We start from the raw sequence: 127834 nt of genomic DNA on the forward strand, positions 1-127834 counted from the left end.
TTTGACCTCAGCCGATGTAGTGGGTTTTTTAACAAGAAAAATTTTAATCACTTATCTGGAGTTGGCAACCACGGGGACTGTTGAAGAATCCTGAGAGGGGCAGGCCTGACGAATTTTTCGATTTCCTGCAACAGACATTAGATCCCAAATTTATATATTTAAGGGGCCTAACTTCTGTTTTCAACATCTGCCCGAGATTCCTAAAAAAAGGGCACCATGAATTTTTTTTTCTTTCCTCTTTCTCCAAAAGCTTGTGATTTTCAAATAAAACTGTTGGACTATAACCTGGTGTTGTAAGATTCCTGACATTTGTCCACCCCAGTCCATCACCGGCATCTCCACATCATGTCTACTGGTGCTGACTGACCTGCAAAGTATTTTTCTGCTTTTGTTCCAAATTTCCAGCATCAGCAGTATTTTGCTTTTACTTAAAAATACTTGTGTCGTGCTTTCTGTTGCAAAATGAGGCTTGAAAAAGTTTGATTAACGATGCAACAAAGTTAAAATTTAATGTTCAATCACATCAGTGATTGGAAATCTGCCTTTGCAAGGTGATTTTCAGCCAATCAAGGGCCAAATTTGTGAGCTACTGTTGCAAGCTCCCGAATGAAGCATAACTCAGTGTAAGCATGGGGAAACCGACAAGTCCTGGTTTTAAAATTCAAACAAATAAGACAAAAGATAGAACATAATTTAAATAGGTTGAATAAGTAAGATGTAATGTAAAATGTTTAAAATAGTGAGCGCAGACAGTGAGGTTTGGAATGGTAAAAAGTAGAAATGCAGTAGAACTGAAGTTTCGAAAACCTTTTGGGGTAGAATTTCCGGGGGAGTGTAGGGCCGGGGGCCAGGGGTAGGGGGGGATGCGAAGTTACAGAAGATCCCCCCGGGAATTCCAGGCATTTATCTTTATTTTTAATTGAAAATGTTAAAATTCGAAATCTAAAAAATCACCGGTCAATTTTGACTTTTAGGTGACCGATTGGCCGAGCGCACTGACCAGCTGCCCGTTCCGGCGGCAAAGAAGTTCCCAGCATTTTGAGGCACCAGACTCCTTTAAACTTAGCAGTCCAACTGCAGGGTGCCAAACAGGCGTCCCGATGCAGCTCAACAGATTGAGACCTCAAGATTGGGCCGGGGCAGCCGCCAGCTAGGTAAGTTGCAGGGTGGGGGACTTGCGATCGCAGAGGGTGGGGTCCCGGGGTAGCAGTGGCCCAGATTATTTTTGTGGGCCCTGGAGGATCACTGCTGCCTTTGGCGGGCCTCTTCCGTTCCATAGTCGGTGGAGGCATCAACCAGTTCCAACGTAAAATGGCAATCGAGGTCCTATTTACGTCATAGGACCCTGATTTCCTTATTTAAAGGGGCCTATCACCTGAAACAGGTGGGCACTTTGGACACCCAGCATTAGGCTCCTTTCAAACTGAAGCTGGTCTCATCGCCAGTATTAACATAGGAACATTGGAACAGGAGTAAGCCATTTAGCCCCTTGAGCTTGTTCCGAGATCATGGCTGATCTGAGACCTAACTCCATGGGGGTTAAATTGGATAGCCCCCGAATACGGGCGGGGGGGTCGCGGTGCATGATTAACCTGTGCCCCATCATTGAGATGCCTGGTCATTTACCTGATTCCGATGAGCAATCAGGCCTAGCTGTGCTGTTGAATGGCTTCTCACCAGCAGGGGGGCCCCAATATTGCGTGAGTGGCTCGTACCTCTTAAAGGCAGCCTGCACTTCTTAGCAAAGTATAAGATACAGGTCTGCACGGAGTCTGAACGGAGATCAGACATCGCACACGTAAAACACAGATGCAAGTCCCATCACTATGTTTACACACTGATGAGTTATGTTAAAACATAGAATAAAGGTTGGGCATTACTAAATCCCACATCCTCCAATCTGCACGCCAGACCTCATCAGTCTGCCGATCTGAGGCCGAAGAGAGATCGTGCATCAAGGTTCTCTGCTGATGCAGTAGAGGCCTTGGTGCAAGAGGTGGACAGAAGGAGGGGCATCCTATATCCGCAGGGGGGCAAGAGGCCCTCCAGACATCTGCTCAAGAGGCAGTGGGAGGCAGTAGGGGACAAAGTCAATGCCAGGCACATAGCAGCACGAACATGGATGCAGTGCAGGAAGAAGTTCAATGCTTTGGCACGAGTGGTCAAGGTGAATGAGGTCCATTGTCAAGTGTCATCTACCAACTGCACCACTAGCCGCATCCACTGCTTCATGCACTACACCTCCCATCATCCACCTACCAACAAATTTTTTTCCATCAGTACTCAACTCTTCCAATCAGATGCTTCCTCTCACCCTCACACATTACCACTGTTGCAAGCCGCACACCCACAACTCACACGTCATATACACTGGCAGCGATTCAACCATGAACGGCACATCACCCAGACATCCTGCAGGACACTCACTGACACATGTCCCGCTTTCTTGCAGGAGAAGGTTGGGCATAACAGGAGGCAGCAAGTGGCAGTAGCATTTACCCCCTCAAGCCTGTTCCGCCATTCAATGAGATCGTAGTTGATCTGTGACCAAACTCCATATACCCGCCTCAGCCCCACATCCCTTAATACCTTTGGTTAACAAAATTCTATCATCGCAGATTTAAAATTAACAATTGAGTTAGCATCAACTGCTGTTTGCAGAAGAGTGTTTCAAACTTCTACCACCCTTTGTGTGTAGAAGCGTTTCCTAACTTCACTCCTGCATGTCCTGTCTCTAATTTTTAGGCTATGTCCCCTAGTCCTAGTATTCAAGGATAGGTACAAATGCATCAGCAGGCAGAAGCTATAGTCCAGCAACTAACCTGTAAATCCTGCATGGTCCCTTTAAATAGCATTGGTGGTGGGAGGGGTCCTCCAGGCCATCTACGACCTGTTCAGCTGTGCGAGGATAAGACAGTGTGAGCTGGAACGTTGAGTTCCAAAACCATATCTGTCCCTTTAAATCAGCGTTGCACACTGATCTGACGCATATTCTCCTTCCTGTACATGCTGCCGACATTCGTTATCTGCACTTTCGCAAATGCCTTTACCAAGATGGCATCCAGAGCACGTCACGCTAGAAGCGTGCGCACGCATTCCAGACATAATCTTGGGACCTTAGAATACCGCGTGGCGCCTTCAAAACGGGTGCTAAGCAGCTGAATTTATAGCCCCATTTACCTGCCTTAGCCCCATAACCCTTAATACCTTTGGTTAACAAAAATATATCAACTTCAGATTTAAAATTAATAATTGAGCTAGTGTCAATTGCTGTTTGCAGAAGAGAGTTCCAAACTTCTGCCATCCTTTGTGTGTAGAAATGTTTCCTAACTTCACTCCTGAAAGTCCTGGCTCTGATTTTTAGGCTATGTCCCCTAGTCCTAGACCTCCAACCAGCAGAAATAGTTTCTCTCTATCTACCCTATCAGTTCCCCTTAATATCTTGAAAACTTCAATCAAATCACCCCCTAATCTTCTAAATTCCAGGGAACACAACCCTGGTTTGTGTAATCTCTCCTCGTAATTGAACCCTTGGAGTCCAGGTATCATTCTAGTAAATCTACGCTGCACTCCCTCCAAGGCCAAAATATCCTTCCTAAGATGCGGTGCCCAGAACCGAACACAGTACTCCAGGTGTGGTCTAACCAGGGCTTCGTATGGGGCGTTAAGGCTACGACCCCATTTTGAGGCCGTTAATTGCAAGCAATGGCAGTGAAAATCGACCCCACTGTGTGCAATATAAGTGTTTAAATGCTCAATTTGCATGACACAACTTTGTTTGTCATTTTAATAGAGGTATTAAATTACGTAAAATAAATGGTTCACTAATGTCTGTTGGGAAGGAAACTTGCCGTCCTTACCTGGTCTGACCGTTATGTGACTCCACTCCGAAACCAATTTGATTGACTCTTAACTTCCCTCTGAAGTGGCCTAGCAAGCCATCAAAGACAACAGGGATGGGCAATAAAGGCCGGCCTTGCCAGCGATGCCCACATCCTGAGAATTAATTTTTTTCAAGTACCTTTGTTAATATAGCAGACAAAGTAATGTCATTCTCATGATTAAGGATTCATTTGCAAATATAACACAAAGTCATGTACAGTAATAAAGCTACTCCTGTCAGTTTTACAACTGTAACATTACAGGAGTTTTCAGTTGAAATTTAAAGAAAATTTAGTGTTCCTGGGAATAAAGAATTCCTGGAACTTCCAGCAATACAAAATATAAGATCAAAATGTGGTAATCAAGTGATAAATAAATTTGTCACAAATGAATCTTGTGAACAAATTTCCAATCCTGTCAAACTAGTTTATCAATCTATGGAGCTCAATAATGCACATAATATGAGGAAACCCAAGGAATTAAGAGCATGATAATCTGCCTGGCATTAATTCTACCCGCGCTCACCCAGTGCCAAGCAGATAGATGTAAAAGAGTGATAATGAGTTACCAATGAGGTAAATGCACTACCTAAAGGGCTTTATTACTCATAAGTTGGATTATCACCATCATTTATTTTAATTACTTACCTACTCTAGTGGGAGAGTTGGTATCTGATCCTTAATCATTTTATGGAGAGTGGGTTGGGAGGGGTCACAGTCTCATGATCTAATATGCACTGACTCGCCCTGCCTGTCCTTATAGAAAAGTTTCTCTCCTGGTGATCGACTGGTTAACTGTACATCCCTGACAACAGTGTTGACAGACTGATGAGGGGAACAGTTTCCGCCTGACCACAGAAATGTTGTTTTTATTTTATGTATATGCCCTTGTCCAATATTTATTTTGCGCGTCGTGCCATCATTAGTTAACAATGCCATGATTCCATTATGTTGCTCATTCTCCGTCCTGACCACTCTGCACATGTGCTTTCACTTTGCTGTCAGTTCACAGGGAGAATGACGGCACCATTTAAAAGTAAACCCATTATCTGTTCAAGGTTCACACATGATGAATGGCCACTCAGCAACAAACAAACTGAAGGGCACATATCATTCATGAAACTACATGCCAGCAAGATTCAACACTGGAGGAAGTGAGACAAGGGGAGAAAATTGAGGGCACGTGGAAAGGAATCATAATAAGTATCAAGCTGGCAGAACAAGCAAAACTTTCTCATGTAAAATTTATACAGTGTCATTAACATTCAATAATTAGTTGCACATGAACTTTCAGTGGAATCTCACTATCCAAAGCAGAGAATGTCAATCCTATTTTCACTCTGGAAATTTCCTGGAATACATGGCACCTCTAGGAAAAACAGCTGAATACCTCTTCATTTATACCGGCAAACTGGACAGGCAGCAAAGGAAAATCAGCTGGAGAGTGACAAACTTAATATGTATTTTTCATATCTTTAACAATACCCCAGCAATTTATTCTCCCCCCTCACCTGAGGCAGTCAACCTGGTGGCAGCATAAACAGTCCTGGTGCCCACCTAATTTTTGATAATGAGCCTGACACCAGGAAATTGGCTGGGGTTAGGGTGCAGGCATGGGAATGGGTGGAAGTCCCACCTGCTATAGATCTGCCGCCTGTGTAACGAAGAGGAAAATCCCACCTGAGATGTTCTTACAAACAGTGTGCCTGCCCAGCTCTTGCCCAAGGCTGGAGACCCTTTCCTAAATTCTGGGGATACGATCATTTGCATAGACAGGGCAGGCTGCCAAAACCTAAAAGGATGCATTCGCAGCGGTTGTCTCTGGGATCATTTACCTTCCTTCAAATTCAAAGCCCGGTTGAAATATGGCAGAATCTTGGAGGAGCCAGGATCCAGTCCATATTCTGGGCCTCCCACATGGGCTTAGCTGCTACTTATGTCCTCTCCAGCTCTGTGAATTTTGGGGCCCATGTCTGTATTATCCCTTGATGACTCAGGTGGTAAAGGCAGATGGTCCCAAATTTGATTCCTGGTCTGTGACCTCAATCAGAGTATCAGTAGGGACGACACAATTGGCCTCCATGATCCTGGATTAAGAAGGAGGAAAATCAGCTGTGGTTCCTATTCCTAATTATTGGCCCATAAATTGCTACGAACGGCAAACCAGTAGTGGTCGCCGTTACTTGGATGTAAATTCACTCACGAAGTCACCGCGTTCTTTTTGGCAGCAACTTGCTTGAACTGCGAGTTCAAAAAGCTTCTGCATTCTTTCCCGGGCTGTGTGAGTGGTGAAAGGATCGCTAAGGCCCCTCAGCCAATCAGCTTGAAGCAAGGCATGCTGTGAGAACCAGGAAGTACAGTTCATTCACAAACCACGCAAACTAAAAACCCGGATGTGCCCAATAAGGTATTATAAAATGACATGGAGAAAGTGAAATAAAGAGAGGATAGGATTAAAAGACTGAGATAATAGAGACAGAAGGAAAAAGTTTTAAAAAAATGTTTTTAATTTTTTAATGAGACTCCACGTTTTTAAAAGTTAATTTTTAGTGCCAGAGAAGTTGTTTGTCAGTAATTAAGACTTTCCACGCTGTTAAAACTTAGTTTAGACTTAAAAAAACTGAGCGTACCTGTTTTGTGGCGAGATTAGTTAGTTTCCAGCTGGGCAGGAGGGCAAGTTAGAGCTGGTCCATTGATTCTATTGATTGCAGCCGGTGATGTCCCTTTAAGGCAAAGCTATCAGATCACCGGCGAACCAGGAAGAACAAGTTCTGGATTCCCATGTCTGACTGCGCACATGCGGTCGCTGGAACTTGCTCTTCGATTTCACTACTAATCCACTAATAACGGTGAGCGATTTTGGGCTCATTGTTATTTCAAAAGCAATTTCCAGCCCTTTATCTCTGTAAAGTGCAGATGTGGACATCAAGTGAGAACAGGATCAGGCTGGGCTGTGATGCTCCCATGATTCACTCACTGGCTAAATTCATGCATGAACAGTCATTTGGGTAAGGCACTGGAGACATGAGTCAGTGCCTTCAAGAGGAGGGGATCAAATTGAAGAGTGAAAAAAAGTTTAATCTTTTTAAAAAAATCTTCCGTGTGTGACAGACTGACAATATTAGGGCTGCACTCATCTGTGATGTGGATGGTGCCACACTGCCAGCTTGAAGGGCTGGGGTCATTCAATTTTGTGATGCAAGCCCCTTCCCTTCATTTGATTGGAGAACGTGCACAGGGAGCTTGGCCGAGAACGTGCACAGGGAGCTTGGCCAAGAACATTATTGGTCGGAGGGCTGAAAATCTGACCTGGCAGCAGTTTTTTAGCCCTTTCAGCCCGTAGAGGGGAGAAAAACAGTTTGTGTTCAAAACAACTTGCAGGAGGTACAGCAGAGGCAATCTCTATTTGGGGCAGAAGGTATCCTCCTGTAAAAACTGAGGTGTAAGCAGCATGGAGGGAGATAGTTGACTGAGTCAATGCAGAAATCCATTCCATGTTGATCACTCTTTGTGTGAGCAACTTCCTGTATTCAGTCTTAAAATTGCCGTTTATTAATTTAAACCTGTAATCCCTTGTTATATTCTCACAATATAAGTAATTTTACGGATTTACCTTTTCGCCTGGTTCCACTGACCCTCCTAGTTTGGACCAATTTGCATTGGGTATCTGAGTCCAAATCATTGATGCAACTTAGAAAAAGTGAGGACTCCTCAACCCTAACTCAGCCCCCTCCTACACAACGGGGCTGGTAAAGGGTGGGTGGAAGCTCCACCCAAGGCCCCAGAAAGTCCCAACATCAAGCCAGGACCCAATGTATCAGCCCTTCTCTCACACTCCTGATGGAGTTGCAGTGGCAGTGCTCTGGAAGGGCCGAGGATTTTTAGCCCCTTATTTGCAGTCAATGCAAACATCAACCTCATATAGTTTATCATCCATTTTAGTTTGTCTTCTATCTCATCCTGAAACAAGTGTACCTCATAATGGCTGTGCTGTGAAGCCATTCATCAATAAGAGAGGACATAGGAGGCTAAGTTTCAATTGACAGTGCATACTTGCATCAAACAAGTGAAAGACACGGTAATTACAAGGGTCAACACTTTCATCACTTTCCCTGTGAAAAGAAGGCTTCAACTGTACAAGATGCCGAACATTCACCGATGATTGACTTCCCTCGATTGCACGGTGTCGCAGATGGCACCCATGTGGGCATTAAGGTTCCTCACATAAGTTCAGTGGTCTATTTGGAGTGAATGGGTTAACACTCAATTAATATTCAAGTGGGTATTTGGCCACAGAAATATCAATATGCACGTCAGAAACTGTTATCCAGGAAGCAGCCATGCTGCTATAATTTTAAGTTACAGTTCACACTGGCCTCATTTTTGGAAGGCAAAAGAATGCTGGTGGGGCGAGAGGAGTGGCACATAAGAGATCAGGGCTAACTCAGCATCCAAGACTGCTGACTCCAATGAGAATTCCCCCCAAGTGTAGAAGAGGGTCTAGGGCTAGAAACCTAAGCATCTGCCATCTCCACCCCCAAGTTTACTGTGGCACAATCAAAGAATGTGGGCAAAAGTGCAAAGGTTGTATACAATGCTTGAAAAGGGTGCAGGAATTCCCAGCTTAGGTATGTGCTATGCTTGATGCACAGGACAAGAAATATGTGCAAAATTTAATAAATTGGATAGCCAGGTGGTGAAGGATCGAATACTAGAGTCTGGTCTTCAGTTGCTTCCAAGCCTTTATTCACAGAGCTCCACATTACTCACCCAACACCCGACATAACCTCTCATATAAATGGATACAAGAGAGCCCCAATTGATATACCACCTGAATACAATTAACACTAATTGATATAAATCAAATGGATACAATTAACACAAAAGGGAGAAGCCCATTAACCTTCGCCGAACTCCAACAAACATCTTCCTCATTTCCAGTCAGGTGCGGGGGACATAAGTAACTGTATGGACTCAGTCAGTGACCTCCTTTGATGCTGTTTGCAGTTTGATTGGAGGGAGGTTTCCAACCACAAATAGAATCACTCTCCTTGGGGGCATTTATGGCAGCTGGACCTTTTACTCTTCAGCAAGAAGGGGAGCAGTGCTGCTCACACCTCACCTGTAGCATTGTGTAGCCATCACAGCTTCCCCTTGGATAATTAACTGCTGGTTTTCTGGATTTTCTGATTCCCAGGCCAAGTGTACAACAGGCCAAGTTCTCTGGACAAGCTGTTCCTATGCTTGTTGCCTATTCAAACAAGGTGGAGGAGCACCTATCAGCAAATTGAGCCGGGTCAGGCCAGCTCTCTGTGCGGCAGGCACAGGTGAGCCTTTGCGTTGAACCAGTTATCATCAGAACAGATGCGATGTAGATGGAGACAGTGGGAGAAAGGAATAGAGTCCTTACAGGAAGTGGGATGGGAGGAAGTGTAATTAAGGTAGCTATGGGAGTGGGTGGAGTTATAATAGATATTGGTGGACAGCCTATCCCCAGAAATGGAGTTAGAGAAGTCTTGGAAGGGAAGGGAAGAGTCGGAGATGGACTATGTGAAGGTGAGGGAAGGGTGGAAATTGGAAACAAAGTTGACGAAATTTTCCAGTTCGGGGCGGGAGCAGGAAACAGCACTGATACAGTCATCAATGTATCAGAAAAAGAAATGAGAGAGGGGACCTGAGTAGGACTGGAACAAAGAATGTTCCACGTATCCTACAAAAAGGCAGGCATAGCTAGGACCCATGTGGGTTCCCATAGCAACACCTTTTATTTGGAGGAAGCGAGTAGAGTCAAAGGAGAAGTTGTTCTATGTAAGAACAAGTTCAGCCAGGCAGAGGAGGGTGGTGGTGGATGGGGACTGGTTGGGCCTCCGTTCAAGAAAGAAGTGGAGGGCTTGCAGGCCATCCTGGTGGGGTATTGAGGTGTAGAGGGACTGGACGCCCATGGTGAAAAGGAGACGGTTAGAGCCGGGGAACTGGAAACTGTTGAAGTGGCAGAGGGTGTCGGAAGAGTCACAGACGTAGGTCGGAAGAAACTGGACAAGGGGAGAAAAAAGAAATGGAAGAAATAAGTTCCGTGGGGCAAGAACAGGCTGAAATGATGGCTCTACCAGTGCAGTCCTGTTTGTGGATCTTGGGAAAGAGGTAGAAGCGGGCTGTGCGGGGTTGGGAGACTATGAGGTTGGAGGTCGTGACGGGGAAGATCTCCAGAGGAGATGAGGTCAGTGACAGTCTGGGAAACGATGGCTTGATGTTCAGCGGTGGGAACATGGTCCAGGGGGAGCTAGGAGGAGGTGTCGGAGAGTTGGCGTTCAGCCTCCACAAGGTAGAGATCTGTTCGCCAAACAACAACAGTGCCGCCCCTGTCAGCAGGTTTAATGTCAATGCCAGGGTTGGACCTGAGAGCACGGAGTGCTGCAAGTTCAGAGGGAGGTAGGTTTGAGTGAGTGAGTGAGGGGAGTGGAGAAATTGAGATGGCCGAAGGCACGTCAGCAGTTCCCAATGAAAATATCAAGAGAGAGCAAGAGGCCAGAGGTAGGGGTCCAGGTGGAAGGAGAATTCTGAAGGCAGGAGAAAAGGTCCGCTGTGCCGGGGGGATGACTCCTGGCTAAAGAAGTAGCAGTGGAGGTGAAGGCGATGGAAGAAGAGCTCAACATCGCGTCAAGCTCGAAATTCATTGAGGTGGAAGCGTAAGGGGAAGAAACTGAGGCCTTTGCTGAAGACTGATCGTTCGGGGTCAGAGAAGGGAAGGTCAGAGGGGATAGTGAAAACACGACAATGGGTGAGATTGGAGGGAGAGCTGGGGCCAGAGGAAAGTGAAGGGAAGAAGGATCAGGAAAGGGAAACAGAAAGCAATGAAGGTGAACAAGGTAAAAGAGACAAACGGAAATCCTGTCGGAGAGAAGAGCAGAACTTCAGGGTTGGCATCGCTGGAAGAGAAGTGGCCGCGAATTAAACACTAAATCAAAAGCAAATTACTGCGGAAGCTGGAAATCTGAAATAAAAACAGAAAATGCTGGAAATTCTCAGCAGGTCAGGCAGCATCTGTGGAGAGAGAAACAGAGTTAACATTTTAAGTTGATGATTTTCCATCAGAACTGGAAGAAGTTTGAGATTTAACAGTTTTTAAGCCAGGCAAAGGGCAGGGGGGGCAGTGGTGGGAGGGGGATGAGAGAACAAAAGGGAAGGTCTCTGATAGGATGGAGGGCAGGAGTGATTAAATAACAAAAGGGATGATTGTGCAAGGCAGAGGGGGTGGTTATGGGAGAAGTAAAGAAACAAAAGGTGGGTCCAGAGGAGCTGTAAATGGCAACAGCAGAACCATTGCCAACACCTGCTGTCCAAAAAAATGGGATCGGTGGTTATGATCTGATTACCATAATCAGCTGCTTGTAACATTTTATGCAAAATTAAAATTAATTGACCACAATGGAAATAGGTTAAAAAAACTGAAGTGGAGGATATACGATTAAGAAGGGTTGATCGAGCACTTATAGCTGAAGGGTAGACATCTGGTTATGCATATTTTCCACCAATAATGAACAGTTCTCCCATGATTTTCACTTCCACAATTTGTGCTATGACACTCATGTGATGTGGTAGCTTGAAATAGAAATCCTTTTTCCACATTTGATGTTTCAGGACATGTCAGCCTGTCCAGTGACCAAAAGTATACATGACTGCTTGTCTTTCTGTACTCATATGCTTGCAGCAGGAGTACCACGTTTAGAAGCTGTTGCGTGGAACTAAGGCGATAAGATCATTTTATTTCTGTGCAGAAACTGCAGATGATTTTGATGACTCTTCAAATTTTGTGGTGTTTATAAACAGCAAATGAGTGCATAGAAATCTATGACTTGTTAGGCAATGAAATAATAATTGAGACCAAGCAAGCTCAGTAAACTGAATAGCCCGGATTTTGCTCTGCAAATAACGACGATCCTAGCAGGGCTCACCGTTATTTCAGGGCAAATGCACAGTCAAACATGGAAATCTGGAAGTTGCTCGACCAGATGCCCTGCTCCTCTGAAAGCTGTGTGGGAAGGACAGCTCACCAGCTGGATCCCCATTCAAATGGCTGCAACGGCGTGAAGTTGCTCTCCTGCCCAACTAGAAATTAATTATTTTGCCAGAAAAAGGTACGTCCAATTTTTTTAGTCTAACCAAAATTTTAATGGCATGCTAAGTATTAATGTCTGCCAAACAACCTCTCTAGCATTGAAAATTTACTTTTACAAGTGTGGAGTCTTATTCCTGTAGTTTGGAAGACGACTTCATGGAATGTATTTGAGTCGGTTTCCTACAGCAATACGTCATGGAACCAACCAGGGAACAGGCTATTTTAGATCTAGTATTATGTAATGAGATAGGGTTAATTAGTAATCTCACAGTAAAAGAACCTCTGGGCAAGAGTGATCATAATATGATAAAATTTCACATTGAGTTTGAAAGTACTTAAGTCAGAAACTAGAGTCTTAAACTTAAATAAAGCCAATTACAAAAGTATGAGGGGTGAGTTGTCAAAGGTAGATTGGGAAATTAAATTATAGAATTTGATAATCAAAAAGCAATGGCAAACATTTAAAGAAATATTTCAATATTCTCAACAAGTAGACATTGATTTGAGAAAAAAAAACTCCACGGGAAAAGTGATCCACTCGTGGCTAACTGAAGAAGCTCAAGTGAGTATCAGATTGAAAGAAGAGGCCGATAATGTTGCCAAGAAGAGTAATAAGCCTGGGGATTGGGAGAGTTCTAGAAACCAACAAAGGGCAACCAAAAGGTTGATAAAAAGGGAGAAATTAGAATATGAAAGTAAACTCGCAAGAAATATATAAACGAATTGTAAGAGCTTCTACAAGTATGTAAAAAGGAAGAGAGTAGCGAAAGTAAACGTTGGTCCCTTAGAGGCTGAGTCAGGAGAAATTATAATGGGGAACCAGGAAATAGCAGATGCGTTAAACAAATATTTTGTATCTGTCTTCACAGTAGATGACACAAAAAGCATACCAAAAATAGTGGGGAACCAAGGGGTAAATGAGAGCGAGGAACTTAAAACAATTAATATCATGAGAGAAAAAGTACTGGGCAAACTAATGGGACTACAAGCCAATAAATCCCCTGGACCTGATGGCCGACATCCTAGGGTTCTAAAAGAGTGGCTGCAGAGATAACGGATGCATTGGTTATAATCTTCCAAAATTCCCTAGATTCTGGAATGGCCCCCATGGACTGGAAGGTAGCAAATGTTACCCTGCTATTCAAGAAGGGAGAGAGAGAGAAAACAGGGAAGTACAGGCCAGTTAGCCTGACATCGGTCGGCAGGAAAATGCTGGAATCCATCATTAAGGAAGTGGTAACAGGGCATTTAGAAAATCATAATATGATTAGAAAGAGTCAACATGGTTTTATGAAAGGGAAATCATTTTGACAAATTTATTTGAGTTTTTTGAGGATGTAACTAATAGGGTAAGATAAAGGGGAACCAGTGGATGTGGTATATTTGCATTTTTAAAAGGCATTCGATAACGTGCCATGTAAAAGGTTGTTACACAAGGTAAGGGCTCATGGGATTAGGGGTAATATATTAGCATGGATAGAGGATTAGTTGAAGGACAGAAAACAGACAGTAGGGATAAACGGGTCATTCTCAGGTTGGCAGGCTGTAACTAGTGGGGTGCTGCAAGAATCGATGCTTGGGCCTCAACTGTTTACAATCTACATTAATGACTTAGATGAAGGGACTGCGTGTAATATATCCAAGTGTGCTGACGATACAAAGCTAGATGGGAAAGTAAGCTGTGAGGAGGACACAATGAGCCTGCAAAGGGATATAGACAGATTAAGTGGGTGGGCAAGAAGGTGGGAGATGGAGTATAATGTGGGGAAATGTGAGGTTATTCACTTTGGTAGGAAGAACAGAAAAACAGAATATTTTTTAAATGGTAAGAAACTATTAAATGTTGGTGTTCAGAGAGACTTGGGTGTCCTCGTACAAGAAACACAAAAAGTTAGTATGCAGGAACAGCAGGCAATTAGGAAAGCAAATGGCATGTTGATCTTTATTGCAAGGGTGTTGGAGTTCAAGAGTAAGGAAGTCTAACTACAGTTGTACAGGGCTTTGGTGAGACCTCACCTGGAGTACGGCGTACAGTTTTGGCCTCTTTATCCAAGGAAAGATATACTTACCTTGGAGGCGGTACAATGAAGGTTCACGAGATTGATTCCTGGGATGAGAGGGTTGTCCTATGAGTACAATGGGCCTATTCTCTCTGGAGTTTAGAAGAATGAGAGGTGATCTCATTGAAACATATAAGATTATTTGGGGGTTTGACAGGGAAGATGCTGAGAGATTGTTTCCCCTGTCTAGAACTAGAGGGCATAGTCGCAGGATAAGGGGTCGGCCATTTAAGACTGAAATGAGGAGGAATTTCTTCACGCAGAGGGTTGTGAATCTTTGGAATTCCCTACCCCGGAGGGCTGTGGATGCTGAGTCATTAAATATATTCAAGGCTGAGACAGATAGATTTTTGCACTCTAGGGGAATCAAGGGATATAGGGATCAGGCGGGAAAGTGGAGTTGAGGTCGAAGATCAGCCATGATCTGATGGAATGGTGGAGCAGGCTCGAGGGGCCATATTGCCAATCCTGCTCCTATTTCTTATATTCTTATGTTCCTTCAAGATTTAATTGTTGTTCGACAATTCTGTCTATTTTATCTCAATAAGAACATAAGAACCGAAGAAATAGGAGCAGTAGTGTTGAGACTATGACCCCTAGTTCTAGACTCTGCAGCCAGGGGAAACAGCCTCTCAGCATCTAGCCTGTCAAGCCCTCTTAAGAATTTTATACGTTTCAATGAGATCGCCTCTCATTCTTCTAAACTCCAGACAATATAGGCCCATTCTACTCAATCTCTCTTCATGGGACAACCCTCTCATCCCAGGAATCAATCCGGTGAACCTTTGTTGAACCCCCTCTAAGGCAAGTATATCCTTCCTTCGGTAAGGAGACTAAAACTGTACACAGTAGTCCAGGTGTGGTCTCAACATATCCCTATATAATTGCAGCAAGACCTCCTTACTCTTATGCTCTAATCCTCTTGCAATAAAGCTTAACATCTGTCATAGGGGAAATGCTAGAATCTATTATTAAGGAGATTATAGCAGGGCACTTAGAAAATCTCATTGCAATCAGGCAGAGTCAACTTGGCTTTGTGAAAGGGAAATCATGTTTGACTAATTTATTAGAGTTCTTTGAGGAAGTAACAAGCAACATGGATAAAGGGGATCCTGTGGATGTGGTGTACTTGGATTTCCAGAAGGCTTTTGACAAGGTGCCACATCAAAGGCTACTACACAAAATAAGAGCTCATGGTGTAGGGGGTAACATGTCAGCATGGATAAAGGATTGGTTAGCTAACAGGAAACGGAGAGTAGGCATAAATGGGTAATTTTCAGGTTGGCAAGATGTAACAAATGGAGTGCCACAGGGATCAGTGCTTGGGCTTCAGCTATCTACAATCTATATCAATGACTTGGATGAAGGGACTGAATGTATGGTTGCTAAATTTGCAGATGACACAAAGGTAGGTAGGAAAGTAAGTTGTGAAGAGGACATAAGGGGCCCGATGTTAGCAGGCCTGCGGGATTCCGGCGGGTTGGGTTTCGGGTGCGTGGTCAACGCGCCCGGTGAAATTAGTGGGTTTCCCGCGCGATCGTCGCAGGCAAACCACTAATTGGAGCCACTTACCTGCTCCTCCGGGCTCCGCGCTGCTGGTCTGCGTGTCGGGCGGGCTGCGCATGCGCAGTACGATCTGTCAGCTGGAGACGCTCTATTTAAAGGGGCAGTCCTCCACTGACAGATGCTGCAACCAACAGAAAAAATGGCAGCGTGGAGCAGCCCAGGGGGAAGGCTGCTCCCAGTTTAATGATGCCCCACCCCAGGTATCCATACATGGGGTGAGGAGGAGGGGGAGGACAGAGATCTCCCACCCGGCGTGCGGGAGGAAGCGGCCCGCCTCCGCCACCAGGAAGGCCGGGCTCGAGGTGGCAGAGGGGGTCACCTGCGCCACCAACACATCGCCAACCTGCACACAGTGCAGGAGGCGCTCCAACGACCTCAGTAGGTGAGCCACTGTGAGTACACGTAGTCCTTCCCCTACACCCCGTCTGCCACAGCACTGCCCCCACCCCACATCTCCTTCGGCACTGCCAACACTACTCTGCCACATCACCCCGCATACCCACTCAAACCTCATCCTCACCTTACCTGCACCTACTCACCTCGCGAGTACTCACCCCGCCACTACCACGCGACCCAATCCGCATACAATCTCATGTCCCTCTCTCATACTCACCCTCTCGTGCATCTCTCTCACGGCCAGCCTCACTCAACCTGCCACCACCTGTGCTGCAGCCACAGGGCATGCATCACATATGTGCAGTAGGCAGCATCAGGCAAACGTGTCGTGAGCATGAAGGGGATGCACAAGGGTGTTTGAGGGTTTGTCATGGTTCGTACGTCTATTGATTTAAAGCACAACTCACACCACACATTATATTGGCACCACTACTGCCATGTCTTCGCGAATCCTGTCCGGTCTGTGCAATAATGCCCGCCCCTGGGTATCCCTATGGGGACCCACCACTGACGCCACCCAGTGTGTCACTGCAGAGTGGGTGTAGGTGTATTTGCAGGGCCCTTCTGCGCAGACGACTGAGAGACATCAGGGATGTCCCCGTTTGCAGCCTGGAAGGCTGTGGAGCAGAAGTTCGGGAGGGCAGTGGTGATTTGGACAGTGACAGGTAGGAAGATGGTGCACGGGCCAGCCAGGAGCAGCTCGGCATGAAAGAGGCTGCAGATGTCCATGGCTACATGTCGAGTGACTCTGAGCCTCCGTGTGCACTGCTGCTCAGAGAGGGCCAGGAGGCTGAGCCTCGGTCTGTGGACCCTGTGGCGAGGGTAGTGCCCTCTGCGACGCATCTCTGTCTGCGGTAGCCCTCCCTCCTGCTGTACAGGTGGATGTGTCACAGCACTCCGTTGTGGAGCTCCACGTGTCAGAGGTGGACGGCGTGGATGGCGAGGCTGGTGAGGCTGGTGGTGCTGTCCGCCCTCCGAGGGGCTCAGGACTGCAGCTACGGCGGCCCCCATCTGCAGGATGTACATCCGAGGGGGTCCGCAAGGTAGGTACATGCCTCCGGACCCCGGGGTAAGTGTGCAGGTTGGTGACTTCGACCGTCAGGAGGAGGGTGGTGGAGGCCAAAATTTGTCCCATGTGACAGAGCGGCCTCCTGCAATGGCGGAGGGTCTCCCCCCCCCCGACCTGTCGAATGAACCTTTGCAGCTGCCACAGGCTGACGGCTGCAACACGTCCAGTTCAACTGGGACTGTTTCCCCCAGTGTGTGAAACAGTCCCATGTTTATCCAAAATCACACACAGTCTCTTAATCAGGTCATTTAATGACCTGAACAAGCAAAGTAAATACACTCAAGTGGCATCCCGCTGGCTTTAATTGCCTGTGGGATTCCCACCAGCGGGGGCTGCGCACGCAGCCCCGGACGTCAACGCGGAACCCGGAAGTGGGCGGGATCGTGGCGCGATCCGGTCCCGCACCTGGACTTCGGGATTTTCGAGGCCCCCCCCGCCGAGAACGCACCCGAAACCCGGTGCTAAAATCGGGCCCAAGGAGTCCACAAAGGGATATAGATAGTTTAAGTGAGTGGGCAAACATTTGGCAGATGGAGTATAATGTGGGAAAATGTGAACTTGTCCACTTTGGCAGGAGGAATAGAAAAGCAGTATATTATTTAAATGGAGAGAGATTGCAGAACTCTGAGGTACAGAGGGATCTGGGTGTCCTTGTGCATGAATCTCAAAAAGTTAGTATGCAGGTATAGCAAGTGATTAGGAAGGCAAATGGAATGTTGTCATTTATTGCAAGGGGAATGAAATATAAAAGTAGAGATGTTTTGCTACAGTTGTACGGGGCATTGGTGAGACCACATCTCGAATACTGTGTGCAATTTTGGTCTCCTTATTTAAGAAAGGACATAATTGCTTCAGAGAAGGTTCACTTGACTGATTCCTGGGATGAGGTGGGTTATCTTATGAGGAAAGGTTGGACAAGTTGGGCCTGTATACATTGGAGTTTAGAAAAATGAGAGGTGATCTTATTGAAACATATAAGATCCTGAGGGGACTAGAAGGGGTCGATGCTGAGAAGATGTTTCCCCTTGTGGGAGAGACTAGAACCAGGGGACATAGTTTAAAAATAAGGGGTCTCCTATTTAAGACAGAGATGAGGCGAATTTTTTCTCTCAGAGGATCGTGAGTCTGTGGAACTCCCTTCCCCAGAGAGCGGTGGAGGCACGGTCATTGAATATTTTTAAGGCTGAGTTAGATAGATTCCTGATTAACAAGGGGCTCAAAGGTTATAGTAGGTCAACGGGAAAGTAGGGTTGATGTCGCAATCAGATCAGCCATGATCTTATCAAATGGCAGAGCAGACTCGAGGGGCCGAATGACCTGCTCCTGCTCTTAATTTGTATGTTCGTATGTTCGCATGTTTGTAAGTTTCTCATTCTCATTAGACCCTAGGTTCCCCATTATTTCCAGTATGTTTTTTGTGTCTTCTACTATGAAGACAGATACTTCTTACTTCTTAATATTTCTTACCCTCTCTTTATTTCGCTTTCTGTAACTGATTATACATTGAATTTACTATTCTAGCTAACACCTCCTGGTTCTGTGTCTGCACAGCTTGTTAACAATGCTTCAATCTGATTGGTTAAGGGGATACACAGTTCCTTGCCCCACGCACACAGCTCACAGATGCCCGGGAGAGTACGCTATACTTGTCTCAACTCCCTATTGCAGGAAGTTGGTGTCCAAAAGCCCATGGATAGTTTGTGGGTAAGATTAGATCTAACGAATGCCAGGTGCCATACGTTCACCGCTCAGCACAAAATCCAGGCCAATATTTAATCTTTGCTTTTGGAGGGCGACAAAAAACTAAGGAATACACTACTATTCACGTAACATAATTTATAAGGATTTACAAGGATGATACCAGAACTTTGAGGGTACAAGTATCTCAAAAGACTGAACAGGCTGAGGCTCTTTTCTCCAGAAAAGAGAAGACAGCAGTGACCTGATAGAGGCCTTTAAAATTATGAAAGAGTTTGATAGGGTGGACATAGAGAAAATGTTTCCTCCCTGTCAGTATTTCAAGATTTATTTGGTGTAAATTTCAAAGCATTCAGTTCTCCAGTCCCCACAGTTCTTGCACCATATTACTGCTATCACTGCTGGTTGTCAACAGGCCCTTTCTCAGCCGCCACTGCTACCCAGGCCAGTCGTGGGCCCACTGTCAGCTATTAATGCTACCCAGGCTAGCTTTGGTCCCACTCTCAGCTGCCACTGCTTACCGCATCAGCCACTCGACTATTGTCCCATGCTGATCCTCCCAGCCCCAAAGATCTGGCAGTGCAAGTTTCCTGTGGGAACAGGAGCATGCAAAACTTCCTTCTGCCACCTGGAGGAAGGAAGTGGGGCCAGGACGTTGCATCATCTGACTGATTTCCCACTGCTCCTCCCTCTTGACCACCAATTGTACTGGATGCCAGCAAGATAATGGCATCCAGTACAAAGGAATGGAAGAAGTGAGGCCCAGAGGAGGTTCAAAGCTAGGGTCATGGCCTGGGACACTCCAGAAGATTGTGGCCTGAACACTAAATTGGCTCTCTTTTAAAGGGAGCTAATTTCAAAGGGAGGGAAGTTCAAGGACAAATTTCTAAAGCTTTATTCAGGTAGAGTTTATTTGAATGTTTTTTTAAAATCATATAATGAAAACAGAATTTGACTTTTTCAGTTCCTGTAAATCAGTGGCCTTAATAATCATTATATATGATATGCTGATTATAAAATAGCATATCATTTGACTCACCAGGAGCAATGCCAGAGGAGATCTACTAGTAGTATATGAAAAGTCTTGAACGCACATCCTATGAGTGGCCAACATTCCTCCCTCAAACACGACCAAAAACAGATTTTTTTTTGGCATTCGTCGGATTGCTGTTTGTTGGATTTCACTGTATGCAAATTGGCTGCTGCGTTCCCTACATAACTGTCAATTGACTTCAAAGTAATTAACTGTGTGTGAAGCACATGGATGTTTCTGGGAGATGAGACAAGGTTCGAGATAAATGCAAGTATTTACTTCTTTTCAAATGACACATAAATTGAGAAGAGATTGCAGATGCCAGCTGCTCCTTATGCTACTTGCCTCTTGAATACAGTCAAGCTTAGAAAAGTTGCTTGCCCTTCCTTCGATCTCATTGCACTCACAGAAGATTAATGGGAGACGAAAGAAGCAGTCATTCTTCTCCTGGACCCTAAACAGGTCAAAGGAGTAAAGTGGCACATAGACAGTGATTCAAGGTAATAACAAGCAGCAACAACAGTGCTAATTTCACAACTGGTATACCTATTCTTTCACTTGAGAAAATTCATTGTTGAGGTGAGAGAAAGAAAGGACGAACAGAGACAGTTTATGCATGTTCACATAAAAGACAAACATCCACCCACATAATTTGAAACTGAAAACAGCAACAGATTGTGTTCAGGAAACATAAGCAAAGACCTTGAAACATGACCGTCACTGCAAGAACACAGGACAGGAAACATTCTCCTCCGCTTGAATCCTTAAAATAGACAGCTCGCACAGAAAGACTAACAGAGCAAAACACAGAAACCAACCAACAAAAGGCATTACTACATAAGTAGAACCTAACAGTTTACAGTTTACAAAAATTGACATTTGGCAGGGAGAGAAGATCCCTGCTGTTGACTGAGTACTGAAAAGTAAGATAACATCAGTATCTTCACAGTTATCCATAAGAAAGATCCCATTTTCATTTATAATTCAAAATAATTTAATAGTGCAACTTTAACATAAAATAATACAAATATAACACTGTATATAAAAAGGCAAGATTATTTTGAAACTAATCAAATTCTGAGATACCATTAACAAGCATATCAGTTATTTTGGATGAATCTTTGCACATGTAAGAAGTTTACCTCAAATCTCAAGTCAAACTACACTACCTTTTCATTCTAAATTTGATTGTCTTCAGGACTGAAGTCTTTAATTTGACTGTTACATTTCAATTTCCATCCACTCATATTAGAAAGTGATCCCATGCCATGACCCCATAATTGGAAACGGATGGAAGGATCTTAAAGGTTTTGTATGTTGGCAGGCAAAAACCTTGGGAATATTTCTGAATGAAAGTTCAACTATGTATTTAATAAAATTACATTAAAGCTTAGAAATTGGCTCTGGGAATATTAATAGATGAATACTTAATATGTTTGTATGGCATTCTTCTGTCTGTTACTTCAACACAGAAATTTTAAATGTTTATTTTAAATGGGTTAATGCTCCACTAAAATAATGGACAGTGGAATCTCACACTAACATGTTAAATGTTCATCCATTAATGTTGCAATCATTAATTTCGAGTTTCATAGGTTTCTATTGACAAATTGCTTATGTGCATTATCCTGACAGAAAATGTGGTATCTTTGATGTGTTCAGGCACAGCTTATAAAATGGCTTTCGTTGTTCTAATCATTCGACTCCAATTGCAAATTGACCAGAGTTCCTGTCTGCATTTTTTGCGATTGTCTGCCAAGCTTCAAATAAAGAATTGAGGAAAATAATGCAGGAACTTAGATTTGGAACTTGTGCCTTGCTGCCCACCTCCTCGTCCCTCCCCTCATCCTTACCGGAACCCTGCTTTCTCACTTCTCCTCCGTGGCTGGCCACAGCTCGTCTACACTGTTGACCTTGTCTGATTTGTAAGGAGTCTTACAACACCAGGTTATAGTCCAACAGCTTTATTGGAATCACAAGCTTTCGGAGCTTTCCTCCTTCGTCAGGTGAATGTAGGATTCCGTATAGTCAGAGAACAATGCCTGGTGATTACAGATAATCTTTCCAACTGCCGGTTATCACACCTCGGCATAGATATAATCAAAGCAATCAAAGGAGTGGATGGTGTTCAGACAGAGAAACATTACATCCCAGACTACTAAATACACAAGCGGTCATAACACAAAGACAGAGAGAGAGAAAGAGAGAGACACAGAGAATGACCAGTTGTATTAAAAACAGATAACCTTTTTTTGGCTGGTGGGGTTACATGTAGCGTGACATGAACCCAAGATCCCGGTTGAGGCCATCCTCATGGGTGCGGAACTTGGCTATCAATTTCTGCTCGACGATTTTGCGTTGTCGTGTGTCTCGAAGGCCGCCTTGGACAACACTTACCCAAAGATTGGAGGCTGAATGTCCTTGACTGCTGAAGTGTTCCCCGACTGGGAGGGAACCCTCCTGTCTGGCGATTGTTGCGCGGTGTCCGTTCATCCGTTGTCGCAATGTCTGCATGGTCTCGCCGATGTACCATGCTCCGGGGCATCCTTTCCTGCAACGTATGAGGTAGACAACGTTGGCCGAGTCACAGGAGTATGAACCATGTACCTGGTGGGTGGTGTCCTCTCGTGTGATGGTGGTATCCATGTCGATGATCTGGCATGTCTTGCAGAGGTTGCCGTGGCAGGGTTGTGTGGTGTCGTGGACGCTGTTCTCCTGAAAGCTGGGTAATTTGCTGCGAACGATGGTCTGTTTGAGGTCAGGTGGCTGTTTGAAGGCGAGTAGTGGAGGCGTGGGGATGGCCTTAGCGAGGTGTTCGTCGTCATCGATGACATGTTGAAGGCTGCGAAGAACATGGCGTAGTTTCTCCGCTCCTGGGAAGTACTGGACGACGAAGGTCTCAATCGGTCTCGCGGCAGACACAGAGGAATTCATCAGGAGAATGAGGCTCCGGGAATTCTTCCACAAATCCCAAGATTTCAGCAGCGAACCCTGTGGGACAATTAACGATCCGGAACAGCAGACAGAGGGATCCGCGGTGCAGCAACCGAAGAAGAAAGAGTCAAACTGGACTCCTCCGGAGGGTCGCTGCCCTAAGCTTGACATGTATGCTCAAGCTGTCAGGCAACGGAACCCTGTGTAAGAACCTCTCTGGATACGTCGAGGGCATCCTGAAACCCATCGTACAGGGAACCCCCAGCTTCTGCCGCGACACGACAGACTTCTTACAAAAACTCAGCACTCACGGACCAGTTGAACCAGGAACACTTCTCACCACGATGGACGTCTCGGCACTCTACACCAGTATCCCCCACGATGACGGCATCGCTGCAACAGCCTCAGTACTCAACACCAACAACAGCCAATCTCCGGACGCCATCCTACAACTCATCCGCTTCATCCTGGATCACAATGTCTTCACCTTCGACAACCAGTTCCTTACCCAAACACACGGAACAGCCATGGGGACCAAATTCGCACCCCAATACGCCAACATTTTCATGCACAAGTTCGAGCAGGACTTCTTCACTGCACAGGACCTCCAACCAATGCTATACACCAGATACATCGACGACATTTTCTTCCTATGGACCCACGGCGAAGAATCACTGAAGAGCCTACACGATAACATCAACAAGTTCCACCCCACCGTCAAACTCACCATGGACTACTCCTCAGAATCGGTTTCATTCTTGGACACACGAATCTCCATCAAAGACGGGCACCTCAGCACCTCACTCTACCGCAAGCCTACGGACAACCTCACGATGCTCCACTTTTCCAGCTTCCACCCTAACCATGTCAAAGAGGCCATCCCCTATGGACAGGCCCTGCGAATACAAGGATCTGCTCAGACGAGGAGGAACGCGATGAACACCTACAGACGCTAAAAGACGCCCTCGTAAGAACGGGATATGACGCTCGACTCGTCGATTGACAGTTCCGACAGGCCACAGCGAAAAATCGCATAGACCTCCTCAGAAGACAAACACGGCACACAACCAACAGAGTACCCTTCATCGTCCAGTACTTCCCCGGAGCGGAGAAACTACGCCATGTTCTTTGCAGCCTTCAACATGTCATCGATGACGACGAACACCTCGCTATGGCCATCCCCACGCCTCCACTACTCGCCTTCAAACAGCCACCTAACCTCAAACAGACCATCGTTCGCAGCAAATTACCCAGCTTTCAGGAGAACAGCGTCCACAACACCACACAACCCTGCCACGGCAACCTCTGCAAGACATGCCAGATCATCGACACGGATACCACCATCACACGAGAGGACACCACCCACCAGGTACATGGTTCATACTCCTGTGACTCGGCCAACGTTGTCTACCTCATACGTTGCAGGAAAGGATGCCCCGGAGCATGGTACATCGGCGAGACCATGCAGACACTGCGACAACGGATGAACGGACACCGCGCAACAATCGCCAGACAGGAGGGTTCCCTCCCAGTCGGGGAACACTTCAGCAGTCAAGGACATTCAGCCTCCGATCTTTGGGTAAGTGTTGTCCAAGGCGGCCTTCGAGACACACGACAACGCAAAATCGTCGAGCAGAAATTGATAGCCAAGTTCCGCACCCATGAGGATGGCCTCAACCGGGATCTTGGGTTCATGTCACGCTACATGTAACCCCACCAGCCAAAAAAAGGTTATCTGTTTTTAATACAACTGGTCATTCTCTGTGTCTCTCTCTTTCTCTCTCTCTGTCTTTGTGTTATGACCGCTTGTGTATTTAGTAGTCTGGGATGTAATGTTTCTCTGTCTGAACACCATCCACTCCTTTGATTGCTTTGATTATATCTATGCCGAGGTGTGATAACCGGCAGTTGGAAAGATTATCTGTAATCACCAGGCATTGTTCTCTGACTATACGGAATCCTACATTCACCTGACGAAGGAGGAAAGCTCCGAAAGCTTGTGATTCCAAATAAAGCTGTTGGACTATAACCTGGTGTTGTAAGACTCCTTACATTTGTCCACCCCAGTCCATCACCGGCATCTCCACATCTTGTCTGAGATGGGCAGAAGAGCCACCCACAACAAGGCTCTTTTGAAACTGCTAGGGAAAGCCCAAACCGGACTTACGGCGGGAATGCATTCCCCCTTCAGCCCATTGTTCTTATTCATGATATTCACCGGAGTGGACTATCAGAATGTTACATAAAGTGCAGTTCGACAGCTCTCAACCTGCTTCTAATCTATCGTTCAAAATTATAAAAAAACTAACAAGTGACAACTGAGATGCCAGTAACAGTACAAATATCTTTATTTTTAGCATTTTGGATTATAGGGAAGTTCAGCAGAATATATTTCCCCTTTAAGGACACAAAGTAAAACGAGTCACAATGAAACTATTGAGGAACAATATCTGCCATTACGATTTAGTTCTAATGCACAATATCAACTATTAATAATGATTAATTGTATTGAAACCATCTTCGGGAAACTACACTTCTGTGATTTCCCAATATGCACTCCCTGCAAGTGTCGTTCCCCGCTTGAAACACCAAACAGGGAATCATCACATACTTTTAGGCTGATTACAATTTTGTAGTCAGGTTCAACATTGATAATAAAAGTTTATTAAATAACTTTTTATCATCATTAGCTGCTTTTATATAGGATTTAGTGAGGCCCAGAATGATACCAGGGCTATAAAGGTTAAATTACAAGGACAGGTTGCATTGACTTGGCTTGTATTCCCTTGAATATAGATGATTATGGGGTGATCTAATTGAGATGTTTTAGATGATTAAAGGATTTGATAGGGTAGATATTGAGAAACTATTTCCTTTGGTGGGAGAGTCCAGAACATGGGGGCATCACCTTAAAATTAGAGCTGGGACGTTCCGGGGTGATGTCAGAAAGCACTTCTTCACACAAAGGGCGGTGGAAATCTGTAACTCTCTCCCCCAAAAAGCTGTTGAGGCTGGGTCAATTAAAAATAACAAAACTGAGATTGATTGATTTTTGTTGGACAAGGGTATCATTGTATCATAGTATGTTTCAGCACAGAAGGAGGCCATTCGGCCCATCGTGCCTGTGCCGGTTCTTTGGAAGAACTATCCAATTAGTCCCAATCCTCCACTCTTTCACCATAGTCCTGTAATTTTTTTTCCCTTCAAGTATTTATCCAATTCCCTTTTGAAAGTAATTATTTGAATCTGCTTCTACCATCCTTTCAAGCAGTGCATTCCAGATCATAACACCTCTCTGTGTAATGTTTCCTCATGTCGCCTCTCGTTCTTTTGCCAATCACTTTAAATCTGTGTCCTCTGGTTACCAACCCTTCTGCCACTGGAAACAGTTTCTCCTTATTTACTCTATCAAAACTGTCCATGATTTTGCACACCTTTATCAAATCTCCCCTTAACCTTCTCTGCACTAAGGAGAACAACCCCAGCTTCTTCAGTCTCTCCACATAACTTAAGTCCCTCATCCCCGGTACCATTCTAGTAAATTTCTTCTGTACCCTCTCTTAGGCCTTGACATGCTTCCAAAAATGTGGTGCCCAGAATTGAACACAATACTCCACTTTGAGGCCTAACCAGTGTTTTATAAAGGTTTATTAAGTTAAATATTGTGAAGACCGAAGCCATTGTCTTCGGTCCCCGCCACAAACTCCATTCCCTGACCACCGACTCCATCCCTCTCCCTGGCCATTGTCTGAGGCTGAACCAAACTGTTTGCACCTTGGGATCCGATTTGACCCTGAGATGAACTTCCGACCACATATCCGCTCCATCACTAAGACCCCTACTTTCACCACCGTAACATCGTGCGTCTCCGCCCCTGCCTCAGCTCATCTGCTGCTGAAACCCTCGGCCATGCCTTTGTTACCTCTAGACTTGACTGTTCCACTGCACCCCTGGCCGGCCTCCCATCTTCTACCCTCCATAAGCCTGAACTCATCCAAAACTCTACTGCCCGTATCCTAACTCGCACCAAGTCACATTCATCCACCATCCCTGTGCTCACTGACCTACACTGGCTCCCGGTCCTGGAACACCTCGATTTTAAAATTCTCATCCTTGTTTTCAAATCCCTCTATGGCTTCAGCCCTCTCTATCTCTGTAACCTCCTCCAAGCCTACAACTCTCCGAGATCTCTGCGGTCCTCCAGTTCTTGCCTCTTGTGCATCCCCGATTTTAATTGCTCCACCATTGGCAGCCGTGCCTTCAGCTGCCTCGGCCCCAAGCTCTGGAATTCCCTCCCTAAACCTCTCTGCTCCTCTCCTCCTCCTTCAAGACGCTCCTTAAAACCTACCTCTTTGATCACCTGTTCTAATATCTCCTTATGTAGCTCGGTGTAAAATTTTGTTTGATAATCACTCCTGTGTAACGCCTTGGGATTTTTTACTATGTTAAAGGTGCTATATAAATGCAAGTTGTTGTTATTTGGCATAACTTGCTTGCTTTTTTACTCTATGCTTCTATTAATAAAGCCCAGGATCCCATTTGCTTTTTTAACAGCCTTCTCAACTTGTCCTGCCATCTTGAAAGATTTGTGTACAAACACCCGCAGGTCTCTCTGTTCCCTTTAAAATTGTACCATTTAATTTATTCTGCCTCTCCTCATTCTTTTTACCAAAATGTAACACTTCACACTTCTCTGCATTAAATTTCATCTGTCATTTGTCTGCCCGTTTCACCAGTTCTGTCTATGTCTGCCTGAAGTCTGTTATTATCCTCCACGTTGAAGGGTTCCAGAACCAAGGTGGGTAGATGGAGTTCTGATACAGATCAGCCATGATCTAATAGAATGGCGGTATAGGCTCGGGGGGTTAATTGGCCTATTCCTGTTCCTATGTTCCTATGTTCCCAGAGACATTGGATTTGTGCAGCTATCAGGAACCCCAAAACAAACTTGCCAGACTTGCTAATGCTAGTAACCGGAAATAAATGGTTCATCCTGATTGTTGGCCTGAACAAATCCAACAAGTTCGCTTTGGGGTTGTCACAAGCTGAGTGAGACCCATGCGATAAATGTTATAAAACATCTCAGATTTGGATAGCTTAAAGTTTGTGGTGTTGTTATGTAACTGCAGAACCATTTGCAAAATCTCACCCCAGTTCCAAGAGAAACTGAGCAACAAGTTTCTGATACTTCACTGAGCTCTGCTAATGGACTATTCAGGGCACTGACATGCAAATCAATGTTGCAACAACTTATGGAAGTTTTTCCGGGAACATGATGTGAGTCCCTGCCCTCGACAGTGTGGCTGAGGAAGGTCAACTCATCTCAGCCATGCTTTGAAAATGATTTTGAAAACAATATAACCACTGATTTGATAACCTTAATATGTTATAATGACAAAGGAAGTGAGAGAAGATAAAGTCAATTTGATTAAAAGGGACTGTGCATTCAAACCACAGAACTCCTGATATTTTCAGTCACCAAGGCCAAACGTTTTGTATTTACACACTAAGCTAATAATGCCAAATTCCAGAAAATCATCATTCTATGATCAGAGTCCTTTGATTACCTATTAAGCATTCTATTTAAGTTTGTGTTTTGTTTTGAAAGATAATAATAAATACCTTTGAATGTCGTGGAGGTTACCATCTGTGTAACCCTAATGCAGTGCAGTCACATGAGGCAGGTTTCATTTACTTCAGAGATGTTTGGTCACCTTGTCGAAAATGCATTAAGCAAGAGTGTTACAGCCCTGGTATAAATTGTTTGCAGGGATGAATTTAAATAGAGACATGGGGCCCGATATTACCATGGCGGCGGGTTCGCGGCGGGGGGTAGATTAGGCACGTGGGTAACGCGCCCGGTGAAATCAGTCTGCTCCGCACGCAATCGCAGGCTAATTGGATCTACTTACCTGTTCTTCCAGGTTCCCCGCTGCTGAGCTGCGTGGCGGGCGGGCTGCGCATGCGCAGTAGGTTTGTCAGCTGGAGGAGCTCTATTTAAAGGGGCAGTCCTCCACTGACTGATGCTGCAAGAAATAGGAAAAATTGCAGCATGGTGCAGCCCAGGGGGAAGGCTGCTCCCAGGTTTAATGATGTCTCACTCCAGCTCTTATTGGATGGGGTGAGGAGGAGGGGGAGGACAGAGATCTTCCCCCCGGCGGGCGGGAGGAAGCGGCATGCCTCTGCCACCAAGAAGGCCTGGCTCGAGGTGGCAGAGGAGGTCACCTCCACCACCAACATATCGCCCACCTGTATACAGTGCAGGAGGCGCTCCAATCACCTGAGTAGGTCAGCCGAAGCGAGTATACTTACTCATTCCCCTACACTCCGTCTACCACATCACCGTCCCCACCCCACATCTCCTTCTGCACAGCCAACACTACTCTGTCACATCACCCCTCACACCCACTCAAACCTCATCCTCATCTTACCTGCACTTACTCACCTCGCCAGTACTCATCCCGCCACTACCACTCAACCCAATCCTCATACAATCTCGTGGCTCTATCTCATACTCACCCTCTCATGCATCTCTTTCACAGTCAACCTGACTCAACCTGCCACTACCTGTGCTGCAGCCACAGGGCATGCATCACATATATGCAGTAGGAAGCGTAAGGCAAATGTGTCGTGAGCATGAAGGGGATGCATAAGGGTGCTTGAGGGTTTGTCATGGTTTTTACTTATATTTAATTTCTGATCAACTCACATCACATATTATATTGTCACCACTACTGCCACGTCTTTGCGAATCTTGTCTGGTTTGTGCAATAATGCCCTTTCCTGAGGATCACAATGAAGACCCACAACTGATGCCACCCATTGTGTCACTGCAGAGTGGGTGTAGGTGTGTTTGCAGGGCTCTTTTGTGCAGACGACTGAGAGACGTCAGCGATGTCCCCGGTGGCACCCTGGAAGGATGCGGAAGAGAAGTTGTTGAGGGCAGTGGTTACTTTGACAGCGACAGGTAAGAAGATGGTGCTCAGGCCAGCCGGGAGCAGCTCGGCATGAAGGAGGCTGCAGATGTCCACGACTACATGTCGAGTGACTCTGAGCCTCCGTGTGCACTGCTGCTCAGAGAGGTCCAGGAAGCTGAGCCTCGGTCTGTGGACCCTGTGGCGAGGGTAGTGCCCTCTGTGACGCATCTCTCTCTGCGGTTGCCCTCCCTCCTGATGTGTAGGTGGATGTGTCACAGCACTCTGTTGTGGAGCTCCACATGTCAGAGGTGGATGGTTTGGCCGGCGAGGCTGGTGATGCTGTTCGCCCTCCGAGGAGGTCATGACTGCAGCTACGGCGGCCCCCATCCAGAAGATGTACATCTGAGGGGGTCCGCAAGGTAGTTAAATGTGTCTGGACAACGGGGTAAGTGTGCAAGTTGGTGAATTTTGTTGTTAGGAGGAGGGTGGTGGAGGCCAAACTTTGTCCAAAGTGACAGAGTGACTTCCTGCAATGAGTGAGGGTCTCCCCCCCCCCCCCACCCCCCACCCCCGCCACCTGTCAAATGGACCTTTGCAGCTGCCACAAGCTGATGGCTGCAACACGTCCATTTGAACTGGGAGTGTTTCCCCCAGTACGGGAAACAGTCTCAGTCAGTTGCAAAATCCCACCCCTGCTAAAATAACAGGTCAATCAGGTCTGTAAACAACCTGAAGTACCTGTTCAAGTACTTTAAGTGGCACCCCGCCGGCTTTAATTGCCGGCGGGAGTCCCACATGCGGGGGCTGCGTGCGCATGTCAGCGCGTCAGTGGGGAACCCGGAAATGGGGCAGGTTGAAGCCGGGCTCCCGACCCATCCCGGGAATCCCCGATTTTCGCAGCCCCCCCGCCACGCCCCACAGGTGCGAAAATCGAGCCCATTGTTTACCTTACAGGCATTAAACATTTTCATTTACTTCAAAAAGGGCTTCCTTATCATCAAAACCTTTATGTTTCAATTGTTATTAATTCAGTGCTAAAGCTTTTCACCAGCTTCATGAGTATTAAAAAAACTGTTGCTAAGTATAGCCATGTTGGGTGAACTCTCTGGGTAGCAACATGCCACATTATTGTTTAACCTCAATTCCAAATTTAGGTGATTTTTAAGGTGACAGCTGAAGAATTGTTGGAAAATTGACCTTCTGTTGAGTTATTCCATGGCTACCCATATAGCACGAAAAAGGGTATTCCAAAAATTGCTGTTACTATAGCGGGAATTGATCGACATTTGGACTAACACAGCCATTTTGATTGTGTCAGTCTCCTGTTTCTGGCCCTATGGAAGATTTAATCTCCCAACAATAAACATTAAACCGAATGAATATAATTAAGAAGGACTGGAGCTTGTTACTGCAATTGGTTGCAGAGTGAGCCCCTGATTTCAGCTGGGCCAAAAAGCATGAAGCACTCCAAAAGGGGGCAGTTACTTGCAGCATAGTTGTTTGTGCTATGAGGGGGACAGAAGAGCAGAAGAAAAGTAAACAAAATGTAGACTGGGCATTTTAAAAAATAGTCTCAAGTCACTATGGCACAAAAAAGGTTCACCTTTTATAGTTAATTATGTAAAGACATGTCAGCTTGATGAAAGGTTATCGACCTGAAACATTTACTCTGTTTCTCTCTCCAGATGCTGCCTGACCTGCTGAGTGTTCCCAGCACTCTCTGTTTTTATTTCAACTTGGCTTAACTGGTTGCACTTTTACCGAAGAATTACAAAGTTGTGGGTTGACGATTGAAGGGATTCGCAAAATTTCACATGTCCCCCCCCCGCCGAAGATTTATTGGAGTTATTAAAGAATCCCTGGTGTGACTGTGTTTTTAAAAATCCAAGGTCTTTCAAAATGACTGCGGTCAGACACATGGCAGGCTTCGTGTTTCAGACAGGTTTCTTTAAACAATGCAGTTGCATTCAAGCCCGGAGGCAAGCCATCAACATTGCCGGCCTACACATCAAAATTCGAGCAGGAGAAATTCCAGGACAAAAGATAGACCATCAAGGAACATTCGGAACAATGGTAAAGCAGTTATGGAACAGATCAGTACAGGAAATGGCCATTATGTAAATAGGCCAGAGATTGGGACCCCTTTTGTCTTACGTTTTCAGCCCAAATCGGACAATGGAATAACCCATTATAGGGAGACTATAACTGGGGCTTCCCAGTATCTCTCTCTCTCTCTTCTCTCTTCGCCTGGTGGCCGGGGTCCTGCTGCTTGCTAGCAACCAAGAAGGAAGGCCATCCGGTAAACCTCGCAAACACATGTCGACGGCAGCAGCTGGAGGCCAGGCCTTTTCATCTGTTTCACCGGTGAGCATTAATTTTCTGGCCGCCACAAGACAACCGTGCATAGGTCTAAGGGGTGGGGTTAAAGGGGATTGCTAAAATTGTGATTTTAGAATTTTCCCTCGATGTGTCCGTTTCTTCCACCCCGTTAAGTGTAAGACTGTATTACATCCATAGCGATTTTCTTTTATCTTCTGTATAATACTGTTTACCTTGTAGTTTTAGTTTTCTTATTAATAAACATTGGTTTTCCTTGTACCAATCCACTGGTCTGTTCGTCTGTCTTTGTTCCCAGCCGATAAGTCCTCAGCTCAGAATCAGGAAGGGGTAAGTGATTCGTAACCGCACAGCGGGCAGGGCAGCTCAGGAAAAACATAACTGGCTGACCTATAATAAGCCCGAGAAACAGAAAAAAAAACCCTTACATGATCCATGTCAGGACCTATGGGATCGAGTTTCCACTCGATTGCGCTGGTTTTATTCGCGCAATCCGCACATACCAGCACAATAGGTTGCGGAAAATCAAGCATAAATTATGTCCCGCGTAAATCGAGTTACCGCAATCTTGAATGCTGGTTCAAAAATCAGTGTGCCCGAAGCTGGCGCTGGCCACATGCCCCCAGATCAAAATAACGAGGATGGCGAGATTCCGCTGATTGCCCGTTCGAGGAGGATCTTCAAATTAACTAATTTTCTTAGGCGCACGGGCACTAGTACGCACATTTTACACGTTTTTACATCTTAATTTACTAAGAAACTGATGAGTGGACACCAATAAAACTAATAAATGGTTCAGTATAATTTTTTCAGTCATTTTCAGTGAATTAAAATCAGGTTACTCATAGGTGGACACTCTTATTAAAAATGCTTATTTTTTGTGATAAACCCATTTTCAGCTGTATAAATAAAACTGCACCAGATTACCACTCTTAAATACATCAATGAATATTTTTTAATGCAAAGAAAAAAATAAACGATTACATTCTATTCAGCTGCCCGATTGCACTGGTTCATGGAAGTCTTTATGCTTGTGGTTATGCAAACGCATTTGTGATTATGCAAATGAATTTAAGTGGAAATTATTTTTTTTATTCATTCATGGGATGTGGGCGTCGATGGCAAGGCCGGCATTTATTGTCCATCCCTAATTGCCCTTGAGAAGGTGGTGGTGAGCAGCCGCCTTGAGCCGCTGCAGTCCGTGTGGTGAAGGTTCTTCCACAGTGCTGTTAGGAAGGGAGTTCCAGGATTTTGACCCAGTGATGATGAAGGAACGGCGATATATTTCCCAGTCGGGATGGTGTGTGATTTGGAGGGGAACGTGCAGATGGTGTTGTTCCCATGTGCCTGCTGCCCTCGTCCTTCTAGGTGTTAGAGGTCGTGGGTTTGGGAGGTGCTGTCAAAGAAGCCTTGGCGAGTTACTGCAGTGCATCCTGTGGATGGTACACACTGTAGCCACAGTGCGCCGGTAGTAAAGGGAGTGAATGTTTCGAGTGGTGGATTGGGCACCAATCAAGTGGGCTGCTTTGCCCTGGATGATCTTGAGCTTTTTGAGTGTTGTTGGAGCTGTGCTTATCCGGGCAAGTGGAGAGTATTCCATCACACTCCTGCCTTGTGCCTTGTAGGTGGTGGAAAGGCTTTGGGGAGTCAGGAGGTGAGTCACTCGCCGCAGAATACCCAGCCTCTGACCTGCTCTTGTAGCCACAGTATATCTGTGGCTGGTCCAGTTAAGTTTTTGGTCAATGGTAACCCCCAGGATGTTTATGGTGGGGGATTAGGTGATGGTAATGCCATTGAATGTCATGGGGAGGTGGTTAGACTCTCTCTGTGAACTGTAACGTAACCAGTGCAACTTCAAACACAATTTGTGCCCAATTTGTCGATTGAGCCCAAAGCAGAAACTCTACCCCATAATCTAGGCTGACACTTGACTGCTGCATGGTCAGAGATGCCGACTTTTGAATTAAACAGTACACCGAGGCAATGTTTGCCAGTTCAGGTGAACATACACAATCCCATGGCACTATGTGAAGGCAACAAGCAAGTTCTCCCGGTGTCCTGGCTCACAGTCCTCCCTCAACCATTACCACCAAAAACTGATTAACATGTCCTTCATCTCATTTGCTGTTTGCGAGACCTTACTATTTACAAATCGGCTACTAAATTTGCTGTCATAACAACAAAGGTCTACATTTAAAACTGGATGTAAAGTGCTTTGGGACATGCTAAGGACATGACAAGGCACTATATAAATGGAAATTCTTTATTGAAAGCAGGAACTTATTTTTATAAAGCACCATATGACATCTCAAAATGCTTCGCTTCCAAAGAACTGCTTTTGAAGTGTAATCCACTGTTGTGTCGACAAATGCAGTAACAAATTTGCATACAGCAAGATCCCACAAACAGCAAATGAAATGAATGACCAGTTAATTTGTTTTTGGTATGTGGTTGAATGGGAATATTGGCCAGAAGAAAACTCTGCTCTTCAAAAAATGGCATAAGATCTTTACTTAATATGTACTGTATTAAAAATAACTATTTCTGAGTATAGCCATATTGGGAGATGACCTGAACTGCTTCATCTGACAAATGGCACCCCAATTAACACAGCTGTCCCTCAGTATTGCACTGAAGTGTCAGCCTTGATCACATGTTCAAATTCTAGAGTGACGGATGAACTCACAGTCTTCTGACTCAGAGGCAAGAGTGCTGCTAACTGAGTCAAGTTGGCAGTTGTATTGATATCAGTTTCCACATGGTAAAAGTGTGTTTTGGGTTACTTCTGCAAAACTATCGACAAGTCAACTGGTGTTCCGTTCTCCGGTGGAATTGTGGAACGCAATTGTTAAATTCTTGGAATCTCATAATAAGGCATCATAAACCAGTGTCTTGGTCATAGGTTACATATATGGAGATTCCAATGTTGGATGCTGAAGTGTATGAGTTAAAACATGAGTCGCTATGACAGTTTTACAATAAAAGGCAAACAAAACTAAGCATTAATAGCTTCTTTCAACAGTGCTGCCTTTAAAAATGTTTTGATGTTAAAAGATGTCAGGCAAAATCTCCCATGCTCCAGCATGACTAATTGAAATTTCACTTCTCTTGGTTGAACATGATTAGGGTAAGGCTATCTTGCATTTCAGTGATGTTAAAAGATTTCCTGTGGAGATAGAATTTCAAGCTTTTGAGGATGTGTAATCTAAAAGAGTCCTCACTCCAGGTTCATGCTTCATCTCTAATTACCGAGAAGCAGGCATGTCGTAGGAAAATAATACAATATTATTAAAAGCGATGTAATTAAAAACAAAAGTTAAAACATTGATTTAAATGGTCTTCAACATCTGTATTAGTCAAAAACTTAGATCAGTAACTGCTTGGAATTTCACATACTCATAAGTTACTTTCAAGACTTTTCTTCCCAGCTGTCAGCTGTTAAACTTCTACTCTGCACTGACTTCTGTACCAAGCCACTGCACTTCTCCATTTGTGGATGGGAAATATAGCTTCCCCTGAAGGCCCGCCAGCTCTTTTACAAAATATATACACTTCAGATTTTTACGGAAACACTACATTAGGTTTCTTCTTTAAACTTGCATTGAGGTCCGTATATTTATAGTATGAGGCACTGAATTTCCTTGCAGCAGGAAGGAATAATTAATTGATTAAGCAACAACAATAAAAGAATTCTACCATATCCAGGACAACAAATGGCTCCTGCACAGTGAATAAATACTGAGTTCCATGCTCCAGCATTTATTAATGCACAGGACCTAGGATTTACCTAATATACTCTAAGATTCCTAAGTTTCTATCTGCTATGCTAGAACTGTTTTTGAAGAAATCTTTGATGGAGATGCATGCCAGATCAAGAACCTCTTTTTTTTTGGTCATTACTACATTCCAACCACTCATCACATAAGCTGTATCTGTTGATAAGAGGTCTTGTTGCAATCTCCCAGTGTCATGGCAGTAAGTCAATGATAAGGTGAAGTTCCACACTTGGACATCCACAATGGTGTTGCTCTCATGCAATATCATAATATGGTTTAATAGTGATTTTACTATTTAAGAAATGGTGTAGGATAACATTATTTTGAGAGCAGATAGTTTTATCTGCTGATGGGAAAATGTTTGTCAAACTAGTTACCTTAAAACCTAAGCTTGTGTCATTTAATCACTGCTTCTTTATTTAATTTGTCTTCCCTCCTACTCTTTCCAACGTTGGTGGTGTCCCCTACAATGAGGCTTGGACCTTCAAATAGATTTCACAATAAAACAACCCACCAGATCATATACCAGTGATTTTCTACAAATCACCTGATGCTTATTTGTTGTGACTGGTTCACAATTACATCATGCTATGCAACAACAGATATTTACTGATTTCCTTAATGTTCTAGTGCTGCATTCTATCAATTAGAATGTGTGAAATTACAAAATATTTCATCTGTTTTGCTACAAAAATGTTATTGTAGGAATCAAAATGTTAAATAAGTAGAATGTTATTTGAAATAATTAGATTTGAAGCTTGGCTTCATGGAAGCAATAAAAAGTTAGTGCACACCCAGAAGAGGCCAGAATCAAGCTGCATTTGTGAACGACAGCAGACTCATTGGGGGTAATTTTAACCCCATGGACGGGTGGGTTGGGGGCCTTTGGCAGTAAAAATAGTTGCTTTTTGGAGTGGGACCGCATCCCAGCTCCAATGCACCCACTCCAGGTTTATCCCAGGTGTGTTAGGTTGCATGCACAACAGGAACCCATTAGTCCCGTCCCCACTTAATGCTGATGGTTAAAGGGGCAATTTAGGTCCTTTAAACACTTGAAGTACAGTGCAGTGCTTTTCAACTTTTTGTGTATTCTGAAACAGAGATGGATTTAATTTCTCCTGTGCTTGTCTCCAATGGCTTCTGAAACACGATGTGGAGATGCCGGTGATGAACTGGGGTGGACAAATGTAAGGAATCTTACAACACCAGGTTATAGTCCAACAAATTTATTTTAAAATCACAAGCTTTCGGAGATTATCTCCTTCGTCAGATGAATGAGTGAAAAGGTTCTGAAATTTAATTCTGAAACACACCATTGAAACAGAAGCAAGTTGCAGCCAAAGCTCATTTGGCCCTTTAGACCAGTGATTGACACATCTCAATAAAAGGTAAGATCTTGCAGCTGGGCACTCAGTTCTCTCAGGCAAATGTTTGGCTGGGAGTTCTTTGTGTTGAGACTGAAAATTCTTGTGTTGAGACTGAAAATTCTTGTGTTGAGACTGAAAATTCTTGTGTTGAGACAAATATACGAACATTTTGGAGCCCTTCAAACTGACAACATCAGGATTGCTGGGGAGGGGGGCAATGGATATATTCCACAGTACATCTGTGGAGGAGGCACATCACCATATGCGGAAGGCACAGCGTGCAGTTCTGGGATGTGCAGTTGCACAAGACAGAGGTGAGCAACAAAGACCTGGAGAAGAGCAGAGACAGGGCAGGAGGCACTACCCACTTGAGAGAGTCTACAGGCAGAGGCTGAGCTTCCTGGATCTCTGAGGAGCAGTGCCTATGGAGGCTGAGATTGAATTGGCAGTTGGTTGCAGGCATCTGCACGCTCCTTCAGGAAGAGCTGTTCCTGGCTGGACCTGGTAGCCACGCATTGTCCATCGCAGTTAAAGTCACCACTGGCCTCAATTTCTTTGTCTCCGGATCATTCCAGGGCACCACCGGTGACATCTCCAGGGTGCGTCAGTCGTCTGCACATTAAGTGTATAAGACAGGTGACGGATGGCTTGTTTGCCTGGTCATCCAATTACGTGAACTTCCTCCGTGACCACATCAGCCAGACTGAGAGGGCAGTGCTTTTCAACTCTCTGGCTGGATTCCCACAGCTGCAGGGCGCAATCGATGGCACACACATAGCAATCCGAGGACCTCCACATGAGCCATGGCTGTTCATAAACCAAAAGGGCTATCATTCCATCAATGCACGGCTGGTGTGCGAACACCGGAAGAGATTTCTGCAAGTGTATGCCGGATTCCCCGACAGCTGTCATGATTCATTCATTTTGCACGAGTCCAACATTCCAGACGTCTTCGACATAGAAGACAGACTTAAAGGCTGGCTCCTTGGAGACAAGGCATACCCCCTGTAGACGTGGCTCATGACACCTGTGAGAAACCCCACCAACGAGACACAGCAGTGGTACAACCAGAGCCACATGACCACAAGGTCATGGTAAGATTATACATGAAGATGGATATTCACAGATTGTTCTATTAGTCCCAGGTCTATAATTGTCTCGCAAAGCAGATCTGCAAAAAAAAAATCTTGGTGGCTTGACAATTGTACCCCTTTTTGCTTTGAAGTCAAAACTGAGACAAAGGAAGTTCAAAAGAATATCTTTCGCAATTTAATGCAGCTGTCAATGATGAATAGGTTTCATGGGCAAACTATCTGACAAACTTTCCTGATTTCATTTTTACACTAGTGAAACAAAGTAATACTGATGCAGAGAATGACAACTGGCAGAGATTGATATTGGCAGTTGTCTGAGATACTTATTTAGCAAGCCACCTAGTCAGGGTTAGATAACCTCTTTGAAGTGACATTAATATATTAGTCAAGTTGTGCATTTTGTCCAATACAGGGAAACAAACAGTCCTTCCAGAAAGTAAAGGAGATATTATAAACCTGTCACAATACTGTCAAGCTATGAACACCATTATGATTTGAAGCAAGACAGTTCTCCAATCTGCCACATGTAAGCCACATTATTATAAATTGTTAGCCAGCATAGTTGCTTTTTGTAAGGTTGCAAATTGCTAACATGAAAATGGATACTGTTGGTTGGTTGAGATATCTTCCAAACATTATTGCTTGCTTTCTCAACATGAAGCATAGATTTAAAGGGAAGTACCAGTTTTCCCACAATGATGCAGAAGTACAGAAAGGAAGAACATTAATCATGAAACTGCCTCTAAAATTTGAGCAATTTCTTTTTGGACTTCTGTCCTCCGTTTTTCAATCTTTATCTCAAGCTTGTGATTCGCAGTAACTTTTCTCAAGATGCAGCATTGACTTATCTTTGTGCATCTTTATTTTCCTTCAGTATCAAAAGAGATTGGGGTCCAATTACCGTAGTTCCGATCCAGGTATGTACAGTATTCCTAATTTCCCGTGATTCTTGGAACTGGACAAATAGTCAAGCAAAAAAAGTCACCCTCACTCACAGTAGTTTCATTGATCAAAAGTAATTATTTAATGATGTTATAATTCATACGAGCATTCATGAAGCAAAATCAAACCATACATATGACTTTCCTCTATAAAATCCCATTATACACTGAATAATTTGCAATGTTACTATGTAATGGCTTAACAATTCATACACACATCAGGCAAATCATATATATAATCTACATATAATTTATACAACCTTAAACCAAGGATTGTGCTCTTCGGGCCTGAAGGTTGATTAACTCTTCAGTCAATGAGGTCCTCTTCTTCTTGCGTGAGGTTCGACTGCAGTGTGCGTGACTGCCATGTGGTGAAGAGGCTGTTCTTCTCTCAAAGTCTCCTTTTATATTGTTTTTACCAATAGGACATAGGATTGGGGTGTGTCATTCTTTTTGTCCAATCACTCCCTGTTCCTATGTCTCAATCATTAACATACCCGACTGATCGATAGTTTAGACTTTGATCATGTGACTGGAGACCCTTTGATGTGGAAAAGACCACATGCTCAAACCATGGAATGCAAAAGGCCTCTTTCTCTGTTTATGGCCTTTCATGTAGAGATAGCCCCTTTCATTTCTATGCACAGACATTCTTAATGTCTCCAATTTTGATTGCTTCATTGGTTTCAAATCCATTCCTTGTACCATTTGACCATCTGCTGGATGCAATACCATTTGATGTTTTATAAATCCCAGTTCTTTGAACGGATTATCAGATAGGTATGAGAGGCCCATGCTTTTTTCACACTTATCATTGCTTTCCTGATCCAAAGCCTTTGATGTATGCCCTTGTTGCTTTTTCTTACATTACCCCCTGCTGTGTTGAAAAGCTTGGGCCCAATTTTAAAAGAAATCTGCAGGTGCTTTGGGGGCGGGGTGGGGGGCAAAGAAAATCTTGTTTCTGAGGAGCGGGCAGAAATCCCGGCTCCAACACCCCTAAGAATGTACACGACACAGAGCCATCTGGGTGCGCACACCGTTCCCGAACCCGGAAGTCCTGCCCAGTATTTAAAGCACTCAATCACCTAGTTGAAGTCGTTTAAAAATGAATAAATGTAATTTACAATGAAGGTAAGCGATTTCAACGCTGCCTCAGTGTGTTTCCCGTGCTGTGTGAAAATCGCCATGGTGAAGGGGTCGTGTTTCAGCCGGCAGCCATTTGGATATTTAAATGCCTGTTTGACAGATGGGTATTGCAGCAGGGCACTCAGTTGTCTCAGACAAACCTTTGGCTGGGAGATCTTTGTGTTTTGACTGAAAATTCTTGGTTTCCACTCAGAATTGTTCTGTTTACACATGTTTACCAATATTTCGGACCCCCTCCAATTGACATCATCAGGATTGGGGGCGCGATGGCTGCGTTCACCATACATCTGAGGAGGAGCAATATCACCATCCTCGCCAGGCACGGCCTGCACTTTTGTCACTTGGAGCTCCACAACACAGTGCTGCGCCACAGGCACCTGCACAAGAGCACAGAGGGGAACAACAGAGGGAGCGACACCGTAGGAGGCACTACCCTCGTCAGAGGGTCTACAGACTGATGCTCAGCTTCCTGGAACTCTCTGAGGAGAAGAGCATATGGAGGCTGAGAGTCAGTCGCCAGGTGGTTGCAGACATCTGCAGCCTCCATCATGCCGGGCGGCTCCCAGCTGGGCCTGGCGGCATCTCATTACCCGTCGCAGTTAAAGTGACCACTGCCCTCAACTTCTTCACCTCCAAATCATTCCAGGGTGCCACTGGTGACATCGCCGGGGTCTCTCAGTCATCTGCACACAAGTGCATAAGGCAGGTCACCGACGGCTTGTTTCGCAGGGCCTCACAATACGTCAACTTCCCCATGGACGACCTCAGCCAGACGAAGAGGGCAGTGGGATTCCACTCTGTGGCTGGTTTCCCACGTGTACAGGGTGCAATCAATTGCACACATATAGCAATCTGAGCACCTCCACACAAGCCAGGACTGTTCATTAACAGAAAGGGATATCAATCCATCAGCACACAGCTCGTTTGTGACCACCGCAAAAGATTTCTTCACGTGTGCGCCAGATTCCCTGGCAGCTGCCATGATTTGTTCATTCTGAGGGAATCCAACATCCCGGGCCTCTTCCACACACCGAACACCCTTAAGTGCTGGCTCCTCAGGGACAAGGGATACCCCCTGCATACGTGGCTCATAACACCTCTGAGGAACCCCATCAGTGACCAATAGCATCGATACAACAACAGCCACGTCGCCACCAGGTCTATAATTGAACATGCGATAGGACTGCTGAAGATGTGATTTTGGTGCCTCGATCATTCTGGGGGAGCTCTTCAATATGCACCAGAGAGAGTGGGTTGCATTATAGTAGTGTGTTGTGTCCTGCACAACACGGCGCAACAGAGAGGGGTACTGGTTGAGGAGGCCCCATGCCCTCATCCATCAACCACATCTGCCATCCACTTTGAGGAAGAGGAGGAGCAGGAGGAGGAGGAGCAGCAGAAGGAGGAGAAGGATGAACCCATGGGCTGAGCATCGGCTCACCTGGCTGCTCGTGAGGCCATGGGAGTCACTTATATGTGAACGGTTCTCGTAAGATCAGAAAGTGAGAAGAGTCCAGTCATCACACCACCTGGAAAGAGCAGCATCAACACCAGCCTCCCGCCACCCCGCACAAAACAGTCCTGCAACTACACATACACCAACTGTAAAGTGACCCACTGGGTGGTATCATGTGTTGCCATTCATGATGAAGCACATGAAAGGGTGCTATCACAAAAGCCAGTCAAGAATGGGCAAGACTTGGCAGAAGTGGTGAGAATGATAACATTTAATGTGACTTTAACAGAAACCAAATATAAATGAAAACATGACAGTCTGTCAGACCCCCTTGTGCAAACCCGTTGTAATCACACATCCTCCGCTTTTCTCTTCCTACTGCTTCGAGGTGGTGCATCCCCTGTGACTGCAGCAGAGGTAGTGGCAGGTTGCTCTTGTCCATGGCCGGACTGCTTATATGCTTTCGGCCTACGCCCTCTGGGTTTTGGAGCCCGTGAGGGCCCCTCCAAAGACTGCTCCACCTGCACCTGTGCAGGGGCAGACTCGACCACCTGGAGAGGAGGCAGCATTGCGGGTACTGGTTGAGAGGGGGATAATGAGTGAGACGTGGGAGCACTTTGAGTGGCGTCGCAACTTCCATGTTCCCTTTCGCCATCATCCCTCTCCTGGACCAGGCTGACATCACTCCTACCACCCTGCTGGAGAACAGTTTGGAGGACATGTATGATGCCTTGAAAGCCCAGTTGTAAAGTTTCTGTCTGCCTGTTTGAGATAGCGGAATGTTGTTCACCCTGAGTCCAAATGGCCATTGTCAGGGTCTGAATGGACTCATTTATGATCCGTGCTTGAAGTTCAAAGGAGGCTAGCCTTCTCTCCATCACAGACATTCCCGCACTTCCCTGCGACACTATCTCAGACAGTTCCTCATGCCCCTGCGACACTATCTCAGAGATTCCCTCACATCTCTGCGGCACTATCTCAGAGATTCCTCACTTCCCTGTGACATTATTTCAGAGATTCCCTCCTGTACCAGTGCCACCATTCCACTAATGCAGGAGTTGGACTCGTCCATCCTCTGGGCTATTGTGGATAGTGTGAGTGGCACCTGTTCCAGCACCTCGCAAATGTGCCGCTGCCCCTCTATCATTCTCCTTTTAAAGGATGGCCTCTGGGGTTCAGCATCTGCGTCCAGCTGAGCTGACCCTGGAGAGGAGTGCGCCCACCGATGCGGACTCTCCACAGCTGCCCCTGCCACTAGTGTTCGCTCGTGCTTACATGTGTGTGGTGACTCACCATGTGCCAACCCAACTAATTGGCTTCTGGGACCCACCAAGGTGTGAGTATCTGCGCTGGTGGATGGCTCACTAAGATATGACGGTGTGCCCCCAGAGGCTGGTGGGTCCTCTGAGGAATCGCCCTCTGCCGTCACTGCGGCCGTTGAAGGGCCCGTAAGAGAACAGAAGGCAAAATTAAGCATCATCGCAGATGTGTCATGTTGCGATGAGCATACTAAGGTGTTCAACATGCCAATCATTGTTAACATTAATTCATGTTGTGTGTGATGAATGTTCAAGTTGTGTCACCAGACGTTTGTGGGGTGCCAGTCTCAGCGTCCCAGACAGACAGGCACTCGAGGGTGCAGCTGATCCCCAGCACCTCCTCCGCCGCGTCTGTGAGGACCACTATTTGTTGTGGCCCCACTCCAGTCCTCGCCCTCTTGCGTGCATTTTGCACTCTTTTCTCGTCGAAGGGGAGAAAGTACAGACATGTGAGTGAGTGATGGTGAAGTGGCCAACCGATGAATGCATTGCTTTGGGTGAGGCTGACAGTGAAAGAGGTGCATCAGAGGGTGAGTATGAGACAGAGACATCACATCGCATCAGGATTGAGATGAGTGGTAGTGGTGGGGTCACAAATGGGGAGGTGAGGAAGTGTTCAGGACGTGCAGGTAAGTTGAAGATGAGCCTTAAGTGGGTGTGGGGAGTGATGTGATGGAGTAGTCTTGGCAGTGCAGAATGAGTTTAGTAGGGGGGTCGGGGGGGGGCGCGGGTAGTTGATGTGCAGCACGGAATGCAGGAGAATCAGTAAGTGTACTCACTTCTGCACTTCTGCTGACCTAGTTAGGTCATTGAAACGCTTCCTGCACTGGACCCAGGTGCGGGATATGTTGCTGCTGTTGGTGACCTCTTCTGCCACCTCGAGCCAGGCCTTCTTGGTGGCAGAGGCAGGGCACTTCCTCCTGTTGGCCGGGTAAGATAGTTCCCTCCTCCTCCTCATCCCGGCCAGTAGCAGCTGAAGTGAGGCATCGCTGAATCTTGGAGCAGCCTTGCCCCTGTGCTGCTGCATTGGGTCTTCTTGCTCTTTGCTCCAGTAAAATCCATTGGTGCAATGGCCCTTTAAATCCAGACGCTCCAGCTGACAGCCTGTCATGGGGATGCGTAGTCCGCCCACTGCGCAGCTTTCGGACGGCAAACTTGGAAACAAATTAAATGGCCATCAATTAAGTCGCGGTCACATGGGGAACGGTAAGTTTTTATTATTCGGGTTTGCTGCACGCCCATTGACCCCCCCTCCCCCAACTGCTGCCACCCCGCCGCCCTTTTAAAATCGAGCCCCATGTGTTTCCAAAAACCTCTGTGTTTTGAAAGCGTGACAACGGTTTATGTTCAATGTTACCCATCTTGGTTACTTATTTAATAATCTCGATCTCTATCCACAGTACAATGTCTTCGATCCCGAAACGTATACTTCTCCAATGCCATCAGCGTCACTGAGGCAAAAACAGGATTTGTGATAACACAGTTTACAACATCACTGCGTTTGCAGGTTTTCAAATGTCTTTGTTTAAAAGGGGTACATTTAACCCTTTCCTTCAAATACCTTTTGTTTTAGGGGCTTTTGAACCCCACAGGTAACGTGTCTGTATTTTGTCCAAAGAAGAAAAAAAACATTCAACTCTTGACAGGCTTTGGTAAAATGAAATCCTAGATACATAGCTGTGTTTATATACAGATGGCACAATGATATAATTGGTCACTGTGAGTTATCAACTAGAACTTAATGGGCCGGATCTTGCTGTAAAAATAACAGCGTATTAACGACGCACACCTTTATTAATGTGCAAATCAGCCAGCAAGTTCAGGGGATTAAGAGATACGCCATGTGTTGCAAATCTCCAGTACTTGCTGGTTGATTTACGCTGCTCCGCCATCTGCTTTGCACAAACAACATCTTGCCCTTCGCCTCCCTGTTATTTTTAAGAACTTGCTGGATTTGTACATTAATTGCCTATTAAACTTGCACAGAAAGTTAAGTCTGGTAATTAAGAGCCTAAGTACCTTTTTAACGGCACGACAATTGTTAATGCAATGCCAATCAACCTCTCTGGCCATAAAAGGGAACAATTTAAGTTGTTCATTCACATTCCTGCATGTAGTCAATTGTTGTTAGAGATTTTAAAAATGTCAAATTTAATAGTTTTTAAATTTTTTCTGACTTTTTCTTTCTGACATTTTTTTCCTCTCTCAATACAATCTTTCTTTCCCTCTCTCTACTTCTCTTTCTGCACCTGATTTCACTCTAATTCACCATCCTTCTCCATCATTCCTCTGTTTCTTTTTCAATCCTTAAATCCCAGTGGTTCAGGAGATACAGAGTTGGTCCTGTCATTCACTGAGGCCCCAGATGCTCTGTTGTCCTCGCATTTCCAGCAAGTTACGGCACAAAACATTTTTGAGCTGAAGGTGAAGAGAAAGGTCTAACTAACAGGGCACACCGCAAGATGCCCTGCTCCAGCAACATCCAGTCCATTGTAAACAGCAACCCAACACAGTAAAAGTTGAAATGCAGCCGACACAGGGATTACTTGGCAGAAACTGGCAACATGCCATTATCGAAGTGAAATTTTCAAGTCGGCCATTCCAAGGACGGCAGCTTCCCAAAATTTGGTAAATTTGTGGTAAAAACTATGGGGGTTAAATTGAATAACCCCTGAAAATGGGCGCAGGGATTGCAGTACATGATTAACCCACGCCCATTCATAGCAATGCAGGCAGCACGTTAAATTTGTGCAGTCTCCTGATTTAAATGATTGCCGAGTGCAGCCAGCGCTACCTACGCTGTTCATTGGCTGCACACATCAGCAGGGGGCCTGACATCACGAGTGGTCAGCGCTACTTAAAGGCAGACTGCACATCTCAAAGGGGAGGTGCACTGTGGCTGATGGAATGGGTGTCAGGAAGTGGATTGCTTTGGAAGACATTTTGTGAAGATGTCTCAACCTGCGAGAGAGCGTGCACCAAGGTTTTCTGATAATGCACTTGGTGCAGGAGGTGGAGAGAAGGAGGAATATCCTGTATCTGCAGGGAGCAGGAGGCCCTCCAGACATATGCTCAGGAGTCAGAGGGAGGTAGTAGCAGCAGAGGTCAATGACAGGAGCATAGCTCTAAGAAAATGGATGCAGTGCAGGAAAAGGTTCAATGATCTGACATGACTTGACAAGGTGAGTGAGTTCAATCTTCAAATGGCACATCCTACCAACTGCACCATTCACCTCATCCACTGCTCAATTCACGACATCCCCATCACCCAGCTAACAAGAATCTCTATCAATCAGTATTCAACCCTTCACTTCATATGGTTTACCTTACCCTCACACACTTAGCACAGTCGCAAGCCTCACACCCACACTCACAGCTCATACACACTGGCAGCTATTCAACCATGACAGCCACATCAGCCAAACATTTTGCAGGACACTCTATGACACACTTCCTTCTTTCTTGCAGTAGAAGGTATCGTATAACAGGAGGCAGCAACAAACAACTGGAGGAGGACAAGCGAGCCAACACTTTTTGACTCCCATGGAGGAGACAGTGCTGACCATCATAGGAAGGGGCATCACTGAGGCCGTGGCAACTGGTGGCGCTGGAGAGATCGACAATGATGGTCTCTGCAATCCTTATCCTCCTTCACTCTTCCCACTTCTCCCTCATTCCACAATCTTTTCTGACTCACGTGCTGCAGATGGTGTAAACATGCACTTCTTACTTTCTCCTCTCCCCTCACCACAACTCAACCCACGTCCCATTGTCATTTCAGATACCCAAGAATTAGAACCTTCCCAGTCAGAGGAAGCAGAGGACGATGACAGTGATGATGAAGAGACATCGTAACTCGACCTTATACTCACAGCGATCAGCTCAGCGACTGACACTGCGAATACTTTAGAGGCTAGGATTGAGGGGGGATCTGCATGTGGTGAGACACTGGGCACAAGTGCGCAGGAGCCAGGGTGGGGGGAAGGATACCGCAGGTGCCAGCTTGCCGGAGGGCGAGGTCACACACTAGTTCTGCTAAGTTCGATGAGGACTTCAATGGCCTAGGCTGCAGAAGAAGGCTGATGGGTGTGCAGAACCAAACGCTTGGTGCACAGAAAGCCAGCGCACAATGTCAAGGAGCATGGAGGAGTCCAGCTGCAACATTTGCACAGGGCTTTGCGCAGAGTTTGGACCTTTCTAACATGGAACGGGTGGTCACCTCCATCAGCACACCTGTAAAACCCACCATGACGCAGTGTCTGATGACCGATGTCACAGCTTCCATCAAAGGTCTGACTGCTGCCTTGGAAGTTCAGACTGCTGCCATCGTGGCTCTGGGTACCACTGTTGAAAGGGGTTTCCAGGGCGTCACAACAGTCCAACAAGCTGTTCTCCAAAAGATCACCAGATTTGCTGAGGCGCTGGCCAGAGAGAGTGGCAGTGGCTCCAAGGAACACGAACCTGCTGTCCTCTCTCAGAGTGACAGCATTTCTGCTCTTACTCCTACCACTCCGCCAGTCCCCCTCCTGTCAGCCGCCGGCCCAGACTGCTGCAGCCAGGGCCGAGATGGTGCAATCTGAAGCCGGGCCCTCTAGGCCCAGAGTTGCTCGAGATCGGCCTCCAAGGCCATCTGCAGTCTTCTCAACTGAAGGTGAGCAACCTTCCTCTGCCCATGCTCGAGCCACTGGAAATGCATCTCGTAGGAGCTCTAGGAAAGGTAAAGGCACACGAGCGATAGGCACTGAGGGAATGCAAAAGGGTGAATAGTTTCATTTTGTATGTATTATTTAATGAGTGAATTGATAAATCTGGATTTGAATTTGCATTTGGTGGTGGTTTTTATTTCTACGGTGAACTGAGGGAGGAGCCAATATGTGTAACCATAAAGAGAATGATGTGATAGTCAGTGAGAGAGGAAAGTGTGGGACTGTTGGTGAATGGGGAGGTGTAGCTGAGCTTACTGTTATCGCTCATGAATAATCTGATAACGTAGAGCCCGGGCAGAACGGGCCTGTCTACGTTGTAGCCTCCCTTCCTCTTCCTCTTTCTCCACTTCATCTTCTACTTCCACTTCCTCCTCCACTTCCTTCTCCTCCTCCACTTCCTTCTCCTCCTCCACTTCCTCCTCTTCCTCCTCCTCCTCTTGCTCATGTTCCTCAGGTTCTCGCCTGATAAGCAGTGGCAAGGGCTGTTCCCTCAAAATGGCCAGGTTGTGCAGCATGCAACATACTACCACAAATCTCGATACCCACTCAGCTGAGTACTGCAGGGTTCCTCCGGTGCGGTTCAGGCAATGGAAGCATTGCTTGAGGACGCCTATGGTGTGCTCTATAATGTTCCTTGTGGCAGCATGACTCTCACTGTAGGCCTGCTGTGCACGTGGGTTCCTGACAGGAGTCATGAGCCGTGCCATGAGGGGCGAACCCCTGTCGCCCAGTAGCCAGTCTTTGACTTGCCGTGCTGGTTCAAATACAGGTGGAACAGAGGACTGCCGCAGAATGAAGGAGTCATGACTGCTGCCAGGATAGCGCTGCATGATGCACTGCTGTGGTCACCAGCTGCACATTAAGGGAGTGGAATCCCTTTGTCTTGATGAATATGCCTGAGTTCAGATGTGGAATATGCGTTCAGTCAAAGGCACCTTGTACCATGGCCTGCAATGCGAGCAAACCCTGTGGCTCACTCCTGCTGCTTGTCTCTGGCAAGAGGGAATGAGATGAATCTGTTTCTCGTGTATAGAGAGCCTCAGCGACCTCCCTTATACAGCAGCGCACTACAAACTGCGAAATGTTGCTTATATCTCCAGCAGCAGCCAGAGGCATAAAAATTAAGAGCCACTGTCACCTTGACAGCCACAGGCAATGCTGTCCTTGCCCTGCTTTGAGGCTGCAGTTGTGGCTGCAGCAGTTAACAGATTTCAGTCACGACCTCTTTTGTGAACCGAAGACGTCTGATGCACTGGTCTTTGCTGAAGTTGAGGTAAGAGAATTGCTCCTTGAAGACCCTCTATGGATATGGTCTCCTGCTGAGTGCCCTGCTCCTCCTCCTCCTCCTCCCTCTTCGAGCAGCTTGTTCTGCTCTGCGTGGCCTCTCTTCATTCTCCCTGTCATGTCAAATTCCCAGAGAAAGCCCTACCAGGCTACCCATGTCTGAAAGCAACGTTTTTCAACACAATATTTTAAATGCCACTAAAAGTACTGCAAGACCAGCCAGACCACTTCCTGGAGAGCATTGAAACTTTAACCAAGTGTAGGAAACCTCCAAAGACTCATTCAATTGCAACAGCAGCCAGAAGAAATAATCCAGCAACTCACCTGCAAGTACTTCATCATCCCTTTAAATAGTGCTTTTGAGGGGTCCTTCTTGCCATTTAAGGTCGTGTTCAGCTGTGCGAGGTTAAGGCATGGCATTGGCTGAAGTATGGAGTTGCAAAATAGCAGCAGTGCCTTCAAGTCAGCATTCCACACTGATTCGCATCATAATCTCCCTGCTCTGCCTACTGCCGGCAGTCGTTAGGTGCGCGCACAAACCCCTTTACCAAGATGGCATCCTGTGCCCAATTTTACCCCCTATCCCTTAAATAATTTCATTATAAAGCAGAAGGAAAATCATTCCCGTGACCCAGGCATTCTGGTGGAAGTCATGTTGATAAAATACAGGGGTCTTAGGAGCCAATGGGCAAAATTTTATTTCTGTTATTTGTAATTGCAAAGAATGAATTAGAGTGCTAAGTTGCGTCTGTTAATTCAATATCACAATGCATAAGCTCCAAGTGAATTTATATTAATGAGCTCACTTTAATTAATTTAGTTTCACATCAGTACACTGGAAGTTCGACTGAGTTAGATCAGGCAGATTGGTCTCACACATTGTTAGAACTTTAAATGGGTAATTTCCCCTCTTTCTCTGCAAAACTAGTTAATCCCTCAAAAGAAATCAAAACGGCTCGAACATGGTGAGGAACCCAAGCTGCATTGATTCAGTGGTGTGTATGTAAAACAAAACCTTTTGCAAAACTTTATTAAAAATATCAATGTAATACCACCACCGGATCACTTCAGAAGTTATGGTTTAAGCAGGCTGAACAGTTTTGCAAAATCTTTAAAAATTATCTTGATAGCAGCACTTGAGTTGCATTAATGCGAATGTTCATTGTGCATGCCAGAACATTTTTGTACTTGCACTAATGGCGTTAGTTAAAGGGGATGGGGGACACGGTTTTTTGGAATACTATCCTTTCATCTCAAGGATCAAAGATTGAATCCAACTTAAACTGATGGGATGATAACTTTCTGTTGGCTGGAATCGGTTTTGTACCACTTCAGAATGTTCATGATCGGAGCACCTGAGGTAAGGAGCGGACCTGTTCGGAGTCGGGGTCAGAGCGTCGGAGCGCCGGACTAAATAAAGAGTGAGGCCTGGGGAGTAGGCCTCAATCGGAGCGCCTGAGATAAGGAGCGAACCTGTTCGGAGTCGGGGTCAGAGCGTCGGAGCGCCGGACTAAATAAAGAGTGAGGCCTGGGGAGTAGGCCTCAATCGGAGCGCCTGAGATAAGGAGCGGACCTGTTCAGAGTCGGGGCGGAGCGTTGACTAAGGAGAATATTGCCTTCCTGGAGAGAGAGGATGTCCTGGAGGGGTCAAGGACAGAATCTATTTGGCTAGAGTCAAGGAACAATAGAGGTGCCATTACGCTACTGGGTGTATTTCGGCCACCAACTACTGGGAAGGAGATAGAGGAGCAAATTTGCAGGGAAATTACAGAGAGGTGCAAAAGCCATGGAGTAGTGATTTTTTGAAATGTGTTCAGGATGACTTTCTCGCCCAGTAAGTTTCCGGTCCAACGAGGAAGGAGGCATTGCTGGACTTAGTTCTAAGGAATGAGATGGGCCAAGTGGAGCAAATGTCAGTGGGAGAGCATTTAGTGAGCAGTGATCATATCATAAGGTTCAGAATAGCTATGGAAAAGGACTCTGATCACTCTAAAGTAAAAATACTCAATTGGAGGAGGGCCAATTTCAGTGGGATGAGAACAGATGTGGCCCGGATAAATTGGGAATCAAAGATTGGCAGGCAAAACTGTAATTGAACAATGGCCGGCCTTTAAAGAGGAGATGATTCAGGTACAGACAAGGTACATTCCCATGAGGGAGAAAGGTAGGGCAACTAAAGCCAGAGCTCCCTGGATGACAAAGGAGATAGAGAATAAGATGAAGTGGAAAAAAGCGGCATATGACTGGTGTCAGGTTGATAACACAAGTGAGAACCAGGCAGAATATAGAAAGTTCAGAGGGGAAGTGAAAAAGGAAATAAGAGGGACAAAGAGAGAGTATGAGAACAGACTAGCGACCAAAAGAAAAGGGAATCCAAAAGTCTTCTACAGGCATGTTAACAAGAAACCCGTAGTAAGAGGAGGGGTGGAGCCGATTAGGGACCATAAAGGAGATCTACTCATGGAGGCAGAGGCGATGGCCAAAGTACTAAATGAATACTTTGCATCAGTCTTTCCCCAGGAAGAAGATGCTGCCAGAGTCTCGGTAAAGGAAGATATAGTTAAGATGGGCTAAAAATTGCGAAAGAAGAGATACTAGAAAGGCTAGCTGTACATAAAATAGATAAGTCACCCGGTCCGGATGCGATGCACCCTAGGATGCTGAGGAAAGTAAGGGGGGAAATTGTGGAGGTACTGGCCATAATCTTCCAAACATCCTTAGATACGGGGGTGGTGACAGAGGACTGGAGAATTGCAAATGTTACACCCTTATTCAAAAAAGGGTGTAAGGATAAACCCAGCAACTACAGGCCAGTCAGTTTAACCTCGGTGGTGGGGAAACTTTTGGAAACGATAATCCGGGACAGAATTAACAGTCACTTGGACGAGTGTGGATTGATTAGGGAAAGCCAGCACGGATTTGTTAAAGGCAAATTGTGTTTAACCAACATGATAGAGTTTTTTGATGAGGTAACAGAGAGGGTAGATAAGGGCAATACAGTTGATGTGGTGTTTGATAAAGTGCCACATGGTAGGCTTGCTATTAAGATTGAGGCCCATGGAATAAAGGGAGCAGTAGCAACATGGATACAGAATTGGCTAAATGACAGGAAACAGAGAGTAGTGGTGAACGGTTGTTTTTCGGGCTGGAGGGAGGTATGCAGTGGTGTTCCCCAGAGGTCGGTGCTGGGACCACTGCTTTTCTTGATACATATTAATGACTTGGACTTGGGAGTTCAGGGCACAATTTTAAAATTTGCAGATGTCACAAAACTTGGAAGGGTAGTGAACAATGAGGAGGATAGTGATAGACTTCAAGAGGATATAGACAGGCTGCTGGCATGGGCAGACACGTGGCAGATGAAGTTTAACGCGGAAAAATGGGAGGTGATGCATTTCGATAGGAAAAATGAGGAGAGGCAATATAAACTCGAGGGCACAATTCTTAAAGGGGTGGAGGAACAGAGGGATCTGGGGGTATATGTGCATAAATCGTTGAAGGTGGCAGGGCAGGTTGAGAAAGCGGTTAAAAAAGCCTACGGGGTCCTGGGCTTTATAAATTGAAGCATAGAGTACAAAAGCAAGGAAGTCATTATGAACTTTTATAAAACACGGGTTCGGCCACAACTGGAGCATTGTGTCCAGTTCTGGGCACCGCACTTCAGGAAGAATGTGAAGGCCTTTGAGAGGGTGCAGAAGAGATTTACGAGAATGATTCCAGGGATGAGGGACTTAAATTACATGGACAGACTGGAGAAGCTGGGATTGTTCTCCTTGGAACAGAGAAGGTTGTGAGGAGATTTGATAGAGGTGTTCAAAATCATGAAGGGTCCAGACAGATTGGAAGGAGAGAAACTGTTCCCATTGGAAAAAGGGTCAAGAACCAGAGGGCATAGATTTAAGCTGATTGACAAAAGAACCAAAGGTGATGTGGGGAAAAGCTTTTTTACACAGCGAGTGGTTAGGATTGGAATGCACTGCCCGAGGGAGTGGTGGAGGCAGATTGAACCATGGCCTTCAAAAGGGAACTGGATAAGTACTTGAAAGGAAATATGTGCAGGGCTACGGGGATAGGGCGGGGCAGTGGGACTAGCTGGATTGCTCATACATTGGGCCGGTGCGGACTCGATAGACCCAAATGGCCTCCTTCCGTGCTGTAACCTTCTGTGATTCTATGATTCTATAACCTACATTACAATAATCACCTAAAAATTTCTGCACAAGTTGCCAATCTCTCCAAGGATGGCTATTGTGGAAAAATTCAGTCGGAAGCAATTTTCTGAGGCTCTAATTACGGCACATTGTTGCAACAGAGTGCAGGAAGCTTTACTCTGCATATGTATTGAGCTATAATTTGACTTAGTGTTTGATGCTGACAGTGGGAGGCCGAAGAACTGTTTTATTCCCAGCAACGGTTTTCCTCATCCTTTATGAACACAAAAAAAATCTCCTCTTCACTCAAGAAAAATTGTGGTTTAGCTAAATTGGATAAGCATGGTGCTCCACCATACTCGTACGAGCAGTGATGTGATATTAATTACCTCTGCCCAACATTTCTATTGACATTACTACTCGTGTACTGTGTATACATTTTACAAAGTGAATCATCCTTTTACAGTCTAGGTTTCCTATGTCCGCCCACCTTGCAAATATCCCAGATGGCACACTGAAAAAACATGCCCTGGAACCAGAGGAGACCATTTTAGCAATGACCCAATATGCCCATTGCCTTGAGACAGCAGCCAACCCTCTCCATAATCGTCCTTCACCTCTCCCTCCTCTCCCCAAAACTGTGACCCTTTTTATCTAACTTTTAGAATTATACTTCCCTTATTATTAAAGAATACTTAACAGTAATGTTTCACAATATTCAGCCATATGTGAACATATTTATTGGCACTGCCACATACTGCAGTTTTGCATCAGTGTAAAAAGGCAAGTATAACTCCGGAGTTAGGTCATCACCCAACTGCAGAATACAGTAAAGCCAAGCAGGGTGAGATACCTCCAGCAGACCTGTCACAGCACTTGGGGCCAAGTGCAGTACAACTCCAGGCCGTGATTGTATTGTCTGCGATGAACATCTATCAATTTTCTAGTTTCAATGTCAGTCAGTTTTCTTTTTCCTCATTGGTTAAGTGTCTTCTTCCTCATTGGTTAAGACTCAAATTCTCAATAATACTCAAAGTAACATTGCTGGTGTCCGAGTCAGGGCCACAACAGGGTAATTTCTTCAGAGTGGAATCAGGAGTTCTGGGATCTGAATGCAGGGCTACGGGAAAAATCACAAATCATGCTCTGTACCCTGAAATGCCCATAAGCAAAACCATGAAAATTTGACCTGACTATCTGAAAATTAAAATGTCCATGCAATCTTTTTATCTCAAAAATCTTACAGTACAGAGAACCTGAAAAACTTTAGTGACTGAAAAAAAGTCCAAACCAAAAAATACCAGAAATGGAAATTGCAGCACACAACTCAGAAATAGAAAATGGAAAAAAGGTTGACATAGTGATTGGCACTTCACTGTTCTGCATCACAGAGTGGTAGGATGCAAGTTTTTACCATGGCAAGTTTACAATCTTTGCTGATTTACTGTGGACAGATGTTGCATTGAGAGCAAGCATATTCTATTGGGAAGGAGGGAAGAGTTAAAAGCCGAGTGATTCCCAATTGTTTATATGCATCTTTTAGTGTCCAGTTACTGAGTGGCAAAGACATAAGCCTGGGAGCATGTTGCCTGTCTACCACAGAAGGGGAAAGAGAGAAAATGATAATCTACAGATAAATAAAGCATCACAATAAAATAATTTCCTACTATCTTTTTGCACATTTTTTTAACCAGTAATGGATAAGTAGCACGGTATTTATATACAACAATTCTGTGATGAATTCCATTTCAACTTTTTCTTACCTGACACCTTTTCAATTTTGGAAAGCTTGCTTCTGTTCCTACTGTCCCGATTAACTTTAAAAACTGCGATCTTGTACTTTGTTTACTTAAATAAAACATTTTGTTGAAAGCTTTCTTCCCCCAGTCTGCCCTCATACAAAGATTCAGATCAAAGTACAGGAAATACTGTAGCTGTGATCCTTTACGTCCTTCCCAATGAATGTTCCTTCAGAGAAATGGTGATTAAAAGTGAATATAACAGTCTAAGTGTGGTCTCAGTAATGTATCACACAGTTAATAACACATTCTTGGACTGTGACTTATGCTTCTGGTAATACGACCTAACGTTCTATTTACCTTATTAATCACTGTTGTACATTGAAGCTTTTTTAAAACACTGTTCTCAGTCACGATTAGATCCTTCTACTCCACCCCTTCCAGCTACAACATTTCATTCATCTTGTAATCAAGTATATTACTATGAATTTATTCACGTTACATCTTCTACTGTGTCTTCTACAAACATGAAAATTCAGCTCTTAGTTGATCAAGACTAAATGTTAGATAACATTATTAGTTACCACTGCACAACTTCAATAATACCATATGAATTGTTATCTTCACTCACATCCTTAATGTAGAATTTTAACAAGTACCTTTGAAAAGATTCAGATATTAATTTGGTTACAACCTAAAAAAAATCCAATACATTTTAAATCACTATTATTATCTTTCATTCATAAATCTGTGCTATCTTTACATTCATTCCTGACAGACAATCTGGATTGCAATCTCTGAATTTTTTGTTGAACTACTTATAAACATAAAGCTCATTGACCTATAATTCCCAGACATTTTTCATTCCACTTCTTAATCGGTAATACATTAGTCACTTTCCAATCTTCCAGTGTCTTCCCTTTTTTCAACAAACGATTCAATATTCTGCCTGAGTTCCCTACTTCTTACTCTTTTCATGAAGATTCTTCATGAGCATTCCGGCCACAGTTACTTGACTGGTCTCATACCTTCAGGCTTTTAATAATCCTAGCTTCATTAATAATATCTATCTTCCTTTCCTAATGCTTGTCATCTTGATGTAGAATCACAAATGGTACAATTGCTGACAGTAACTTAGAATTCAATCTAAACAGAGTTCCTGTCTCTCTTCCAAGAAATGGCCCATGTAAGCTTTGAATTCATGGTGGTAGAATTACTAACATTGAGATTCTACTGCCAACGCTGAAAACTTATAACTGAAACAAAAAGGTATTCTTTGTACAGAGCTACTGCTGGATTTCTACCAGGCTTGCCAACTTCATACAGCACTAATTGAGCAGTCAACAGCTACTGCAGTATGATTCTGCTTCTCAGTCACCATATTGTACAGTGACAGATGCGACAGCCTACTGTAGCTATTATTGTGTATGAACCATGGACAGGATAATTGTAAACAATTTTACAACACCAAGTTATAGTCCAGCAATTTTATTTTAAATTCACAAGCTTTCGGAGACTTCCTCCTTCCTCAGGCAAATGTTTCAAGAGCTCCTTGAAGCCTACGCATTTATACATATAGAACAATACATGGTGTTTACAGACTGCCCCTGCAACTGCCCGTTGCCAAGGCAATCACCGTGTTCAGACAGAGAGGTGTCACCTGCAGAACCCCCGAATACACATTCAACAAAAAAACAAACAGGGAAAAAAAACAGAGAAAAAAAACAGAGAGAGGCAGAAACATCCGGAAGGCAGAGAGAGCCAGCAAATGACCCATTATATTAAAAACAGATAACATTTGTTCGCTGGTGGGGTAACGTGTAGCGTGACATGAACCCAAGATCCCGGTTGAGGCCGTCCTCATGGGTGCGGAACTTGGCTATCAATTTCTGCTCGACGATTTTGCGTTGTCGTGTGTCTCGAAGGCCGCCTTGGAGTACGCTTACCCGAAGGTCGGTGGATGAATGTCCATGACTGCTGAAGTGTTCCCCGACTGGGAGGGAACCCTCCTGTTTGGCGATTGTTGCGCGGTGTCCGTTCATCCGTTGTCGCAGCGTCTGCATGGTCTCGCCAATGTACCATGCTCTGGGGCATCCTTTCCTGCAACGTATGAGGTAGACAACGTTGGCCGAGTCACAGGAGTATGAACCATGCACCTGGTGGGTGGTGTCCTCTCGTGTGATGGTGGTATCTGTGTCGATGATCTGGCATGTCTTGCAGAGGTTACCGTGGCAGGGTTGTGTGGCGTCGTGGACGCTGTTCTCTTGAAAGCTAGGTAATTTGCTGCGAACGATGGTCTGTTTGAGGTTGGGTGGCTGTTTAAAGGCGAGTAGTGGAGGTGTGGGGATGGCCATAGCGAGGTGTTTGTCCTCATTGATGACATGTTGAAGGCTGCGGAGAACATGGCGTAGTTTCTCCGCTCCGGGGAAGTACTGGACGACAAAGGGTACTCTGTTGGTTGCGTCCCGTGTTAGTCTCCTGAGGAGGTCTATGCGATTTTTTGCTGTGGCCCGTCGGAACTGTCGATCGATGAGTCGAGCGTCATATCCCGTTCTTACTAGGGCGTCTTTCAGCGTCTGTAGGTGTCCATCGCGTTCCTCCTCGTCTGAGCAGACCCTGTGTATTCGCAGGGCCTGTCCATAGGGGATGGCCTCTTTGACGTGGTTAGGGTGGAAGCTGGAAAAGTGGAGCATCGTGAGGTTGTCCGTGGGCTTGCGGTAGAGTGAGGTGCTGAGGTGCCCGTCTTTGATGGAGATTCGTGTGTCCAAGAAAGAAACTGATTCTGAGGAGTAGTCCATGGTGAGCTTGATGGTGGGATGGAACTTGTTGATGTTATCGTGTAGTCTCTTTAGTGATTCCTTGCCGTGGGTCCATAGAAAGAAAATGTCGTCGATGTATCTGGTGTATAGTGTTGGTTGGAGGTCTTGTGCAGTGAAGAAGTCCTGCTCGAACTTGTGCATGAAAATGTTGGCGTATTGGGGTGCGAATTTGGTCCCCATGGCTGTTCCGTGTGTTTGGGTAAAGAACTGGTTATCGAAGGTGAAGACATTGTGATCCAGGATGAAGCGGATGAGTTGTAGGATGGCTTCCGGAGATTGGCTGTTGTTGGTGTTGATTATTGATGCTGTCGCAGCGATGCCGTCATCGTGGGGGATACTGGTGTATAGTGCCGAGACGTCCATCGTGGTGAGAAGTGTTCCTGGTTCAACTGGTCCGTGGGTACTGAGTTTTTGTAGGAAGTCTGTAGTGTCGCGACAGAAGCTGGGGGTTCCCTGTACGATGGGTTTCAGGATGCCCTCGATGTATCCAGAGAGGTTCTCACACAGGGTTCCGTTGCCTGATACGATGGGACGTCCGGGTGTGTTGGCTTTGTGTATCTTTGGGAGGCAGTAGAAGTCTCCCACGCGGGGATTACGTGGGATGAGAATGCGTAGGATGCTTTGAAGGTCTGGATCGAAGGTCTTGATCAGTTTGTTGAGCTGGTGGGTGTGTTCTTTGGTCGGATCTGCGGGTAACCGTCTGTAGTGTTCCTGGTTGTCCAGTTGTCGGTATGCTTCTTTGCAATAGTCCGTTCTGTTCTGTATGACTATGGCTCCTCCTTTGTCCGCTGGTTTGAGCCTCATTCTCCTGATGAATTCCTCTGTGTCCGCCGCGAGACTAGTGGGGTCCATTTTGGTAGTGGGGCAGAAATTGAGCCCTCGGCTGAGAACTTCGATTTCGTCTGGTTGAAGGGTGTGGTCGGATAAATTGACAATAGACTTCCCTATGGTTGCAACCGTGGTACCAGGGGAAGCTTGGTCGTTGCTGGTGGTGATGTCGAGTTTCTCAAGCTTCCTCCTCTTGGTTTTCATGTCGGCAGCGTAGTTCCGTTGCCTCGTCTGTTTGGCGGTATAACGTAGCTGGTCTGCTGTGTCCTGAGTACAGGTTGAGAGTATGGACTCTATCTTGGTTTCGAGGTTGTGGCGTCTGCTGTAGAGTTGGTGTATGAGATGGTTGCGGAGTGTGCGAGAGGTACGGCGGCAGAGTCTCTCAGCGTAATCCGAGTTGTATGTGGACTTGAGTGGGTTCGTGATCTGGAGTCCTTTCGGGATCTTGTCTGCTTTCTTGCAGCTCTGTAAAAACTTGATGTCTGTGTCTAAATGCGCGATCTTCTTGGATATCCTTTCCACTGTGAGCCGGCAGTTTGTGGTGTCGATGGTAGTCATGATGTGGAGATGCCGGTGATGGACTGGGGTTGACAATTGTAAACAATTTTACAACACCAAGTTATAGTCCAGCAATTTTATTTTAAATTCACAAGCTTTCGGAGACTTCCTCCTTCCTCAGGCAAATGTTTCAAGAGCTCCTTGAAGCCTACGCATTTATACATATAGAACAATACATGGTGTTTACAGACTGCCCCTGCAACTGCCCGTTGCCAAGGCAATCACCGTGTTCAGACAGAGAAGTGTCACCTGCAGAACCCCCGAATACACATTCAACAAAAAAACAAACAGGGAAAAAAAACAGAGAAAAAAAACAGAGAGAGGCAGAAAACTCGGATTACGCTGAGAGACTCTGCCGCCGTACCTCTCGCACACTCCGCAACCATCTCATACACCAACTCTACAGCAGACGCCACAACCTCGAAACCAAGATAGAGTCCATACTCTCAACCTGTACTCAGGACACAGCAGACCAGCTACGTTATACCGCCAAACAGACGAGGCAACGGAACTACGCTGCCGACATGAAAACCAAGAGGAGGAAGCTTGAGAAACTCGACATCACCACCAGCAACGACCAAGCTTCCCCTGGTACCACGGTTGCAACCACAGGGAAGTCTATTGTCAATTTATCCGACCACACCCTTCAACCAGACGAAATCGAAGTTCTCAGCCGAGGGCTCAATTTCTGCCCCACTACCAAAATGGACCCCACTAGTCTCGCGGCGGACACAAAGGAATTCATCAGGAGAATGAGGCTCAAACCAGCGGACAAAGGAGGAGCCATAGTCATACAGAACAGAACGGACTATTGCAAAGAAGCATACCGACAACTGGACAACCAGGAACACTACAGACGGTTACCCGCAGATCCGACCAAAGAACACACCCACCAGCTCAACAAACTGATCAAGACCTTCGATCCAGACCTTCAAAGCATCCTACGCATTCTCATCCCACGTAATCCCCGCGTGGGAGACTTCTACTGCCTCCCAAAGATACACAAAGCCAACACACCCGGACGTCCCATCGTATCAGGCAACGGAACCCTGTGTGAGAACCTCTCTGGATACATCGAGGGCATCCTGAAACCCATCGTACAGGGAACCCCCAGCTTCTGTCGCGACACTACAGACTTCCTACAAAAACTCAGTACCCACGGACCAGTTGAACCAGGAACACTTCTCACCACGATGGACGTCTCGGCACTATGCACCAGTATCCCCCACGATGACGGCATCGCTGCGACAGCATCAATACTCAACACCAACAACAGCCAATCTCCGGAAGCCATCCTACAACTCATCCGCTTCATCCTGGATCACAATGTCTTCACCTTCGATAACCAGTTCTTTACCCAAACACACGGAACAGCCATGGGGACCAAATTCGCACCCCAATACGCCAACATTTTCATGCACAAGTTCGAGCAGGACTTCTTCACTGCACAAGACCTCCAACCAACACTATACACCAGATACATCGACGACATTTTCTTTCTATGGACCCACGGCAAGGAATCACTAAAGAGACTACACGATAACATCAACAAGTTCCATCCCACCATCAAGCTCACCATGGACTACTCCTCAGAATCAGTTTCTTTCTTGGACACACGAATCTCCATCAAAGACGGGCACCTCAGTACCTCACTCTACCGCAAGCCCACGGACAACCTCACGATGCTCCACTTTTCCAGCTTCCACCCTAACCACGTCAAAGAGGCCATCCCCTATGGACAGGCCCTGCGAATACACAGGGTCTGCTCAGACGAGGAGGAACGCGATGGACACCTACAGACGCTGAAAGACGCCCTAGTAAGAACGGGATATGACGCTCGACTCATCGATCGACAGTTCCGACGGGCCACAGCAAAAAATCGCATAGACCTCCTCAGGAGACTAACACGGGACGCAACCAACAGAGTACCCTTTGTCGTCCAGTACTTCCCCGGAGCGGAGAAACTACGCCATGTTCTCCGCAGCCTTCAACATGTCATCAATGAGGACAAACACCTCGCTATGGCCATCCCCACACCTCCACTACTCGCCTTTAAACAGCCACCCAACCTCAAACAGACCATCGTTCGCAGCAAATTACCTAGCTTTCAAGAGAACAGCGTCCACGACGCCACACAACCCTGCCACGGTAACCTCTGCAAGACATGCCAGATCATCGACACAGATACCACCATCACACGAGAGGACACCACCCACCAGGTGCATGGTTCATACTCCTGTGACTCGGCCAACGTTGTCTACCTCATACGTTGCAGGAAAGGATGCCCCAGAGCATGGTACATTGGCGAGACCATGCAGACGCTGCGACAACGGATGAACGGACACCGCGCAACAATCGCCAAACAGGAGGGTTCCCTCCCAGTCGGGGAACACTTCAGCAGTCATGGACATTCATCCACCGACCTTCGGGTAAGCGTACTCCAAGGCGGCCTTCGAGACACACGACAACGCAAAATCGTCGAGCAGAAATTGATAGCCAAGTTCCGCACCCATGAGGACGGCCTCAACCGGGATCTTGGGTTCATGTCACGCTACACGTTACCCCACCAGCGAACAAATGTTATCTGTTTTTAATATAATGGGTCATTTGCTGGCTCTCTCTGCCTTCCGGATGTTTCTGCCTCTCTCTGTTTTTTTTCTCTGTTTTTTTTCCCTGTTTGTTTTTTTGTTGAATGTGTATTCAGGGGTTCTGCAGGTGACACCTCTCTGTCTGAACACGGTGATTGCCTTGGCAACGGGCAGTTGCAGGGGCAGTCTGTAAACACCATGTATTGTTCTATATGTATAAATGCGTAGGCTTCAAGGAGCTCTTGAAACATTTGCCTGAGGAAGGAGGAAGTCTCCGAAAGCTTGTGAATTTAAAATAAAATTGCTGGACTATAACTTGGTGTTGTAAAATTGTTTACAATTGTCAACCCCAGTCCATCACCGGCATCTCCACATCATGGACAGGATAGAGAGAAGTTGGATCTGCTTGGCTAATTGGAGGATGGTGCAATTTATAAATATACTGGTTGATCTCCTGTGGTGTTGCTTATGGGTAGATTGGATCTTCAAGTGTGATTTCTGGGATTTTATTGTAGGCCGCACCAAGATCCCAGAATACACTGCTTTGAAACAGCAACCCCCAAGTCAAATACCAGCAATACTGCAATAAGGGTTTCCCAAAATACCAACCAATGAGGAAGAACAACTGATAGAAGTTCAAAGAAGAAAAATGATGGATGTTCATGACAAACATGACAGTCACACACTGGAGTTATAATCCACTCGATCCAAAGTGAAAACACTATGAATCGGTGCCTGGAGTGGAACTCACACTGCTTAGCTTTAATGTATTTTGTAGCAGGTCTGGACCCAATTCCAGAGTTATATGGATACTTTTGCACTGATGCACACCTGAAAACACTTTGGATCTGCACAGTATAAATGCAACTTTATATTTGTTCTCCCAGCCTACAGCTCTCTGCCCTTGTGGTTTATGAATGTTTTTGCTTATTTTCGGTTTGGTATTCACAGTTCTGAATTTCTTACTTTTTTCCAGGTCATTACATTTTCCTTTCATAATTGTGTTTGTTTTGTTCTGTGACCAGATTGTATTTGCGTCTCTTGTATCTTTGAGTGCCTCACTATAACCTCCGTTCCTGTCACCAATGGGTGAAAAGAAAAACTTTAGGGCAGTGCGCTATTTGTTATGGTCTGGAAAAATTGAGCATGCATAGAGGACAAAAAGATTGCAAATGAAAGCCTCAACGACAGGGATGCTCTAGGAAGGGAGAGCAAGGCAAACATGTCGCTGGTAAGAGAAGGGTGGCCTGTTGCCAGGGATTGAAGGACCAGCGAGGAAATTGGAAGAAATATAAATTAGGAACCTCAGAGGAAAGAATCGGTCAAGAAATCCACATTTCCATACTCGGACTCCCTAACGTGGCAGGGGGAAAATTGAGGGGAGAAGTTAAGGGAAAGTAGAAAACTATGATTGCCAAAGGCTTTCTCACTTTTTTGATAGCTGTTAATAGTTCCTTTTTGTGTGTGGAAATTTTTTGAGAGAAAGCGTATGTCCTATTTCCCATACTTCTGATCTTACCATTTACCCTCCCCCATCCCACCACCCTCATGATTGGATCCCCCCTTGTCTTTATCTTCCATCCCACCAGCCCCTGACTTTGCCAGATCATCATCCACTATTTTTGTTCCCCACAACACGATCCCACCACCAAACACATTATCCCCTCCCCTCTCTCCAAAGGGACCTTCCTCTGTAAATGCAGGAGATGCAGCTCCCCCTCACTGCCTAAGGCCCCAAATTCCATCTAAGAGAGAGCGATTTATATGTAATTCCTCCATCCTAGTATATTGTATCTGCTGCTTAGCATTGTTATCTTCTACATTAAGGAAACCAAATGCAAGTTGGGTGACCACTCTGCTGAACACCTCCATTCTATCCACAAGTGTGACCCCAAGATCCCTGAGCTAGCCACTCCAGTTCCCCTGCCCACTTTGACCTCTTTGTCTTTGGTCTTCTACACTATTTCACTGAATCTCAATGTAAACTCGAGGAGTTTCTATTGTGCACTTTGCTGCCCTCTGACCTTAATATTAACTTTAATAACTTTGGACCTTAACTTCAACTTCCATTTTCTCCATGACAGAAAATGCTGGTGATGTGGGATGGGTTTGTCAACAGTTTGGTTGGGGGGAGGGTGGTGGTGCGGGTGAGCTTGGAGTGGGGATCCTCTATGGGAACACAGTGCTGGAAGGAGTTGGTGTTGACCTATTTTTTCTATTCCTAGGCTACTGGGCTACTGGAGTCCGTTCCGCTTTACCAGCTTTTCCTGCATTAATTTCTATCTGCCTTATCCCCCCCTCCCCCACCTCAACGATTTACACATTCAATGTCTCTTAAATGTTTTTAATTTCTCCCATTACACGTCCTATTGTTTCATGTTAACGTCACTTAACTACCTCCTGTTTCCAAAGAAACGTCTTACAGGCCATTCTACTTCCTGTCACCTCTGAGTCAGAAGGTCATGGATTCAAGCCCCTCTGCAGGATTTGTGCGCATAATCTGGGTTATACTTCAGTGTTGCACTGAGGGAGTGCTTATCTTTCGAATGGATATAAAAGATGCTATTCGAAAAGTGGGGGGGGGGTTTCAAAGTGACGTTGCCAATATTTCTCTCTCAACCAACAGCAGCAAAACAAATTATAAAGAAAGAACTTGCATTTATATAAGGTCTTTCATGATCTCAGGATGTCCCAAACTGCTTCACTGCCAATGAAGTACTTTTTGAATTGTCATCACGATTGTAATGTGGGGAAATAGGACAGCCAATTTGTGCATAACAAAGGTTCCACTAACAACAGTTAGATAAATGACCACATAATCTGTTTTAGTGATGTTGGTTGAGGGATAAACATTGACAAGAACACTAGGAGAACTCTGTACTCTTTGAACACTGGTGTGGGATTTTTTTCATGTCCACCTGAAAGGGTAGCATCACATCTGAAAAATGGCTTCTCCAACAGTGCAACACTCCCCCAGTATCTGGTCATTTCTCTCATTGCTGTTTGTCGGACCTCGCTGTATGCAAATTGGCCACCATGTTTGCCTGCGTCATGAAGACACTTTGAACATATTTCATTGCTGTGAAGTGCTTTGGTACATTCCAAGGATGTGTAAGATGGTATATAAATACAAGTTTTCTTTCTTTCCTCTCTCTTGTGCGTGTGTTTTCCCTCCCTTTCCCTTTGTTCTATTTGTTTTTCTATGCTGTTCATCTGTATTTTTTCCAATTGTGATGAAGGGCCAACTTGTCTGTTCTCTTCACAGATGCCTTTTCTTAAGAAATCCTTAAGGAGACACTGGGTTGCACCATTGTCGACAAACCAAAAAATCTATCACAAAGGTGTCCCCTTTTTAGAGGGCCGCAACTAATAGAAACCCAAATCATAAAAAACAAAGGAAACTTATCAAATGAAATAATAATGTTGCCACCCCTGTCCAATATGCTCTCCAGTGCCCACTTCTTCACAGATGCTGATTGGCCTGCGTTTCGTTTAAGATTTCCCATATCGACAATTTTTTACTTTTTGTGTTTGTTTTTAGTATAAGCGCTTTTGGATTGGTTTCTTTTGTGAAATTTGAACTAATCAGCATATTTGCGCCTTATGGACACTGCCCCATACCCCACTGAAATGTCGGACAGGAGCCAACTGCAAAATTTTGATGATATCGATTTGAAAATACATATTTTAATAAACAGTCTCAGAATTGAAGAGTTACCATTACACTTCAAATAAAATGTAATAGTTCCATAAATTTCAAACATGAACTCTTTCAAGTAATAAACAGGAACCGGGGCAATTGTCTGCGTTTGGACTGGGTTTACTAACGATTGCAAGTATTTCACAAAAGCGAAGTTATTAAAATATTGGCCGACGGTTGACTTCAATGCAGTCAGGAAGTTGTTGCTGGCCAGGTGAAGTTCTGGATCAGAGACCGAGACAAGGAAAGAAAAAAAAAATCAAAATCACAAAGATTCCCAGGACCGACCAACCATTCATTCCCCTTCACTCGCTGTATTCTATCGTTTGTATTGGGCGTGGAGAAGCTGCGCATGCGTACTCACACCCCTAATGACATCATCTGTTCCGACAATCAGGGACAAGGAACGGCCGAACCCAACTCAGCGGGGCTGGATGATTGACAGAGTGACGTCGGCGGTCGCACCTCAGCTCGGTTGCGGCCTGGGCCGGAGAGACCCAATCAGAGCACGGTGTCGGGAGGGGGGGGCGGGACTTCCGGCGACACTAAGCGCGGTGGGGCCGCGCGTCAAACGGTAGGGTCGGGCCGTGTGAGAGGGGGAGGTCAGCGATGCATTGACGTCGACGTTGAATGAAATTTCCTCTGCGGTCCCTGAATGTCTTTGCGAAGTTAAAAAGAGAGAAAAGAAAGTTTAAAGAAGGGACGGTGTGTTTTTCTTTTAAACCGGCAGATAAATGGAAATTCATGGCGTGTAACTTGTTGCGGACGGAACGTTATTAAAGTGAGGGAGGGAGAGAGAGAGGCGCCATTTTGTTCCTTTTTTTTAAAAAAAAAGAACTCTCCTCGCACCAGTTAACAACCGAGCGAGCGAGTGAAGAGAGATTATGGCGAAGAAAACCTACGATTTACTGTTCAAGCTGCTGCTGATTGGAGATTCTGGGGTGGGGAAAACCTGCGTCCTCTTCAGGTTCTCGGATGACGCCTTTAACACCACTTTTATTTCTACTATAGGTAAGTGAGTGTTTGGGAGATCGCGAGTGCGGTCACTTCTGGTCCATTTTTCTTAGTTAACTGGGGGAAGGTTGTGGGCGGCGGTCGGAGGAGAGAGGTTGGGCCTTCGCCCTTATTCTAGTCTTCCAAGTAACAGGGCTGCCCATTGTAATGTAATACAACCTCGGCCAGGGGGAGTGTTACATTTTTAACTGATTAGTGTGTGTAGTATCCCTCTTTAATTTCTGTTTTGTCATGATTGGAGGATATTAAATTAAGATGTGGAGGTTTATGTACGTGGAAGTGACATTTGGAGCATTTTTGTACCTTATGCTTTATCAAGATGTGTTTTATGCTATATAATTGGAATTGTTTTGAGCCCAAGTTTCATTTTGAAACCAAGTTCTTTGTTTTTTTAAACTTGCTACTTTTTGGTTAATGCTGTCCTGGGATCTGATGGAAAAAGCTGTAGAGGCTGTTAGAGTTCCTCACTTGAAACGTCTTTGCTTGTTTCCACTATGTGGTTATATTTAATAAAAAAAGTAATGCTTTGTTTTTAAAAATCAAGTTAGTTTATAAAGTTCTCAAATTAGCTTAGGGGATTTATCTTGGAACAGGGCAGCTTTTGACAGTAAATGAGTTATTAAATGTTAGGTGTAGTAGTACATCTGGAGATTTAATCTCTGAATATAAATATTAATTTCATTGAGAGTGTTGAGAATTTCATGTTATAAACACTGCAGTTCATGCCAATATAGTTTATATTTAAAAATGAACACTTAATTTTAACTTGTTACAGTTTCCTAACATGGTCTAATCAGAGGAAGTAAAGAATGCTATGGGGTACAATTCAAATGCCAGTTACCATAGTTCATTTGTGAATTTGGTTGTAGGTGAGGTCAGTCCACATGTGAGATACTGATGTATCATTTCAATTTTAAATTTTTCTTCACCGTTTAGTCCTTTGGTTTGTGTTTAAAATTTTGTGGCAATCAATGCATTTTTTTGGTTTGCTGGGTGTTGTGTGCCATAACCATTTGTAAGAATATTTAAATCAAATTAGTGAGAAATCCACGTAAGGAGTTTCTGTTTAACTGAGATGTGCACACCCTTGAAAGGGACATGCCCTACTTATCTAAGCCCACAGAACTTGGGTGCAGGTTGGCACAAGCCAGAACTTAATGCCCCCAAATGAGTGCTGTAATTAACAGCATTAAACAGTTCAGTTTACCAGCTCAAGACATTGAATTTCCTTTGGCTAGGGCCACCTTGTCTATTAAAGCATTGATTGCAAGGTTATCAGGAGCTCAGTGGGAACAGCCTCAGTGTTGGGTATGCTCCAGGCCCATCAGTAAATGTGCTTGTCACTTGTTAACAATCCCTTGGAGTAATGTGACCCTTCCTGGCTCAGTTTGTTTCAGAGGATTGACTTTGTTCAAAATTTAAAATTCTCATCCTTGTGTTCAAATCCCTCCATGGCCTTGCCCCTCCCTATCTCTAACTTCCTCCAGCCTTACAAACCTCAGAAGTCTGCATTCGTCCAATTCTGGTGCCTCATGGGTACCTGATTTCCTGCGCATCTCCATTGGTGGCTATGCTTTCAGCTGTCTCCACCCTAAGCTCCGGAATTCCTTTCCTGAACCCCTCTACTTCCTTTTAAGACGCTCCTCAAACCCTGCCTCTTTGACCAAGCCTTTGGTCGTCTGTCCTAATATCTTCTCGTGGCTCAGTGTTAAATTTTGCCTGGTAACGCTCCTGTGAAGTCCCTTGGGATGTTTTACTATGTTAAAGGTGCTATATAAATGCAAATTGTCTACCATCATCTAGTATGTCATCTTGAAGCTAATTCAACCATAAAAATTTAGTACCCTCTCCTTCTGTGTCCCTGAAGAAATTGTCACTAGTTGGATGGTAGACAAGTGTGTTTAAGCACTAGGCAAATAGCAAGTACCAGGAGTAGCAAAATGATCCAGCTGCTTAATCCAGACTCTTCTGGACTGGAGTACTTAATGCTTGCACTTTCTGCCATAAATCCACTTCACAGCTTGATTGTGGATCTTGTGCATGTGCTGAAGGAACCTGTTCTATTTCATACCTAGGAATCATAAAGGACAGCTGTTAGATGTTTTTTATTGGTTGCAAGACAAACTCACATTGAGACTTCGCTTTAATTGGAGAGACTAGGAAGTCCAGAGCATTGTTTTGCCCCATTCTTGCAAAGTATATTTAAGTTCAAGTTGGTATTTACTGGAGCCCCCAGGTACTGATGTGAATCAGTAATTTGGGCAGATATCCCTTGTATCGTTCAACCTGTATCGTTGAATTGCCTTTTTAAGTGGGTGTAATACTACCATACTATTCCTGGCTATTGCCACCATTTCCCACTGCTTGGCCCATTGTTCAGTTGGCAAGTGGGGCACACTGTGTCCAGGTGAGTACAACAGCAATATTTGAGGGGGGTAGAATACTGCGTACACCTTGATCCTGTTCTTACGATACTACCCAGAATATCATTGATACAGATGTCAAATAGGATCATCAGCGGCCTTGTTTCTCTTTCACTGTCTCAACACCCCCCCCATCTAACCGTGCATAGACCTTGAAGCTTGGATACACATTCTGGATGCAAAGCAGGTAGAATGCTTAATTACATACCCAAAACAGTGAGTGGATGTTACACTCAAACTGTGTAATTCACTAGTCTACTGCTGGTCACTGAGGCACAAGAGACATTGAAGCACTGGAAGCATTCCAGAAAATAGCTGCAAAGTTGATTGCTCGTTTGAGTTTTGAGGAATACTCGGGAAAAACTTGTACTTTGCTGCATGAAGGGAAGAGACTGAGATGGTTTATGGAGGAAGCATGTGAGGTATTAAATGGTATTGAAGTTAATTCAGAAAATTACTTAAAACTAATTTGAGAGTAAGACAAGGTGTCAGATGTTCAAACTAGCTTTAGCTATTTTACGCGTAAGTGTGTGACTTGTGCCAGGGAAGTACCCTGAAAAGTTGGATTATTTGGATGTTGAGTTTTTTAACCAAATACTGTTAGCTTTGGTCTTTCAAATCACCACTGATGTGCTTATAGTGAAGTCTTCAGGGAAGACTGTCTGAAACTGGAATGACAAATTTGTTTATGATGACTGCTCATGATTTTAGTTAATGCCATCCTGTTTTGCTTAAGGGGTCGCCCGTTTAAGACGGAAATGAGGAATTTCTTCTCCCAGAGGGTCGTGAATCTTTGGAATTCTTTACTCCAAAAAGCTGTGGAGGCTGAGTCATTGAATACATTCAAGGCTGAATTAGACAAACTTTTGATCAGCAAGGGAGTCAAAGGATATGGGGCAAAGGCGGGAAAGTGGAGTTGAGGTAAAAATCAGATCAGCCATGATCTCATTGAATGTCGGAGCAGGCTCGAGGGGCCGAATGGCCGACTCCTGTATCTTTTGGTCTTCGCCTGAAGCATAACATTTTGATGTAACATGTTTTTTACACCCTCTGACTGTTATTCTACGGGCTCCCCATTGCCTCATGAGTGAACATTTTAAAGGAAGTTGGTAGTGACTTACTCTAGTTTGGTGTCACTGGTTACATTATAAAATGTCATTGAGGGCATACATATTCCAGACAAGAATTCCTGCAGTTATGTGTTTTTCATGTTTAATTTTTTCAATTGTACAAGCATAATCAGTACATTAGTTTGTGAGGGCTGCAGTCATTTACTGTGATATGGGCAAGATTTGGTGAAAGCTGGTATGGGTCTGAAGATGTCAGATGTAATTTCATTTAGATCAGCTGCATTTTCTGGTTACGTTGGCACTGTTTGAATATAGATGTTGAAAGTTGGGATGATCAAGATTTATGCAAAATGTATATCTGCATAATTAAGCTGTAAATTCTGATCTGTGATTTAATTGTCAAACCCATGTGTTGTCAGGCTCTATCATGGAAGTTAAGTGCACTTAATTTGAAATGTCAGTCAATGTTGGGTAGGAAATAATTTAAGAACGCAAGAAATAGGTGTATGCGAAACAGCTCCTCGAGCATGCTCTGCCATTCAATCATATCTAGGCTGATCTTCGACCTCAATTCTACTTTCCCGCCCAATCCCCATGTCCCTTGATTCCCCTTGAGTCCAAAAATCTACCATCTCAGCCTTGAATATATTTAATGACTCAGCATCCACAGCTCTCTGGGGTAGAGGATTCCAAAGATTCACAATCCTTTGCGTGAAGAAATTCCTCCTCATCTCAGTCTTGAATGGCCGCCCCCTTATCCTGCAACTATGCCAACTCGTTCTAGACTCTCTAGCCAGGGGAAAGAACTTCTCAGCATCTACCCTGTCAAGCCCCCTCATAATCCTTTTTCATTGAGATCACCTCTCATTCTTCTAAACTCCAGAGAATATTGGCCCATTCTACTCAACCTCTCCTCATAGGACAACCCTCTCATCCCTCAAATTAATCGAGTGAGCCTTCGTTGTATCGCCTCTAAGGCAAGTATATCCTTCCTTAGATAAGGAGACACAGACTCTACGCCGTACTCCAGGTGAGGCTTCACTAAAGCCCTGTACAACTGTAGTAAGACTTCCTTACCCTTGTACTCCAGCCCCCTTGCAATAAAGGCCAATGTGCTATTTGCTTTCCCATGTTTATATTCTAAATTTATATTTAATAATGCAATACAACATCTTGATACACTTTGCAGGATAAATTTGTCTGATAAATTGGAGAGTTGACAAAGCACAGTCCAAGATTTTGAGGAGGCTTTTATAAATGAGTGGAGAAGTAGTGAGGCCAGTAAGTTTCAGGGAGGGAGTTCTGAAAGGTGGGACCTGAATGTCTGGCTGATGAGTAAGAAATGCAGAAGTGCCCAGAGTAGGATGACTGTAGGATTCTAGGCTAGAATACAGGACTTGAGGATGTGGGGTGGGGCAAGACCGTGAAGGAATTTGTGAAGATGATTTAAGACTTTGAGTTTCATTGGAAGCCAGGGAGATGTTGGAAGTTTGTCACCTTGAATAGGGAAGAGCTTTTGAGGCTGGTGGAGTGTATTTGAGAAGTCAAGTCTTGAAGTACCAAAAGATTGGATAATTTTGTTATGGGTGAGTTGGAGCTCATCTTAATGCAATTTGGAAAATCACCTTGTTAAGTCACTGGAAAGTCCGAGAGTTAGTTTGTAATGCAAAATTTCCCTTAATGCAGTGAAATTTTTTTTCTTCATATCATTGTCATGCTGTAATTTTGATCTTACTTGGAGCCCTGATAACTTTTGTCAAATTTTGAAGGTGGTACTCCTTTTTAAGTTGCATCCAGAACTTGTATGACATAGCTTCCAATTTTAAAATTGGAAGCTTAAAATGGTTTTACATTTCATATTGGGAAAGTTTGGGAAATTGGTTTTCAATTGTCTATTGACAATGAAATTGTGATGTATGATGTACTTTTTTTTAATTATTCCTTGTCCAGACAAAATACTGTTAAGATTGTTTATAATCTATCATAGTAGAATACCTAACGAATACCAATTGCAACTGACCAGGTATAGTAACAGGCTATTTTGACTAGTGCTTGTTGCATATAGAATATTTCAGTAAATACACTTCACTGTAGTCAGTGTCACTTGTATGTTTGTAAATTTCAATGGATTTTTTAATTTTATGCTGCATATCTGATTTAAATTTCAAGGCTTTTTTCCCAAGAAGTCCATATTTAAATCCACTCATTTCATCCATTTTGAAATGTTTTACCTGCTAAGTGGAGGAAAAGAACTATTATTGATCAGTTTACAAGTCATCTTGGCTCAGTGGCAGTGCACTCAACTGTCAGGAGGTTATGGTTGAAGCCCCCACTTCAGGATTTCAGCACATAATCTAGGCCAACACTTCAATGCACCACTGAAGGAGAGCTGCATGGTTGGAGGTGTTGTCTTTTTCAGATGAGATGTTAAATCTTAGATGCTAGATTTCTTGGCACTCATCAAAGATGAGCAGGGAGTTCTCAGTGTCCTGGCTAACATTTATATCTCAACCAATACTGCCGAAACGGATTAACCAGTCACTTATCTGCACACTGTGGGAATTTGTGAGCAAGTTGGTAAAGCATTTTTGGATGTCCTGAGAGAATTAAAGGTGTAATATAAATGAGTTGTTTCTTAATTGATCATTGAGCTTATTTGGTGCTGGAATGGAGGTCACAATGTTGAGCAGGTTTAGGATGTTTATGGTTAGTTTTATTGATGCAGGTGACTGTGTTCTTGGAGCTTGATCTTTCTCCACTGTGCTTTAACAACTGTTTTGATAACCAGTGAGAATTTCTTTTACCAGAGTTGAAATAAAACAAATCAGGACATTATCAATCCATGATTGTGTAATTAGTGTTTATGTATTGTCATTACTCTTCAGTAGGTAATTGCAGACTGCATATTTCATTTCATAATTCTAATTGGTAATACGGTATCACAGGCTGGTTTAAAAACAAATAGATAGGGAATTGGATATTGTTAAAAAGGAAAAAATTGCAGGGCTGTGGGGAAAGAGCAGGGGAGTGGGACTAATTGGACAGCTCTTTCAAAGAGCCAGAAGAGGCACGATGGGCTGAATGACTACCTTCTGTGCTGTACGATTCTATCACGGTTTTGCCATTGGCAATATAAATATTTACTGTGTATGAATGTGTTGCACCAATTTTCAGTTTTTAGGGTGTTAGACTTTACCCTAACTTCATTATTGAAATAATCGCTTGAATAATGCAACTGTTTTAATACCTAGAAAACACATGGATAAAATGAGAATTTCGCTCGGGTATTTCTGTGGAAGCACTGAAATATGGCACATTGCACATGTTAAGTACTGTATATTCCACAAACTTGTCGTGGATTTTTTGCCCCAATTTTTTTCTATACAAACAATATTTTGTTGCCACTCATACTGGGTATATGGTTGTCCTGAAAGCATTACTTTACACCCTTAAACTATATTAAAATGTATGTTACCTTGTGTCGTATAACATTGCCAAATTTAAAACCATGTAATTACTGCCTTCACTTGAGAGAAAGACTTGCATTTATATGAAGCTTTTTATGACCTCAGGACTTCCCAAAACACTATACAGACAAGCAAGTAGCTTTTTTTGAAGTGTAGTCATTGGTGTAATGTAGGAGATGAGGCAGCCAACTTGCACACTGCAAAGTTCCACAAACAGCAGTGACCAGATAATCTGTTTGACATATTGGCTGGAGGATAAATATTGGCCAGGACACCATGGAGAACTCACCTCTTGGACTTTTGAGTTATCGTGTTTGGCATGATACATCGTACATGGGTGATGTACAACATGCAGTGAAAGTTGCTAATTTCTGACAGTCATTTGACATTTGTAGTAAGACTGCATTACAAATGTGGTCTCACACCTCAAGTGCTGTGCATTGGCTACAGCTGGTGCAGTGTCTACTTTTTAAACTGACGAGTTCAAGAGGAACTTGGGTGGCTGACTTAAGTGCCTTAAATTTCCATTGGTGAAATTTCTATTGGAAAGTTACTTCACTCAATCAGTTTGCTGGGCAGAGCTACATTAATGTATAGAATCATGTGTCAAGCTTTGCTTTCCCTAAATTCAGAGCCACATGAGAGACAGTGTAAGTGTGTAGCTACTTTGCCTACATAAGTGATTGCACTTGAAAACATAATCCATCAGTTGTAAAGCACTTGAGGACATAAGGTGCTATGCACACATGTTCTCTTGCGTGCTCTCATCTGACCAGTGTTCCTGACACTGCATTGGTTGGTGTAGCACAACTGGAGAATTTGCTGGTTTTAATGACTCACCAGCAATGAGATAACAAAGCTGCAATAAATGTACCAGAATCCAATTAGTTTGCCACTGCCCTGAGTTGACTAAATAACACCAAATTTAGCTTTTTTAATACCAAGAATGGAATTTGGTGCTGAACGATTAGCTGTTGCTGATTTAATGTGTACACCATGTTTTGTGACAGTTCAATGTAAATGGATTTTTATTTCCAAAAAAGCAAAATTTCAATTTTTTTTCATTTCTAAGGTACTCTATCATTCTGCAAAAAATTATAACAGGTTACTGGATCTTGGCTTTCCAAATGGAACATGACATTTATTCCCTTTTTCTTTGGATGTAGATGATGCTGGCAAGGCTGCATTTATTGTCTCTCCTTAGTTACCCTGAAAAGTTAGTGATGAGCCTTTAACAATTGCACTCGTTATGGCGATGATGCTTCCACAAGGTGTTAGGCAGGGAATTCCTGGCTATTGACCCAGTGATGCCATCTTCTTGAATGTTGTGGCTATACCCAAGCAGGAAAGTTGAGTATCTAAGCACACTTCTGCCTTGAGCCTTGTGGATAGCGGATAGGATTTTAGAGGTTAGGAGGTGAGCCTCTCTGCAGCCTTTGATGCGGTTGGCCACACGATTTTCTGTTGTCCAGCTGAATGGGACTTTCCTCACTTGGTCCCACTCTAACCTATCCAATTATAGCCAGAGGATCTCCAGCAATGACTTCTCTTACCGCCTCTGGGGCTTCCCAAGTATCAGTCCTTGGCTTCCTCTTCGTCAACATGCTGCCTCTTGGCAACATCATCCAAAGACATAGCGTCAGGTTCCTTATGTACACAGAGAACACCCAGCGCTACCTCTCGACCATCCCTCTCAACTCTCCACTGTCCCTGTGTTGTCAATCTGCTTGTCTGATATCTAGTCATGGATGAGCCGCAATTTCCTTCAGTTAAATGGTAAGACCACTGAAGTCATAATGTTTGCCCCCTGCCACAAACACTCTACCGTTGCCACCTATTCCACACCCCTGCGAGGGCACTCTCGGGTTGAAGCCGACTGTTGGCGACCATAGTGTCATATTTGACCCCGAACTGAGAGTAAGACACCATATTGTCTCCATCACCAAGTCTGCCAACTTCCACCTCCACAACATTGCCCGTTTGTGCTAAAACCCTCGCCTATGCCTTTGTCACCTCCCAGACTTGACTATTCCAGTGCTCTCTCAGCCGGCCACTCTCCATAAACTTCAGCTCATCCAAAATTCTGCTTCCTGTATCCTAACATGCACCATGTTCTGCTCGCCATTCACCTCTGCTCACTGGCTCCCAGTTCCTCAACGCCTCAGGTTGACAATTCTCATCCTAGTGTAAAAACCCCTCTGCAGCTTTGCTCCGGTCAATCTCAGTAACCTCCAACAGCCTTGCAACACTGAGATCTGCGTCTCTCAAAATCTGGCCTCTTGTGTACCCCCCACACTCCCTTCACCCCATCATTGACGCCTGTGATTTCAACTGTCTCGGGCCTATGTTCTGGAATTATCTCCCGAAACCTTTCCCCCTCACTTTTAAGATCCTAGTTAAAACCAGCTCTTTGACCAAGATTTTATTCACCCCTCTCATATCTATTGCAATTCTGTGGAAGGCCATGGGATATTTTTCTATGAGAGGTGCTATATAAATACAAGCTGTTATTTTCTCCACCTTTGCCTCCTCCATCTTTATGATCAAGTTTTTGGTAACTCCAAATCCCCTTCTTTGGCTTGATATTTATTATCTATTTGCATTTCCTTTCTTCCCCCTCCCCAATTAAGAGTGCATTGGGATTTTTTTTAACATTAAAGACACTAGTTGTTTGTCGCTAAGATGAGTATGTAACTATTATCTGGATGGATCTGAAGATCTTGCATATTTGGAATCCCATGTTTTTTATATTGGAAACATTTTTTTGTTTTTTGATTAGAATCAAGATGGTTATTTGATTACTTAATTCATTAATTTGAAATCACTTGAGGTCCAGTGAAATAAAATTCAAGCTCTTTGGAAAATTGCAAATGTTTCACCCTTGTTCAAAAAAGGGTGTAAGGATAAACCCAGCAACTATAGGCCAGTCAGTTTAACCTCAGTGGTGGGGGAACTTTTCGAAAAGATAATCTGGGAGAGAATTAAGTCACTTGGATGAATGTGGATTGATTAGGGAAAGCCAGCACAGATTTGTTAAAGGCAAGTCGTGTTTAAAATAACCTGACAGTTTTTTGATGAGGGCAATGCAGTTGATATGGTGTTTATGGACTTTCAAAAGGCGCTTGATAAAGTGCCACATGGTAGGCTTATTAAGATTGCAGCACATGGAATAAAGGGGGCAGTAGCAACATGGATACAGAATTGGCTGAGGGACAGGAAACATGTGAGAAGTGGTGAATGGTTGTTTCTCAGACTGGAGGGAGATGTACAGTGGTGTTCCCCAGGGATCAGTGCTGGGACCAATGCTTTTCTTTATATATTAATGACTTGGGTGCACAGGGCACAATTTCAAAATTTGCAGATGACACAAAACTTGAAAGGGTAGTAAACAGTGAGGAGGTTACTGATAGACTTCGAGGGTATAGACAGGCTGGTGGCATGGGTGGACACGTGGCGGATGAAATTCAACGTAGAAAAATGCGAAGTGATACATTTTGGTAGGAAGAAAGAGGAGAGCCAATATAAACTGGAGGGCACAATTCTAAAAGGGGTACAGGAACAGAGAGATCTGGGGGTTTATGTGCACAAATCGTTGAAGGTGGCAGGGCAAGTTGAGAACTTGTTTAAAAAACATACAGGATTCTGTGCTTTTTCAATAGAGGCATAAGTACAAAAGCAAGGAAGTTATGATGAACCTTTATAAAACACTGGTTTGGCTACAACTGGAGTATTGTGTCCAGTTCTGGGCACTGCACTTTAGGAAAGATGTGAAGGCCTTAGAGGGTGCAGAAGATATTTACTAGAATGACTCTAGGGTCTTGAGTTACATGGGTAGACTGGAGAAGCTGGGATTGTTCTCCTTGGAACAGAGAAGGTTGAGAGGAGACTTGATAGAGGTATTCAAAATCATGGAGGGTCTCGCCAGAGTTAGGTGGAGAGAAACTGTTCCCATTGACAGAAGGGTCAAGGACCAGAGGACATAGATTTAAGGTGATTGGCAAAAGAACCAAAGGTGACATGAGGAAAAACTTTTTTACACAGCGAGTGGTTAGGATCTGGAATGCACTGCCCAAGGGGGTGGTGGAGGCAGATTCAATCATGGCTTTCAAAAGGGAACTGGATAAGTAATTGAAAGGAAAAAAACTGCAGGAAAAGGGCGGGGAAGTGGGATGAGCTGGATTGCTCTTGCATTGAGCCGGTGTGGACTCGATGGGCCGAATGGCCTCTTTCCGTGCTGTAACCTTTCTATGATTCTCTTTGCTAGCAACGTGTCCATTTTCTTGTGTATCGTTGGATAACCCAACTTCTAGTTGAATGTGTCTGCATCTTAATCAGGAAGAAACCTGTTCTGTTTCAGGGAAGTGATCTTTGGGTGAGAGGTCACAAAGACAAATACTGAAGCAAAAATTATTTGTTTGGTCTGAGACTGTGCCTTAAGAAAACCAAAAAAAATGACGAATCATGTTTTGTGAAATGTTTTTGATTTTGCTTGCTTTATTTTCTTGCTGTTAACTTGGCCGAGCTTTGTTTTCTTTATTCTCCATGAAGCAGTTGTTCAATTTGAGTGCTGGACTTCAATTTGATATCCACATCTGTTTATAATAGAAGTTGCTTGATTGGTAACAATTAGTTTGCAAATAAAATAGTACTTGCATGATCTGTGGCTAATATTGCAGTAATAAATGCCAGATTACCCTATATTGTACCAATGATTTTAACTTAATTTACTTCAGCTCACTTCCTTCTCCCATTCGTGCATTTTACCCTTTTTTAATATGCTAAATTTTATGTATTAACTTGAAAAAACATCTCTTTCTTTCCTCCTCTCCTGATGTATTGAATTGTCGAAGTGACCGTTCATCATGTGAGTGCAGAAAGTGAATGGCAGATTACTCCACTGTCTTAACTGAGCGTGATAGTGTACGGACAGATTTATTTTCTAGCAGAAAGCAATCGGGAGTGGTGACTTCGTTTGACTTTGGTCCCTTCTACCCCTTTTCCTCTTCTTGCGCGCACACACACTTTTGGGCTGCAGGTGGGGGAGGGATCTTAGCCACTGGTCACATTTTCTGGTGGCAAATGCAGGATGGCAGTTGGAAATCATGTAACCTGGAGTGGGATGTGGTTGAAGGGAGGTGGAAAGAACAAAGGCCATGAATCAATAGATATTTGTGATGTGGTACAAGGGAGATCACGAGATTGAGACACACAGGGACATGTCCTTTTGGACAGGAGGCAGAGTGGAATTATTCAATTTCCCTTCCAGTCTCCTGCTTGGGGACATCTTCCAGTCTAAAGAATGGGTTTCCCTGAGGTTGTGGGCATGTCTTTAAGGGAATTCTTTTCCTGTATTTCAAAAGCTTGTTCTTAACGGGGGCAGGGCTTTTGAAGTGCGGGGGTAGGATTCTTTGAAGGGTTTTCCCCTTGACTTTTGGGCACGACTGATTAAGCTGGAAAAAATATTTCTGAAAATAAGCTCTTTCCCACTATTGTGGGGAAGCATTTCGGGGGATTCCATCTTTACACTTCAAACACCAATTCCTGGTTAAGGCCAGGAATCAGCTTTTGGAATGTGGCTTAAGCAGGTGGGGGAATGGGGACCTGGGAAAAGTCAGGAGTTGGCCAGAGATGGAGTCGTGTGCCAAGTAAGTAGCCTGAGGCGGCCATGGAATTTGGAGCTGGAAGATGGAAGTGGTGGGAGGCATGCAACTAAATGTGATAAGGAAGTCTTTGTGTTGGAAATTCCCATTATACATGTTTAGATGAACCGTTTCATCTATTAATGTTAAATTGTAACAATGTGCATGCATGCAAAAGACATTGAGCAATCCTGAGAGTTTTTAAAATGAATCGCTGTTCCCATATTTTACATGTTTTTCTGTGCTTTAAGCTAGTTGACACATTTGTTCATGAAAAATATTTGTGGAGCAGGATGTTTAATTCTTTCAAGCTCAGTCTGACAGGACTAACATTCCTTAAGTACTTCAGGAAATAACTTTTTTTCAATGTGCTCATTTCTGTTCAGATGCAAGCATTTAAAATATAACTAATTTCATCCCTAAGATCACATTACATCCAATGGCTGAAAGATCCTTTGAAAACTTCATAATAAAGCATTGTGTGTGGCATGTGGGATGAACTGGCAAACGCTGAATGAATTGGTTGAGCATGTGTTCAGTTACTGAGTCAGCAAGTCATTGTGTGCCCTGAGGAGCTGAGAGGTGGTCAGATTCTGCACTAAATCCAGTCAAAGATTGTTTGCTATATATATTTTAGTATGGGACCAAGTGATGCAGTGAGGTCAGTATATTGATTTTTGAATCCAACCCAGACTTGTGGAACGACGTCTTCTCTGCTGCCTCAGAGAGTACGACATGAAATACTTACGCAGTTTCACTTCAGTTCTAAGTGGACACAGGCCCATATTGCATTCTGTCAATTGGTGGCCACGGTGCATGGCTCATATGGGAAATTCATACTGGTGCAATAGGTTGAAGTTAATGGTGCATCTGCGTTGCTTTTCCTGAGATGCTCTACCTTTCTGCCTCCTTTTAATCTAAAGATAGGCAGTTGGAGAGTGTAGCAACTATCTGACATCAAGAGCTTGAATGGGCACTATTTCTTTCAGTTTGATATCAGAAAAACGGTAGCCATTTCCTTGCCTTTCACTTGCATTTATATGCTTCTGGCTTTGACTCCATCCATTCCCTGGCTACCACCACCTGGCTGAATCAGGAGGTTATGGAACTGGACTGTGAGCTCTGCTTTCTTCCCCACACATGATTTGTTTCTCAAATCATTTTCTTCCACCTCCTTGGAATGAGTGTTTCTGATACCTCCCCCCCCCCCCCCCTGCCTCTGTCACCAACCACCTTCATCTGGGACTCCTTTACACCAAAGCTTGACTTCGTTCTCATTCCTGGTCAACCTCCTTGCACCAATCCCCTGTCACAAATTAGAACCCATTCAAAACACCACAACCTACAGCTTCACCCACACACAGTCTTGTGCACTAGTCGTCTGTCTTGAAGCTTCTAGTCCCCCATGCCCCCAGCAGGTTCAGTTCAAAATTCTTATTCTTTCAAATCCATCTGGGGCCTTGCCCACCTTACCTTGGGAGATTTCATCCAGCCTTAAGTACTTTGATTCAGCATCTGCTCACATGACAATGAAGTCCTGCTCATTCTATTTCACCATTGGTGGCTACTCATTTAGCCACCCAACAGTGCTCTTAATTCCGTTAACCTTACCGCTAAATTATTGTTTATTCCATCCTTCTTGCTACCCTTCATTCAAAATGTTTCATGTCTGCTTTCAGCACTCCTGGCTCCAGTGTAAAATTGCCTTGGGCCAATTTTAATTGGACCCATAGGGGTGTCACTGAGTTGCCCCAGTGTCACCTGGCAGGAATCAGTGCCACAAGTGCCCTTTATGGGAACCACGAATATAAACAAAGGTGGTCCTATCAAAGTAAAATAAGCAACAAAGTGCCAACAAAACCAAAAAGAACCATAACAACTAAATCATGTTATTACCAGTGTCTATTAGACACTCTTCGCTGCAATGCCCACTGGTTGCAGAAAGCTTCAAGCATACACGCTCCAACTCCAAGGCCACCTGGACATGGACAATACGGTGGAAGAGAGACAAGCAGTCAAAGCGACACTCCTCCTTCTTTCCCCCCCCCCCCCCCCCCACCACATGCACCCAGGTGGGCCACACCCATCCTGGCCCTGTAAATCGGAAGGCTAAAAGTATGAGTGTATCCAAATGGTGCTGATTATTTATCATTTTTGTCAAAGATCCTTTTGGGTCATGTGACAATGTATTTATTGTGAAGTGTTGAATTTTGAACTTGTCTGTTGCATTGTTAGAAAAATATTGTAAAGGATTAACACCCAAGGTTGCACAAAGTACTTTTAGGTAGAAAAGTCATCAGCTGAGGCAGTTTGGCTGCATGGTCTAGGGATAGGATTTTCTATGACCAATACAGTAGGTTATCTGAGGTGTGAACTTTTGAGTAAACCAGTGCCATTAAATGCAAGTATAAACACCTTTTGTCCAAGATTGACTATCCACTCAATATTGCCAAATGATATCTACTAGTTAAAGATTCATAAGTTACCTGCATCTTGGTTGGTATAGCTGCCAAGGTGGTCCCATGCCATCTTGGCATTGAACAAAGAATCAGTCTGAGGTTGTAGGTTTGATTAGCAGCTGTCTGAAACCTTTTGAGGGTCATTGGCTGCAGTCCTCTTGAACAGACAGTTCAGTGACGAGTTCTCCAATTATAGATTGCATTGGGCCTTGAAGTTGTTAGTTTACGTCGAGAGTTTCAGAATTGCAGCCAACAGTCAAGCGACTGTGTATTTTCGGCTTTCGAGCAGCCATCCGAAATAGCTGAGCTAGTTTTCAAATAGTAGCCTCTTCTATGGAGTAAGTTTGTATTTTAAAGTCTTGTTAAGAGAGAATGTGAATGCTGTATTTAATTTTTTTTTTTGTAACCTGGAGGATGGAGTGTTGTATCCTTTTTAATGTTGTTCATTCATCTGACTTGCGTAAATAAAATCACTTGTTAGTTCAGAGCCTTAATCTCTGCTATGAGCACTTAGTCCACCTGCTTTGAGAGGACTTCACGTGGCACGTGATAAATTCCAGTAGCTGGTGTATAGAGTAGGGTTCGAATCTTGGGTCATTCACCTATAGGACAGAAACATGGAATGCCGAGTTGTAACGGTAAGGAGTCGTACAACACCAGGTTATAGTCCAACAGCTTTATTTGAAATTTATTGAAGTGGCTTGTGATGCTGAACTTGAGAAAATATCTAGTGTAAAAAAAAATCCCCCAAATTGTGACTGGCTGATTCTATCACGTGTCCTGGTATGGTAGATGATTCCCTGTTTGAAAGTGAATGTCAGGAAGAGCTGTTCGATTCGGTACCTCACTGCGCTATCCAATTACAAACTTGGCAGAGCTTGTCTCTCCCTCAAAAGGTTGTAAAATTAATTTATTTCTATTTATAATCTGTATATAAGTCTGCAATTTGCTTCAATCTAAATATGTTGGGTTATGTTATTGTGGTAAATTAATTTAGTTGTAATTGTGATGTTTTTGTGGATAGTGCTTTGTTATTTCTCAGCTCAGTGGCTCAGCAGGATAATCCGGCTCACTTACTCAGAGTCATGAAGATCCCAGAATCAACCCCCCCCCCCCCCCCCCAAACCAGTCTGTGACAAGTTATCTGAGTGGGATGTGGAAGTGAAGTGTAATAAGTGGTTACAGGGACTGGGTTGAGAAAAGGGAAAATTAAGCCTGCTTATTGAATGTGGAGGGGATTTTTTTGTTCCAAAACTCTTGGTGCATATTGTGAAATGCTGTGCCCCCAGCCTGTGAATTGCTGACCATTAACTTAATATACTAGAAGTATTCCAGTACCTCAGTGTGCTGTTGTCCTATTAATTTGCTTCTGCTTTCCTGTAGTTCTGTTAGGCCAATCTAGAATATAGAGACATTAATACAAAATCTGAAGACTTGATGTATGATTTAAGTTCTTAATTGCATGCAAGAGCTTTTTTTTGAAAAGTGGTTATGTTGGCTACATCTTCTGTTTCTGGACTTGTCATGACTACTGTGAAATTGCATATCTTTTTTTAAAAAAGGACTGCTTGAATTTCATCCTAAAAATAGTATGATTCGCCATGATAGCTGTGCCAACAACCAAGACTTACACATTGGCACTCGCAATTTAGTCAAAGGTGTTAGTCATTCAAACCTGATGCTAAGTATTTAAATGTCACAAATAACAAAGAAATGGAACTAACTTAGTGTAGATTTTAAAAAAAAGAATATGAAGCTTAGAGTTGTGATCTTGCATATTTTTTTAAAATCTAAAGCTTTGAGCTGTGACCTTGAAGTCAAGTTTATAATACAATATTTTATTAAAACACTTCCACTGTTAATGCAGTTATGCATTGGTTAATTGCAATGCTATACAAAATTGTCTGTAACTCTGTACGTAGTACTTAATGACTAGAGTATTTGCAAATGTGTTTTGGTCACGCAGCTGGGATTCCAATTGCGTACGGCATGGTTTTATTTTTTGCTGACCATGATGCGAAGTAAAATGTTATGTTCATCTCTATTTCAGGAAATAGTTACAAAGTCTGCATTTTCTGAAGTGCAGGTTGGCAAATTCTTCACATTTTTAATACAAGAATCATGAAAGGTTCTATTTGCCAAGCTTTCAGTATTAACATTAAATGTCATGCTGTTCGTATGCCGTTAAAGCAAATTAAGTTGGACTTGGTCTGTGTGAAATTCTACTATGGATTTTTAAAAAAAGTTTCAATATTTTAAACTGCTATAAACCAATATATAAAATTGATTAAAAATAAATATATTTCATGTCCATTACTGAACATGGTACTAATTTACAGTTCTCAAAACATGGGTTACAAAGTTATCATGCATGAGTTAGATGAGGAATCGTATGGCTTCTACTCTTATTGCTGAAATTGAAACCTCAAGTCACGTACCACTAAATGTGAGATGTGGGTATTTAATGGTTCATGGTCTGGAGTATTTAAAAACTTGTATTTTCTTAAATTTGTATTTCATGATTTAATTAAATTTGAATTCACATTATGCAAAAGATTAATCACAGTAACTGATGTCCATGAATTACAGTATCAGTGTTTTACAGCAGTTTCAAATTGCTTCTCATTGAGGATTTGTGTCCATTAAAAAGTAATGCTGATTTAGAAGTCACTGGCCTGTTTCTTCCCCCTCTGCTCTGATTTACTTAGGTTTTTTTTTCAGTTTCTATTGCTTTCAACATCCATTGCGATCCCATCCCTTTTCTCCCCTCACCTGACTCTTAATTAAAATAAGGCTTAAAAATAGCAGTTTAACAAGTGCAGATTAGTCATTTCTGACATTTAATGTAAAAGATTTTTTTCTTCACATGCTTCCCCATTCCTCTGGAGCTTTGGTTCTGCTTTCGACAGTTAGAAATTTCACTTGATCTTAGCCACCGATGGCTTCTAGTTCCCGTTAAAACATTTTTTCTTGTGTATGTAAGGATTATCATGGGAATTGTAGTTCTCACCCTGTTAATGTATAATTACAAAACCCAGAGTGCATCATAACCTGCCACATGACAACCAAACAGAAAATGAGACAGAGGAGCTGTGGTTTTTAAAAAAAAACCACAAAAGTGGATTTTATTTTTAAAATCTGCTTCCATCATCCTTTTCAGGCGATGCATTCCAGATCATCGTAACTGGGTGCATTAAAAATTCTCATCTAGTTCTCCTTCCAGTTACCTTAAATCTGTGTCCTCTGGTTACTGACCTTCCTACCAGTGGAAACAGTAAATAAGAAACAACTATCATAATTTTGAACACCTCTATTAAATCTCTCCATAACCTCTCCTCTAAGGAGAACAATCATAAGAACATTAAAAAATAGGAGCAAGAGCAGGCCGTATGGCCCCTCAAGCCTGCTCCACTGTTCATTAGGATCATGGCTGATCTTCAACCTCAACCCCATTTCCCTTGATTTCCCCTAGAGTTCAAAAATCTATCTATCTCAGCCTTGAACATATTCAATGACTCAGCATCCACAGCCCTCTGGGGTCGAGAATTCCAAAGATTCACGACCCTCCGTGAACAAATTCCTCCTCATCTCCTTCTTAAATGGCTGACCCCTTATTCTGAGATGCCCTCCAGTTCTAGACTCTCCATCCATGGGAAACAACCTTTCAGCATCTATCTTGTATGTTTCAATGAGACCATCTCTCACTCTTCAAAACTCGAGAGAGTATAGGCCCATTCTACTCAATTGTGCCTCATAGGACGACCTTCTCATCCCAGGAATCAATCTGGTAATCCTTAGTTGCACCGCCTCTAAGGCAAGTATATCCTTCCTTAGGTAAGGAGACCAAAACTGCACAGTACTCCAGGTGAAGTCTCACCAAAGCCTTGTATAATTGTAGTAAGACTTCCTTACTCTTGTACTCCAACTCCCTTGCAATAAAGGATAACATGCCATTTACCTTCCTAACTGCTTGCTGTACTTAAATGCTAACTTTTTGTTCCTTGTACGAGGACACCCAAATCTCTCTATGCCAACATTCAATAATTTCTCACCATTTAAAAAAAAAAATTCTGTTTTTCTATTCTTCCTACCAAAGTGAATAACCTAATTTCCCCATATTATACTCCATTTGCCACAGTCTTGCCCACTTAACTATCCTGTCGATATCCCGTTGCAGGCTCTGCTCATCTCGGCTTACTTTCCCATCTAGCTTTGTATCGTCAGCAAACTTGGATACATTGGACTCTGTCCCTTCATCTAAGTCATTAGTATATTGTGAATAGCTTATCCTTGCAGCACTCCACTAGTTATAGCCTGCTAGCTTGAAAATGACATGTTTATCTGTACTCGTTTTGTCTGTTAACCAATCCCCTATCCATGCTAATATGTTACCCCCAACCCCATGAGGCCTTAGCTTGCATAACAACCTTTTATGTGGCACGTTATCGAATGCCTTTTGAAAATCTAAATTTACTGCATCCACTGGTTCCCTTTATCTACCCTGTTAGTTACATCCTCAAAAAATTCTAATAAATTTATCAAACATGATTTCCCTTTCATAAGACTGTGTTGACTGTGCCTAATATGATTTTCTAAGTGCCCTGTTACCACTTCCTTAATGGATTCCAGCATTTTCCTGATGACTGATGTCAGGCTAACTGGCCTGTAGTTCCCTGTTTTCTCTTTCCCTCCTTCCTTGAATAGTGGAGTTACATTTGCTACCTTCCAATCCGCTGGGACCGTTTTAGAATCTAGGAAATGTTTTAATATCATAACCAATGCATCCACTATCTCTGCAGCCACTCCTTTTAGAACCCTCGCATGTAGGCCATCAGGTCCAGGGGATTTGTCAGCTTTTATTCCCATTAGTTTCTCTCATACTTTTTTTTCTCTACTGAGATTAATTACTTTAAGTTCCTCACTCATCAGACCCTCGGTTCCCCACTATTTCTGGTATGCTTTTTGTGTCTTCTACTGTGAAGACAGATACAAAATATTTGTTTAACATCTCTGCCATTTCCTTATTCCCCATTATAATTTCTCCTGTCTCAGCCTTGAAGGACGTTTACTTTTGCTACTCTTTATGTACTTGTAGAAGCTCTTACAGTCTGTATTTATATTGCTTGTTCGGTTACTTTCATATTCTATTTTATCCCTTTCTATCAATTCTTTTTGGTCGTCTTTTGGTTTCTAAAACTCTCGTAGTCCCCAGGCTTATTACTCTTCTATGCAACAGTATAGGCCTCTTCTTTTAATATAATACAATCCTTAACTACTTTAGTTATCCACAGGTGAATCACTTTTCACTTGGAGTTTTTATTTCTCAATGGAATGTATATTTGTTGAGACTATTGCAACATTTCTTTAAATGTTTGTCATTGCTTGTCCACTGTCATACCTTTTTAATCTAATTTCCCAATCTACTTTAGCCAGCTCGCCCATCACACCTATGTAATTGGCTTTACTTAATTTAAGACTCTGGTTTCGGTCTTAAGCATGTCACACTCACACTCGAACTCTGAAATTCATCAAGTTATGATCACTCTTCCCCCAGAGAATCCCAGCTTCTCTAGTCTCTGTATATAACTGTAGTCCCTCATCCCTAGTACCATTCTAGTAATTGTTCTCTGAACACACTCCAGGGCCTTGATATCCTTCCTAAAGTGTGGTTCCCAGCATTGGACATAGTACTCCATCTGAGGTTGCACCAGTGATTTATAAAGGTTAGCGTAACTTGCTTTTGTACTCTGCATATAATTCCATATACTTTGATAACAGCTTTATCAACTTGTCCTGCCACTTTCAAAGATTTGTGTATGTGAACCCCCAGGTGTATCTGTTCCTGCACCCCCTTCATTAAATTTCATTTCCAAGTTAAGTGCCCACTACCAGCTTTGAAATTATGCCCACTATACCCAAGTCCAGGTCATTAATATATATCAAAAAGAGCAGTGGTCCCAATACCAACCTCTAGGGGACACCACTGTATACTTCCTTTCACTCTAGAAAAACAACTTTTCACTTCTATTTGCTGTCTGCCAATTTCATATCCATGCTGCCATCCCATGGGCTGCAATTTTACTAACTAGTCTATTACGTGACACTTCCAGACAACTTTTATAAGACAATGTATGTCGAGTTAGATTGAAACTACAGTACAGGAACAGGCCATTTGGCCCAAATGGTTTATGCCCATACGAGCCACTTCCCTCCTACTTCATCTAACCCTATCAGAATATCTTTCTATTCCTTTCTCCCTCGTGCTTATCTAGCTTCCCCTTAGATGTATCTTTGCTATTTTGCCTCAACTACTCCTGGTGGTAATGCGTTTTACATTCTTGCCACTCTTTGGGTAAAGATATACGCATCAACTGCACTGTTATTTCATTGCAAAACTCAATGAAGTTTGTGTCACGGTTTGCCATTAACAAATTTGTATTGGCTTTCACTTATTAACCCGTGTCTTTCGAAGTGACAGTTTTGTCCCAGGATTGAAAGATTGTCGCCAAAGCTTCTGCTATTTCTACCGTTACTTCCCGCAGTATCCCATCAGGACTAGGTGTTTTCTACTTTGAGTGCTGCTGATCTTTTAAGTACCTCCTCTTCATCTATTTTTATCCTATTCAATTTCCCCACCCCTGTTCTCCTTGACTGTGACATTGGCAGCATCCTCTTTTGTAAATACTGAGTCCAAGTACTAATTCAGTACCACAGCCATGCCATCTGCCTCCTCAAGATCTCCTTTTTGGTCTCCAGTTGGCCCCACCCTTCCTTTTGATTATCCTTTTACTCTTCTATGTTTATAAAAGACTTGTGTTCTCTCTTCTCATACACTCTCTTTGCCCTGATTATTTCTGTTGTCAGTTTGCCTCTGCACTTTCTGTATTCCGCTTGATTCTCTACTATATTATGAACCAACCATTTATCATAAGTCTCCTTTTCCTGTTCCATTTTAATCCCAATTTCTTTAGCCATCCAAGGAGTTCTTGCTTCAGAAACCCTTCCTTGTCTCCCTCATGGGAATGTGTTGAGTGTCCCCAAACTATCTCCTCCTTTTACCTATACTGTCTCCTCTGAAGGCCTTCCATTGCACTTTTTTACTGTTATATCTGCCATTCTTTGTTGCCAAGCCACTTTTGCCAGTTTCCTTTTGAACTCCATGATACATGCTCCACTAGCCCCACTTCATTCCCCAGAACAAGATCATAGAATCATAGTGGTTACAGAGCAGGAGGAGGCCATTTAGCAGGTCGAGTCCGTGCTTGATGCAGCAATACTTCCTCGTGGTGGAATGATACTAATCAAAGTTCTCCTGTACACATTACAAAAATTACTCCCTTCCTTGCTCTTTACTGTTTTTTCCCCAGTCAAATTAGGATAATTGAAGTCCCCTATTATCACTACTCTTCTACAACTTTCTGAAACTTGCTTGCAGATTTGCTCCTCCATCTCCTTCCCACGATTTGATGACCTACAGCATACACCAGCAGTGTAACAGCTCGTGTTCTGCTCCTTAACTCTAACCAAATAAATTCTTTGAACTCTCTAGTACATCATCCCTTTCCAAGGCTAGAACAGCATTTTAAATCAATACTGCCACCCCCACCTTTTTCCTTCCCTATCCCTCCTGAATGCATTGTAGCCAGGAATATTAAGTTCTCATTCCTGCCCTCGTTTGAGCCAGATCTTGGTTGTTACCACAATATTATAACCTCATATGGCAACTTTTATGTGTACATATAAATAAAATTTTAACTGTCTATTCGGCTGTGTCCTTGAAAGCTATTAACAGTGTGGTGAAGAAGCTTAAGATTATTTGATATATTAAGGTATACAGCAATAGAGTTGGTAGTGAGTTTCTGATGAATGCAGCTAACTTGCAATTGGTGAGCATTCTTCTTTTCAAAAAAGTGCGAGTAGTGTTTTAGGAGTTGGAGGAAAGCTTTCTGGCATCACCTGAGTTGTATGGTCTTGGGTTTAAACCCCACTCCAGGATTTGGCCACATAATCTAGGATGGCACTTCAATGCAGTGCTGAGAGAGTGTTGCTTAACAGGGTGCTGTCCTTCAGATCAGATACTCAACAGGGACCCTGTTTAGTTCAGGTGGACATTGAGGATTCCATGATCTACAGAAAGAGCCGGGGGTTCTCCTGGTGACTTGATCAACATTTATTTCTCAGCCAACACAATCAAAATACATTAACTCATTTATCTCTGATGTTTAATGGGACTTTGTGCACAAATTGACTGCTATGCTTCCCTACATAACTGACTGCACCTCAAAAGTATTTAATTGGCTGTGGAATGCTTTTGGCATGTCCTGAGGATGTGAAAGGCACTATATGAATGCAAGTTTATTTATCCTATCTGTCAAACAGGAAGGAGCTGGGGTTCAGAATTGAAGCTATGGCTTGGAAAAGGAAGGGAGTGAATATAGCATTTTTTGCATTGCTTCAGTTTCAAAAACTGTGCTGAAATTGTAGTTCAGATTGGACTCCAACCACCTGGCATTATACCAATATACTGTTGATGCAAAATGTGCCATATCGGTTTTGATTGTGACACTGCACTAAAAGTGCTTACAAACTACAACCCCATCTCCAATCTCCCTTTTCCTCTTCAAGATCCTGGTCTCCTTCCAGATCTGGGTCCATCCCTTCTCCCAATTCCCATTTTGAATTTCTCATCAGGTTTCTATCCCTTCGCTACTGAAACTGCTGTAACCAGAGTTATGAATAATGTCCTGTGACTGAGATCCCTCTCCTGTGTTTCACACGGTCAACCATGCCATTCTCTTCCAACGCCCGCCTCTGTTATCCAGCCTGGTGCGACTACCTATTTTATTTTTCCATTTTTACCTATGCGGTTGTACCCAAAGCATCGCGAACAATTAGCTACTCTTCCTATCCCTGCAATGTTAGCTTGGGAGTCCCCAAAGAATATATCTTTGCCGCCCCCTCTCATCCCCAGCTCCATGTTGCCTCTTGTCATTATCTCTAGACCTGGAGGCAGCTTCCACATGTATGTTGATGACGCCCTCTCTCTCAACCTCTCAACTGCCTCTGCAGTCAGACTGCTTGTCTGACATCCATTCTTGATTGATTTCTGCCAGCATAATATTGGAAGATCAAAGCCATTGTCTTTGACCCCCACCACAAACTCTGTCTCAACACTGATTCTACTACCCCCCCCCCCACCGGCCACTGTCTAGGGCTGAATCAAAATGTTTGCAACCTCTGCTCATTTTTATTGTCACTCCACATCCTTTCTGTCACAGCGCATACTACCACCATCATAACGTCATTCACCTCCACTCCTATCCCAGCCCATCTTCTGCTGAAACTCTGATCCGCGCTTTTGTCAACTCCAGATTCGACTATTTCACTGCTCTTTACCAGCCTCTTATCCTTCAGCTCATCCAAACTCTGCTGATATCCTATCCACACAAGTCCCACTTGCCCGTCCACCTGTCCTTGCTGACGTACTTCGGCTCCCAGTCCCACAATGCCTCAAATTTAAAATTCTCATCCTCAGTTTAAATTGATCCAGGCCTTCCCCTTGCTCGCCACCCCCCCCCCAATGCATCTCCAATCTGTAATCCCTCACCCGAACACTCCATTACTCTGCATGCCTCTTTTGCATCCCCCTCCCATCCTATCGCCCCACCAGTGAAGGCCATGCCTTTCTCCCTCTAGGCCCCATGCTCTGGAATTCTTGCCCTAAACGCCATCACCATCACCTCCTTTTGACGCTCCATAAAACCCAACTATTTGACCAAGCTTTTGGTCACTCCTGATATCATCTTCCGTCTGTTCAGTTTTTTTCTTTCATCTCCAAAACATCTTGGGATGTTTCTGTCTTGTGTGCAGTAAATGCAAGTTGATGCCGAATTTTACCTTTAGTTCATAAAATACAGTTAAGGACCAGCTTAAACCATATTTTCTAGAGCTTTCAGAATAAGATTAGTGAACACTGAGCTCAGGAAATCGAACCATGTCCAATTGGGTGTTGCTGAATACATCAGGTGCCAAGTACTATGTTCAAGCCCAGCGACTTGCTCGCATCTGATGCGAAGATGGACCCAGTGATGCCTGGTGCTGAGGATCCTTTTTGGCCCCTCAATGCTCAGATGGAACTGACTGGGTCCTCGTACTACCAGCAACAGAACGAAGCTTCGAGTTGCACTTGGCAAAAATCCCAACAATTTACTACTTAATGTCCTTTTTAGTTAATTAATTTTGGACCTGTCTGCATCATTTAAATGTAGCAATTGTTTACTTGCCCAATGACTGGTCTACTTAAATTAGACTATTCTTTGAATTGGTTGCCAAGTATGGAACATTTATGTTGCAGGAGTGTAGTTGACACATGCAGAGTTCTAACTGTCAGCTACTCCCCTTAATGTATGTGACAATTATATGGAAGCGATAGCATCATCGACTGATAAATATGATCTACACATTTCGTATCCAATTACGGCCATTTTCTTACAACATAAATGCAGGAGTTAATCCCCCAAGTTTGCACTCTACACAGCAAGATCTGTACATTACTTAGTGGAACTTGACACCAGTACAGAGATTGAACCTGACAAAATAAATAAAGCAAAAGGGCGAATCTAGTGTGTCAATCTTCCAAGTCTGGAAGAAATAATGTCGTAAGTTTACGTAAAATCTGAGCGCCTTATGCTCTGAACTTTCCAGCTGCAAAATGCCATGTGTGGTTAAGAATGTGGGTCATTACTGTACTACATTTGAGTAGGTGAAAATGTTTTTTTTACAACATTACGCAGTAAATTACTGAAAAAAACCACAACTGGTGTAGTAGATTGTATATACTTTCGCCTCATCTCTGGGATGTGGATTTGAATCTAACCCCAGCTGATAGAGAAAAGGGCCCCTGCCAATTTGAAGGATTCTATGTGAAATTAGTTTTCACAGCCTTGACTCACATTCTGATGAACCAAATGACAAAACTGACTCTAATTGGTAGTCAATTGCTCATCTCTGAAACTGCGAGGATGACTGGTGTTGAAATTGGAAATGTTGCGGTGGTTGAGGTTTTTTGTTCTGTTGGTGTTGAGGCACTTTGGGGCTAAGTTTTTTTTTCTCTCGATGGTTGTGTTTTACCCAGCTGTGTTTGCTGACACTAGATGCTAAAATGGAAAATTATTTAATTTTGTAGCACTTATGAATCCTTGTGTGTGTAAAATTCACATTTTAAAAAAAAATCCTCCATCATATTGCTCTACAACTGGGCTTGAGAATCATAGAAAATTTACGGCACAGAAGGAGGCCATTCGGCCCATTGGGTCCGTGCAAGCCGAAAATGAGCCATCCGGCCTAAGCCCACTTTCCAGCACTTGGTCCGTAACCTTGTAGGTCACGGCACTTCAGGTGCGCATCCAGGTACATTTTAAATGAGTTGAGGGCTTCTGCCTCTACCACCCTTTCAGGCAGTGAGTTCCAGACTCCTCCTCCTCTCTGTGAAAAGATTTTTCCTCAGCTCCCCTCTAATCCTTCTACCAGTCACTTAAAATCTATGCCCCCTAGTTATTGACCCCTGCTAAGGGAAACAGGTCCTTCCTATCCACTCCATCTAGGCCCCTCATAATTTTATACAGCCCAGTTACATCTCTGCTCAGCCTCCTCTGTTCCAAGGAAAACAACCCCAGCCTATCCAATCTTTCCTCATAGCTAAAAAACGATGAGGAAAGATTGGATGTCCTGGCAACATCCTCATAAATCTGCTCTGTACTCTCTCTAGTGCAATCACATCTTTCCTGTCATGCAGTGACCAGAACTGTAATCAGTACTCAAGCTGTGACCTAACTAGTGCTGTACAGTTCTGGCATAACCTCCCTGCTCTTACATTCCTTTATTAGCCGAGACATAGAATATATCTCGTATGCTCTCTTAACCACGTTATCTACCTCTCCTGCTACCTTCAGCGATCTGTGGACATGTACTCCAAGATCCATCTGTTCCTCTACATCTCTCGGTATCCTCCCATTTATTGTAAATTCCCTTGCCTTGTTTGCCCTCCCCAAATGCATTACCTCACTCTTCTCCAGATTGAATTCCATTTGCCACTTTTCTGCCCACCTGACCAGTCCATTGATATCTTCCTGCAGTTTATAGCTTTCCTCTTCACTATCAACCACATGGCCAATTTTGTATCATCTGCAAACTTCTTGATCATGCCCCCTACATTTAAGTCCAAATCATGAATATATATCTCAAAAAGCAAAGGACCTAGTACTGAGCCCTGCAGAACCCCACTGGAAACAGCCTTCCAGTCACCCTTTGCTTCCTGCTGCTGAGCCAATTTTGGATCCAACTTGCCACTCACCCTTGGATCCCATGGGCTTTTGGGAATTGGGGCAACAGTCTTCACTATTTTCATGTGTTAACTGACCAGATTCAAAACCAGTTGATTGTGGATGAGGCGCACAATCTGGAATAAGAATTTTTTTCATTTCACACACGTTCTCATTCCTATACCTAGACCAAAACCTGAAGCTCAAATAGTTGTTACCCTAGTTGTGACCTTAGATGACGAAAGGCCATCAACCTGAAAGATTAACTTTCCCCACAGATGCTACCTGACTTACTGAATATTTCCACCATTTTGTTTTTATTTCAGATTTTCAACAGCCATGGTATTTTGCTTTTGCTTATATATTGTCTTTAATTGGGATTAAGCATAAAGGGGTTCCCTTGTAACAATTAATTCTTTTGAAACAGAACGACCTATGCACACTTTGCAAGTCTGTTTTTGGTTCGGTTTACTCAGAACTTGGGTTATGAAGTTTGACCTGTTATAACTACCAGCCATTTTGAATGACTACATGCAAATTGCTTCTGATACTTGGCCATTCTTGGGGAAAACCTAAGAAATCTTAAGCTAGATTTGATTCAGGGTCTTGATCCTGACTAATTTTAAAAATTAGCAAAGTTTTATAGTATTTTAAAATTATTGCTCTCTCAATTACAGGAATTGATTTTAAAATCAAAACAGTGGAACTACAAGGAAAGAAGATCAAATTGCAGATATGGTACGTGGTGAACTCTTACTACCTCCCTCTGTGGATAAAGTAATTTTGTGGATTGAAGGATAAATTTGTACCAGTAGCAATGAAAAAATGTGCATATTTTTTATTTAAGTGGTTGCTGTATTGGTTGTCTTGTACAATTACCCTTCCAAGTTTCCCTAGCAATCCAATGTTTTTGAGAACTGATTTAATTCTAATTGAAGATGGTTAAGGATTGTTCCAATATTGTATTCAGCTTTTCTAAGCATCTAATGCAATTATGTGAGATTGCAGTTATACAGATTTTTGGAATATCATAGCGTTGTACCACAAACTCAATTAAAACTTGAAGACTGGTATTCTACACTCCCCCAATCTTTCCTCCTGCAATATGCTGCCTTTGAAAACCCAAGCCACCCAACCAGCAATTATTTTACCTCTTTGCTGCACTTTTTTCAATTTTAGTGTAATTCTCTATGGATCTGTTTCACCATGACTTGTCAAGTTTTATAAAAACAAATCATTGGTAGAACTTGCTAAATATTGCTAACAAAATATTAAAATCCATTCCTATAATGTTCAATCAAATTGATCCGCATTACATAGAATTACGTAGAATTTACAGCACAGAAGCAAGCCATTCGGCCCAACTGATCTATCCCGGTGTTTATGCTCCACATGAGCTGCTCCCCACCCTATTTCATTTAGCCCTATCAGCATATCCATGTGTTCTTTTCTCCATGTACTTACCAAACTGCTCCTTTTAAATGCATAATGTCACTCCCTCCTTTTCTGGTCAGGAGCCATCAGAAAAAGTTGAAGCTGTTGTGTTAAAACTACTTGTGGGGTGGGTACATTGTGTTTCAATTCTACTTATAGGGCAGCTAATTGTAATTTGTGAAGCACTATTTTTGATTTAAGGATGACTAAATGTTTGGCTCAGCAGTTGTCCATGCTGGTCTCCGTTGGACCAATCTCCCATTCATATATGGAGCATAAAGAGAAGAAGATTTTAACTGCCTTCCTTGGGATTTTCTTTTTCTGTTTGAGACTCAATCTCTATACACATTTCTCTCCTTAAATGTGCATTTTTTTTTCTTGGCAGATGGTGTTGCTGGTTCCCACCCCCCACCCCCAGTGTACATGTCCCTGTTTCAATTCTTCTGGATGGCAGCCACCTAATTTTAAAGATCTTGCATATGTTACCAGAGGATTATCTTATTTCCCCTCCATGAGTTTATACAACAGAGTATTTGCTATATATTTGTATGTGGAAGTCAAATTTCATAAAGATAAGACAGACCATACTGAAGGCCAGAAATATAACAAACTGAATAATAGATCAACAAAACCTTTGTTTCAATGTTCGAAGTGCCAGTATAAATTCAGAAAATGCTTTAAGTACATCCCTTCAAGTTACCATTTGTGAAGAGAAAGAACATGTTATATTTTGGTTATGTATCCTTCACACAACTTCATAATATGGCTTTGTTCTTTTCAAATGCTGACTGGGGAGGGGTGGGTCTATATTTCCAGCATTTGCAGTTTTTTCTTGTTCCAATATAAATTCTTCCCATTTGTATGTGGGGTGGAAAAATGTGGGATATTGTTGCCCTCTCCGAGCAGAGCACTCAAAGGCATTGTCCCTTTTTTAAATGCTTTGTGAGATGGCCTTCTCCCATTCTGCTGTAAATGAGGCCATTTTCCAATCAGCATTCGGCCCATTTTTCGTAAACAGCAGAATTCTGTCTGAGTTTTCAAAACGTTCTTTAAAGAATTGTCAAGGACTTCTTGGATATCATACCATAGTGGGTGTGGTCGATTTTATGTTTGGTATTCTGACTGTAGCCTCCTGTGCACTTTTTTCTTTGCCTTTCCTTCAATGACAACATTCAACTATCTTGACCCTACTCTGTAGAACTGCCTCCCTAAGCCCCACCCCTATCTTGCTAACTCTGTCCCTACTTTTAAAAACCTGTCCCTTAGCGTGCCTTCATTTATGTTCCCGAACTCAATTGCTGCTCACCTTCTGTTCTTCTCTCAAAAGTCTTAGAACATTTACTACATTTATGTGCTGTTTGAATGAAAGTCATTATGAACCTGTAAATCAATAAAGCCATCAGAATACGGAGCCATATTTCCAAATAAGAATATGAACTTGAGGCCATAGTATTGAACCTCAATACTGTTCTGGTCTGGCTGCATCTTCAAGTGTTCACTTTTGGCTGCCAAGGCTCAAAGGAAGCACCTGAGTCCTGGAAGCAATGTAGAGAAACGGCACATGGTTTAGAGGTTACAAAGAAACGTTGGACTCCGTCATCCTTGAAAGGAGGTGATTGAGAGATGTTAGAGGCATATGGTATTAAGTGGAATGGGAAAGATTGATCTAGAGCTCTTTCATTTAAATTAAAACTTCAAGACAAAGGGGCATGATACATTCGGGTAAAAAGGCAAATTTAGGACTTATGTCAGGGTGTGAAAAAGGAAGTGTGTTCTGGGTAAGACTGTGGCGACTAAAAATTCACTTCATTGATGCGGTTGTTGAATTCTGGAGGATGGTGCAGTAGATTTGTATTTGGGAGCGGGGGTGAGATAGATGGGTCTCCCTCATCTGCGACCTCTCTTAGAATTGGTGATGCTGTTTTTCATCACCTGAGACCAGAACTACAGGTGCAAACTGGTTCCTGTGCACCAAAGAAAATCCTTCCATTTCTAGGTCAGCTGCACAATAGAGTTAATGTGACCTGTTCCTAGAATCCCTTTCCCCTTGCACATATACTAGCTGGGCAGCTGTTTCCCTAAATGCATAGATTTCACTTGTATACAATCCTTTGAGTTGTTTACACTCTTAACTGGGATGCCAGTGAGCTGGTACAATAATTTCAGTCTCTCCCAGCTAGGAAATGGGAGAACTGGGTCAGTGCATCTAATCGGCACTTAATGTCCCTTGCTGGATCATGTATGTATGTAAATCAGATGAGATCAGGTTGGGTTCTGGCCCACAATCGTAGCGATTGCTCTCCAGGTTCATATATTAATAGCCATTTCCTCAGGTGTTTAGACTTGGGAGGAAGTAAAGCAGCAGTGTCATTACCAGCCAGATAAGGACACCAGGAAGACAGTTTTTAAAAAAAAGCCAAAGCACTGAAGGCTTACTTTCTAACCACTGACCATAATCCACTTGATAGGCATTGCTGTCCACAGTTTGCACTTTTGTAAACAATTTTACAACACCAAGTTATAGTCCAGCAATTTTATTTTAAATTCACAAGCTTTCGGAGGCTTCCTCCTTCCTCCGGTAAATGTTCAGGAGCTCCTCGAAGCCTACGCATTTATACATATAGAACAATACATGGTGTTTACAGAATGCCCCTGCAACTGCCCGTTGCCAAGGCAATCACCGTGTTCAGACAGAGAGGTGTCACCTGCAGAACCCCCGAATACACATTCAACAAAAAAACAAACAGGAAAAAAAAAACAGAGGCAGAAACATCCGGAAGGCAGAGAAAGCCAGCAAATGACCCATTATATTAAAAACAGATAACATTTGTTCGCTGGTGGGGTAACGTGTAGCGTGACATGAACCCAAGATCCCGGTTGAGGCCGTCCTCATGGGTGCGGAACTTGGCTATCAATTTCTGCTCGACGATTTTGCGTTGTCGTGTGTCTCGAAGGCCGCCTTGGAGTACGCTTACCCGAAGGTCGGTGGATGAATGTCCATGACTGCTGAAGTGTTCCCCGACTGGGAGGGAACCCTCCTGTTTGGCGATTGTTGCGCGGTGTCCGTTCATCCGTTGTCGCACCGTCTGCATGGTCTCGCCGATGTACCATGCTCTGGGGCATCCTTTCCTGCAACGTATGAGGTAGACAACGTTGGCCGAGTCACAGGAGTATGAACCATGCACCTGGTGGGTGGTGTCCTCTCGTGTGATGGTGGTATCTGTGCCGATGATCTGGCATGTCTTGCAGAGGTTACCGTGGCAGGGTTGTGTGGTGTCGTGGACGCTGTTCTCTTGAAAGCTAGGTAATTTGCTGCGAACGATGGTCTGTTTGAGGTTGGGTGGCTGTTTAAAGGCGAGTAGTGGAGGTGTGGGGATGGCCATAGCGAGGTGTTTGTCCTCATTGATGACATGTTGAAGGCTGCGGAGAACATGGCGTAGTTTCTCCACTCCGGGGAAGTACTGGACGACAAAGGGTACTCTGTTGGTTGCGTCCCGTGTTAGTCTCCTGAGGAGGTCTATGCGATTTTTTTGCTGTGGCCCGTCGAAACCACGGTAACCTCTGCAAGACATGCCAGATCATCGACACAGATACCACCATCACACGAGAGGACACCACCCACCAGGTGCATGGTTCATACTCCTGTGACTCGGCCAACGTTGTCTACCTCATACGTTGCAGGAAAGGATGCCCCAGAGCATGGTACATCGGCGAGACCATGCAGACGCTGCGACAACGGATGAACGGACACCGCGCAACAATCGCCAAACAGGAGGGTTCCCTCCCAGTCGGGGAACACTTCAGCAGTCATGGACATTCATCCACCGACCTTCGGGTAAGCGTACTCCAAGGCGGCCTTCGAGACACACGACAACGCAAAATCGTCGAGCAGAAATTGATAGCCAAGTTCCGCACCCATGAGGACGGCCTCAACCGGGATCTTGGGTTCATGTCACGCTACACGTTACCCCACCAGCGAACAAATGTTATCTGTTTTTAATATAATGGGTCATTTGCTGGCTTTATCTGCCTTCCGGATGTTTCGGCCTCTTTTTTTCCTGTTTGTTTTTTTGTTGAATGTGTATTCGGGGGTTCTGCAGGTGACACCTCTCTGTCTGAACACGGTGATTGCCTTGGCAACGGGCAGTTGCAGGGGCATTCTGTAAACACCATGTATTGTTCTATATGTATAAATGCGTAGGCTTCGAGGAGCTCCTGAACATTTACCTGAGGAAGGAGGAAGCCTCCGAAAGCTTGTGAATTTAAAATAAAATTGCTGGACTATAACTTGGTGTTGTAAAATTGTTTACAATTGTCAACCCCAGTCCATCACCGGCATTTCCACATCACAGTTTGCACACCAGTGTTTAAGGTATGGGAATTGGGTGTACCAGAGCAGTTTGCTTGGTGTGGTCAACAGGGTCAAATTGAGACCCTTTTCTGGCAAAAATGGTTAAAATTTCAATTTGTCTGAGGTACTGATTCCCATGGAATTTTAGCCTAGAATTTGTATGCAGTCAGCTGACTTAAAATGCAAGAGAAATTTACTCAACTTTTTGAAATACTCTAGTTTTAATTAAGCTCTTAACTCCAGTCATGTTAGTGCTTTTTAAGTTTCTATGAAAAAAAATGCACTCAGTGATAGGTTAAATTGACTTTTGTATTAAGGAAACGTGTGCAAGATTTCAGGTTTTTAAAATGTCAGTCATTATGCTGATTTGTTTTTGTTTTGAAGGGATACAGCAGGACAGGAACGATTCCACACCATCACCACCTCCTACTACAGGGGAGCAATGGGAATCATGCTAGTCTATGACATCACAAATGCCAAAAGCTTTGAAAACATCAGCAAATGGCTGAGGAACATAGATGAGGTAAGATAATGCAGTAACAATTTGACCACCAAGGCATTGTGTCATCTTAAGCAGTTCTGATATTTTTTGGGTTGTGGCGGTCTGGTGCCAACAGCTTTTGCACTGCAGTACTTAAAGGTTAGTGCTAACTCACTGAAATAATTCTTATTTTTGCAAAACTGGTGCACTATGGTACTACGACATAGAACCTTAACATGTATGAAATTTCTAAAGGAAGTGTAAATACCTATTAAAAATGTATTTGCTTCAAAGTATGAAGAAAGCTTTTTTAACCTACATAAGCAGACTTGTGAAACAGCCATACTGGGGTACTCCGTATAAAAGCAAGAAAGTGATGTTGAATTTCTACACGGCATTAGTTAGGTTGCGTTTGGAAATTTAATGTGCAGTTCTCAGCAACCTCTTACAGGAAGGACAGTGGAAGCATGGAAATGGTAGTGAAGCTTCCCCAACCTTAGTACCAGGAATGAAATGTTAGTTATGAAGACTGACATCTTTTAAATGGAAATTAGACAAGTCCTTGAAATGGAAGAATAAAACTAGATTTAAGGAAAGGACAGGAAAATGTAGTTGATAGCTCCAGTTTAAGAGCTAGGATAGACACAATGGGCCAAACGTGTTTTAATCTCTGGCTATTAAATCAATTTTTGCCTGATTACGCTCTTGTGAAGTGCCTTGAAGTTTTTTTACTACATTGCAGGTGTTATAATGCAAGTTGTTGTAACAGTTCTAAATAATGAGTACCAAATCATAGTGCTTGTTTAACAGTTTCATATTTGCTTCATTTAAACTTTGATTTAAGAAACAACTTGGTAATTCCAGAAAGCAGGTTGCCTGATACTGGACTGTACACTTCACTTCTCAAGCACCTTCTGTGATGATTGTAACACAATGTTTGCTTTGTTTAGTAGCAAGAAGCATTAAATATTGTCTCCTCTTCCTGATTCCTTTTCCTCTTTCCCTCTGTGCCTCTGATTCATTTTCCACTTTCTCGCTATGCCTAAGGAAGGAAGAGGTCTTGTGACAATGTTTTGTGCGCTGTATGGAGTACTTGGAGCAGGCAATTTCCTGAACGAATGGAAGCTCATGCTGCACCATGTTTGTTTCTGGTCACTTGGGGCCTCTTGTGTGCCACTACTGGCTAATGCTGTTTTAGTAGTAGTTAGGCTTTCAACTATAACCATACTTTTCCCAGCTGTTTAAGACTGGGTAGACCAAATTACCAATGAATTCCTTGAGTCTAGCTTTTTTAAATACATAGTGCAGGATCCTGCTGATGCTTGATATCTTGGGCAAGTTAATTTAAAAGCCTATCAAGCAGGGGGTGGAGTTCTTACTCTGCACCATGCAGTTTGTGTTGTGGATGAGTCCTTCCTTGAAACTCAATTTGATAAGTTGCCTTGGCTCTGAATTTCTATTGTCCTATTGTTGAAATGAAACTTAGGTGATTGAATTGTGCAGATGGTTTTGGAAAATGTATGTGTTTTGTGTATATATGTATGTGTGTTGGCATATTTGTCATCTCAAAGTGTTATTTGATTGCCTCAAATATTCATAAAACCACAACTAACCAGATTTTTCTGGTCATTTCCTGATTATCCTGATCTTTTTTCTCTCCAAGAGGAGTGGGGGATTTATAAGCAGCTGCCAACCTGCAGAATTGAGGCTATTGAACCATTTGCTTCTCAGTGCCAGGAGGAGGATGGGATTGCTGCTTAATTTTTGTTTTGCAACAGTTTAATCCCTGAAGATCAGATAGCCTTGTATCTACCCCAAGACATGTCTAATTAGAGTACTTCTGGCAAAGGAAACAGTTGAGTTGGTGGATCATCAGATTTTTGCTGTTTGCTACACTTTATGCCGCCAAAGGTTACAAGATAATTACAGATTAATAAGGGCATTCGGCCCATATTTCATCCATTTGAGAGTTAGGCTGAAGTTCTCTTTCTCCTCTTTCCCCCCCCCCCCACCCTACCCAAACAACATTTCAGCATCCAACTGTTTCTAAAGATTCCAGGGTTTTGCTTCCACTGCAATTTCATGAAGTCCATTCCATATATTAATCACTGAAGAACAATTTCTTAATAGTGGTCTTAAATTTATCTGTGTCCCCTTATCAGACTCTTCAATTTAAAGTAACATATTGGATTTCCATTCCCCAAACTATCTTGAATACCTGTAAGATCACTTGTCACACAGCTCCTTCCCAGACTGAAAAGCCCAAATCTCCAGTCCTGCCTCATAGCTCAACCCTTTGACACGATGGATTAACCTTATGGCTCTTTGCACTCCTTGAATTAGAAAGCCGTCATTGTTCTTGACAACCAGAACTGGACACAGCACTCGGTGAGGTCTGATGAGATCCCTGTGAAATTTGATCATGATTTCCTCTGACCTTGTATTCCGCTCTTCTAGCAATGTTTAAAGGGATGGGTCAGGTTAATCACAACTCTGCCTAAGCAGTTTGCCTTCCTTCAGGCATCCCCTTTATGCTATTAGGAAGGGGCCATAGAGATGTTAACCTACTTCTCATGAAACATTGCCTCTTATTTACTTCGAACAATGCCATTTGGGATCTGCTAAATTGCTTTGTTGTGGAAAAATGCTAGGACAGATTTTTATACAAAAATTATAAATACACTGGATCAATTGTATCTATGCAAGGACTTTTTAAAAAAATGCTTGCAAAGGTGTTATTTGTTAGAACTATTTAAACATAGGAAGCCTTTTATGAAGGCTTGTTTTAAAAATTCAGGATTACTTGGAACTATGGAGGGGGAAGAACATAAATTACATTTTGTGCATTTGTTACTGGAGACATTAGAGGACTATTGTGAAAATGTTGAATATGTGAAGAATAATTCAAACATGAAGCAAATGTTTCATAGCAGATGAGGATTTTTGGCTTGGTGTCTGCATGAAACAAAATTTTTCATAATTGTATCATAAAATAAGAAATAGGAGCAGGAGTCAGTCATACAGCCCCTTGGGCCTGCTCCACCATTCATTAAGATCATGGCTGATCTTCGACCTGAAGTGCACTTTCCTGCCAGATTTCCCCGATTCCCTTAGAGTCCAAAAATTATCGATTTCAGCCTTGAATATACTCAATGAACATCCACAGCCATCTGGGGTAGAGAATTCCAAAGGTTCCCAATCCTCCGTGTGAACAAATTCCTCCTCATCTCTGTCTTAAATGGCTGACCTGTTATCCTGAGACTATACTCCCTAGCTCTAGTCTCTCTCGCCAGGGGAAACAGCCTGTCAGCATCTACCCTGTCCAGCACTCTCAGAATCTTGTTTCAATGAGATCATCTCTCATTCTTCTAAGTTCTAGAGAGTATAGGCCCATTCTAATCAATCGCTCCTCATAGGACAACCCTCTCATGCCAGGAATCAATCTAGTCAACCTTAGTTGCATTGCCTCTAAGGCAAGTATATCCTTCCTTGGATAAGAAGACCAAATCTATACACAGTACTCCAGGTGTGGTCTCACCAAAGCCCAATACGATTGACCTCCTTTCTCTTATATTTCAACCCCCTTGCAATAAAGGCCAACGTAAAATTTGCCACCTTAATTGAATCTTAGAAAGTTACGGCACAGAAGGAGGCCCTTCGGCCCATGTTTGTGCAGGCTGAAAAAGAGCTATCCAGCTTAATCCCACTTTCTAGCACTTGGTCCGTAGCCCTGTAGGTTATGGCTCTTCAAGTGCCCATCCAAGTATTTTTTAAATGAATTGAGGGTTTCTGCCTCTACCACCCTTTCAGGCAGAGTGTTCCAGATCCCTACCACGCTTTGGGTGAAAATATTTCTCCTCAGCTTCCCTCTAATCCTTCTACAAATTACTTTAAATCTCTGCCCCCTGGTCACTGACCCCTCTGCTAAGGGAAATAGGTCCTCTCTATTCACAATATCTAGGCCCCTCATAATTTCATATCAATTAAATCTCCCCTCAGCCTCCTTTGTTCCAAAGAAAACAAACCCAGCCTATCCAACCTTTCCGCATAGCTAAAATTCTCCAGCCCTGGCCACATCCTTGTAAATCTCCTCTGTACCGTCTCTAGTGCTGTCACACCTTTCCTGTAAGGTGGTGACCAGAACTGTGCGCAGTACTCAAGCTGTGGCCTAACTAATGTTTTATACCATTCGAGCATAACCTCCCTGCCCTTATTCTATGGCTCGGCTAATAAAGGAAAGTATCCTGTATGCCTTTTTAACCGCCTTTTCTACCAGTCCTGCTACCTTCAGGGATCTGTGGACGTGCATTCAAGGTCCCTTTGTTCCTCTTCACCTCTCAGTATCCTCTGATTTATTGTGTACTCCCTTGCCTTATTTGCCCTCCCCAAATGCATCACTTCACACTTCTGGATTGAATTCCTTTTGCCATTGTTCTGCGCACCCGACCAGTCCATTCATATCTTCCTGCAGTCCACAGCTTTCATCCTCACTATCAACTACATGGCCAATTTTTGTATAGCCCTTCAAGGCTGCTCTGCCGTTCAATATGATCATGGTTGATCTTCCATCTCAATATCATATTCACACTCTCCCCATACCCCTTGATGCTTTGTGTCTCGATCTTTCTAGCTCCATCTTAAATATATTCAGTGACTTGGCCTCCAGTCTTCTGTGGTAGAGAATCCCACAGGTTCACCATCCTCCTGAGTGAAGAAATTTCTCCTCATCTCAGTCCTAAATGTCCTACCCTGTATCCTGAGACACTGACCCCTTATTCTGGGCACCCCCCCCCCCCCCCATGCCAGGGGAACCATCCAGTCTGTCTAGCTCTGTCAGATTTTTATACGTTTCAATGAGATCCCCTCTCACTCTTCTAAACCCGAGTGAATACAGGCCTAGTCGACCCAATCACTCCTCATACGACAGTCCTGCCAACCCAGGAATCAGTCTGGTGAACATTTGCTGCACTCACTCCATGGCAAGTATATCCTTTCTTAGGTAAGGATACCAAAACTGCACACAATACTCCAGGTGTGGTCTCACCAAGACCCTGTATAACTGTAGTAAGACATCCTTGCCCCTATATTCAAATCCTCTTGCAATAAAGGCCAACACACCATTTGCCTTCCTAACTGCTTGCTGCACCTGCATGTTTGCTTTCAGTGACTAGTGTACAAGGACACCCAGGTCACTTTTGTGTATCAACATTTCCCAATCTATCACCATTTAAATAATACTCTGCCTTTTCTGTTTTTCCTTCCGAAGTGGATAATTTCACATTTATCCACAATATACTGCATCTGCCATGTATTTGACCACTCACTCAACTTGTCTAAATCGCCTTGAAGCCTCTTTGCATTCCCCTCACAACTCACGATCCTACCTAGTTTTGTATCATCAGCAAACTTGGAAATATTACATTTGGTTCCCTCATCCAAATCATTGATATATATTGTGAATAGCTAGGGCCTAAGCGCTGATCCCTGCGGTACCCTATTAGTCATCCACTGCCTGCCCTCCACCCCCCCCCACCCTGAAAAAGACCCATTTATTCCTACTGTTTCCTGTCTGTTAACCAATTTTCAATGCATGCCAGTATATTACTGCCAATCCTATGTGCTTCAATTTTGCACACTAACCTCTTATGTGGGACTTTATCAAAGGCCTTCTGAAAATCCAAATAAACCACATTCCTAATTGCTTGTTCTAACTGTTAACTTTGTTTTGTGTACAAGGACACCCAAATCCCTCTGAACATTTAATAGTTTTCACCATTTAAAAAAAAATGTTTTTATATTCTTCCTACCAAAGTAAATAACCTCATTTCCCCACATTATACCCCATCTGCCACCTTCTTGGCCACTCCTTTAACCTGTCACTATCCCTCACAGTTTCCTCCTCACAGCTTACTTTCCCACCTAGCTTTGTATCATCAGCAAACTTGGTTACATTAAACTCGTTCCCTTCATCCAAGTCATTAATATAGATTGTAAATGGCTGAGGCCAAAGCACTGATCCTTGCGGCACCCCACTAGTTATGGCGTAGCTACGTAAGAATGACCCGCTTATTCCTACTTTGTTTTCTGTCCATTAACCAATCCTCTATCCATGCTAATATATTACCCCAACCCCATGAGCCCCTACCTTGTGTAACAACCTTTTTCATGACCTTATTGAATGCCTTTCGAAAATCCAAATATATTACATCCACTGGTGATCCCCTTTTATCTACCTTGCTAGTTAGATTCTCAAAAATCTCCAGTAGATTTGTGAAACACTTTCCTTTTCATAAAACCATGTTATCTCTGCCTAATCATATTATGATTTCCTAAGTGTGCTGTTACCACTTCCTTAATAATGGATTCCCGCATTGTCCTAACTCCTGATGTCAGGCTAACTGGCCTGTAATTCCCTCCTTTCTTGAATAATGGTGTTACATTTGCTACCTTCCAATCAACTGGGGCCTTTGTGAAATCTTTGGAACATTGCACCCTCTGCAGCCGCCTCTTTTAGATCCCTACCATGTAGGCCATCAGGTCCTGGTGATTTGTCAGCTTTCGTCCCATTAATTTCTCCAGTACTTTTTCTTTATTAATTAACTACCTTTTGGTTCCTCACTATTTCTGTTTTTTTGTTGTCTTCTGTGATGACAGATACAAAATATTTGTTTCAGATCTGTTTCCTTATTCCCCATTCCAATTTCTCTTGTTTAAACCTCGAAGGGGCCCACGTTTACTTTCACTACTCTTTTTTTACATACTTGTAGAAGCTCTGACAATCTGTTTTAATATTTCTTGCTAGTTTACACTCATTCTATTTCTCCCTCTATCAATTTAGTGAAAGCAAAGTACAAGTGTAATCTCCATTTCACTCAGAAATGTTGTGACCTGTGGGTTTTAATTGCTTAGTTAAGTAAAAGAGGAGCCAAACTACATGCATTCTTGCCTTTCCCCATGTACTATCATAAAGCTAATGTGGGTAGATTACATGCTGCTATGTAGTTAGTTGCACAGGAGCCACACATTTTCTAATTTTTATTTTACGTCATCTCAACTTTGGGGTTTGACTTCGCAATGAAGTACTTTTTTTCTTTTTTATATGTAATATATATAAAACCATGTGACATTAACCAAATCTACTTTTTCAGCATGCAAATGAAGATGTAGAGAGAATGTTGCTAGGCAACAAGTGTGACATGGAAGACAAGCGAGTGGTGCAGAAATCAAAAGGAGAGCAGGTAAACTTGGTTGTTTGTGAAATTCTATTTGGCTCATTTTTTTAATATAATTATCCTGTTCTCCAAGTTGTCTTTCGCCACACACCATTCCTTTACTAGGAAGCCAAATGCAAGATCAATAAGGCCATTGCTAGATCTACACAATCTAATTAATAGGATGTGGTCCAATGTCACCTGCTTTTGTTTTCCTTGTTGCCCTTAAAGGTGCCAACATTGGCTTGGTGGTAGCACTCTTGCTTCTGATTCGGAAGGCTCATGTCCAACTCCAGAGACTTGAGCACATAACCTAGGCTGACACTTCAGTACAGTACTGTGGGAGTGCTACACTATCAAAGCTATCTTTTAGATGAGACATTAAATCGAGGCCCCATCTGCCCCTTCAGGAGGATGCATAAGATCCCATGGCACTATTCAAAGATCAGAGGTGGTGTCCTGGATAATTTATCCCTCAACTAACATCACAAAAATAACAGTTTATCTCATTGTTTGTGGGACCTTGCAGTGTGCAAATTGGCTACTGTACTTCCCTGCATTATAATAGTGACTACACTTCATAAATACTTCATAGGCTATAAAGTGCTTTGGAACATCCTGAGGTCATAAAAGACAGTATATACATACAATCTTTCTCGGGCTTCGCCCGTCTCCCCACCCTCCTTGAGTTGTGCTGAAATCATGAGCTTGTTGGGGAGCTATTGGCTCAAACGCATGACCATGGCAGGTGTTTTTGATTGAAGAGCATTAGTTTATCTTATGAACTAGTAGGCAAATGCTAGGATCAAAACCATCAGATATGGAGAAGTCTGTGGCCTGATGCTATATTTCTTCCAATTTAGAAAATGAATGTATTTGGAGTGATGACATGGGTAAGGTTTACATTTGACAAGTTGTTACTTCCTTACTTTGTGCAATGCATCACACACTTTCCTCCAGTTGAGTAGTGGCTGGATACCTAACCTCACATCTGTCAGTGCCATTGTATAACCAAATGCTTGGTAGTGTCCAAGAACATCTGAGGATGATCCTACTTTGTCTCCCTCTGTTGCAAATACTTCCACTTAATGCCTCCAAACGATGACATAAGTAGGCATTCATAGTTGTGTTGTACAGCTGTGGTTGTTTTTAATTGAGTGTCCCTGAATTTTGTTAGTGTAGCATACAATTTGTACTGCATTACTTATCACTTGAGTTTTGATGTAATTTACTTAGGTATCTTTTTGCTCTTCAGATTATAATGTAGTTTTGCACTTGGAACAGTGGGTGAATTCTGCCCCTGCTGGTTAAAAATATCAGCTGGTTGTTAAGCACTAACATTGTTGAAGCATGTTGCACCACATCTGATGTCTGATAATACCAGTGATCATACTTGCTAGATTTATTAATTGTAAATACATGTTGAAATATTTTAAGATAGCTGCACATCAGCAAAAGCAATGTGGTTTTACTAATGTGTGGCACACGTTCTAATACCCTGTGTTTCATCCTAGATTGCCAGAGAACATGGGATTAGGTTTTTTGAGACTAGTGCAAAAGCTAATATCAACATTGAGAAAGCATTCCTCACATTAGCAGAAGACATACTTCGAAAGGTAACCTATTGAAAAGAACTTGTAATTGAGCAGTTCAGAGCTGAAGAATTTCTAACTAATTTGTCAACCTATCACATGGAAGGATGTTGAAACTTGCATTTGAATGTGCTAAACCAAGTTGTAGAATTAGTAAACAAGCTAAGTTTTTTTTTTAATAGTGAGATTGCAAAGCATCACCTAACAAGGTATCAGTAGTTAATTGGTAACTGATATACTCCTCACTGCCCATTTCAGTCTGTAATAACACATTGGAAATCAAAGTAGCATTTTTGCTTCACAATTCAGAAGCAAAAATGCTACTTTGATTTCAAACTTAGTGAATATGAAGACTGTATCATGCCCAACCAATGCAGAGCAGCAATCAACAAACTAAATTGAATGTTGAACACTGCATAGCTGGAACTGCAAAATGTCAGTCAGAGGAAGTCGTGACCAAACTGTGATCAGATCACAACATTTGGTTCTAGTCATCGAGACACAAGAGTGACATTTAAACAATCGGTGCAGTGCAGAGAAGAGCCATGAGGCTGACCTAGTGTTCAAGGGCATAGCTAGGAGGAAAGAAGGCAGAGACTATAGTTTTCAGCCTGTAAATGAGGCATTTGAGGTGTGATCTTATTGAAGTATCTAAGCTGGTTGGGGTTAAGGGATATGATAAATCTGGAACATTGCTTTAAATTGGGAGAGTTGGACAAGGATTAAGCTATTAAAAGTAAACTTAGTATTGATATCAGGAAATTATTCTTCACTCTGTGATCAACGTTTAGAATAGACTTCCAGATCGACCGGTGGGGCCAAAACCCAATCATTTAAGCAACACTTGAATGCTGCAATGGGTGAACTGTAGGGTCTCTGGATGGATGAATTGAGATGGGGTAAATGGCTGCCATTTTCTGTAATTACTTTATGAAGTGTACCAGTTGCTGTGTGTGAGTAAAGGGTTGTGTATTTGGTCAGACTTTTCAAGTTAATGCTCCATGTAGTTAAGGGTGCATTTTTTTTTTCAAAGGCTGCTTTAAGTGTTTACTACAGTCATTTATGACATTTCCTTTTACCCCACAGACTCCTGTAAAAGAACCTGACAGGGAAAATGTAGATATCAGCACTGCAGGTGGTGGAACAGGACTGAAGAAATGCTGTAGCTGAGCGATCCCTGTGGAAATCCACTCTATGCATTCTATCTAAAATGTTCTTTCCCATTAAAACAAACAAAATTCTCATGACCTTTAGTTCTTACATCTTGCCTGCTTGACACACAAAATTTTGAAAACCTGTATAGAATCATGTCTGTGACTTATTGTCTCATTTTAAATGTGCGTGCTCAACTCACTACATTTGGTTGTATTATAGTTAAATTCATTATCAAAGTAACAATGGTTTCAACTCAGCAAATTGTATAAGAATAAAAGTTAGAATTAACAAATTTTTGTACAACAGTAGAATTTTCTCTTGTGTATAATGTACTTTTTAATTTGTACATTTGTGCAAAAAGTGAAATTCGAGGCACCCATGTAGACTGCTTTCCTTTGTAGGTGGGATTTGATTTTTGTCTTGTGCCTTACTTGAAAACAGGCGTAACTGAACGGCTGCTGAGGCAGAAGACCAGTTCTCAGACTTGGCTGTTTTAATATATAATTACTGTGATACAAAACCATTACAGCTGCCAATGTCTGAACACAATTTTTTGTTGTGAACTCCAGTATTTCTTGATCAATATTTCCTGGTTATGCAGACTTTCTTGGTTTTTATGCTATTCCATTGAGGAAGAAATTGGAAGTTTATTAATGCATGTGATAGTGCTGCAATTTTTTTTTTAAGGGTGATGTGGTTCTCATTTCTTTAACTGTGCAGTTCTCTGTAATTTGGGCCACCGAAAATAAATCTTCAGGATAGCTATGTATTCGGGTGGTCTTGAGTAAGGTGATAGATCATGTCCTGATGTAGCAGTTCTGCAGCCTGAAACATGTTCTTTTGTCTGCTGCCAATATCAGCATGTTACATTTGCCAACAACTCTAGGTATCAGTCTTTTCCCAGCCACTGAGAGTTATGTTTGGTTAGGCTTTGCTATTTGCTCTGCAGCTTCCAAATAGCCAAACGTGTTGTGTTTTCTAGTCGCTTGGTAGTTTTTAATGTCACTTTCTTTTTCTAATCTTCAGGTGGTGGTTTCTGAACAGACTTTCTTTTGGAGTTTTGCAGGCAATATAGTTCTAAGTTTTTTGAAAGGCTGCTTCCCATTGAAATGGATGAGAAACTTAAATGTGTAAATGTTGGGATTATTGGCTACATAATGTTGGTAGGACATCATAAGCATGTTTCAGGCAGCACACTTGCTGCCTTTTCTGGATTGGTCTTAATGCATTTGAAATTGATGAACCAAATTTTGGACCTTAGACTATACTGGTCATGTTCCTGATATATTGAGCACAGTCCTCTTAGTGTAAATTGCTTTCACCCTAATTTCTTTTATCCCGCACTGAACATAAGGGAATATACAAAGTAACCAATGTAATCAGTTCTTTGTTTACGCTGATGGGCTGTTGCCTAATATAGTGGTGCTTAGCCTTTATGTACAGTTCTTTGGGATCATTTGTAAACCTTGTGACGACCAACACAGAATTGAATAAATCTCATTAGCAGTCCATTCCAGCACTGGAGACTGTAGTTTAATACTTCTAATATTACTAAAATTATCAATAAAATATTTCTAGATGTTTACTGTTATGCTACTGTCGAATCTTGGGAAAGTAGAGTATTGTTGGCTTGTATATTTACCCATATTATGCTGGTAAATCAAAAAAAATATTAAATGCAATGAATTAAAGTCATTTGAAATTGGAATATATTCACCAGAATATATTTTGGCCTGCTTAATAAGTTTTACTGCTTGGAAATGGAGTAAAAATCTATACGCATGGTTGAATTGCTGTTAAGTAACCTCACCAGTTTCACACCAAATAATTGCTGTGTTTTGCTGCTCAAACTTCATAAGCCATCTTTGTCACTCTGGTGTATTTTTACTTTTCATGCACATATAGACTGAAGAGAGAGATAGAAAGATGCCCTCTTTTTCGAAGGTCATTTATAGTTGAGATGTTTACCATATTGTCACTGTGGCGCTTACATGGGAGAAATAATCAAGGGCATTTTGTTTTTCTTTCCACCTCCTTCACAGTAATGTTTACCATATTTAGGGCAGTGTTCATTAGGTGAACAGGATAGCTTATGCTGTGGATTACTCCATGGCTTCTGTCAATTCCACTTCGGTCACTGTTAAGTGAGTTTGAACTCATTCCTTTTTCAAGAAATGAAACCTCTTTAATTGCTGTGTCCATCTGTCTTGCTGAGACTAAGTTCTAAGACTGTCCAGTCCTCACTCCATTGAATAAACAGATCACTCACTGTCTTGATAAAATAAACTAAATTAAATTGGAATTTGGAGAAATCATCACTGTTACATCAGCCACATCAAAAAGTCATATCTAGCTTTGTCAATATAAAGATCGTCATTTTGATGCAAAATGATTTCTGATGTAGTTTAACTGCCTAGTCATTTGTGCCACTGATCAATTTTGTTTTTATTTCATTTTGGTGGTTTCCAGAATTGAGAAAATGCTATTGTCAGAGTTTAAAATACATGTTGCACTTAGGGGGCAGTATGGCAGGTGGCTCCTATGATATATTAGAACGACACTGATGTGTTTTGCTTTTTGCGATGATTCTGTTTCAGGCTTCATTTTTTTAATCTGCCTGCTTCCTATAAATGTGCTGCAATGACCATGTGGTAATTTTGTGTAAATATCAAGCTTCAAGTATGTGGAACAAACTGACAGTCACACCAGCATGGGACTCTGGATTCTGCTGCCACTTTTGGTTAAACAGAATCTTTAGATTGGGTTCATGTCTCAGTGGTTTAATGACAGAAATAAAACATTGTAATCGGTATAGTCAGCAATAACAGTGCATTTCCTAACAATATGGTGGGGGTGATGTTCCCATTTGCCGATCTTCTTTTGCCCAAAGAGCTGTTGGGTTAGTTCTTTTGTTGGAGGGGAAGATGGGTGCTCTCCAAGCACCTCACTCAAATGGCCATTCATCTATGAGCTTAGACAATGTGCAATTGGCTATCACCCCACACAGGCTGTCACATCACCTGATGTTATCCTCCACTGACATGCAGGCAAACTACCATCAGTAGCCAGGAGCAGGAACCTTTTGGCGCAGAGGCCAATTACAAGACTCTACCATACCCTAACTAAGATCAGCTAACTAAAGAACAGATTGACGATTGAACCTGGGACCTTATTGGTTTGTATTAATGGTTATTTAGTGCCTTCAATCAGCTGAGACACAGGAAGCTGGGAAGAAGCATTTTAAAGTCACAAATTTGGTGTTGTAATTTTTCAGAAAATAGGTGTCCTTAATTGGGTCAAATAATACACAAAGCAGCAGGCCTTTTACGTTGTATGAATCGATCCCAACTGGAAGACATTTTGCCTGAGATGTGTAAATTGATAGTAGGAACTGCCACCATTTCAGAATGTCTGAACTTTCAGAATTTCCCTGAGTTTTGTCAGAAACTGGAATCAGCACACAAATAAGTCTTGTCACAGGGATATTAATCAAATGGCACCAGACAAATTCTTTACTCTTTGTCCAAGAACCATCTGGAAATTCACTGTCCCCCATTCAGGGAAGTACTGGGTTCCTGAATTTGGCCTGTTTGAACTATCCTGTATCAGCCACTTCATATGTCAAGATTTAGACTACCAACCCCTATTAGGATATATATAAGCCATTGACTGAGTTAACCTTGCTGAAGTCATCCTTCCTGGGACATCAGTGTGATGAATCTCCATCTGCCATTGTATTAGTTCGGGCTTCAAATATTTGTTCGTGGTAGCATTAATCTTCTCGTCAGGTACTTAACTGCATACACATGATGCATTATTTGCCAAGCTCTGGTTAGTGGAGTTCTTAAACATCACTGTACTATGTTCATTTCTTTGAGCCTCCTGGATTTGTGTTTAAAAAAAAACCCATCTTTTATACGTTTGATTCACAGAAAAACTTTTCTCCACCTATGCATATACTTGACCAATTGGAGTGATTCAACCCTTATTTGGTGAGAATACCATAGACTGGCACATGTCGCGTACTTACAATAAGCCAGATCTGCTTAATGCAAAACATATTACTTTGCCTGGCTATAAATAGTTGTGACAGACTTTTCAGGTAAGAATATGGTAACCCCAAGTCTATTCTTAAACTCCTTTCACTTCAGTTTTAAATCGTGACCTAAGACAGTACAACTGAAGGGTTTGGTCATTGCAGGAACTTCTTAACCTACGCTTTCATTCACCTTTTGACCAGCCACTGGGACCCAGCTACAGGAGTACTCATGGTTGTTTATCTTTTGTTTTCCCCCTCTCCCCACTGAACTCAGCAGGATTGTTGCAAACACCTTTTTTAGAACCCTTTTGGGCATTTTTAAGGCACCACTCTGTACAGTTGTAAGCAGTGATTTGAATTTTTAAGGGACATCAATACAAGTATTTGGCAAACTATTTTAAGCTTTTCAACTAATTGGCTGCCATATTTGCCCACAACAGTACTTACACTTCAAAAAGTAGATTTGTTGGTTGTAAGGTGCTTTGTAACATCCTGATGGCATGAAATATAATGGAAGGTATTTGCATAGTAGAAGTGTTCATTGCTTCAAGAAAATTGAATGCAGTGCTCCTTACTCTTGAATAATAGTGACAATCCTGTTGAAATATGAAGGGTGAGAGGATCCCAGCTGGACAAGCAGGGGGAAGCTTTATCAGTGAGCTGCACCGACCAGTGAGCTGTATAGTTTTAGCTAGTTTAGCTATTGTTGCTCTTGCGCACACTTCATCCTTAAACCGTGCTTCTGCCAATCGACATCTGAAGTGTTCAACTTGGGCAAGACTAAGTGTGTGCGCACTTCACATTGGGCAAACAAACCCTGCAGGTGGGTGTATATTTCTCATCTTGAATTGGAGACTGACCATAGTTTCTGTGTGTATTGGTCGACCAATAAGATTACGGCCCATTTCTCAGTGTACAGAGGTTTCTAACCATAATTGCGTTTAAAGCTGCTTGTTATAGATTACCCAAGATACGTTTAGCTGAATAATTAGCTTTATTGTAGAATTAAACTGGTGGTGTTGACCTCAGCAATAGTACTGAAAATTAAAATTTTGAAATTAGTAATTCTAATTTAAAATGTTGACACTGGATTTGTTATTTTCTTAATGTACTGGTTTATTCTTTTTCAGGCAGGGGTGGTTTTGCTGATTAAATTTGTACAATAGCTAAAACAGCAAGGTCATGAATTGCACAACCAAGGAGGCCTTTCTGAATAGTCTTGTTAAAGTCAGCCAGTTCACTTATTTATCAGAGTTTAACCCATGAGTTGTAAACAGGTGGCTGTGTTTACTGCACAAGTATGACTTGTAAACAAAAAGCCATTTTTTTTTTTGCTATCCTTTGAACCTGTGTGCCTCCATTGCATCAGTTCCCTTGATTCCTGGATATGCCATTGTTTGGAAGGTAGTTTTCAGAAAGACAGGTTAGCAGAATGGGTAGAGTAGTGGCAATTAGAGCATAAGTATCAGGTAATGCATGTTGGGAGGAACAACAGAGTATACACTTAAGAGAAACATGTTGGAGTGTGGATAAACAGAGACCAAGGAGTTAAAATAAATGATTCCCTGAAAGTGAGTGTCCAGGTAGAAATGTCTTTGTTGTTGGAGCATGGAATACTTGAGCACACGGAGTGGTTGCAGCAGAGATCATTCGAGCTGATCAAGCAAAACTGGATAAATATTCAAAGCAAAGAAAGATAAAAGGCTCTGGTGAGAGGGAAGTGGGGTTAATTTTGGATTACTTGAGCAAAGCACTGGCAGTTTGCATCTACGTGCTGTTCCTTCGCAACATCATCTGAAATCACCGCCAGGTTCCAGGTGTATGTTGATGACACCCAGCTGTACATTACGACTATCTCTCTTGACCCCTCCACTGTCTTTGTCATACTGGATGAGCAAAAATTTCCTCCAACTAAATACTGGGAAGACCAAAGCCATTGTCTTCAGAACTTTGGCCTCCCATTTGACCCTGAGATGCGTTTCCATCAGCATAACTGCTCCGTCACCAAGACTGCTCATTGCTCACCTCTACTGTGCCCCAGCTCATCTCCTGAAACCCTCATCAGATGGTTTCTAAAATTTATAGATAACCTATAGACTTGATTCTTCCAATGGTCTCCTGTCTGGCCTCCCATCTTCCACGCTCCATAAACTTGAGCTCATCCAAAACTCTGCTGCCTATATCCTAACTTGCACCAAGTTCTGTTCTCCCATCACCCTTGTGCTCCCCGACCTGTATTGGCCCCTGGTTCAGGAACGCCTCAATTTTAAAATTCTCATCCTTGTTTTTAAATCTCTCCATAGCCTTGCCCCGCCCAATCTCTAACCTCCAGCCTTACAACCCTCAGATCTCTGTGCTCGTCCAGTTCTTTCCTCTTCTGCATCCCAGATTTTAATTGCTCCACCATTGGCAGCTGTGCCGACAGTTGCCTCTGCCCCAAACTCTGGAGTTCCCTCCCTAACCTCTCTGCCTCTCTACTTCTCTTTAAGACACTCCTTAAAACCTACCTCTGACCAAGCTTTTGGTCATATGTTCTAATACCTCATGTGGCCCAGTGTCAAATTTTGTTAATGCTCCTGTGAAGTGCCTTGGGACATTTTACTATGTTGAAGGCGCTATACAAATGCTTGTTGTGCGGCATAGCATCTTGGTGCTCTATTATATGCAACCTCTCGTCTACCATAATTATAATGCATAATCTTCATTTGGCATCCAATAGTAAATCATAAATAATTGAACGCTTCGCTTTTATTCTGTGGGCTTAGCTGCTCCTTCCTCTGCTTTGGCTATGACGTTGCTTTTCAGATTCTTAACTCTCCCGCACTCTCTTTTTAAATGCTTTCACCGGGTCTTTTCCGCGATGCTCCACTGTGTTGTCTTTGGCCAATTTTGTGCACATTTCATTAGCAAAACCATCCACAATTTGCAAAAGCATAAACCAGTGCATATTAGAGACAAGAATGTATACCTAAGCCTACATCATTGATCTAAACATTTTAAACTAGAACTTTAGAACAACAATTCTTCGATTTGTAATTTTCACCCCTTTTTTATTTAATTGCAGATTTTTAGAAGTCTGTTAATTTCAAGTACCATCGCTTATATCTAAACCCTGTAATCCTACTATACAATAAAGCTAATTATCTTTTGCATTTTATGTCAAGTACTTTACAATACACAGTTCTGGTCTCCATATTACAAAAAGGATATAGAAGTACAGGAGCAACTGCAAAAAAGATTTACAAGGATGATACCAAAACTGACAGGGTACAACTATCAGGAAAGACTGGACAGGCTGGGGCTCTTCTATATAGAAAAGACAAGACTGAGAGATGACCTGATAGAGGTTTTTAAAATTATGAAGATGTTTGCTAGAGTAGACAGAGAATATGTTTACACTTGGGGGTGGGTGGGGTAGTTCAAAACTAGGGGCTATAAATGAGCGTCAAAAATCCAATAAGGAATTCAGGAGAAACTTCTTTACCCAAATAGTGAGAATGTGGAATGTGCTACCATATGGAATGGTTGAGGTGAATAGCATTAATGCATTTAAGGGGAAGCTAGATAAATGCATGAGACAGAAAGGAATAGAAGGATGTATTGATAGGGTGAGATGAGGTAAGGTGGGAGGAGGCTCGTGTGGTGGATCAACACTGGCCTGTTTCTGTGCTGTAAAATTCTATGTAATAAAGCTGTAAATGGAGTTTTCACTATTATGCAGCAGAAGAGCTACACTCTGCATGAAGCAGGTAATATTTTCCCATTTGAATTATATCATTGTGCTGTACAGTAGCGAAGTTAAAACAGTTTTGTCAAATACTTTTCAATTATCTTAAATCTTGGAGAGTGTCTATTCTTGCCTTGAGATCTAGGTAAGCTTTTGGTAATGTGTCTGGGAAATTAACAGCAAACCTTGTCTGTAATTGCTGTTAGCTACTGATGTAATGCCTCTATTAGATATCACTCATCTCTTTGAAAACAGTATAGCATCATATCAGACCTCATTTCAAAATATTAAGTAAATTTGTTTTACAGAAGATGAATAAGCCAATAATTTATACAATAGTTGCATACTTACAGTAGACATCCTTCCATCTAACTCAAGTAGGTTGTTGCATCCCAGATTGCTGAGGGAAGTAAGGTTGGAAATTGCAGAGGTATTGGCCATAATCTTCCAAACATCTGTAGATTGGGGATGGGGCCAGAGGACTGGAGAATTGCAAATGTTACACCCTTGTTCAAAAAAGGGTGTAAGGATAAACCCAGCAACTACAGGCCAGTCAGTTTAACCTCAGTGGTAGGGAAACTCTTAGAAATGATAATCTGTCACAGATTAACAGTCACTTGGACAAGTGTGGATTGATTAGGGAAAGCCTTTGGGAAAGCAAATCATGTTTTTTTGATGAAGTAACAGAAGGGTAGATGAGGGCAATGCAGTTGATGTAGTGTAAATGGACTTTCAAAAGGTGTTTGATAAAGTGCCACATGGTAGGCTTATCAAGATTGCTGCCCATGGAATAAAGGGGGCAGTAGCAACATGGATACAGAATTGGCTAAGTGACAGGAAACAGAGTAGTGGTGAACAGTTTTTTTGGGCTGGAGGGAGGTGTACAGTGGTGTTCCCCAGGGGTCAGTGCCAGGACCACTACTTTTCTTGATATATATTAATGACTTGGACTTGGGTGTATAGGGACACAATTTCAAAATTTGCAGATGACACAAAACTTGGAAGGATAGTAAACAGTGAGGAGGATATAGACAGGCTGGTGCCATAGGTGGACATGTGGCATATGAAATTTAATGCAGAAAATAATACATTTTGGTAGGAAGAACGAGGAGGCAATATAAACTAGAGAGCACAACTCTAAAAGGGGTACAGGAACAGAGAGATCTGGGGGTATATGTGCACAAATCATCAAAGGTGGCAGGGCAGGTTGAGAAAGTAGTTTTTTTTAAAAAAGCTTTAGCGATCCTGGGCTTTATAAATAGAGGCATAGAGTATAAAAGTATGGAAGTCATGAACCTTTTATAAAACACTGGTTCGGCCACAACTGGAATATTGTCCAGTTCTGGGCACCGCATTTTAGGAAAAATGTGAAAACCTTTAGAGAGGGTGCAGAAGAGATTTACGAGAATGATTCCAGGGATGAGGGACTTCAGTTATGTGGATAGACTGGAGATGTAGGGGTGGTTCTCCTTGGAATAGAGATGGTTGAGAGGAGATTTGATAGAGGTATTCAAAATCATGAGTAGATAGAGAACCTGTACCCATTGGTGGAAGGGCCAAGAACCAGAGGACCTAGATTTAAGCTGGTTCTTTTGCCAAAGGTGACGTGAGGGAAAAACTTTTACACAGTGAGTGGTTAGAATCTCGAATGCACAGCCTGAGGGGGTAGTGGAGGCAGATTCAATCATAGCCTTCAAAAGAGAACTGGATTGATACTTGAAAGGAATAAATTTGCATGGCTACGGGGATAGGGCAGGGAAGTGGGACTAGCTGGATTGCTCTTGCATGCAGCTGACGCAGACTCGATGGGCCGAATGGGCTCCTTCCGTGCTGTAACCTTTCTATGGTTCTACGATTCTAAGTGAATAAAGTAAGATCATAACACTAATCAAAGTATCATAATAGGTGCAGCAAAGGAGGAGGCCATTTGACCTATTGTACCTATTCTGGCTCTCGAGCTATCTAATTAGTCCCATTCCCCTGCCTTGTAAATTGTTTCCCTTCAACCATTTAGTAACTTCCAAAAGGGAATTGGATATTGAATCTGCTTCCACCACCCTTTCAGGCAGTGCATTCCAGATCATTACAACTTGCTGTGTTTAAAAAAAAAATGTTTTCATGTTGCCTCTGGCTCTTTTGCTAATCACATTAAATCTGTATCCTCTGGTTACTGACCCTTCTGCCACTGGAAACAGTTTCTCCTTATTTGCACTATCAAAACTATTCATCATTTTGAACACCTGTATCAAATCTCCCCTTTAACCTTTTCTGTTCTAAGGAGAACAATCCCAGCTTCTCCAGTCTCTCCACATAACTGAAGTCCCTCATCTCTGGTATCATTCTAGTAAATCTCCTTGACACCCTCTCTAAGGCCTTGACATCCTTCCTAAAGTGTGATGTCCAAAATTGAACACAATACTCTAGCTGAGACCTAACTGGTGTTTTATAAAGGTTTAGCATAACTGCCTTGCTTTTGTACTCTATGCCTCTATTAATAAAGCCCAGGATCCTGTATGCTTTTTTAACAGCCTTCTCAACTTGTCCTGCCACCTTCAAAGATTTGTGTATGTACACCCCATCTCCCTCTGTTCCTTTGCCCCCTTTATAATTGTACCATTTGGTTTATATTACCTCTCCTCATTCTTCCTAAGAATTAAGTTGACCCTTTTGTCAATAAGTTTAATTTCCTTGCATTTTTTAGTACTGTGGCAGTTTACTTAATCTAAACTCTTTATTGGAAATTCGAACTGATTTTTTTTCTTATTCAGGAGTTTCAATTCCCAGTTCCTTTAAGATATTTAAAATTGACCTACCCTGCCTTCCTCCCAATTCAGACAGAATCAGCTTTTATCTCCCAGAAAGGAATTAATGCGTCTTCGTCGAGTCTGAATGTTCCATTATTACACACGGAACCACTCACACAGCCTTGTTTAAGTTTGAATTATTTCTCTAATAAGGCTGCAACTGATGAAACTTGCAACATTGGTGGCCTGGTGTTTCCTGAATCGCACTGATTGGTCTCTGTGCTGATTTTGCCAACAGGAACTTGCATATTTCTCTATGCCAGAAGATAAAGACCAGCGTAAAACAAGTGCAAATGCAGCACTACCACTGGGGTAATAGCGAGTGAGTTGTTGTTCTCTGCCATGGCACCTCACACTGAGCTTCTTGACACTGTTGCTTTTCTTTCTCTTTTATGCAGAACGGGGGTATAACCTTTGGGAAGGCAATTCAAAGTGTTTAGTTTTTCACTCAGCTGGGTGGGGGTTGCTGCTGGTGGAGTAGGGGTATGAAAAATTTTGAGTGCATTGAGACTGACAACACTGAGTATAATGCAGGTCTCAGAATATTTTTTAAAAATCACAAAACAAATTGCTATCAAACTCCAGAAACGTTGGTTAAGTTCAAGCAGTACACCTGCACACACTTCGGCCTCTTGCCAACTTGTACATACTTTCTCCCTGTTTAACCAAACAAAGAATTTGTGGTCCATAAGCAGTCGAATGGAAATAGTATTTGTGTGGTATTATCAGTAGTTTGGTTTGAAGACTCAAGAATGATTATTTGTTTCCTTGAGTTTCATTTTTAAGTGGAGCAGTTTGTGCAGTACTGGTTAGTTGCCACTGTATGTCACTAATGTACTTATTTACATGGTAGACTGGAGATCTACTGGCAGCCCTTGATTTAGCTGCTTGTTAGTGAAGATGGGAACATTTACAGTGACTGGCTCTAACTTTTCTTCCCCATTTCCTGTGAAAGCAACTCCCTGCCTTCCCTGATGGTAAAGACATGGTCATGAACCCATGTCTTAATACTTAGTGGTAATAAATTGGAGCACCAACACACCATGCCCTCAGTTCTGTACTATTAATACTTTATGATGTGGCGATGCCGGTGATGGACTGGGGTTGACAATTGTAAACAATCTTACAACACCAAGTTATAGTCCAGCAATTTTATTTTAAATTCACAAGCTTTCGGAGGCTTCCTCCTTCGTCAGGTGAACGATGTGAAAATGAAATCCTCAATGAAATCGCATTTATAGCATTGTTCTGTGAATTATAAATGCGATTTCATGTTGAGGATTTCATTTTCACATCGTTCACCTGACGAAGGAGGAAGCCTCCGAAAGCTTGTGAATTTAAAATAAAATTGCTGGACTATAACTTGGTGTTGTAAGATTGTTTACATTTGTCAAGCCCAGTCCATCACCGGCATCTCCACATCATGACTACCATCGACACCACAAACTGCCGGCTCACAGTGGAAAGGATATCCAAGAAGATCGCGCATTTAGACACAGACATCAAGTTTTTACAGAGCTGCAAGAAAGCAGACAAGATCCCGAAAGGACTACAGATCACAAACCCACTCAAGTCCACATACAACTCGGATTACGCTGAGAGACTCTGCCGCCGTACCTCTCGCACACTCCGCAACCATCTCATACACCAACTCTACAGCAGACGCCACAACCTCGAAACCAAGATAGAGTCCATACTCTCAACCTGTACTCAGGACACAGCAGACCAGCTACGTTATACCGCCAAACAGACGAGGCAACGGAACTACGCTGCCGACATGAAAACCAAGAGCAGGAAGCTTGAGAAACTCGGCATCACCACCAGCATCGACCAAGCTTCCCCTGGTACCACGGTTGCAACCACAGGGAAGTCTATTGTCAATTTGTCCGACCACACCCTTCAACCAGACGAAATCGAAGTTCTCAGCCGAGGGCTCAATTTCTGCCCCACTACCAAAATGGACCCCACTAGTCTCGCGGCGGACACAGAGGAATTCATCAGGAGAATGAGGCTCCGGGAATTCTACCACAAACCCCAAGATTTCAGCAGCGAACCCAATGAGACAATCGACGATCCGGAACAGCAGACAGAGGGATCCGCGGTACAGCAACCGAAGAGGAAAGAGTCAAACTGGACTCCTCCGGAGGGTCGCTGCCCTCAGCTGGACATGTATGCTCAAGCTGTCAGGAAATGCGTCAATGCCAGATTCATCAGCCGCACTCAGAAGACAGTCCAGAATGTCACCCGAGCACAACGCAACGCCATCAACGCTCTCCAGACCAACCGCAACATCGTCATCAAACCAGCGGACAAAGGAGGAGCCATAGTCATACAGAACAGAACGGACTATTGCAAAGAAGCATACCGACAACTGGACAACCAGGAACACTACAGACGGTTACCCGCAGATCCGACCAAAGAACACACCCACCAGCTCAACAAACTGATCAAGACCTTCGATCCAGACCTTCAAAGCATCCTACGCACTCTCATCCCACGTACTCCCCGCATGGGAGACTTCTACTGCCTCCCAAAGATACACAAAGCCAACACACCCGGACGTCCTATCGTATCAGGCAACGGAACCCTGTGTGAGAACCTCTCTGGATACATCGAGGGCATCCTGAAACCCATCGTACAGGGAACCCCCAGCTTCTGTCGCGACACTACAGACTTCCTACAAAAACTCAGTACCCACGGACCAGTTGAACCAGGAACACTTCTCACCACGATGGACGTCTCGGCACTATACACCAGTATCCCCCACGATGACGGCATCGCTGCGACAGCATCAATACTCAACACCAACAACAGCCAATCTCCGGACGCCATCCTGGATCACAATGTCTTCACCTTCGATAACCAGTTCTTTACCCAAACACACGGAACAGCCATGGGGACCAAATTCGCACCCCAATACGCCAACATTTTCATGCACAAGTTCGAGCAGGACTTCTTCACTGCACAAGACCTCCAACCAACACTATACATCAGATACATCGACGACATTTTCTTTCTATGGACCCACGGCAAGGAATCACTAAAGAGACTACACGATAACATCAACAAGTTCCATCCCACCATCAAGCTCACCATGGACTACTCCTCAGAATCAGTTTCTTTCTTGGACACACGAATCTCCATCAAAGACGGGCACCTCAGCACCTCACTCTACCGCAAGCCCACGGACAACCTCACGATGCTCCACTTTTCCAGCTTCCACCCTAACCACGTCAAAGAGGCCATCCCCTATGGACAGGCCCTGCGAATACACAGGGTCTGCTCAGACGAGGAGGAACGCGATGGACACCTACAGACGCTGAAAGACGCCCTAGTAAGAACGGGATATGACGCTCGACTCATCGATCGACAGTTCCGACGGGCCACAGCAAAAAATCGCATAGACCTCCTCAGGAGACTAACACGGGACGCAACCAACAGAGTACCCTTTGTCGTCCAGTACTTCCCCGGAGCGGAGAAACTACGCCATGTTCTCCGCAGCCTTCAACATGTCATCAATGAGGACAAACACCTCGCTATGGCCATCCCCACACCTCCACTACTCGCCTTTAAACAGCCACCCAACCTCAAACAGACCATCGTTCGCAGCAAATTACCTAGCTTTCAAGAGAACAGCGTCCACGACGCCACACAACCCTGCCACGGTAACCTCTGCAAGACATGCCAGATCATCGACACAGATACCACCATCACACGAGAGGACACCACCCACCAGGTGCATGGTTCATACTCCTGTGACTCGGCCAACGTTGTCTACCTCATACGTTGCAGGAAAGGATGCCCCAGAGCATGGTACATTGGCGAGACCATGCAGACGCTGCGACAACGGATGAACGGACACCGCGCAACAATCGCCAAACAGGAGGGTTCCCTCCCAGTCGGGGAACACTTCAGCAGTCATGGACATTCATCCACCGACCTTCGGGTAAGCGTACTCCAAGGCGGCCTTCGAGACACACGACAACGCAAAATCGTCGAGCAGAAATTGATAGCCAAGTTCCGCACCCATGAGGACGGCCTCAACCGGGATCTTGGGTTCATGTCACGCTACACGTTACCCCACCAGCGTACAAATGTTATCTGTTTTTAATATAACGGGTCAGTTGCTGTCTTTTCTATGTTTCTACCTCTCTATCTCTTTTTTTTTGGTGATTTGTATATTCTGAGACCTGGCAGGTAACACCTGTCTGTCTGCACACTGATTGCCTTGGCAACGGGCAGTTGAAAAAACTGTCTGTACTCACCAAGCATTGTTCTGTGAATTATAAATGCGATTTCATTTCGAGGATTTCATTTTCACATCGTTCACCTGACGAAGGAGGAAGCCTCCGAAAGCTTGTGAATTTAAAATAAAATTGCTGGACTATAACTTGGTGTTGTAAAATTGTTTACAATTAATACTTTCGTGCAACATCTCTCATTCAGATTGAGGTGTGAGTATTTTGTTTTCTAGCATTGAATAATTTCTCCACCTAAATTTATTTACAGTGTAAATGAGAAATCTGCGGCATAACGCATTGAGTTCAGTCCGTGGAAACTTTTAAGTGAAAGTGGATTATCCCCTTCTGTCAAGTTGTATCAAAAGTTTTTATTTGGGATGGGGTAGAGAGGACAAACATCTTTTTTGCATGCTAAATTTTAACCTTACCTTAATCTCTAAAAATATTTTTCAAGATTTGTAAAAACAGATACAAGAAAATCCAAAATATTCCCCCTATAGTAACAACAATCATACACTTTTTAAAGTGATAAGTTCCAGTTTTGCAGTGATGAAATCTGAACAACACTTCAGAGCATGACCTCTGGTAAAAGAAAATATAATTGGCAAATTAAAAAGCATATGGTAAAGCAAAATAGTAATGTAATAGCTGTTAAATTAATTTTCAATATGTTAAAATGACAATGATATAGGAATGAAAGGAGATGAATGCTGAATGTGTTCAGCCTGTGAATTAAAGTTAGATGACATAATTTCTTTTTAATACCATAATGTTTCATTTTTAAAGTAATCAAGATAAGGCAGTTAGTGAATGTGCCTCTTAAGCTGGATAGCACTTTCTTGGCCGGCATGCGCACGATGGGCTGAATGGCCTCCTGTGTCATAACTTTCTATGATTCTATGCCTATTTCTTTATGCTTCTCTCTGATGAGTCTGTTGTAGCTCTCATAGAGATTAGTTTTTGTTATCTCTCTAAATCAAGTATTCAATTAACATTCACTAATAGTCGTACTGAACCGTGACAATCAAACTGTATTAGATAGATGTGGTGCAATGTGTTTTTCTGGAGGTGCAGGTAATTAATGGGAACTGACAAAATATTGAACATTAAATAAGTGGATTCCTGGGTAAAGGATAAAGTAGTTATAGGAAGGGGTGACTGTCTCAGCTTCACGCATGAAAAAATTTACTCCTCTTTCATTGAGACTCAGTTAAGTTGCCTCAAGTAGTCATGCTCTTGCCTCTGCAGCAACAGGATTGTGATTCCAGGACTTGAGCATGTACTCGAGGCTGATAGGGCAGTGTATTGCTGAAAGAATACTGCACGGTTGGATGTTCTGTCTTTCAGATGTGTTATTAAACCAAAGCCACCTCTGGTGGTTTTAGGTGGATGTGGTAGATCCCACTGCTCTATTGGAAGAGTACCAAATAGTTTTCCTAAGGCTTCTGGCTACGTTCTTCCCTCGACCCACACACTCAAAAATATGAATGGGTGATTCATTGTATTTGCTGTTTGTATGGCTTTGGTGTGTACAAATTAGCTACTTTGTCAATTTACTGAGGTTGAGGAACAGCAGGCAGCAGTCCAACAGGCAGACAGGATTCTGGTACATATTCCAAGATGTGGTCACCACACAGGGTAACCAGCATCACTAAAGATTGGAGGCGGATGACCATCGATCGAAGGAAGATGAAAAAGAAGGAAGTACAGGGTGGTCTGAGGGCATTTCCTTGATGAATAGATTTTCTATACTGAATATTTTTCACGAGTGATGACGAGGGGAAAGGCTAGCACTAAATGATACCATCGCGTCCCAAATAAAGTGGTTACCTAAGAGGGGAGAATAAGTGCAGAGTGGCTGGATTGTGAGAGGAGTAGACAGTTGCTCCTGCAACCTTAAATGTAAGTCTTGAATAGGAGGTGTTGCCTTCCAGGTTATGGGACATAATGGACAGATGCAGAAGCTCTTGGAAAGAGAGAGGGAATAATGGGAAGTTATAGTTCATGATAGAGCCCATAAAATAGGAAAGAATCGGATTGACAGCCTGCAAAAATAGTTCTCGACGTGGGAGGTAGAATAAGGAGAGCCATTAAGGTACCAGTATAGGGACTACTGCCAGTGTCACATGCTAGCCTGTGCAGGAACAGCTGAAGTAAAAGTGTGGGTAGGTAGATGCAAGAGGAAAGGTTCTGAATCCTCATACCCAGGGGCAGAATTAAGCTTAGTGACAGAACTATAGGCCCAGAAATTGCTCTCAGCAACGAACCAGCTGGGATTTATACTAAACCGCTACCTTACTGCACGCAATCTTTACTGGGGGCAGTTCCTCCAACAGATCGCAGCATTTTTGACATGCTGCGAACGGTTACTGCAAGCTGGAACGTAAAATCCAGGAAGTGAAAGGTACAACATTAAAATCATTGTAAAAACAGTTATGGACAGTGAAAAAAAAACAATCGAATTAAGTAAAAGAGACTGAAGGGAAATGTTTTTTAAAAAAATGTAATGACCAAAAACTATTAAAATAAGGAGTAGTAAGACTTCACATTTCAAAAGATAATGACTGCTAAATAACTAAAAATTAAGACTTAAAGTTTAGTTTAGACCTGGTCTTTCTAAGCGTATCTCATTAGTTACTTTCCTGCTGGGCAGAAGAGCAAGTTGGCGCTGGTCCATTGATTCCAGCCGGCGATATCTCTTTAATGCGGAGCTGTCATATCACCGGTGAACCAGGAGGAGCAAGTTCAAGATTTCCACGTTTGACTGCGCATGTGTGAAAGCTGGGCCTTGCTTCTCGATTTCACCACAAACAACGGTGACCGCTGTTGAGCTTACTGTTCTATGTTGAGCAATTGTTGGGCCACTGTTTTTACACTAGATATTCTCGTTGGGTTCGGCATCTCCCCGCACTTCTGTAAACAAACCTT

The 127834-nt window shown here is 43.3% G+C and overlaps 1 protein-coding gene and 1 long non-coding RNA gene across 3 annotated transcripts; both read left to right on the forward strand.

The window, feature by feature from the left end:
* The first annotated feature begins 11523 nt into the window (after window positions 1-11523).
* LOC137321382 (uncharacterized) lies at window positions 11524-32273 on the forward strand. Its single transcript, XR_010962800.1, has 2 exons — window positions 11524-12016; window positions 31356-32273. It is a non-coding gene; the product is annotated as an uncharacterized lncRNA (long non-coding RNA).
* A 33752-nt stretch (window positions 32274-66025) lies between these two features.
* Window positions 66026-111803, forward strand: rab10 (RAB10, member RAS oncogene family). Of its 2 annotated transcripts, none has more exons than XM_067984428.1 (6): window positions 66026-66490; window positions 94549-94609; window positions 100041-100179; window positions 107286-107375; window positions 108863-108964; window positions 110027-111803. In XM_067984428.1, exons 1-6 carry the CDS (start codon window positions 66364-66366, stop codon window positions 110108-110110), a joined length of 603 nt encoding a protein of 200 aa, XP_067840529.1. In that variant the 5' UTR covers window positions 66026-66363; the 3' UTR covers window positions 110111-111803. The 2 variants fall into 2 exon arrangements, with proteins under 2 accessions (XP_067840529.1, XP_067840530.1); XM_067984429.1 differs by lacking the exon at window positions 66026-66490 and adding an exon at window positions 82351-82447.
* The last annotated feature ends 16031 nt before the right edge of the window (window positions 111804-127834 follow it).

This window comes from Heptranchias perlo, chromosome 5, assembly GCF_035084215.1.
Source record: "Heptranchias perlo isolate sHepPer1 chromosome 5, sHepPer1.hap1, whole genome shotgun sequence".
Taxonomy (NCBI): Eukaryota; Metazoa; Chordata; class Chondrichthyes; order Hexanchiformes; family Hexanchidae; genus Heptranchias; species Heptranchias perlo.

Coding starts and splice junctions, on each gene's coding strand:
- rab10 (XM_067984428.1), top strand. CDS start 66,364: ATGGCGAAGAAAACCTACGATTTACTGTTCAAGCTGCTGCTGATTGGA. Junction 100,180..107,285: donor GGCTGAGGAACATAGATGAG/GTAAGATAATGC, acceptor CTACTTTTTCAG/CATGCAAATGAAGATGTAGA. Junction 108,965..110,026: donor CAGAAGACATACTTCGAAAG/GTAACCTATTGA, acceptor TTTACCCCACAG/ACTCCTGTAAAAGAACCTGA.